Source organism: Barbus barbus (assembly GCF_936440315.1).
Source record: "Barbus barbus genome assembly, chromosome: 25".
Classification (NCBI taxonomy): Eukaryota; Metazoa; Chordata; class Actinopteri; order Cypriniformes; family Cyprinidae; genus Barbus; species Barbus barbus.
Window position 1 is genome coordinate 12,326,402 of NC_136753.1, and position 131,574 is coordinate 12,457,975.

The 131,574-nt window shown below is 37.5% G+C and overlaps 3 protein-coding genes and 1 pseudogene across 12 annotated transcripts; 1 reads left to right on the forward strand and 3 right to left on the reverse strand.

Moving 5' to 3' along the window:
• The first annotated feature begins 313 nt into the window (after window positions 1-313).
• Window positions 314-19,462, forward strand: LOC306844789 (mitochondrial Rho GTPase 1-A-like; annotated as a pseudogene). Its single transcript has 19 exons — window positions 314-346; window positions 1,045-1,126; window positions 1,257-1,297; window positions 1,397-1,450; window positions 7,447-7,499; window positions 10,198-10,306; window positions 10,773-10,873; window positions 10,982-11,080; window positions 12,741-12,849; window positions 13,728-13,848; window positions 14,563-14,647; window positions 14,848-14,993; window positions 15,124-15,215; window positions 15,672-15,802; window positions 16,442-16,525; window positions 16,747-16,869; window positions 17,080-17,282; window positions 17,960-18,082; window positions 19,345-19,462. The product of its transcript is annotated as a mitochondrial Rho GTPase 1-A-like (transcript).
• Window positions 19,463-19,688: 226 nt separating this feature from the next.
• LOC306844619 (uncharacterized protein) lies at window positions 19,689-24,694 on the reverse strand. Of its 3 annotated transcripts, none has more exons than XM_079376880.1 (4): window positions 23,158-24,694; window positions 22,477-22,830; window positions 21,561-21,667; window positions 19,689-20,650 (listed from the first exon to the last, which is right to left on the reverse strand). In XM_079376880.1, the coding sequence occupies exons 1-4, from the start codon at window positions 23,216-23,218 to the stop codon at window positions 20,474-20,476; spliced, it is 699 nt and encodes a 232-aa protein (XP_079233006.1). In that variant the 5' UTR covers window positions 23,219-24,694; the 3' UTR covers window positions 19,689-20,473. The 3 variants fall into 3 exon arrangements, with proteins under 3 accessions (XP_079233006.1, XP_079233007.1, XP_079233008.1); XM_079376881.1 differs by having other exon boundaries at window positions 22,477-22,802; window positions 23,158-23,306; XM_079376882.1 differs by having other exon boundaries at window positions 22,477-22,721; window positions 23,158-23,304.
• Window positions 24,695-26,553: 1,859 nt separating this feature from the next.
• Window positions 26,554-36,694, reverse strand: LOC306844618 (BUB3-interacting and GLEBS motif-containing protein ZNF207-like). Of its 3 annotated transcripts, none has more exons than XR_013781932.1 (11): window positions 36,501-36,694; window positions 35,959-36,085; window positions 35,735-35,873; window positions 35,458-35,637; window positions 34,853-34,919; window positions 34,719-34,771; window positions 33,878-34,020; window positions 32,649-32,861; window positions 32,288-32,453; window positions 27,734-28,216; window positions 26,554-27,433 (listed from the first exon to the last, which is right to left on the reverse strand). XR_013781932.1 is itself a non-coding variant. In XM_079376879.1 (11 exons), the coding sequence occupies exons 1-10, from the start codon at window positions 36,539-36,541 to the stop codon at window positions 28,056-28,058; spliced, it is 1,290 nt and encodes a 429-aa protein (XP_079233005.1). In that variant the 5' UTR covers window positions 36,542-36,694; the 3' UTR covers window positions 26,554-27,811; window positions 28,034-28,055. The 3 variants fall into 3 exon arrangements, 2 of the variants coding, with proteins under 2 accessions (XP_079233005.1, XP_079233004.1); XM_079376879.1 differs by having other exon boundaries at window positions 26,554-27,811; window positions 28,034-28,216; XM_079376878.1 differs by having other exon boundaries at window positions 26,554-28,216.
• A 14,244-nt stretch (window positions 36,695-50,938) lies between these two features.
• Window positions 50,939-120,864, reverse strand: LOC306844645 (rhomboid-related protein 3-like). 5 transcript variants are annotated; one of them, XM_079376925.1, is made up of 10 exons: window positions 120,757-120,864; window positions 120,034-120,490; window positions 119,877-119,900; window positions 75,595-75,753; window positions 72,543-72,767; window positions 68,383-68,531; window positions 63,944-64,056; window positions 58,895-58,995; window positions 54,524-54,584; window positions 50,939-54,076 (listed from the first exon to the last, which is right to left on the reverse strand). In XM_079376925.1, exons 2-10 carry the CDS (start codon window positions 120,127-120,129, stop codon window positions 53,805-53,807), a joined length of 1,200 nt encoding a protein of 399 aa, XP_079233051.1. In that variant the 5' UTR covers window positions 120,130-120,490; window positions 120,757-120,864; the 3' UTR covers window positions 50,939-53,804. The 5 variants fall into 5 exon arrangements, with proteins under 5 accessions (XP_079233051.1, XP_079233054.1, XP_079233053.1 ...); XM_079376924.1 differs by having other exon boundaries at window positions 51,049-54,076; window positions 75,571-75,753; XM_079376927.1 differs by lacking the exon at window positions 119,877-119,900 and having other exon boundaries at window positions 50,952-54,076.
• Between the last annotated feature and the right edge of the window lie 10,710 nt (window positions 120,865-131,574).

A 131,574-nucleotide genomic window follows, 5' to 3' on the forward strand; every position in this document is an offset into this window, starting at 1 on the left:
CAAAAAAGGAAGAAGAGGTTCATCTGTGACAAACGTTTTTGTTTTTTTAATGCAAAGGGGTTGGTAAATATTACAGTTTGCCAAATTCAAATGTATTTGCATATGTAAGCTCTGCGAAGACATAAAACATATTTCTAAGTTTTATGACCATAAGAGGGCTACATATGGCTTTACTCTAGACCTGGTAGCCTATAACATATTATAAAAGCTCTTCACCACTGAAATGGAAATTAAATGTTAAAGATTTCAAGGTTGATCAGATTCATGTGTGGAGGTAAGGAATCTGTTACTACTCTTATATTTCCTGTGTGTAATGACACTTGTCAGTGAGGAGTTCCCAGCTGTGGTATGTATTATTATATCCATATCACCTTGTAGCCCAAGACAGGTTGCCCACTGAAGCTAAGCAGGGTTCAGCCTGGTCAGTACCTGGATGGGAGACCTCCTGGGAAAACTAGGTTGCTGCTGGAAGATGTGTTAGTGAGGACAGCAGGAGGTGCTCACCCTGCGGTCTGTGTGGGTCCTAACGCCCCAGTATAGTGACGGGACACTATACTGTCAAAAAGCACCGTCTTTCGGATGAGACGTTAAACCGAGGTCCTGACTCTCTGTGGTCATTAAAAATCCCTGGATGTCTTTCGAAAAGAGTAGAGGTGTGACCTCGGCATCCTGGCCAAATTTCCCCATTGGTCTCTGACCATCATGGCCTCCTAATCATCCCCTTACACTGATTGGCTTCATCACTCTGTCTCCTCTCCACCAGTAAGCTGGTGTGTTGTGGGCGTTCTGGCGCACTATGGCTGCCGTCGCATCATCCAGGTGGATGCTGCACACTTGTGGTGGACGAGGAGACACCACCCCTCACAATGTAGAGCGCTTTGAGTGCTTAGAAAAGCAGAAAAGCGCTATATAAATGTAATGAATTATTATTATTATTAATATTAATAATATTACAGTGTCTTTAATAATTATTATTCTCCCTGACTTTATTATTTGCAACAGTGTCTCTGTCTGTTGTCAAAATGGATATTTTTGTCATAATAGGTTCCTTACAGAGCTGAGGAGATCACTATACCAGCAGATGTCACACCAGAGAGAGTCCCCACTCATATAGTTGACTATTCAGGTATTAAACAAGAAATAAAGTTATGGTGTTATCTATTATAGTTCTATGTATGACACTTAATGAAAATGTTCACAATGTATCATGATTTATTGGTGTGGACATAACAGTGTTTTTTAAATATACACCGAAGCTGAACAGACAGATGAACAGCTTTATCAAGAGATATCAAAGGTAAGATTTATACACAAAACTTAATACACACATGCACATATATATGTATGACATTCTGATTTCCTCAGAGAAATTATATTATATTACATTCCTTTTTAGGCCAATGTTATATGTATAGTCTACTCGGTGAACAACAAGAAGTCTATTGAGAAGGTGAGAGAACTTGATCATACATCCTAGTCTTCATGCAGTAAGTCATAATAATTGAATCATTCATGAGAATAATCAGCGATTTGATCCATGATTTTCAAGTCTGACTGATTATACAATATACATATATTTTGCTTGCTCTTGCATAACACGTGTAAAGGCCCATTCAAGTCAAGTCAAGTCACCTTTATTTATATAGCGCTTTTAACAATACAGATTGTGTCAAAGCTCTTAACAGTATCGAATTGGAGGATAGAGTGTCAGTAATGTATAAAAATAAGATTAAACACTCGATTTTCAGTTAAGGCATTTCATTATTGAATTCAAAGATGTCATTGTCTAGCTCAGTTTAGTTTAAATAGTATCTGCAAAATCAAATTGACGATAATCACTAGAAATTAAGTGTCCCCAACTGAGCAAGCCAGAGGCGACAGTGGCAAGGAACCAAAACTCCCTCTGTGACAGAATGGAGAAAAAAAAACCTTGGGAAAAACCAGGCTCAGTCGGGGGCCAGTTCTCCTCTAGCCAGGAGATTATTGTTTATTTATTGTTTAGTTATTGTTTTAATTAAAATTTTAAATGTATTATATTTCTATTTTATATTGTTGCAATTTCTAACAATAATAGTATTATGTAGTTAGGTATTTTCTTTTATTTTTAGTTTTATTGTATTTAAGTCGAGGTCTTCACTGGGGATATGTCCCTGGGATATGTCGGGGATATGTCCAAGTGTCAAGGCCTCCGCCGACGATCAGGGAGACATCATCTCCTGGCGCCGATCCACCATCTGATCCAGACACAGACTGAGAAACAGAATAAGAAAGAAACAGACAAATATTAGCGTAGATGCCATTCTTCTTACGATGTAACGAGTACATCGTGTGTTATGGGAAGTGTTCCCGGTTCCGGTTGATCTAATTAATGCAGCCTAACAATCCATTAATGGATTTGAATAATAGAAGCGTATTAGTGTGTTATGTGTAAACCAGGTTAAAGAAATGTGTCTTTAATCTAGATTTAAACTGACAGAGTGTGTGTGTGTCTGCCTCCCAAACAGCGTTAGGTAGATTGTTCCAGAGTTTGGGTACTAAATAGGAAAATGATCTGTTGCCCGCAGTCGATTTTGATATTCTAGATATTATCAAACGGCCAGAGTTTTGAGAACGCAGCGGACGTGGAGGACTATAATGTGATAAGAGCTCGCTCAGGTACTGAGGAGCTAAGCCATTCAGGGCTTTATAAGTAGTTAACAAGATTTTAAAATCTATACGATGTTTGATAGGGAGACAGTGCAGTGTTGACAGAACCGGGCTAATATTGTCATACTTCCTGGTTCTAGTAAGAACTCTAGCTGCTGCATTTTGGACCAGCTGTAGTTTGTTGATCAAGCGTGCAGAACAACCACCCAATAAAGCATTACAACAGTCGAACCTTGAGGTCATAATCGCATGCATTAGCATTTCTGACGTTGAGAGCATAGGTCGCAATTTAGATATGTTTTTGAGATGGAAAAACGCAGTTTTACAGATGCTAGACACATGGCTTTCAAATGAAAGATTGCTATCAAACAGCACACCTAGGTTCCTAACTGATGAAGAAGAAATGACAGAGCAGCCGTCAAGTGTTAGATTGTGTTCTAGGTTATTACACGTGGGGGTTTTATTGTCCGATAATTAAAACCTTTTTTTTTCCAGAATTTAGCAGTAAGAAGTTACTCGTCATCCAGTTTTTTATATCGACTATGCATTCCGTTAGTTTCTCAATTTGGTGTGTTTCACCAGGCCTTGAAGAAATATAGAGCTGAGTATCATCAGCATAACAGTGAAAGCTAACACCGTGTCTCCTGATAATATCTCCCAAGGGTAACATGTAAAGCGTGAAAAGTAACGGCCCTAGTACTGAGCCTTGAGGTACTCCATACTGCATTTGTGATCGATATGATACCTCTTCATTCACTGCTACAAATTGATGGCGGTCAGATAAGTACGATTTGAACCATGCTAAGGCACTTCCACTAATGCCAACAAAGTGTTCTAGTCTATTCAAAAGAATGTTGTGGTCGATAGTGTCGAACGCAGCCCTAAGATCCAGTAGAACTAATAAAGCGATACAACCACGATCAGATGATAGAAGCAGGTCATTTGTAACTCTAATGAGAGCAGTCTCAGTACTATGATACGGTCTAAATCCTGACTGGAATTCCTCACAGATACCATTTTTCTCTAAGAAGGAATATAATTGTGAGGATGCTACCTTTTCTAGTATCTTTGACAGAAAAGGGAGATTTGAGATCGGTCTGTAATTAACTAGATCTTTGGGGTCAAGTTGTGTTTTTTTAATGAGAGGCTTAATTACAGCCAATTTGAAGGATTTGGGGTCATATCCTAATGACAATGATGAATTAATAATAGCCAAAAGAGGACCTATGACTTCTTTTAGTAGTTTAGATGGAATAGGGTCTAACATACATGTTGTTGGTTTAGATGATTTAATCAGTTTATACAATTCTTCCTCTCCTATAGTAGAGAATGAGTGGAATTGTTCCTCAGTCACCTTTATTAATATTGCGCTTTTAACAATACAGATTGTGTCAAAGCACTTACAGTTTTTTACGATTGTTTACACACTAAAATACAAATTTCCACACAATTTGCAAAATTCTACTCCAATGAGCAAAACACCTCTTCAGATTTGCACAACATTACACACAATGTCTGCTTCACCCTTTTTGCAAAACATTACACACAGTGATTTGTAAAACTCTACACACATTTTCACACCTTAGACACAGATAAGGATTGTGAGGTTACTTCCTTGTCATTACAAAGCCCCGGATTGCCAATGACCACACTAATGAACAAATTGGATAATCACATCCACCAGGTGTGGAAGCACACATGTGCTAATTTGAAAACGCAGCACTCCGGTGTGCTATAAAAGGCAACAGGTGAGTTCACCTGTCTACACCTTCAACAAAAATGGAAGAAGCTAGAAGAAGAAGAAGAAGAAAAAGAAGAAGAAGAAGAAGAAGAAGAAGAAGAAGAAGAGTGAGAATGAGAGGCGGAGCTGAAAGAGGAGATGAAGGAGGTAGAGGAAGAGGAGAATGAGGTAGAGGAAGAGGAGAAGGAGATAGAGGAAGAGGCCTAGGTAGAGGAAGAGGAGAAGGAGGTAGAGGAAGAGGAGAAGAAGGTAGAGGAAGAGGAGAAGGAGATAGAGGATGAGGCCTAGGTAGAGGAATGGGTAGAGAAGGACTTGAAGAGTTGATAGAATCTGAACAAAGAAGACGAGGACCAAATTTGACTCAAGAAATCCGTGCAACACTTATTGACCATGTTATCAACCATGGACTGACACTGATGGAAGCTGGACAAAGAGTTCAACCAAATCTCAGCAGAAATATTGCTGCGTCAGTAATTCGGACATTTCATCGAGAAAACAGGTAAGCTAACCACACAGTACATTGAAACTGAAGCTTTCTGTACTTATCATCAATATTGTTTACTGTGACATTTGACAGTAGGCTGCATGTGTATTTTTTTTTTTTTATATATATATTTTTTTACATAGGATTGAGGGTCGAGGACACCAAGGTGGAAGGGGCCCTATGTTCACTCGTGCACAAGAGGCCGCCATTGTGAACATGGTTTTGACCAATAATTGTATCAAATCCAAGCCAATATCATCAATGATGACCATATTTTCAATAACATCCAATGAGTCTCTCTGTCAACATTAGGTCGAATCATCAAGAAAAATCAAATATACATGAAGCAACTCTATCGGTATCATTCGGGGGTGGTGATGGCGCAGTGGATAAGTCACATGCCTTTGGTGTTCGAGACCCGGGTTCGAATCCACTGTGAGACACCAATGTGTCCCTGAGCAAGACCCTTAACCCCTAGTTGCTCCAGAGGCGTGCGACCTCTGACATATATAGCAATTGTAAGTCGCTTTGGATAAAAGCGTCAGCTAAATGAATAAATGTAAATGTAAATTTGACAGAAATTCAGAGAGAGTGAAACATCTGCGCAATGAGTATGTGGAGGTATGTATTGTTCATCTTACTATGGTGTGGTATTGTGCACTGCTCATAGTGTTCTGGCACAAAAAAATACTGTGCAATAGATTGAATAGCATCTTATTGTCTTTTACTGTGTTTCAGAGAGTCTTGCAAATGGATGCTGCAGAAATTCAACATGAATTTATATATGTGGATGAGGCTGGATTTAACCTTGCGAAAACAAGAAGAAGAGGGAGAAATGTAATTGGACAATTGGCAATCACCAATGTGCCAGGGCAACGAGGGGGTAACATCACCCTTTGCGCTGCTATTACACAAAATGGGGTCCTCCACCACCATGCAAATCTGGGACCCTATAACGCAAATCTAATACTTGCATTTCTTGACAGATTGCACAAGATTGTCACAGCATTAAACCAAGTGGACCAGATGCGGTACATTGTCGTTTGGGACAATGTCTCGTTCCATCGGGCTGCTCTGGTCCAGAATTGGTTCCATGAGCACCCTGAATTTGAAGTCTTATACCTTCCCCCATACTCCCCTTCCTGAATCCAATAGAAGAGTTTTTTCAGCATGGCGGTGGAAGGTATACGACCTGCGGCCCTATGACCGTTTGCCCCTCATTCAGGCCATGGAGCAGGCCTGTGATCATATCGAAGCAGCTTCTGTGCAGGGGTGGATTTGTCACACGAGGCGATTCTTCCAACGGTGCCTTGCCAATGAAGACATAGCCTGTGATGTGGATGAAATCTTATGGCCTGATCCAGCCAGACGGAGAGATGATGAATAGTTACAGGATTCTTGTTGCTTTTACAGTAGTTTTTCTTCAGAGTCAAAGTGTATGTACTTCATGCAGTAATTTTTATTTGTCTACAGATTTTATTTGTTTCATTAATTTCATTGTTGGTTGATTACTGTAACTGATTATGGTAAGAAATACTGTAAGTATTGAAATAAATACTTGAAATATTCAGTCTGCAGCATCAGTGTTGTGTAGTGCTTGGTAAGTTTATAGTCGGCCTATTTGTGTACATTCTCCCTATATCTCAAACTAATCATGAAGAATGTTGTGGGTTTGTCACTATTGTTTCATCTAAATTATCCCTTACATAACAATGTCAGGCCAAAAATCTAGCACATGCTATTTCCTGAAATTAGTTTTTACAAATGTGTTTTTTATTTATCACCGCAGTGTGAAACTGGCTGCAATAGTGTCTGATCATTGAGGACTGTGTTGGTTAAATGAAAACTAATAGCATTTTCACAAATATGTGTATATGTTTTGACTGAAGTATGTCATTTTGCAAACAATCTAGGTATTATGCAAATTGAGTGTGGTGTTTGGATAATTGAATGATTCTATTTTGAAAAAATGAACCCGGTTTTCAAAATTGCAACACCTAAACAATTGAAAAAAACTGTAACAGTATCAAATTGGAGGATGGCGTGTCAGTAATGTATAAAAATAAGATTAAACACTCAATTTTGAGTTAAGGCATTTCATTATTGAATTCAGAGATGTCATTGTCTAGCTCAGTTTTGTTTAAATAGTATCTGCGAAATCAAATTGATGATAATCACTAGAAATTAAGTGTCTCCAACTGAGCAAGCCAGAGGCGACAGCTGCAAGGAACCAAAACTTCCTCTGTGACAGAAAGAGCCTTGGGAGAAGGCAACAAAAAACAACAACCTTGGGAGAAACCAGGCTCAGTTATGATGCAGTATATGCAAACTAAATTCTCAAGCGCTTTAAAATTGTGTGGATTCTCGCAATGTTTTTTATCATTCATGACTTATTCTTCACTGTTTTTATCATTAATCATCACAATTCCAACTATATTGCTCCTCTGTGTTAATTAGATAAATTTTATAGTTTATGGTTTAAACTTTATAGTTCTAATTATGGGTATAGTTACTGTCCTTGGTGTGAATGGGTCTTAAAACATATTTATATAGCTTTCAGATTGACAAGTCTCAGGTGACAAGTCATTGGATTCCTTTGATAAATGAGAGAACAGACAAAGACAGCAGGTGGGTAAACACAGGTGCATAATGCATTAGTTCTCTGTGTGTCTTACTCACAAATACACAATTAATACACAATTATACACTCACCTAAAGGATTATTAGGAACACCAGTTCAATTTCTCATTAATGCAATTATCTAATCAACCAATCACATGGCAGTTGCTTCAATGCATTTAGGGGTGTGGTCCTGGTCAAGACAATCTCCTGAACTCCAAACTGAATGTCAGAATGGGAAAGAAAGGTGATTTAAGCAATTTTGAGCGTGGCATGGTTGTTTGTGCCAGACGGGCCGGTCTGAGTATTTCACAATTTGCTCAGTTACTGGGATTTTCACGCACAACCATTTCTAGAGTTTACAAAGAATGGTGTGAAAAGGGAAAAACATCCAGTATGCGGCAGTCCTGTGGGCGAAAATGCCTTGTTGATGCTAGAGGTCAGAGGAGAATGGGCTGACTGATTCAAGCTGATAGAAGAGCAACTTTGACTGAAATAACCACTCGTTACAACCGAGGTATGCAGCAAAGCATTTGTGAAGCCACAGCACGCACAACCTTGAGGCGGATGGGCTACAACAGCAGAAGACCCCACCGGGTACCACTTATCTCCACTAGAAATAGGAAAAAGAGGCTACAATTTGCACGAGCTCACCAAAATTGGACGGTTGAAGACTGGAAAAATGTTGCCTGGTCTGATGAGTCTCGATTTCTGTTGAGACATTCAGATGGTAGAGTCAGAATTTGGCGTAAACAGAATGAGAACATGGATCCATCATGCCTTGTTACCACTGTGCAGGCTGCTGGTGGTGGTGTAATGGTGTGGGGGATGTTTTCTTGGCACACTTTAGGCCCCTTAGTGCCAACTGGGTATCGTTTAAATGCCACGGCCTACCTGAGCATTGTTTCTGACCATGTCCATCCCTTTATGACCACCATGTACCCATCCTCTGATGGCTACTTCCAGCAGCATAATGCACCATGTCACAAAGCTCGAATCATTTCAAATTGGTTTCTTGAACATGACAATGAGTTCACTGTACTAAAATGGCCCCCACAGTCACCAGATCTCAACCCAATAGAGCATCTTTGGGTTGTGGTGGAACGGGAGCTTCGTGCCCTGGATGTGCATCCCACAAATCTCCATCAACTGCAAGATGCTATCCTATCAATATGGGCCAACATTTCTAAAGAATGCTTTCAGCACCTTGTTGAATCAATGCCACGTAGAATTAAGGCAGTTCTGAAGGTGAAAGGGGGTCAAACACAGTATTAGTATGGTGTTCCTAATAATCCTTTAGGTGAGTGTATGTTCTTCTTTAAAGGTAGATTGCATTTTAAGGGGGGCATATCATATATCATGCTTACACAATTTTTTTTTTTTCCGCTATAGGCAAAATTGATTTACTATGAAAACATGCTGTAACTTTCAGAAGCTGAATCATTATTTGTGCAACTAGATTAAGTATTGAAATCAGGCACATTTATGTGTCAGTAATACCTCTTGGGTGATGATCAGAAACTTGGCCCACCCTTTCTCATTCATTAATTGTTTTTTTTTAAATATATGAGTAAATTCTGAATAATTGCCATGTATAATGAACCTTTCCAAACACTCATCTCTGGAATTACAAATAATTTGACATCTCTCAGATATGATATGCAGAATCTTCAGTCAGAAATTGCAACTATGTGAATTATATGCACAGGAATGCTGTGGGATCTTCTCCCTTTTCAAATTTGGCTCCAGTATATTGCATAAATGCAAAAGAATGTGGCCATAAGCAGATAACAGAAATTATTGCAGCTTGCAGACAAGTACTACTGGTGCTCAGAATATGCTAATCTATAATAAAAAGGAAAACAGGCTATGCGGCTGTTTTCAATCATTTTTGTTTATAAAGAAATTGATTTTCATATTGAACTAATTGATTAATTAATTAATAGATTTATATATTATTATGTTGAATAGTGTCATCAAGATGGAGTTACCAGATGGCATAAAGTTCACAAGTTTAACGCTTCATTTATGTGTGGTCAAATTTTTGTAGTACCGGCTAACATTATAAAAATATGAACAAGAATCTGAAAATTTACGTCAAAAATGTTTTCTGAATTCTAAATAATCAGTGAATGAATTTACTGTTATTCTGAATGAATTCTTTATAAAACAGTTCCTTTTGCTCGTTTTATATAAATGAGGCCCAAAGTTTGTCAAACTTTGTGTGACTGTCGCCTATTTCACATCCAAAACCCCCAAAACATATATTATTCTTTAGCACAGCCTCTTGTACTTCATTGCCTAAAGCCACAATGAAATGGAAGTAGGGACAGATCTTTTCTTCCATCTTGTGCCATCTATCCAAGTGTAACAGATTGTCAAAAAATAGAAATGTGGGGTGGGGAATTGGTTCTATGCATTGGTTGTTGAATGGATTTTGAAATGCACTCATAAATAGATCCAGATGAAGGTGAGCTTATTTTATTAATTGAAGCATATGCATGCAATAATCATTCACAATAAGATCTTTTACATATCTATCAAGATCTAAAATATAGGGTATTTTAATTTCATGCCAAACTTAAACACAATTGCCTTACAATTCCAAGATTAAGAGTTAACAGCAGTCAGTATGTTAATTCCCTGGTATACTAAAAATAGCCAGAAGCTATTTGTGTTCACCTCTTAATGTGTGTGTTTGTTTAAGGGTTCCTCTGATCCTTGTGGGGAATAAATCTGATCTGGTTGAGCACAGCAGTATGGAGACTGTCCTTCCCATCATGAACAAATACACCAAGATAGAGACCTGTGTGGAGGTATGCCAAACCATGCATATTTATATATTTGCGTACTGAGCAGCTGAATGTCTCTTAACCCCTAAACTTTAACTGTCATATAGGTCATGTGATGTCAGTCTGTGTGTTGTGTGGATTCTAATACAATTAATTAATTCAAAATCTTGGCAATCAAAGAAAGAGGCAGCCACTCCTAACAATCTCCATCAATTTATACGCCTCTTTGAAATGTGGGGTGCAGTGTCAATTGCAAGACAATGTCAATGATGTATAAGAACATTATTTATGATCGTTAAAAGTTTGTATTAAAAGAAACATGATGAGGATTTGAAGATCTTTATTAAAACATTTATTGCAGTGTAGTAGCGACAAAGTACATCTAGCAATTTGGGTTCAGAATGAACCTAGAACATCCTAAACTCAAACCTTGGTACAGTCACAGTTTACTACCTTTAATGTAAATGAAGTGTTTTACCTCTTTCTATAGTGTTCAGCAAAGAATCTGAAGAATATTTAGAGTTATTTTACTATGCACAGAAGGCTGTCCTTCACCCTACAGGGCCACTCTACTGTCCAGAGAAGAAAGAGGTCTGCACATATATGACTACATTTTAATGATTTATGTAAACATACAGTACTTGTATTGTACTGATGTATTGTGTTCTGAAGTTTAACTGTATTTTCTTTGTTTTACAGATGAGGTCTGCCTGTGTTCGGGTGTTGACACGTATCTTTAAGGTTTCAGATTTGGACAATGATGGCATTCTCAATGATCATGAGCTCACCTTTTTTCAGGTGAGATTTCTGAGTAGAGTATATTATTGTCTTTCTTAGGTGCACGACACAATTTGTGGACATCCACTTCTAATTAATAGGGTTATATCATAATTGTGTGCAATATTGGCAAAAAATATCTCAAAATTTACTGAGATTTTGTTTATTATGATAATTAGCAATATTTTGCTGAGTGTGTTTTTGTGCACAAGTGGCATAATGCAATGATTTTTCCACTTTTTTATTAAAAATGATAAAAATGAAATGATTGAAAAAATGCCAATGGCCAGTAGGTGGTGGCAAGTGACTGTCTTCATGAGTAGTGTCATTGAGTAATTCAATTGGATGATTTGTTAAAACATATTTATTCGGTCATTGAATCATTCATTAAACAGATTTTTTCAAAACAGCCTCACTGAGTTACAAAGCACTGTTGTGTGCTGCTCTCAGACGAAAAACAGTTCTGATGTGTGATGTGGCATTCTAATGGGATTTAAACAGCTTCCATCAAACAGTGAGACCGTGTACTCTTGCACATCATTAAAACATTAATTACAGTATTACCATAGATGATCAATATTACACACCCCTAATAATTAAATTCTAGAGAGTTGTTTGTTTCCAACTGCTGCAACAATTCAGTGAGTGCCCTTTCTGTTCCAGCATAACTTTTGTGTTGTGTGCAAAGTGAGGTCCATAATAAAATGGTTTACAGTGATGGGGAAGAACATACCTGGCCTGCACAAAGGCAAGAACCGAACCACTTTGACAACTTTAATAAAAAAACTGAAACCAAGCCAGGTCCCATTGCCAACATCAGTGCCTGACTTCATTGATGTTCTTATGTCTGAATGGGAGGGGGAGGGGGGGGGGGGGGATCCCTGCAGCCATATTGTAACATATAATAAAAATTCTTCCCAGGTGAGTGGAAACTGTTAGGCGATGAACCCCCTATAAATGTCAGTGATTTTCAAATAATTGCTCAATGATTATTCTTGAACCATGGAATTGTATTTGTGGTCTTCTTTGTCCCGTAAGGACATATTTTCTATTTATTTTATGGCAAAAAACATTTGTCCGTAGTTTACTCCCAAAATTAAAATTGTCATCATTTACTCACCCTCATGTTGTTCTCATTTAAATTCTCATAAAAATGTTGATCTTTAAAACTAGGTATTTTAATAAAACTTGAGAGATATCTGTCCCTCTATAATTGAAAGTCCAATCCACCACAAAAAGTTAAGCGATCATAAAATAAATCCATATGATTCTTCTGAAGAGACATGGTTGCTTTAATATGATATAAATATACCTGGTGGCTTTAACAATATGAACAGATTCAGTTTCGATTTTTATTCACATAAACAATGATTAGCACACATGCATAGAGCACATCAAATGTGGTAAACAGAAGGTCAAATGTGCTCACTTTACACACAAGAACAAAGCTTCATACTTTGTTTTGGTTTTGAAGATGAATGAAAGTCTTACGGGTTTTGAACGACATGAAGCTGTGGGTAACAGAATTTAGCCTTTTAGGTCAACTATTCCTGTAAATTCATTCATAAGGTTATGGTTTGACTTAGTTTAAACAAGACTTCAAGTTCAAATTGTCTTATTTAAGGTTTGGGTAAGGTTAGTATTTGTGTATTTAATATCATTGTCTGATTCTTATTTGTAGAGAACTTGTTTCAACACCCCACTAGCCCCACAGGCCCTGGAGGATGTAAAAAATGTTGTGAGAAAAAACCTGACAGATGGAGTGTGTGGTTATGGGCTCACTCTCAAAGGTGAGGCTGCATTTATGAAGTTTAACATTTGCAGATCTTGAGCACTGGTTCTCTGAAGAACTGCAACTTTTGAATGTCTTCCCTAATTAAGACCTTATTTCTATCATCAATTCATTAATAAAGGCTGACCTGAACTAGGTGAAAAAAAGAGCAGTGCTTGGGCACCGTAGGACCATGTTCTACAGATTTAACCTTTGAGGCAATGGTTCCACTGACTGTCAGTTATCATTGTTGCCTAGGGCAGGTAAATGACCCAGACTGCGAAAAAGTTTAGAATTTTAGTGAATTTCAGTGGCAGGCAGTGTTTGCTTAGCAATTTACATTTACATTTACATTTTACATTTAGTCATTTGGCAGACGCTTTTATCCAAAGCGACTTACAATTGGGGAATACAAAAAGCGATTAATCTTGAAGAGGCAATCAGACAGAGGAAGTGCTCGTAACACCAAGTCTCAGTCATTGTTCAAATAAGTACAAGCTAGTAAGCGGAGAGAAAGATAGAGGGAAAGAGTTTTTTTTGTTTTTTTTTAGTTTAGGATGAAGTCTAGTACTGCCGAAAGAGATGAGTTTTCAGTTGTTGCTTGAAGATTGCCAGGGATCCGGCGTTCCGGATAGGGGTGGGAAGATTATTCCACCAGCCAGGAATGGTGAACGAGAATGTTCTGGAGAATGATTTTGAGCCTCTCTGTGATGGTATCACAAGGCGTCACTCACTAGCAGATCTCAAACTTCTGGAGGGGATGTAGGTTCGTAATAGTGAGTGGAAGTAGGAGGATGCTGAGCCTGTGGTAGTTCTGTACGCAAGCAATTCTGTTCAGAAAGGAATATGCTGAGCTTCTTGATTTAATCAATCAACATGGTAATTTTTTTTTAACAGGTTTCCTCTTCCTACATACTCTCTTCATCCAAAGAGGAAGGCATGAGACAACGTGGGCTGTACTGCGGAGGTTTGGATATGATGACGATCTTGAGCTGCATCAGGACTACCTGTTTCCCCTGTGAGAACACCTGCTTCCATTCAGTCAATCTATTAACACTTCACATTTATTATGAAGATAAGTTCTATTAATTTGGGTTTTTTGAAGAGACCTCAGTAATTCTACTTTTGGTTAAAACATGATGTAGTTTTACATTTCTCACGAAATGTAATTGAATTTCTCTTGAAATACAGATTTTTCTTTATTTTTGTACTTACCCTGTGTCCCAATGTGCATACTATCCACCCTATCTGCCCTAAATAGTATTGCAAATTACTACTATCACATAGAATGTAAGATGGATAGTATGCACATTGGGACACGGGCTTAGTCAAGCCAAGTCACATTTATTTATATAGCGCTTTTAACTATACAGATTGTGCCAAAGCACTTAACAGTATCAAATTGGAGGATAGAGTGTCAGTAATGTATAATAATAAGATTAAACACTCTATTTTCAGTTAAAGTTGTAGTCTTAGTTGTAATCTTTTTTTGTCCACTGTCCAGTACAGCAAACTTGATATATATGTCTATGTAATGTATATACGGATCTCTGTGTGTGTGGTAGTTTCCTAAGAGTAATTAAGAACAGTGTTAAGAACTCTTTAAGCCCCTTTCTTAATCTGCTTTGATTACTCCCTATTCGAGACTTTGTAGAAATCCCAATTTAATCAAACTATGCTAATCTACTAATCTTGCAGTTAGCGACATCTGACTCTGTTTATGTTCCTACAGGTTAAAAATACCACCAGACTGCACCACAGAGCTCAATCACAATGCTTATCTGTTCCTACAGAGTGTCTTTGACAAACATGATAAGGTAAAAGTGTTTGACTGCCTCAGACATGACTGACAAATGTTTATCAGAATCCAGTTAGACAGACAAGAAAAAAACATTTTATTAAAAGGTTTAAATAAAAACGTCGGTCACAAAAGTAGTAATAGATTAAATTCTAAGAGGCTTTAATTGTTGTTTTCAGGATGTTCATTTTTATCAAAGCATGTTTGTATCTGCTTTAGGACAGAGACTTTGCATTGTCCCCTGAAGAGCTTATGGATCTATTTGATGTTTTCCCCTATGTCCCCTGGGGACTGGATGTGAACAGTACGGTTTGCACTAATGACCAGGGCTGGATCACATACCAAGGCTATCTCTCTCAGGACGTGTGTATCAAACATGCCATGTGTCTCAGTTCAAGAATTATAGTCAGCTTTAATGAACAATGATGCATTACTGTCTGGATGGTTTTGGAATGATTCATGAGTTTATCAGTTATCACTAATGTATTTTTGCAGGTTAACGACTTACCTGGATGTCCAGCGATGTCTGGAATATCTTGGTTACTCTATCATTGCTGAGCAGGAATCTCAGGCATCTGCCATAACAGGTAAGTTGAAAGACATATTTGCTATATAACATACCTAATTATATATTATTATATAGTTTTATTATATACATCTATAATTACTGAGTAGTTTTGGATATTAGAACATGCAAAAATTCTATCTTGGGCATTTTAAGACTTAATTTTTCATATTGGTTGTCTTTCCACTTAGCCTATACACTTCACACTACAAAACTGTTTGATTTTCTTTTCTTTTGTCTATTTCTTCTGCGATCCAAATTAGAAACAAAATGGGTGTTTGAAGTGACATGAAATTGAGTAAATAATGACAATTTTAATCTTTATATCATGGGTCATTGTTAGAGTAACTACAGATGCAGAATGAAAAAGTCACAACCACAAAACATTTATGTATTTTGTTCATGTGTATTTTATTTATAATTCTTAAAGTGCAGTATGACACCTGTGGTCCTCACTGAATGTATTTGCTCATGCTAGTGACCCGTGACAAGAAACTCAACCTTCAGAAGAAACAGACGCAACGGAATGTATTTCGCTGTCATGTGTTTGGAATAGATGGAAGTGGCAAAACTGGTTTCCTGCAGGGCTTCCTGGGCAGAAACCTTGTGGTCAGTTGCAACAAGAAAAACACCCTATTAAGTGATAAACCATAACCCACACAGACCTATTAACTTAAATGTGATTTTTGTTTTGTCTTTAGAATGAAATAAGCAGTTGAGTTAACACTTTTCAATAAAGTTCAGTTTGTTATAATTTGCTAATGCATTAGGGTTTGTGACAAACAGTTTCTACAGGATTTATTAATATAGGTTACTGTTATTTTGTAAATATACGATTGTTTATTATTAATTCATGATTTTTTCATATTTTATTAATGTAAAATTATACAAATTGAAATGTTGAAAATGCATTAGTATGAAAAATGTGAAGTAAAATAGCTTAAAGGTATAGTTCATTGTTAGTTTATGATACTTAAGGTATTAACAAATGTAAAGTATTGTAAATGAAGTATTTTATAAGCCCTTGAGCAGTGTTAGATTTCATCAGAGGTGCTGTGTTTAGAGAAACACCCAACAGAATAATTTTGAATCCAAGGCATTTTACAATCTCATCTGTGATATTTCTGATATCATTTGATTTCCATTCATGAAAAGATTTGTCCCCCCCAAAAAAAGAAAAATAGAAATGTTTATCTCAGATGTGACATTGTCATGATTCATTTTTTATTTACTGTCTGTTCCTCACAGCGTCAGAAGGTCATAAAAGAAGAACACAAATCATATTATGCAATCAGTACTGCACATGTGTACGGACAGGAGGAGTACTTGTTGGTAAATAATTATTTGGCTTACAGGAACTTACACTTTAGAGCTTTTTTCAGTCTGTGTAACTATAGTAATACTATACACTTTTATTTGTGGCAAAGCATTCCTCAGATCATTTGCTCTTACATCCTGCATTTAAACCTTATGAAGAGTTCAGAGATTTGACCACTATTTATCATGAGAATCTTTGAAATCTTTGTTCTATGTTTGTTTTGTTTTTCCTTCAGCTCCATGAAATCTTTCCAGATTTCGATTTCCTGTCTGAGACTGAACTTTCCTGTGACGTTGTGTGTCTGATCTATGATGTCAGCAACCCTTGCTCTTTTGAGTACTGTGCACGAATCTTCAAGGTTTGCTTTTACACTTTCACCAGTACAAGCCAATACTATGTCTAATTATTAAATACAGAGGAATTAAACTGCAATGCATGACTTAACATCTTTCGTCTTATTCCTTTATGCTTTCTCCTTCCTTTATCCTGCATGATATCTTAAGATATTTACTGTTTTCTTTTTATATTATACTGATGTCCTAAATGCATTTTTTACTTTATTTACCAGCAATACTTCATGGATAGTAAGACTCCATGTATGTTGATTGCTGCAAAGTCAGACCAGCCAGAAATAAAGCAGCAATACTGTATGACTCCACTGGAATTCTGTCGCAAGCACAAGATGCCGCCGCCTCAGTCCTATACCTGTAACACAGCTGCGGCTCCCAGCAAAGACATCTTCATCAAACTCACCATCGTGGCTGTGTATCCGTAAGTGATCTCTCATTATCCACAATTTTTGAGGATACTATAACACAGGACCGAAATTCTTTATAAATTACTGTCTATAAGGAATTCTTACATTTACCCTTCTTTAGCAATTATTTTTAGGGTGTAAATTATCACAATTCAAATGATGATTTATTTTTATTTTTTTGTCTTTTGTATTCTTAATTGACCACTCTTGTTTATCTCTCAGGGGTTATTTCCACATACAAATAACAATAAAAACAATACATGCTTAGGTGGTTTACTCAGAATAAAGGATTTCCCTAAAAACAGAAAGCTTCTCCAATCTGTTTGGCTGCAGAGCATCTTATGAGTCAGATGACGGTTTTCTGTTCTTCATTTGCAGTCTCATCATGAAATCACATTGTCTACAGTAACTATGCATTTATAATTAGGACAGTTTGCAAAATCTCCAAGCATGTGATATAATATTTTTCCCAGTTTTTCCCCTCGTTGTGTAAGACAACAAGAGAGACCATGTAAACAGGAAATACTAACGAGTTACGCTTGTTTGAAAGAACTTGAGGGAACATTCAAATTACCATAGTGTCTTTAAGTCTTTCACTTCTTTAATTCAAGACTTTCTTCTGTTTGTTAACTCCGAACCACTAAAAACTAATTTTTGCTGTTTGCCTGTATCTTTCTGTGTGTGTTGGCAGCCATGCACGTCTGCGCTGCATGTGTACCTGTAACAGGTGTACCTTCTGTCTGTGTCAGAACTTCCTGAACTCTGAGCTCGTGCAGACCGTTCGGACCAAACTCGACACTGTCATCTTTAGCAGGTCCTCAGGGTGGCTTTATCTTGGTTCATCACCTTTCTTCTGCACTTATCTCTTTTTCTTTTATCATAATTCATCCTCTTTTTTTTCTCCATTCTGATTCACATTAATCTGGCAGTTTGGCAAAATGCACTTGGCTTAACATGCTAATAAACATTTGATCATATAGACTACATGAAAATACATTAGTGGACAGGCCGAGGCAGCAGAGTTGCTGCAGTTAAGATGTTCTGTGGACTTTTTTTTCTTATCTCATTGTTGGGCTGTAGATTTTTGGATGCTTTTGGATACTTTTTCAATTCTGTCCAGATTAGTTGTATAACACTTTTCACAAACATGTAGATCTAAAGGAGCTTAACAAAGAGTAGTGCCACATAAATCCAGTCAAATGACAAGGAAGAAACTCCCCAAGATATTTTGGTAGATAAGAAAAATCCTTTGATGGAAGCGAGAATGTAGGGACTTTAAGTCTGGGGAAGCCCACTTTCTTGTGATTAAAAAAACATGTATTTTAAGTTTTAATGGTAATATTGACTATATGTTATACATAATGACTATGCTGACTTCTAATAAAATAACAATTTATACAATATGCAAATAGAATGATATACCCTTGCATATACCACATATGACAAAAACAGGTTATAGCTGGTCTTGAGACTGTCATGGCTGGGCGACAGGTATAGATTTGGAGTTTAGATTTAAGCACGATCCTGCACATTGTTCATGCTTTTAAAATCCATGTCTAAACTCATGGCAGTCTCATCTGACTTGCAACTTGTGACATGCAGCAGTTCAGTCTTTCATACTCATACTAGTTGCAACACTAAATCTAGTTATTACCATTTACTTCTTTATTTCCTCTTCTTAAAGTTTCTTTATGTTCTCCATCTGCCATCGCTATTTCCTGACACTGAAATTTGTCACATTTCTTCATCCTTCATCTTGGATTGAGTTTTGTAATGGTTTAGTGTTGCACATTAATATAATTTCCTTTGAATTCTTTGGTGTCTCTTTTCAGGCATAATTGTCTACTAAACTTGTGTTTTAGTTTTATTCAATGTTCACTACAGAAGTTAGTAAACTTTTGATTCATTCTATTTATCTTAAATAATCACCCTCATGTCATTCCAAACCTTTGAAGAATGCTGGTAATCAAACAGTTGATCTATTTCTTTAAGCTACAAAAGCTGTATAGTAAATGCAAGGTACTAAAACAAATGTAACTTTTGTGTGTAACTATTCATTCCTATTTCCTTTTTTAGGCACATTACCCATGCTGACCTGAAGAGCTCTACGTTTTGGCTCAGAGCGAGTGTTGGAGCCACAGTTTGTGCTATGCTTGGCTTTGCCATGTACAGAGCCCTCCTCAGATCTCAATGAGCAGACCCCAAAACTTACTTCCTTCATTTCCTGTCTACCCTAGTTATTTCCCATGTACAGGGAAAGCCAATAGAAATATTTAGTTTTTAAAAAGAAAGCATAAAGTAACATAGCTGTTATATTTCTGTTTCTATTTAATTATTACTGTAGTATGTACATCAAAGTCTATAGTCTTTGGTACATTCCCAGGGCTTGGGACTCTATGTGAGACAGAAAAAGAATTCTTCAAGATTCAAGATTTTTTATTTGTCATATACACAATTATACTGAGTATAACCAGCAGTGAAATGTAGGTAAATGTAGGTCTTTAAATATGATGCAAGCAAACTGTAAATATGTAAATGAGAGAAAATATTTATTTGTTACAAAGTGAATAAAAACATATAGCATTCATATTTAAAGGCAACAAATGCAACGCTTTCCTCTCACTTTTGTCTCAAAATGTCTGATGGACTGTTTGCGGTCCAAAATCAACTAAATGTGAGACAAGACAGGAAGTCACATCTATTGCGAAATGCGAAGCTGTGAAAAAAAAATCTTGTATGTCATTTGCATGCTTTAATATTTGACAAATGTCTGAACAGAACAATGACGAGAAAGTCTGTCAACTGGATTTTTTCCTTTTAAGTTTCCGCCTTTTGCAACATTTAAATAAACAGGTCCTTCAACAATGTATTTTTGTGAAATCACACTTTTTTTAATGCAGAGAATGTGCAGACAGTGGGAAAAACACTTGCCAATGTATCACAAAATACTTTTTTATCAGAACTATTTTGTGCTACAGACAAAAAAGCAGATCATTTCTCTATCAAAAATGCTGTTTTTGTAGCATTCTATGTCCATTCTAGTACCATTAACAAAGGTATAGATGAAAGATGAAAAGACAAATTTTATTCTAACAAACAACTTTTAAAGCTGATGATTCCGAAAGGTTTTGTGGGTGAGCTGGAGCATCATCATGAACATCAGCACTTCAGTAGAATCACTTCACAGTAAACACATTTTGTTAAATCAATTGACATAAAGGTTTTCTTTGCTGAACAAATGGGCCCCAGAGCTGTTGGCTTCCTTCAGTTTTGCAATCTCAGAGTGACAGCTTGTGGCTCTTCTTTTGGTGGGCCGCACCCCGGCCATCTCCTCATAAACAGGAACTACAGGCTGTGGCTTGCTACGGTTAAGCCATTTACACTGTATGTGAGAGGAAATCGGTTGAAGGGAGGGTTTAACTGAAACAGTGAATATGTAGTGGGGAGTAAACCATATATAGTCGGAAATACAGCTTCTTTAAACCACATATTAGACAGCAAATCTCTGTCACATAAGATTTAAATGCAAATATGGGCCAAATGATTGAGAAAAGTATTCCAATTCCTAATTTTTATTTTGGTACTGGAATATTGGATATGTAAAACAAAATACAATATTAAGTTAAAATGAACCTAAAACTGAAATGAGGTTAAATGGTTTTCCATTATCTTTTTTTTTAAATGTAATCTTTTACACGCTCTAAAAAATTCTGGGTTAAATACAATTGGGTTGCTTTGACCCAGTGGTTGGATTACTACCCAGAAGTTTGGGTTAAACATTTAACCCAACCGCTGAGTTAAAACAACCCAATAGCTGGGTTTGTACATATTTAACCCAGCATTTTTTTGAGTGCATATTCCCCAATAATGAAGACCATTTTTTTTGAGAAAACTACTGGCCCTATTTTTATGCATTTTCTTCTAATTTCAGTTAAAAGCAGACTTCGCTGACTATAATTTAGAAGTATGTTGTATTTCTATCTTATTTCTTCTCGCCTAAAGAACAAGTGCACTCTAAAAAATGCTGGGTTAAATATAACCCAGTGCTGGGTAAATATTGGACAGAACACACGCTGGGTTGTTTTCAACCAACAGTTGGGTTCAATGTTTACTCCAACCTTCTGGGCAGTAACCCAACCGCTGAGTCTAAACAACCCAATCGCTGGGTTTGTCCATATTTTACCCAGCGCTGGGTTGTATTTAACTCAGCATTTTTTAGAGTGTAAAATGTGGCACAGGTTACCTCACTCTCCCCTAAAAATCAAATATGAAACTATAATTAAAATACTTACACAGTAAGCTGTAGCGAGAGAGAAAACCAGAACACCCAGCAGACATGCAGCTCCAGAGATCACATACAGCAATGGCAGGTAACTTGAACAATTACAAGACTTATGAGCTGCAACATAGTCACAACAAAAACACACATACAGAAAAAATGCTCAGTGATATAATCCATTGTTACATATTAAAAAACATTAACGCGTATCAGCCCAAGCAGGCCTTCATCAGGCCTTGTTTTTTAATATGTAGCTCTGTCTAATAAAAGTTTTTGTACTTCACTTGCTATGTGAGTGCCTGGATGTAGACTTTTTGTTTTTGACATTTTGTTCCCACTCTGAAGCACCCATAGTCTCGCTTGTGATCACTTGACGTGCCCCTGGTCTAGATCATTTTCTTCTTTGAGCATACTATAAGTATATTGAGTTAGTTTCTAGGCTTTGTGCCTACTGCTGCACTAATATTCACTAAAACATTTTTGTGATATAACAATGATAATGATGTAATTTTAATGCTTTTGTGGCTGCTACTTTTGAGTAATTTAAGACTTCCATTGCTTGAGGGTATCAGATATTCTTTCACTAGTACTTTGTTACATAAACTGGGGTACTAGTAAATGGTATCTACTGTCTTGATTTAACGGATTACAACATTTCCATCCAGTCAACAGAAAAATTCAGATACCGCAAGATTATCTTCTTGTTGAGGTAAGGTATAATAAATGCACATTGCAGGGTTAGCCAATCAACAAACAATTTTCAGTTGAAAATTCAATATTTTCAGTTGAAAATAAAATGCATCTTTATGATTTTGCTTTAAAAAAAAAATGAGAATGGCAAGATTAATCTATTTTGGGCTATTCACTGTGTTTGGAGGTATATTACCATAGACCTCATATTTGAAGTGAAATCAGTAAAGGTCACCTACAGAAGTCTTCAACGTAGATGAAGAACTCCATCTTGCCAGGAACATTCTTATCAAATGGAGGATCACCATAGTGGAATTCACAGTGGTACACGTCTGTGTCCTGTCCTTGCAGGTTTGAGACTGTCAGATGAACTGTGTGGTTGTCCAGCTTATCACGTACAGTGATGCGATCCTTGTCCACAGATTTATTGATAAACGGTGGGAATCCTTTAGAAAGATACATCACTTGTCTGGACTGCAGCAACCTGCGTTTCAGCGTAAAGGCAAATGGTATTTCTTCTTTTATTGCCGATTCACAGGAAATGTCAATGGATGAATTTCTTACTCTGTGGATATAAACAATACCCTCATGTGCTGAGGTGAAATGACTTAAAGTTAGTCACATTTGATAGATGAATCACATGCATTGCAAAACACATGCAAGCTACACACAGTTTCCTAACACAACTGCTCTAGACCGCTAAAATAATTTTTATTTTATATCTTATCGTATCTTATCAGAATACTTTTGCTGCAAAAATGTAATATGTCTGACTACAAAGTGTTGTGTACAAACATTTCTGCATGTAAACTTTAGTTTCACTGCTGACCATTTTATGAAATTACCACAATGTAGTCAGTCTTTTATAATCTTCAAAAATTACAACAAAAAGGTTAAAACTGAATGAAGTATTAACTTACCAGTTACAGGAGGGGTGATAAGAAACAAGAGAACAACATGAGCATACTTAAAACCGAACATTATTAAAAAGTAAAAAAAAATAATAAAAAAATAGTGACTGGTTAGAAAGCCAGATAGTCTCTGAGCATAACAAAATCATGCCATGTGAACATTTCAAGCAGTGTTTTGACTCCACCTTGAAGTTTGAAGAGGAAATGGAAACCAGTGTTAAGTGGTTTGTCAATTTCAGTTTCATCAATGTGAAAACGAACAGATTTGTGTGTACAGTCATCTTTATATTGTTTAGTAAGTCAAAAGTGTAGTATGTATTTAGTAATAAGGTCACAATTTAGTTTGGGGACCAATTCTTATTAACTAACTATAACTACCACTTTTGCCTCAATAAACTTCTAATTACTGCTCATAAGCAGTTCCACATTGTTAAGTTTAGTTATGGGGTAGGATTAGGGTTGCAAAATTCCAGGAATTTTCAAGAATGGAAACTTTCCATGGGAATTAACGGAAATATATGGGAATAAACTGGAAATTTGCAAAATTGCAGGAACTGGGAACTTAAATGTAGTTGAGAACAAAAATCTTGCAGCATAATCTTGGTTAAAACAACCAGATTTAATGCATTTAATGTTTTAATTTTTCTGTTTAAATTGTACCCTACACATTGCTCAATCACATGCACACAGCACACTGCTTACTGCAGGGATATTGAGGCCACACCCCCTACATGCACTGTGCTTTCCTCCATAACATGCACAGATCATATCTTAAATCCTGCACACAAAATATCTGGGTAAGTATTCATATAATTTACATGAATATTACAAAAAATTGTTTAAAACTTCCTTGTGCAATATACTGTGCAACTAAATTAGGCTACCATAGTAAAAACAAATACACTAACTGAACAAACATTTAGGTGAGATAAAACAAAAGTCTAAAAATGACCCCCCCCCCCCCCCCCCCCCCCCACCCCACACACACACAATCCCACATAGTCACCTAAGAGGGGGATTCCCCTCCATTTTCTTTGAAGCACACTTGCTGCATTTGAGCCCAAAGACTACATCTAAGTTTTCATATTCTAAATATATTTGATCTATGGGATTTAAGTAAATACCAAAAAGTGTTTACACAGTAGCTAGATAGTTTATGAGGTATGTGCTATATAGCTCAAGCCGTGATGCTCCTTCTGCTAGCAAGTTTTCTGCTATCATACAGAAGTGTACTGGTCAAAAGTTTGGACACATTACCATTTTTAATGTTTTTAAACATTGCATATCTTTTGCTCGTCAAGCCTTCATTTATTTGATCAAAAATACAGAAAAACAAAAACAGTAATATTGTGCAGTATTGCCGGTATTACAATTTAAAATAATGGTTTTCTGTTGTAATATACTGAAAATATATATTTCTGTGATGCAAAGCTGAATTTTTAACATTATTCCAGTCTTCAGTGTCACATGATTCTTCAAACATCATTCTAATATGCTTATTTATTATCAATTTTGGAAACAGTTGTGCTGCTTAATATTTTATTACCTGCGATTCTTTTTTCAGGAATCTTTGATGAATATACTGTTTTTTTTTTTTTTAAAAAGAACATCTTATTTAAAATAGAAATCCTTTTTTAACAGTACACTAACATTCAAAAGTTTGGGGTCAGCATCTTTTCTCTTTTTTTTTAATAAATTAAGATTTTTATTCAACAAGGAGTAGTAAAAATTTGTAGTAAAGACTTGTATTGTTAGAAAAGATTTATATTTTGAATAAACATGGTTCATAAGTTTTTCATTCATCAATAAATTCTGAAAAAAAGCATCACAGACTCCCCCCCAAAAATGTCATTTTTAAAATGTGTATTAATTTGCATACATGTGAGCCTATGATCAAATAAAATGTTTATATTTATGTTTGTATATGATACAGTTTTATAAATTTCCAATTAATTCCCATAAATTCCTGGTAAGTTTCAAACTTGGAATATTTCCAAAATTGTGCAATATGTGCTTTAAGTACTAATAATCAGCCAATATGTTAGAGCATAACATATTAGTTGTTCATTATAAATGTATTAGTACTTAATGACGTGTTTACATCAGACATGCACGTGCTATTACACATCTGAGAGGGTAAAGGAAAGCAAGTTGTCCAAAAAAAGGACTGTTATCTTATGTAGAACATGCTACCATGTAATTAGAGCCATGGAATTATTGTATCCTTTTCAAGATCAGCAAAATATCGTAATTTAGCAAAGCAAATTGGGATTATCTTTGTTAGATCACGAAAGACCACAAAACAGAAGAGTATGGGAAGAAAAATACACTAAATTTGGCTAAGTTATTCAAATGGAAAAACGATTTGGGCAAGAAAGGCAAACTCTAGCATATCATGGAATAACAATGATAATATTACTAACAACAAAAAGCTCAGAAAATAAAGCATACATTGACTACAACGTAATCGGTTTGATTGAAGCAGTCATTCTCGTAGGCACTGGCTCACTTTTGGCCACCAACTGCAAATTGGAAAGAACAAAGTTCCAACCAGTCTGCTGTTGATCTTTTTAAACTCATGAGCGTGGGAGAAGATTGAAAATAAATACCATATTGATTCCCTGTTGAGCAGATTTTACACCTTTAAAGACACCTTTCAAACTCAACCAACAAAAAAAAACCTTGTCAAAAAATATTCCCAACTATTGGTGTTGAACGCAGACTATACAAAACATTTTTTAATGCTTACCAATACAATGCATTTAACAAAATGATGTTTTCAACTTCACCTTTATAAGAGGTGGTGTTTTGAGACTTTTGAAAGTGCAACAGGTAAAGGACACAGTGAAAATGTTTTTGTAGAGTGCATTCTCATGAATGTTTTGAACAGGTCAATTTTTTTTTATATGTAAGATTTAACTTACTTTTAGGGCTGCAGAAGCACTGTATTTCTGTAGACAAATTTTGAATGGTCTGGCAATCATCTGTGATGAGCTTTTTTTTTTTTAATCCTGTCGCCAAACAGTGCCTACTGCATATAGATTGCTTACTCAAGACTGTTGGGAAATGCATCTCAATCGGCATCAAGTTGCAATAAAAGTGTGCAAAGCTGTTTTCAAGTTGGCTATTCTACATGCCCCAAAAGAACTAATAGCTTTGTTTAAACACAGACAAGATTAACACAGATCATTTAATATTTTGCACTCTCCTTTTTTAATCCAAAAATAGAAATGGCATTAGCAAACTAAAAAGATATGGTTAATGAAGCCTTTAGATTAGAAGCGTAATTGTGGACTCATAAGACAAAGCTTGGCAGATATCTTGCCCTCTTTTTTAATGTGATTTAATTGCTTTTATATTGTACTGTATATTGCATATTAGAATCCAAGCAATGAAACGATCAAATTAGAATACAGACGTTTATTTCACATTTGTAACATCACAGTACAAACAAACAAACTTTTCTGCTATAAATCCTTACAGTACTTTTCGGCACTGAATTCTCATGTTATGACTTCGCAATAAATATAACTTTTTCCTTCCAAAAAACACCGAATTGGGAAGGAAAGATGAAAACCTACGGTGTGAAGTCAAGTAGCACATCTGTAATTTTGACAATCGTAAATACCATGGTTACATGGTTATGGCTTGTTGGAATAGGGTTAAAACTAAACTCTTCAAGTGCAGGGTTGGCAAACCCCTGCTTTAAGGGCATTAAATGTCAGATAGATGTAAACACAGACATTACTCTAAATGGTGTGACTGTCTGGCAAACACTTGACTGGTTAAATATCTTTAATTTTTTAATTCTTTAAGTTAATTTTTTATGATTTCCCCCAAAAACAAACAGTTTCTGGTCAATTCATTACATGAGAAAAAGTAAAACCATGGGTGAAATACAAAAACATGCAATAAAATCAGATACTTTACAATTCACACAGTGGCTCTTACCTGCAGACCAGGAAATGCTTCCAAGCCATTGTACCAATTTAATACTGGTAACTGAGAAATATCAATCAAGCATGTCACAGACAAATGTGTGGTGCATTTTAAATCCAACTTCTGGAAAGATCATTCATGCAACTAGGTTATCAAGCAAAAATGTGTAATTTCAAAATATTAAGGAGTGATTACGGCTTTACTTTTTCGCTATAAATGACTTTTAATGGTGTTAACACTGAATATCTTTATGAACATTCCAGAACAAACTTGTTATTGACAGAGCGAGTGTATCTGTAATGTCATTATGGCTTTATCAAGAAAACCAACCTGCCTGAAGACTCCACTGTTCAGGAAACACTCACACAAAAACAAAATCAAGAAGAAAAAAAAAAATCAAATTAAGTATGTTTTATTACAAATGCATATAGCAAAAAAAATACAGAGACATTTACCCTTGTGGTATTTAAACCCTGAATAAATGGATGAAAAGAGTTAAAAGAAAAAAAGAACAAAAAACACCATGACAACAGTGATCTGAAGCCCTCACCAAGCTGATGTTGGGGACGTAAAGTCCAACAGCACAGTATGGTGCTGTGAGGGCTTCACTACTAAGATAAAAGCAAAAATCTTATTGGGAACTTGCCTTGAGTATGGAGATACTGTTAGGCCAGCGGCTTCAATATATTATGAACCTTTGTCTAATATACTGTACTTGTACAACCTGAATGAAACACAATAGGAAGAAAAGCAATACATGTATCAACTGTAACATCGATACTGCTGTTATCTTCTTTGTCTTTATTTAAGGGCTGAATCCAAAACTCTTGTGTGATATTACGTATCTCAAATGTCCAGTATGCAGTTTTTCTTCAGCAGTGGGTTTAGAGCTCACTGGTTTGGCTACATTAAATGCACAAGATGAGAAAAGGTTTAACCTCCAAACCTAGTGGGACGACAGCACTGTTTCAGTATCGGCTGCCTGGAGACATTACAGGTGGCCTTATGCCCATGGGAGGCCCAGGTGGGCCAGCTTGGTATGGGGGCACCATTGGGGCACTCTGTCCATAAGGAGGCATGCCACCACCCATATAAGCAGGCATGCCCTGTGGAGGACCACCATACTGACCTGAAAGCAAAAATACATAGTGACTAAACGCCTAAGCTTGAAGCAGTTAGGTCTACCATACTTAATGATTTAAAATTCCCTTATTTTAATGTCAACGTGCTTATGGTATTAACGGCTCACAAAATTCACGATTCGGTTCAATACAACACAGTGGTGTCACCGTTCGGTACGTTTTCGATACAGGGGGTGGGGGTTATGGGCTGGGGATATTGCTTTCGTCACAATGTTGGAAATATTTCTGTTTTAAACCATGAAGGCGAGCCAATGGATATCACATAAGCAATGTGCAAACTTTGCACAAGAGTTGCACAAGAGTTTCCCTCTTTATTTTTAAGTTTACAGCAAGATATAAAAATGAAGGAACATCAGAAGGCATGAAATAAAAAAACAGTATAGCCAAATTTAATGAAACGAATGTCTCAATGTAATCAGAAAGATGATAGACTCACATGCCGCTTAAACTGAAGTGAATAAAGCGATCGGTCACGTTACACCACATTAAAGAGCGTGAAAAACACATTATTGTAAGACATAGGCTATTGTTTGTATTTCGCTATAAAACTGACAGATTTTGAAAGCTGAGACTTTGGAATATTTGGAATGGCTCCCAATTGGAAAAATATGGCCACGTAACCAGTCTAAGTTTCAGGAGTGAATACTGCATTTAAATGCAGGAGTGAATCCCCTAAATTATCATTACATGCATGTACGGAACAAGACTCACTCTCGAAACTGCAATGATTGACAGCTTGGAAACCATAGCAACGTTTTGGCATCTTGCACGTTTAGTATCCATTACTGTGACCTAGTGTTGTCAAAAATATCGATATTTCGATAAATATAAATACTGAAATATCTGAACGGTACCAATATTAATTTCCCGAAGTATCGATACACCTATACTAGCCGAGCTGTCACTTTCACTTCTCTCCAAAGGCGTGTGGACAAGCACCACACGTGACCGCACTCGTCTCCTTCGCTCTGGTTAAATAGCAAAAGTGGAGTGAATAGAAAGATGACTGCTCTGGTTGTTAAAGAACACAGCAGGAGCGCTATCTGTAGGGATCTATGATCTCCGCGATGCAGAGAACGCGCACGGAATCCAGTCATAAAAACGGAATTTACAGTTTAACGCGGAATGTCACGGAATTTGTCAAAGTTTGGATGAATTAATCAAAAGTAGGTCATTACACTTAAATCAAATCGCGATATGGACTAGTATCTGTAAATGTTAAGCTGCAAAAGTGGATTTAAATATGAATCCTGCATGTTCTGCGCGTCTCTGTGTGAATGTGCTGCACGTGCGGTTGTGTTTACTAATGTGGCGCTCGCGGTGATTTCAGCGTCTGCCGTCTCAATGAGGACATAAATACATCAACAATATCTCCAGAACTGATCTGAAAGGCACTTTACCAGCATTTTACCATTTAATTTGAGTAAAGCTAGCGTCATATCATACACACACACAGAACTTTAAAAGTATTCACGGCAACCCGTCAAAATAAAAGTTCGGTTTAATTTCCTACTACTTAGCCTACTACTACTGTAATTTTTTTTTAAAGAAATAATCACAAAATATTTTAATTTTAATAGTAAATCCCCTTCATTTGCCAAAAATGTAAATGTTTAATTTTCATTAATTCAAATATAAATTAATTAAAATTGTTTTATGCCTTCATCTGATATCCAGTAAAATTTAAATACACAACACAGAATTTCTGAGGAGGAAAACACATTTCATACGGCTACTGTAAGAATAAATAAAAATAGTTTGTATGCATTCAAATAATAGACATGCTAAAATACAGAATTTGGTAACAATAAAACATAAGATGAGAAAAAAATAAAACATTTCATACGGCCCTAAATGTGTCATTTTTATTACACTTTTAATAAATTAAATGTTAAATTGTATAATTTTCATGATTTTAATTAATTAGACATGCTTTTAGATTAATAGCATTTAATTTGACCATTAAAAAAAAGAGTCCAGAAAAATTAAAACGGAAAAAAACGGAATCCAGAAAAATTAAAATGGAAAAAATTGAATGTAGAAAAAAATAAAACTGAATTTGGGGAAAAATAAAACTGATTTCATAGGGCCCTATATCTGGAAATATTTTGGTTATGAAGCAAATGAGAATATCAACAAATAGAACTTTGGATTTTAATTAGTACATGTATTAGTAAACGTTAGTTTCAATTAACATTTAACTAAGATTAATAAAAGATTAATAAATAAATCAACAAACCTTTTTGTTTTTGTTCATGTAAAATATACCGCATGTTTTCGACTTGTTACATTTATCTTTAAATTAAAAAAATTACCCCCTTAATATTGTGACAGTTTTTTTCACCGTGGTATCGAAAGTGGTATCGAATATGGATATTTTTCAAGGTATTGTATCGAAGTTAGAAATTCCAGTATCGTGACAACACTACTGTGACCAAAGTAATATTACAGTGACAAAACACTCGTTATTTTCAGCAGTTCGACCAAAGTACAATGGACGGAGGCATTGTGTTTTGTTTATGCTTGTACAGGCTGCTTCACAGACTGGGTTGCCATGATCACTCATTACAAGCAATTTTTGGGCTTGTTGTTTAAGCTCGGATCATTAAGCGACTGGGTTTGGAGTTATCAAAGTGAGCAGACATGAGTCGCTATATTTTGGTCTTATTTTCAGCATAAAGCATTTGGATTTACTTAGGTTTATTATTAGGGGTGTGAATCACCAGAGGCCCCATGATACGACATCACGATACTTGTGTCATGATACAATATTATTGCTATATTGCAATTTATGACCTTTTTCCAACTTCAAATTATGTCCCCAAAAGAAAACTGGCAACATCTGTTTTAACTAAAAAGAAACATTTCTCAGTTTATCTCACTTCAATTTTATTGCTGCTGTGCAAAATGGGATTGTCAAGCAGACAAACTGACCCACACTTTCATGAAAACCTGTTATAAATGTTGCACCTGGCAAACTCATTTATTTGTATTACAGTCTAATCTAGTGGTTCTCAACTGGTTTGGCCTTTGACCCACGTTATCCCATGATCGTCAAGCAATCATTAACAATCATTTGTAAAAAAAAATAAAAAATAAAATATTAAGATTAAATTAAGAATATGACCAATACTAAACTGCCTCCGAGTAGAATTAATATCAAACCTTCATGCAAATCCTTCCCAGCTAATGCACAGTACCAGTTATGTGATTTATCGGCACTGTACTTTTATTTCACGCATTCCACTGCGTTCGGGCGTGCTATAGAAGAGTGCGCGCTACGAACGCAGTATAACATCTGGCAGCACAGGATAGTTCGCTTTTCATAAGTTACAAAAATAACAATAGAATAATGACACTGACATTAAATATGTGAACATCTCATCTGGCTGCAGATACCTAATCGCGTTTTTCTCAGGCACTCTTTACTTTAATCTGCATCTGACAGAAGTGTCAACAGCTTTGATGCAAGTCTTTTAAAATAAAAGTCTCGCATTAGAATAACATTTAGAATTACAACTGGCTTTCTCACTTCATTAAAATTGTGCAAAACAAAACAACAAATGTTTACTTTCAAGAGCCGTCACATATTTGCCCGCTTGCAGAGGGAATCTCTTAAGCGAGAATGAAGTTTAAAGCTTACAGGCTTCCATACGTCGTTTGCCCGCAGCATCTTCTGGGATTTCTAATGGTTTGATTCTCTCAAATCTGCATTCGATGCACTTTCATGTGTCCTCTGTACTTGCGTTCTTGAGTATTGGAATTAAACTTCGACGGTTAATGGAGTAGAGCGAGAACACAAGGCTTCATTCTCATAATTTCAACTTTATTCTCGCAATTTTTACTATATTCTCAAAATATTTCGACTTTATTCTTGTAATATTTCGACTTTATTCTCAGAATATTATGACTTTAATCTTAGATTTTTTTTTAAAAAATGTGGCACTAAAATGCCGTCGTAAATAATAAATGGGAGTAAAAAAATGTAAAAAATAAAATAAGTCGAATTTTAATTTAATCTTAAACAGAAATTATATGATCTACAGACACAATCTTACCATGTATGGGATGCCTCATTCCAGGCTGCTGAGGAGGTATAACCTGCTGGGCAGGTATCATTCCTCCCACTGCTCCACTAGGGGGAGCCGAGGCAGCAGCTGCTACAGTCTGCCCAGGCCGAGGGATTAGCCTCTGGTACCTAGGCAGCTGAGTCCGTCTCTCTTCCTGAGTTGGGGCCAAGACAATAACAATGAAATCAGACACTTGCAGTAACAAGAACACACTTTGGACTGCATGTATTCTCACAATATCAGCTAACTCTATCATTTGTGCTTCAGCAATATTTCATAATACCAGTTAATGCATTCATAATTACTTACTGTCAAAAAAAAGTAGTTAAAGCAAAACTCAAGCACTCACCAGCGAGATATCCTCATCAGGGTGCATCAACTTACTGGTAGCACTCAAGGTGGTGAGGGTGGCTGGCTTACTTGTGACTGTGGCAGGGGGCTTGGCCACAGTGCTGGATGAGGCAGCAACAGAGGGAGTGGAAGAAGGCTGGGTGTAGGCTGGGAATGTCACCTTAGGAGAATCAGAGGTGGTTGATGACGGTCCTGATACCATCTGCTGCGCCTGAAACGAAGACAACAATTTCAAAACATGTTCGCAATTAAGGCAAAGGTCCTCCCCAATCACAGTGCACACTGCCAAATCATCATCATCAATAAAAAAAAAAATCAATTTTGGATAATCACAGGAGTAATAACATTTTGGCAAATAAATAAAAATCCTACAAAAGCAAACTACATAACCTCTGAACAGGGTATTATAGATAGCACAAAAACTCTTTGCCACAAAAACATTTAACATGCCCAATGCAAAAAGCATATGCATGCATGAAGAAACAAATCAAAACACCAACCAACTAAATATCTGCCTAAATATCAACACAGCTTTATATGCATGTGCATATCTACTAATGACAGAGACAATCTGCATGTTGCACTGATGTAAAGAGAAGCACACAAACTAGTGCGTACTTGGGCATAGCTAGGGAACAGAGGCTTAGAGGAGGCAGACTGTGTCTCTGCACTCGCAGGGGCTGCGCTGGGGCTCAGAACACCAGTCCCCATCTGAAGCACAGAGAGAAAGGATAACAGTAACAGTTTCCTTTGGCTTCCTTTGACTCCCTGAGAAAACTGAACCTTGAATTTATCCAGTTAACTCTTTAGTGGCAAGATCTGTTTTTACAGAAAGAGAAGATACAGACCCTTTACCATTACCATACATTCTCACAAAAACTGCACCTTTAGGCGTACAACAGCTTGTCACTAGGGCAGCACCCTCAAACTGACCACCTTTTAGTGGGAGATAAAGTACGTTATCTCTAAAAGGGTACTCCTCCAATTGCATGTTGTTGTAACATTAAACATACAAATTCTTATTTCAGTGACACCGGCTATTGTCCTTTACTGGCACTGTATTTATCAAAAAGAAAAAACAATTGTCTAATACAATGACTACTAACTTTTGATTGTTTCGTTAGGCTAAATCCAATAGCTTTTTTGATGATCCCTTAAGTTTATTTATTCACAAACAGTGGCTACACATACTTAACCAGCAAATAGGTCTGGTTCTATATTCAGTACCTGCACAGCGCTGGGGAAGAGAGGTTTGGGTGCAGCAGACTGTGTTGGGGGTGCAGCTGGTCTGCCGGCCATTACAGGAGCAGTGACGGGGGCTGCAGGTGCCATAGGAGGCATGCCAGGCCTGGCAACATGAGGTGGCATTCCTAAAAACAAGAAAATGATCAACTACAACAACCGTTTGACTGGGACTTTTTTGTACTCAAACTGATGCAAAAAATGGCTATCATCAATAACCAAAAAATGTGATGTTCAACTAGTGCTGATCAAATGAAGCAGTTTAAGTAACCTGAGAATAACCTTCACTTTTAGGGTGTCACACTTGTAATTCGGTTCTCTTGGTATGACCAAAAAAGAAAATGATACATTTGGTCCTGGTCCGCTTAGCTTTCACACTGGCACACCAAATACTTCTAAACGAACTAAAATCAGGATGTAATGACAAGATGAGATGCTACATGACATGATTTGACGACGCGGAACAAGCGGTGTATCCAAAACAAAATGAGCATTTACATTTAGTAATTTAGCAGACGCTTTTATCCAAAGCAACTTACAAGGTAGAAGCAATCAGACCAACAAGAGAGCAACAATATACAAAGTGCTGTGATAGGTCCGCTTGCTGGTGCGCACCAGGGTTCGGATGGCAGCATTCACACTTACTCAAATGAACCGCACTAACAGAGAAATCACACCAGAATTTGTTTTAATCGAACCAAACATGACAAGTGTGAACACACTCTACAATGAAAATTTTAAGTAGCACTAAAAATAATGACTGTTAATTAATAATATGAACTGGGATATAAGTAATTTATCACCAATAATTGTTAACAACACTGACCTGGTGGCATGCCGGGCATCATCGGGGGCATCATCCCTCTCATTGGCATCATGCTATGCAAAACAGGACCAAAGATAAATCACTGGACCATAATATATGGCTTATAACCCCTATAACTGAAAAATAAGACATACCCAGGTAGCATGCCTGGCGGCATCCCAGGAATCATTGGTGGGACACCAGTCAACATCGGTGGCATGCCTTTAGGAAGATATATGAAGTATTAATGGAGCACACTTCTAGCCATTTTGGAGAGTACCCAAGAACGTATTTGATGTAATCAGTGTTGTTTACGTTCGGGTGGGGGGGAAAGCACGCACTTGAACGAAAGCTGTGTAATAAGCATCGTTTACGCCTCAGCGAAAGCGTGCGTATGCATTGTGATACTCTCTAAAATGGTGGAAGACGCAACTTGGGGGAGAAGAATGGTAAATTGTTATTTTTGTTTTCTTTGTGCAAAAAAGTATTCTTGTAGAGTCGCAAAACTGAAGTTGAGCCACTGATGTCACATGGACAGTTTTACAGATGTATTTACTACGTTTCTGGACCTGGGAACTTTTTAGTTGCGTTGCTGTCTATGGAGGATCAGATAGCTCTCCGATTTCATCAAAAATATCTTAATTTGTGTTCCAAAGATGAACGAAGGTCTTACGGGTTTGGAACGACATGAGTGAGAGTAATTAATGACAGAATTTTCATTTTGGGGTGAACTAACCCTTTAAACTATTGGCTTACATACCTGCATAACCAGCGGGTGGCATGCCTTGGGCCTGAGGACCAGGATGCATTCCCGCCTGGGTCATTGGGGGCATGTAGGAAGCCTGAGGCTGAGCAGCAGGCTGCTGAAATGAAGGTCCAGCTTCATCATCATCATCGTCCTCATCAGAATCATCCTGGTTCTGCTTCTTCTTCTGACTCTCTGCTCGGATAACAGAACAAGTTTATATTTCTGTCACAAATTATCCTATAGATATTTTATACATAAATTAGTTTACCTAAGCACTATAACACAATACCTTGTGACTTTAGTTCAAGTACTCTTCTCCGATCTTGTATGTCTTTTTCTGGAATACCCTCCATGCCATAGATTTCCAGTTCTATGTCTGTTCTTCCTGGTATAGCATTAGGAACTGCGTCTATTGTTTCTTTGTGCACCTTTAGAATACAGATATAATAACTCAACAAACTTTACCAAAGATCAAAGCAAATGTATCAGTAAACACATCACCACTGTCCAAACCTGCATGCAGTGTATGGCTAATCCAGGTCCTGTGTACAGCTTCTTGTGACATATATGACATTTGAAATGTTTGGCTTTTTGGTGCTGAATAAGAATCTTTTCATCGTCGAAATCTCTGTTGCAGTACCTGAAAGTCTGATTTAAGGATCACACTGAGGAAGAGGAGAGAACATTATGAATGAGAAGAAATATGTAAAGAGCTTGAGATCAAACCGCAGGGGGTAAAGAACAAGTAAATGCGCTGATAATGGTAAAATAAGCATCTAACGGCAGTTCTAGGAGATTATTACATTTACAACCCAAAAAGAGCCTATGATACCCAATACGCCACCGCGAGACACAGCTATTGTGTCAAAAATACGCTCTTAATCCTAATAAACAAGATACACCACATGGCATTAAATTAAGAAAATGCGCCAATATGAAACATACAGGCTTCTGTTTTTCTGACTGCAGTGTGAAACTGACAGCATGAGCTCAAATTCATGATCACGCTGCTGTAACAGCACTGAACAGGCCGCATCGGGCCATGAAAAAGATACCAGCACCAGGGCTTCAGTTGCTTCTTCTTCTTTCGTCCCATTTTAATAATAACTCGTTACTGTCTCCTAAACCAAGAGGGAGAAAGGATTTAAACAGCCACCAAACGCAGCTTTTTGATTCAGTTCGGAACACACACAAAAAATGGCGCGGCTCCGCTGATGTCTTTCACCCACAATGCAGCGGGATATGACGCAAACACGCAACACCGTTTTTTTTTATTATGCAAACATTAAGACAAATACAACACGTACATAACAAATAGAACCTTTACAGGAAGAACAAAACAAAATAAAACAACACGTCTTGTAAAGTTTCCCTTTCAAAGATAAGTATGCACCATACAGACGAATAGCTAATAATAACTTAAGGTAAAAAAACAAAAAAACAACAACAAAAAACAAACAAACTTATACATCATTGGTATTACCAAAACAATCATCATAATATTTAAAAAATCTATCACTTTTCTTGTTCTTAATCAACCTAAGAGATTTAAGGAAAGCATAAATTTCAAGTAAGAAATGTGGAAAAGAAGGCATAGATTTAGCGAATTTTTGTTTATGAATAAAAAAATTCCAAAACAAAATAAAAAAATTAACTATGTAATTCACTGACATACTAGTTTCCCTTAATAGTAACAAATTATATCCTTTAACTGAAAAAGACTGGAAGAATCAAGGTGTTTACCCATATAAAATAGTAAACTATTCCAAAAGAGTCTTTATTGAAAAAATAAATGAATCAGTGTTTCATCCTCAATTCCACAAAATGAGCATGAATTTCAACATCCATATATTTTGCCAAAGTATCGTTTACAGGATATATTTTATGAAGGATCTTGAAATGAACTTCTTTTATTTTATTTGAAATGTAGTACTACTTGTGACAACCAGGCGTCTTTCCAGTCTATTGACTCAATAAGAGAAGCCCAGTAAAAATTTACCTCTAGGAACATTATATATATTTTTTCTGTAGAATTTGTCGAATATGCTTATTATTACATTTTTTGTTAAAAATACTAATTCCATTTAATGATAAATCAGGTTCTTTGGTGTCACTCTTACTATAACCTAAATGGCATTTTATAAGTTGAATTAAACCAGAAGGAATCGCTTTTATTTATTTATTTATTTAATAAAATATTTTAGCTTCAGCTTTTAGGACAGCATTGTATTCTTTAAACGGTAAGGGGAAATTATGAGCTGACATAAATTGCTCATAAGTCAAAAAGTTACCCGATATATCAAAAATTTAAAAAATCCCACCTTCTTTCCGACTATTCGCCAGGACTGTTTTTTTGAGTTTATGAGGTTTATGTTTCCATATGAAGTCTAGAAACATTTTATTAATTCCTTTAGCGGTAGGGTCGTGAACGAATAAAGAAAGAGAAGGATACACAAAGCGAGATAATCCTTCTGCTTTGGACAAAAGAACCCTCCCATGAAGTGAAAGATCTCTTTGGAGATCTTTTTTTGTTAAGTAAATACCCAGATATTTTACAGTCTCTTTACTAGGATACCATTAATTGAAGAATCATCATATTCATGGAGCATCATTATCTCACACTTGGACATATTCAGTTTCAGTCCAGAAGCACCTGAAAACTGCTCAATTACATTTAAAGCCTTAGGTAGCTGACTCTTATCTTTTAAAAAAAGAGCAGTATCGTCAGCCAACTGTGAGATTTTAATTTCTCTATCAAAGATAGATATACCTTCCAAACTTTTTTCAAAAGTGATACTTAAAGATAACAATTCCGTAACTAAAATAAATAAGAAGGGCGAGATAGGACAACCCTGTCTAACACCACGGTTAATGTTAAATCTTTTAGAAGTGTAGAAGCTAATTAGGACAGAGCTGTTAATATCTCTATAAAACATTTCAATAACATTAACAAAAAAATCACCAAAACCAAATAGCTTGAGAGTCTGCAAAAGAAATTTGTTTTCAAGGGTGTCAAAAGCTTTGTAAAAGTCTAGGAAAAGAATCATAGCTTTAGAATGTACAGAATCTGCATAATCTAAAAGATCTAAAACAAGTCTTATATTGTTACTGATGTGCCTACCTTTTACAAAACCTGATTGTAAAATTTGATGGATTCTATTTACACTATGTTAAAATAGCAAGATATTCTGCTATTTATACTACTTATTGCAAATAGTAGCATTTATCTGCACCTCAGTATTGTAGTACATTATAAAACAGTACGCAATAATAACGTACTGTGTGTAAATTATAATTTTAATTCAAATTTATTAAATGGATGCCACCTTATAGGGACAATAAAGCCCTCCTTACACCTAACCCTACCCGATACTTTATTTTCAACTTTTTGATTATTTCCTTCAGTTTTATTGAAAATAAATGCCTTTCTGATGCGATATGAGATTTGAAAAGGGAGAAAAAAATGTTTGGCAAAAGGTGGACTCGAACTCGGGTCGATCGCGTCAAAAAGCATGCACCTTACCATCTACGCCACTGACTCTAATGTCAAACTAACTTATTTTTTTATTGTTGACTAACCCAATCACACATTAGTGGGCGGAGTTATTGTAAATAGACACTCCCTTCTTTTAAATGGACAGTACAGTAAAATTATGCTTCAGATTAAGGTTTTTGTCAGGGTCAAAACATCAAATGAGATATCTATAACTGAGTATTTGCATGAAATCCTTGAAACCATTGTTTTCTATAGTTATTCATTAGTTCTGCATAACAGAGGTCTTTCACTCTTTGACACTTGATTATTTTGCCAGCTTCTATCTTGTAATGTAGAAGTTGACGAGATTACCTTTGGGTTTATAGAAGTTTCAGAGTGCTTTTATCATTTCTCAGTTTATAATTGTGTTTGTTTCTTGAAAGGTTTCAGTCTATTTTCACAAATTTGGCACAAACCTAATCTTTTGCCTTCCCATCTGATGCAATTCACATCGCCGCCGCATGAGAGCAAGAAACATGAGAAACATGGCAGCACTATGTAAATTGTGAAGGCTGAGATTTGAGTGCAGATGTGGATGTTTAACTGTGAGGATGATCAGCTGTTCAATGTGATAAAGTGTGAGGTAAGACTCCTCATCCAGTTGATGCTTTTGAAATTTCTTTGCACTTCAATGGTATGTTAGTTTTATCATCTCCAGAAATATAAATTTTCTTCTAAATAATTTAAAAGTTATTTAGTTGATCTTTTTGTGGTTTAGAGGCTTATGGCTAGCAGTAGGATCAGAGTCAAGAGAGGCTACTGCTGCAACATGGCCCTGGTTCATCCTAATGAATGAAGTGAAGTGACATTCAGCCAAGTATGGTGACCCATACTCGGAATTCGTGCTCTGCATTTAACCCATCCAACGTGCACACACACAGCAGTGAACACACACACACAGCAGTGAACATACAGTGAGCAGTGGGCAGCCATTTTATGCTGCAGCACCCGGGGAGCAGTTGGGGGTTCGGTGCCTTGCTCAAGGGCACCTCAGTCGTGGTATTGAGGGTGGAGAGAGCGCTGGACATTCACTCCCCCACCTACAATTCCTGCCGGCCGGAGACTCGAACCCGCAACCTTCGGATTACAAGTCCGACTCTCTAACCATTAGGCCACGACTTCCCCTAATGAGGCTATTGAAAATCATTGCTCTATTACACCACCACCTGCTCAGCAAGAACTAATCAGATTCATCTGTTTGTAGATACCACTCCACCCTCCCCCCAGGCTGGATGCAAAAGGAAAAGATCCAGTGACCTCTTGGACTTCCTGTAGTTGGAAGAGGAAAAAGATGCAGGAGAGAGAGCAGAAGTGAAGAGGTTGGACGTTGAGTGTCTGTCAGCTCAGTTTGTGTGGTGGGTTTTGCACTGTCTGTGCTAGGTGGACTCATTTCCCTGCATTTAATAAGGTTGAGCTCAGACCCATACCTGCTTGTCACTGGGATAAAGACCTGGGTTTATTATGATGACAGACTGAAAATATCAGTGGGGGACCAATTATTTGCTGAGTCAAGCATTCATTTATTCCAGTGGGATTTAAGGAAGGTTAGAGCCTAGAATTATTTGCAACAGGTGCTGGAGGTCCAATAGAGTCAGGAAGCTGTAGGTGGTGTCTCTCTGATAGACCTCTACTTGTGGATGCTGAGATGATAGGCAGCACAGACTGAGATGAAAAAAGTAAAGTGCTTTGCCTTGTACTTGCTGTGCTTAATATTGTTGCAGACATTAACTTATCCATGAGAGAAGCTCTGTTATTCACATCCTCTTGCCAAATGAACTGGATTGGATTGGAAAAATGCATGGGATGCCAGGGGAAGCTTGGTTGGAACTACAGTCTGAGCAGGGAGAAAATGAGAAACTTATTTTTGCAAGTCCTTCATCATCTCCCACATGAAAAAAATACTATAGTAATTTATAGTAAATACTATAGTGTTGTTTTTGAACCATAAAGTACATGAAATAATTTGTTGTGGTAATTCTATAGTTTCTGTGTTAATATAACAATTATAGTAATATAAACAAATGACTTTATCCAATACTGTACTAAGTTTTCTACAACTATATTATACTACAATTATAAAAATAAAAATTAAAGTATACTACAGTATTTATTACAGTTTATCAGTTCACACTACAATATGCTGTAGCTGTTACGGGGCTGACGAGACGTGAGACATGCGGATCCATATGCAAAGCTTTATTGTAGAACATGGTCAGAAAACAGGCAGGGTCAGACAGTGGCAAACAGGTATGGCAAGGGCAAGACAGAGCAATCCGTGGAGCAAGCGTGGGGTCGACGATCGGCGAACAGTATCCAAAGGGGCAAGGCAGAGCGATAATCCAGAGACGAGAGCAATAATCCAAACGGGGAGCGAACAGAGTCCAAACGGCAGAGGCGAAGGGTAAATCCAGGAAACACGGGCAGGGTCAGACACGGCAGGAAAACAAGGCAAGACTAAGACTATAACAATGGCTCTGTAAAGTAGCTATCGCTGGGTGAGTGATAAACGCTAAACAATACTCGGCCCTGAGCAAGAGCAAGTCCCAGGCTTATATGGTGTGTGGTGGTGATTGCAATGATGATCAGGTGTGGGCGAGATAGTGAACAGCTGTGCGTGTCGTCAGTGCAATGTATTGTGGGAACTGTAGTCCAGTGTGCTGTACGAGTCCATGTGGTGAGTGAGTGACATCTGGTGGCGAGTTAACGGAAGAGCATGGCCAGGATTCGTGACATAGCCCCCCCCCAAGGAGCGGCTTCCAGACGCTCCTATATAGTCCAGGAGGGCGGTGGAGCGGAGGCGGAACAGGGGGAGTGACGGAGGGCCAGGTCCGTGAGGAAGTGGGAAGACCGGGGACTGAGGCAGAACCGGCAGAGCAGGACACCCCGGCGGAACCGGAGACCAGGACAGAGCAAGAGCCCACCAGGGCGGAGCAGACGGACCAGGAGCCCACCAGGGTGGAGTAGATAACCACCAGACCGGAGTAAAAGACCACCACGACGGAGCAGACGACCACCAGACCCGAGCAGAAGACCACCATGGCGGGGCAGACGACCACCAGACCCGAGCAGAAGACCAGCACGGCAGAGCAGACGACCACCAGACCCGAGCAGAAGACCACCACGGCGGGGCAGACGACCACCAGACCAGAGCAGAAAACCCTCGCCAGGAAGCAGACTGGGCAGGAAACCATGGCAAAGTCTGAGATCTGGGGAAAACAGAGACAGACAATACAGGGAGAGCCTTCATGATCTCAGGGGGTGTGGCAGGGCAGGACGAGGATTCATAGACAGCGTTTTTAGCCGTGACAGGACAGGGCGAGGGTTCACAGACGGCCTCTTTAGCCGTGACAGGACAGGGCGTGAGCTCACAGACGGCCTCTTGAGCCGTGACAGGACAGGGCGTGAGATCACAGGCGGCCTCTTGAGCCGTGACAGGACAGGGCGAGAGCTCACAGGCGGCCTCTTTAGCCGTGACAGGACAGGGCGTGAGCTCACAGACGGCCTCTTTGGCTGTGACAGGACAGACAGTGAGTTCAGGGACGGGCTCCATGGCCGTGACAGGGTAGACAGTGAGTTCAGGAACGGCCTCCGTGGCCGTGACAGGGTAGACAGTGAGTTCAGGAACGGCCTCCATGGCCGTGACGGGGCAGACAGTGAGTTCAGGAACGGCCTCCATGGCCGTGACAGGGCAGACCATGAGGTCAGGAACGGCCTCCGTGGCCGTGACAAGGCAGACAGTGAGTACAGGAACGGGCGCCACCACCTCGGGAGGTTCTGCAGCGGAAGCCGCCACCTCTGGAGGCACTGGAGCGGACTCGTGGGCAGGAGAGGAGTGAAGAGACTCTGGTTGAGGAGCTGCGGCGCGAAGCGACTCTGGCTGGGGCACTGAGACGTGCTGTGACTCTGGCTTGACAGCGGAGACGTGCTGTGACTCTGGCTTGACAGCGGAGACGTGAGCAGACTCTGGCTTGACAGCGGAGACGTGAGCAGACTCTGGCTTGACAGCGGAGACGTGAAGGGTTGTTGTGGTTAACGCCATTTTGCGAGTGAGGGCAGTGTTGCGTTCCTCCGAAACACCCACAGTGAATGAAGAGCCCACACACAGCAAAGCATAGTCCATAAATTGAGCGAGTGACGCACGGGGACCCTCACGGATTAACTGTTGTTTGAGCGGCTGATTAATGCCCTCACAAAAGAAATCTATTAGAGCATAGTCCGGCAGATCAGAAAAATAGGCGAGGTCTAAGTACTCCTGTATGTATTAACAACAGTCGTGCAGTGTCCATACCTGGCCAATGTCCTCTTGAAAAGCCGCTGGATCCTTGTGTGGCCGAGTATTCTGTTACGGGGCTGACGAGACGTGAGACATGCGGATCCATATGCAAAGCTTTATTGTAGAACATGGTCAGAGAACAGGCAGGGTCAGACAGTGGCAAACAGGTATGGCAAGGGCAAGACAGAGCAATCCGTGGAGCAAGCGTGGGGTCGACGATCGGCGAACAGTATCCAAAGGGGCAAGGCAGAGCGATAATCCAGAGACGAGAGCAATAATCCAAACGGGGAGCGAACAGAGTCCAAACAGCAGAGGCGAAGGGTAAATCCAGGAAACACGGGCAGGGTCAGACACGGCAGGAAAACAAGGCAAGACTAAGGCTAAGACTATAACAATGGCTCTGTAAAGTAGCTATCGCTGGGTGAGTGATAAACGCTAAACAATACTCGGCCCTGAGCAAGAGCAAGTCCCAGGCTTATATGGTGTGTGGTGGTGATTGCAATGATGATCAGGTGTGGGCGAGATAGTGAACAGCTGTGCGTGTCGTCAGTGCAATGTATTGTGGGAACTGTAGTCCAGTGTGCTGTACGAGTCCATGTGGTGAGTGAGTGACATCTGGTGGCGAGTTAACGGAAGAGCATGGCCAGGATTCGTGACAGTAGCTTTCATTAACAAAATGTTGTAAATTCTATAATATATACAATATAATACACTTTACTATAGTGGTTCAAAAACACTATAGTATTTACTATAAATTGCTATAGTATTTTTTCATGTGGGCTGGCCCACATCCAGCAACATTCTGTTTATTTGCTTGATTTCTTCAGACAAACACTTTACTTTCTCTTGGGTTGCAGTAAGAGAAATTCTTTGTGGCATCTCCAGGTAGCTTGAATGCTTTAGCTCATGTGAAGATTGTCCTTTTATGAGTTGAAGGATTAAACTGAATCACAATGGAATCTTGGTTACATCTGGAAGACCTTACAATCCTTGATGACTGTTTAGGTTCTAATATATTTCTCTTTAGACTCCATTCCAGCAGCTTCTCTAGCTTGAAAGAGCATGTGGAAAATTGGGGTGGTTAAGAGTTTAGGATAGGATAGATAGTGTTATCCATTAAAACATTTTCAGTCTGGATTCATCCGTCTTTGCATAGGTGACATTTGCTCAGATCCACAAACATCCATAGCCTGTTTGTTGATGTTGAAAATATTGAAAATACTGGAAAGAAGTGTGTAATAGTAAGATAACTTGCTTGTCTGATCCTACACCCAAAAGCAACTATAAGCCAGACAGACGGACATGGCAAAACTGGAATCAGTGGTCTTCCATCTCCACCCAAATCGCTGCTGTTTCTTTTCATAATTCTCTGCCAGATGATGTTTAAATAAGCAACACAGCCAGTGTGCCCACTGAGTTCTGTGTTTTTGTCAATTTTTTTGTAGGAAATTAGAAGACAGGCACCAGGTTGCCAAAATCAGTCATCTACAGAGCTGGGTAGTAACTGATTACATGTAATCTGGATTACGTAATCAGATTCCAAAAATTAAGTATTGTAATTAGAGTAAATTACATTTTAAAATACTCGTAATCAGAGTAGAGTTACTTTTTTATGGATTACATGATTACATATAATTCACACAACAGCAATAAATTATTCATCATTCATTGATTCTCCCTAATTTCTCTTTTTCATCTTTTAAATGTGCCTTTCTAAAATAGCCTACCGATTATATACATATTATATATGTATATATAGTCCAGCTTTGTGGACATTCACACAAAGATCAGTCATTAGTCAGGTGGCGACAGCATTAAAACCACTGGATTTACAAAAATCATTTCAGGTTTAAGAAGGGTTTCAACATTGCATCAACTACTGATGAATACATTCATTTTTATTTGAATTCATTTTTTTTTAACAACGTATTATTTATTATAACTAATTAAAATGCACATATTCATGTTATTTCTTAGATAATGCAGGCATTCCAAAACTTTTTGCCATCTAAACTTTATTTCATCAAATATATTTGCTTTAAGTACCTCTGAGATTTTAAAATAAATATTTCAATAATTAAGTATCACATTTGCATGTTCACGGTTTCTTTGATTAATGATCACCTGGCATGCAGGTAAAAAAAAAAAACATCTTTTTTAGTAAGTGTTTCATTTAAAACAGAGACTATAGAAATACAAAGACTGTTCACTCCTATACTTGTGAATGGGAGAAACTACAACGCACAATATGGAGGAATAGGCCCACCTTCTAAATGAAAGAGCCAAATTTCCCATAGAAACCTGACTAGACCAGCCAATGCACATGAGCAGTCTTAAGCAAGTTATTATGACTCCGCATGAGCATTGGCTGGTCTAGCCTGAAAAATACGCTTTTTAAATGCTATTTGAGCATAACAAACAACATTCATGGTGCAATTAATTTCAGATTTTTGTTGCTGATTTGACATATGTAATTTAATTGTGAATTCAGCGAGCAGTTTTTGAGATTACAGGATTCCCCCATGCATTAAGATACGTTTTGTACGAGCTGCTCGGAAGCGTTGCAAATATTGCCGCCGAGTGAAGAGACTTTCCTCGAAACGGAGTTTGTTTTAAAATGATTTATTTTCATTTAATTTTTTAATGATTTAATTAATTGTCAGCTTTTCATTAAACTCACAACCCCCTGCAGTTCCTTTACAAACCCTGTTTGAGAAACCTTGATCTAATATAATGTTTAATGCACGATCATGTTGTAAATTACAATGAATGGAACAAGTTTTCTTACTCTTTGCATTTTTTACATCATTATGGTACAAGATAATATTTAAAATCATTGTGATAAACAAGTTAAATCAAAAGTAATCTAAAAGTAATCCAAAAGTAATCTGATTATATTACCTAAAATGTGTAATGCAATGGATTACGTTACTGACTACAATTTTTGTCATGTAATCTGGAATCAGTAACGGATTACAATTTGTAAGTAATATACCCAGCTCTGGTCATCTATGATGAAATCTCTGTGATGACCTAATTTTGCAGTCCTCTCATGGCACAGTGCAATACTAAGGTCATATGATGGCACTGGCTATCCTTGTTGAAAAAAACAGCATATGCTGGTTAGGTATGTTTTGAAGTATGGTGCCTGGTTTGAGTTGATTTAAGATGGTCCTTAGTTGGCCATGAGCTGGTTTAAGCTTGTTATAAGATGGTCCTGAGCAGAGGCTAGTTGCTTATAACCAGCTCAGGACCAGCTCAAACCAGCCAGCATGCTTCAAAACATACCTAATGCTGTTTTGTTTTCAATAGGGATATCAGGGGAGAGAGTTCTCTTTCCAAACTGTTGCAGCTTGTAAAATATAAAGTGGAGGAATGTAAATGAACAGTATAAAGTACAGTGTAAATGCTTATCAATTTGCCCCATTTTGGTTTTACAGTATTTGTGTTAAACAAGCTTCTAGAAATATTTGTTCAGGATATTGACACCAGTGCTTCGTTGATCAGTTTGTCAGAATAATTGATTTGGTTTACTTTCACATAAATATTTTCTTCTTTCACAGATAATTCCTTAGGTTTGCATACCGGTAGCCTAAAGTATTAAAGAATCCTATTCAATCTGTCATTGTCCCACATGTTAGACCGAGTCTCCAGGCATGATAGCCCCAGATGACATATCCATATTGTCTGGTATCCAAACAACTAGTCAGCAGGACTGTCGATACTCAAAGCCAATTAATATCAAGTCTTGTCTGGTACCCAAAACTTTATTAACAGTCTTCTATCAGCCAAGGGTTGACTGATTAAAGCCAGAAAAGGAAGCAGCAGACGAAGCAATGATGATAAAAAAGAACAGAGTTTATTGAATAATCTTAGTTGTGGATATTTCAATGCTCAGACTTCGTCTGTCAGCACAAATCCAACAAGTAGTGTTATACAAACTGCTTCACAACAACATCCCATAAACCTAGAAATTCCCATAAACATTTCCTCTTATCTCTTAGTCATAGAGACAAAACATTTCATGAATCTCCACAATCATAAGATTCATCAATGAAAATGCATAAGCAAGGAAAATGATAAGAAATAATAAAATATAAAAAGCATCAATGATGAAATCAATGATTAAATAACACAAATTATATAATTATAAAAATGATAAATTATAAAAATAACCAAGTGATAAATTACATAAATGGCTAATGATTATAAATGATTATGTGAATATATGAATAAATAAGTAATAAATAATTATATTTATATCACATTATATTTATTCATATATTTTCATATCACTGCTATGCCGATGACACTCAACTCTACCTTTCATTCCATCCTGATGATCCAACGATAGCTGCGCTCATCTCAGTGTGTTTAACAGTCATTTCTTGCTGGAGGAAGAACCATCACCTTCAACTCAACCTTGCCAAGACAGAACTGCTTGTGGTTCCATCAAACCCAATTTCACCATCCAGTTAGACACATCAACCATAACTCCTTCAAAAACAGACAGAAACCTTGGAGTTATGATGATGATCAGCTGACTTTCTCAGACCACATTGCTAAAACTAGCCGGTCCTGCAGATTTGCTTTGATCAACATCAAGAAGATCAGGCCCTTTCTTTCGGAACATGCTTCACAACTCCTTGTTCAAGCTCTTGTTCTGTCCAGGCTGGACTATTGCAATGCTCTCTTGGCAGGTCTTCCAGTCAGTTCTATCAAACCTTTACAATTAATCCAGAATGCGGCAGCAAGATTATTTTTTTAATGAGCCGAAAAGAATGCACATCACACCTCTGTTTATCAATTTGCACTGGCTACCAATAGCTGCTCGCATAAAATTCAAAGCATTAATGTTTGCCTAAAAAACACCTTTGGCTCTGCACTCCTTTACCTAAATTTAATACTTCAGCCCTAGTGCCGTCTAGAAGCTTGCATTCTGCAAGTGAATGGCGCATTATTGTACCATCCCAAAGAGGCACAAAATCACTTTCACAGACTTTTACATTAAATGTTCCCTCCTGGTGGACTGACCTGCCCAACTCAATCCCAGCAGCTGAGTCCTTAACCATCTTCAAGAATCGGCTAAATCTATTTCATCTTTATTTGACCCTCTAACTCTAGCACTCTCTATTCTAATTCTATTCTTAAAAACAAACAACAACAACAAAAAAAAAAACACTTGCCCCTTTTAGACTTGCACTCTATTCATTTACTAACTGCTTGTTTTCTTAAAAAAAAACTAACACAGCTTCTCTATTCTTTTTGTATTATATTTGTTTTTCTTTTATTTATTATACAATGAAAAAAAGCAAAAAAGGCATCTAAGCTTGCTCTATTCTTTTTCTGTTAATTCTGTTTTCTTTTTATTTATTATATATATATATAAAACCTTGCTACGTGTACTGCGTTGGGCTAAATGAGACTTGTCATAGCTTTTGCATATTGCTCTTTTGTTGATTTTGATTCCTTCCATTGTCCTCATTTGTTAGTCACTTTGGATAAAAGCGTCTGCTGAATGACTAAATGTAAATGTAAAAACAAGGAAATAAAAACACAAATGGTCTTTTGAGGCAACACACAGTTTGCATTTGGATCCTTAGATCCTTCACACAGGTTTTTAGCAGATGTTTAAAACAGGCTTTTCCCTGTAGTGAAACAGACATATTGCTTTACAGTACACAATAATATACTCCTCTTCAAGAGAAAAAGTGAACAAAGGTTCCTACTTGATGTAAAATTTTCTCAGGAATTTAGAATATACAGTTATGAAAAAGTGCTCCCATAGCACACAGAATATTTAAGTTTCAACAGACTCCCTCGCTTATCGCGTCACAGAATTGCATCTTTTACAGAGCTTCTTAATTGCTTTCAGTTATGGAAAGTTCTCTCATACAAACTTTGACTCCATCTGCTAGGACTCAAAGTTACAAGAATTTATGTGGTGTACAAACATCTGAATACATTATTCCTCTGTGCGCTGTATGAATCACGCCTTTGGCTTTTGTCCAGATTACAAAGCTACCAGTTGTTCATAATATGCCTCTTTGAAAAGAGTTGATTAAATGAAACAGACTCGCACTCCACAATTTCTCATATAGTCAGAGATGGATCGGACATGCAGTAACATGAAAGTGTCACAAGAGAAATGGAGTCATTCGATTATATAGTCAGTGTGACAGTGCGTCATGGTTTACTGCAGTTCTTAACCCTTCTACGAAATGGCCTTTAAAGTACATCTTGTGAAAGCTAGTGAGGAGAAAATAAAATTGTTTTGCGCACACAATGATTTAACTTTTTATGCCTTTGAAATATGGAGCGAGATTGACCTCACTCCATATTTTTTTGAACAACCTCTAACTTGGCTAGGAAATTTGACAATGTAAGATGGTACTGACATCTGCACACCTCCTATGGGACACTGTGAATATTCAAATGGTCACACATATATTAGAAAAATCTGAAAAAAATAGAGTATAAACTTTTAACCTTCATATAACCTTATGTAAAATGCCCTATACACTCATCACTGCCTTATGATTATTTTTACAAGAACTTACTATTTTATCACAGTGTTGGCCTTAATGAGCACTGACAGAGACTCAAACAAACAGAATGAATGCTACAGAATTTGACACAGGAATCTGAGCATACAGAAACAGGCTTGGTTTCAATATTTAATCAGTGATGTTAGACTAACATTACCAACATTATTGTGATGACAGTACAATTCACTCAGACTGAGAACATTACAGCTGGTCTCTGAGCCAGGATGACTTTCTTTGTGGAGCTTACATATTCTCCCTTGAGTGTTGATGTGGGTTTGCTCCATATGCTTTGGCTTCTCCCAAAATCTAAAGACATACACAATAGGTGTGAATAGAACACAAAATTGACCATAGATGCGAGTTGTAATTGTTATGGTGAATACCTGTAAATGGATTAACATTGTATAATATGTAATTGTACTGTGAAATACTGTAAAAACGATGAATTGCCACATAATTTATGGTAAAACAAGGAAAAAAAGGGGGAGTCCAATTTGATTGGTAAAACTAGAAAAATGTTGAAACATTTCCGTGACAACATAATGTTGTTCTGAATATTAGTTTCGTTTTAATGCATAAATGTAATATTTAATGCACAATTGCATTGATGTTCAAGATTTACTACTGCTTTGAGGGCAAATTAATCAAGTTGATGAATTCACAAAATACAATGGAACCAAATTAGACCCTGATGCTGTCATATCCTGTTATACATCTACTAGTTTAGAATTACAACTTTAATTGATTACAAAAGCATAGATTCATGTATACATAGATTCATATGTGATGCGTGGGATTCAAACCAGAGAGTATTAATATCAGGCAAACAATCTGACATAGTCATTGGATTTTTATACTGGTGTATGTAAAGAGATTTTTTTTCTTTGAAATAATTGGTGTTGGTTGAACAAGATTGTGTTAGATTTTATGACATTTGTTGATGCATAACTACACTGAAGCAAATTTGATTTGATTTTATGCTTTTTTTTTATAAACCACTTGGTTAATTTCCTAAATATCAAAATACGGCCTCACTTAGTGTCCTCAGTGCTCAGTGTTATCAGTGTAAATGGTTCTGTATCAAGAGTCATTTATTAACTTTTGAGCAATGGTTTTAAGATTATCTGACCCAAATTTGGATAAAATAATAAAGCAATTTAAGCAAGTTTATTACAAGCTTCAGGGTTTATACACACTATAACAGAACCACTGTCTTGATTCACAATGAAAGTATGGAAAATGTTATTTCCAATCACAGATTTTTAATGCACTCTATATTTACATATCAAATCTACAAAAGGTGCATGTTAAAATATGCTTGGTGAACTCATTATTTCCAGTGCCATAGCCCTTTACACACAATCCCAGGTTATTTACATCCCAGTATTACATTTTGATACAGTAAAGTCAGCACAATGCAAAACAAAAAGTATACTGGCACTTCAAAAGTAGCTTAAACACACGGTTAAAGAAGATCCAGTACTAGTATAAACTGGGACTGAAGTACTGAATTCAATCATTTTCAGAAGTTGTGGACTTTATTTAGAGTTTCCTTTTTTCCTCTTAGTTTGAGAATCAGTGGCAACACACACACACACACACACACACACACACACATGTTGGTTTTTGTGGTTTATGGGGACTCTCCATAGGCTTAATGGTTTTATACTGAACAAACTGTGTGTGCTATTGCCCTACACCAACCCTACACCTAAACTTAGCCCTCACAGGAGACTTTGTGCATTTTTAGATTTTCAAAAAAACACCATTTAGTATGTTTTTTAAGCCTTTTGAATTACGGGGACATAGGGAGTGTCCTCATAAACCACCTTCATATTGTAATACCTCTGTCATACCCATGTCATTATACAAATTTGTGTTCTCATAAACCACATAAACATGCACACACACACACACACACGCACACACGCACGCACACACACAATCACTCACTCACTCTACAGGCAGAAGATACTCAAGAGTACAGACAAAGCTGTACCAGGATCAGTTTTGCTGTAAAGAATGTCTGTGCACAGAATTGAGAGGAGCTAACCAGTTACTACAGGCACAGACATTCAGCAACCTGTCCAAAACTACAGCACCAATAGGAATAAACTTCATAACATAGACCACTTACAGCATTTGAGGTACACACAATCACAATTCATTCAAAAACTACTGCAATACATATTATATATTAAACAGCAGAGCAGATCAGTTTAGTTTTTTGTAGCATGTATAATAGTAAATTACTTGTTTTTTGTTATTATTCAGTTGATCAATGATTTGAAATTGAGTTCTGATGACTCCTTGGTTGTGCTGTCCATTCCACCAACCCATGATTCAAATATACAAACAAATATGATTCAATAAATCTAATCAAGTGTGTAATATCTGGTACTTCAAATCACATTTCTTGATAGCAACAACAACAACAAAAATGAACAGTGTTGGTCTGTCAGAGGAGCTTCAATGACTAAATGAATACCAGTGTCTCAGTGTGAATGCTCTACTGATTAGTAAACTGATAGAAGGAATATTCAAATAATGCAATGTAGCTGAGAAAAAGGGAGAAAAAATAAATTAATTTGACTTCCTTTGGCATAAATGAGGTAACAATTAAAGTTAATTAGCTTTCAGTATTATTTTAGTACATCATGAAGGCTGTGCTTAAAGCCACAGGTTACAGGCTTTTAAACACATAACCTAAAAATGAAAGTCCAAACTCCGATCAAAAAGATTGCCATTAATGATCAAGTTAGCCCAATTACTAATATTTTTTATATATGTGACCTTGGACCACAAAAGGGTCAATTTTGTGAAATTGAGATTTATATATAATCTGAAAGCTGAATAAATAAGCTTTCTATTGATAAGGTTTGTTAGGATAGCACAATATTTGGCTGAGATACAACTAGTTGATACTCTGGAATCTGAGGGTGCAAAAAAATCTAAATGTTGAGGAAATCACCTTTAAAGTTGTCCAAATGAAGTCTTTAGCAATGCATATTACTAATCAAAAATTACGTTTTGGTATATTTACGGAAGGAAATTTACAAAATATCTTCACGGAACATGAGCTTTACTTAATATCTTAATGATTTTTGGCATAAAAGAAAAATGGATCATTTTGACCAACGTATTGTTGGCTATTGCTACAAATATACCTGTGCGACTTAAGACTGGTTTTGTAGTCCAGGGTCACATACAAGGGAGAAATCTCCTGTTTTATGGGAACATGATTATATAATCCTTTATTAACTAGATTAGTATTAATTTACATATTAAAAAGCACCATATTTTGCAGACCGCCACTGAGAATGGTAAGGGATTGCAGTTATTTTAAACTGACCTTTTAACATTGAAACATTTATCAGAAAATAACACATTGTTTGAAAGATCTAGCTGTTTCCTTGCTACTTCGGTTACTCTTAAACATCTTTTAAAGGTCCTTCACACACAATGAGCTGTAACAGTGCTCTCATACTACCTCATGTACTTATAATTAGATGCTTATAAAAAATATAGAACACTTACTAAAATGTCCTCATAAAATACTGATATTTCTCTTTGCTCATGCAACTTCGGATTCTGTGCTTTAAAGGAATATATTAATTCCTTCAACAACTGAAAACGATTTTACCTGGCACCTTGAAAAGCTGACAAGCCAGCAGCAGCTACTAAACCCAAGTTTTATTTTGAAAGAATACTTGTGCTATCGCTGATAGCCCTCGATGGCTGGCACAAAGTATGTAGCTGTAAAAAGCATCAACATTTGGGCTTCTCCTGCAAATTTACATTCAACATTCTTTAAAACTCGGAGTCTGCTGTTTTAGCTGCTTTGATGACTTGGCATGGTTTAGGCACTAACACAAACTGCAAATTTGCAGGAGGCCAGCAGTAAGGTACTTAGCATTTGTTTCTCATTTATGACCTTTACAACTGTTAAATTATGTTGCCTGTCATTTCACACACACACAAACACACACACACACTCTGGGCTTTATGGTGGTGGGGGTAACTTGACATCCAAGAGACTGTAAGCAAAAATGTTCCAGAAGATTCCACAGAGGATAAAGAGTGTGTAGACACTGAAGAAGATCCAGAACAAGGACTGTTCCTGCAAACGTTGTTCATAGTTCTGAAGAACCACAACGCCAAGGGTGAGGCCCACTGCCACACCCCCCAGATGGGCCACAAAGCTGGGATTAGGGCATGGTGGGAAGGCTGGGGGATAGAATCGAAGCCAGACGGCACGACCAAACTCCACACTCACTGTAGATACAGAAAGCAATGTGAGGGTTTACATATATCACACATTTCATTTAAAAAGACAACAAATCTTAAATGTAGAAAACTTAAGTGCACTAAGTCCATTTTTATGTTTTGCTTTTGTTTATATTTTTGTTTCTTGGACTTGTACTGACAATGGATGCAAAAGTTATTTGTGTCATTGCAGAGATGGTCTATTCACAGGTATTTAGTAACTATAATTATTTAAACTGTATGCCAAAAAAGTGAGTAGCATTCAGCTCGTCCTTTTATCTTGTGAACCACCTTATATGTACAATAAAATAAAAAAAAATACTTAATGCAGTTTTATTGATTAGAAAAATTCTGTACATATCCTCCTAGTTATCATGAGTACGGAGCACAGACTTATAGTCTCATAATTTAAAGACTACTTTAGCATGAATAACATAAAAAAAACAGTTTACATACTGCACACCAGAGCCATTGCCATGCGAAAGAGCTTGAACTGACACTTCATCCCTGACCAGTTCTGTAAAGCGAGGGAGAGAAGCATCAAATTAGAAGAAATGACAAGAAAATTGGTAGTTAAGAGAGAAAACACTTCAGTATCCGTTCTTATACTCTTCTGGTGTTGTTCCAGGGAATTGGTTTTGGTACCCCATTTTATCAATTGTGCTTCAGACTGAGATGCATATTTGTTCTGGCGTTTTCAGTGATGCTGTGACTATCACAGTTGGCAAAGGGAGCAGCATTAGCACCTGTGATTAATCAGCTAATTCAAGGTTAGTCTTGTAGTTTTTCATGTATTATAAATAATAAGTAAATCAGATTTGATTTGACTTAATGAGAGTTCAGTTTTTGTTGTAGACAGTCTGTGTGTAATCTGAGTCCATACCATGTACCAGTGCTGACACTAAAAGTTCTATCTGAAATGCTGAGCAAGTACAGGAGGGTTCATGATCTGACTCAAGAGAATGTGGACAGTCCCGGTGGTAATATTTAATGACTCTGACCAGGTCATTATGCAGTACAAAACACCTCCATTCACTTAGAGAGAAGGTCAAAGCTTTGGGAAATAGCATATACGTCTTTGATTGGTCAATGACAGAGGAGGAGGAGCTACAAAGTAGACAGTTATTGTATTGTGTTATTATATATCATCGGTTCTGACCGTGTTATTTAGATACTACTGAAGAAAACAGAAACAAGAAGTGAACAACTATAAAAAGTATAAAGTCTTTATGCAGAGGTCAAAACAAACACAACCTGTGCATTTACATGCATGTTCTTAAGCTGATTATGCTTAATAAGCCGAAAATGCACATCGTCATGTAAACGTAACCTGTTTTCATTTATCGGAGTAAGGTCATAAACGGCTTAAGCATAAACCGGTAGTTTTTTGCCTCTTACCCCAATGTCGCGTGACATATAAACACAATGAAATGTTTTCTATTGGCTTATTAAAGTGCGCATGTGTAATACGTGACAGGAATGCAACATTAGTGCAGATTTAAGTGCATCTAGACAGAGCAAATGTTTTGCAGTAAAGAAAGAAAGAAATATAGGCCTACAGTAGTCAACAATTGAAGTGGATCAAAAAAGTTAATAAAAGTTGTCCTAAGACAAGAAAGTATTTTGGTTTTAGGACAACTTTGATTAAATGTTTTGATCCACTTCAAATCTTGACTACTATAACAACAGCAGATTATTTCATGACTCTAAGAAAATGCTAAAAATGTGTTCTCATCTCGTGCAGCAGACGTATAAGTGTTTCAATCAAAACGTTGCATTTATAAGAGGATAATATGTGACCATGGACCACAAATACAGTACGGGTCATTTTTATGAAATTCAGATTTATACATAATCTGAAAGCTGAATAAATGAGCTTTCCATTGTATGTATGGTTTGTTAGGATCGGGCAATATTTGGCCGAAATACAACTATTTGAGAATCTGGAATCTGAGGGTGCAAAAAAATAAAAATATTGAGAAAATCACCTTTAAAGTTGTCCAAATGAAGTTATTAGCAATGCATATTACTAATTAAAAATTAAATTGATACACTCACCTAAAGGATTATTAGGAACACCATACTAATACTGTGTTTGACCCCCTTTCGCCTTCAGAACTGCCTTAATTCTACGTGGCATTGATTCAACAAGGTGCTGAAAGCATTCTTTAGAAATGTTGGCCCATATTGATAGAATAGCATCTTGCAGTTGATGGAGATTTGTGGGATGCACATCCAGGGCACGAAGCTCCCGTTCCACCACATCCCAAAGATGCTCTATTGGGTTGAGATCTGGTGACTGTGGGGGCCATTTTAGTACAGTGAACTCATTGTCATGTTCAAGAAACCAATTTGAAATGATTCGAGCTTTGTGACATGGTGCATTATCCTGCTGGAAGTAGCCATCAGAGGATGGGTACATGGTGGTCATAAAGGGATGGACATGGTCAGAAACAATGCTCAGGTAGGCCGTGGCATTTAAACGATGCCCAATTGGCACTAAGGGGGCTAAAGTGTGCCAAGAAAACATCCCCCACACTATTACACCACCACCAGCAGCCTGCACAGTGGTAACAAGGCATGATGGATCCATGTTCTCATTCTGTTTACGCCAAATTCTGACTCTACCATCTGAATGTCTCAACAGAAATCGAGACTCATCAGACCAGGCAACATTTTTCCAGTCTTCAACCGTCCAATTTTGGTGAGCTCGTGCAAATTGTAGCCTCTTTTTCCTATTTGTAGTGGAGATGAGTGGTACCCGGTGGGGTCTTCTGCTGTTGTAGCCCATCCGCCTCAAGATTGTGCGTGTTGTGGCTTCACAAATGCTTTGCTGCATACCTCGGTTGTAACGAGTGGTTATTTCAGCCAAAGTTGCTCTTCTATCAGCTTGAATCAGTCGGCCCATTCTCCTCTGACCTCTAGCATCAACAAGGCATTTTCGCCCACAGGACTGCCGCATACTGGATGTTTTTCCCTTTTCACACCATTCTTTGTAAACCCTAGAAATGGCTGTGCGTGAAAATCCCAGTAACTGAGCAGATTGTGAAATACTCAGACCGGCCCGTCTGGCACCAACAACCATGCCACGCTCAAAATTGCTTAAATCACCTTTCTTTCCCATCCTGACATTCAGTTTGGAGTTCAGGAGATTGTCTTGACCAGGACCACACCCCTAAATGCATTGAAGCAACTGCCATGTGATTGGTTGATTAGATAATTGCATTAATGAGAAATTGAACAGGTATTCCTAATAATCCTTTAGGTGAGTGTATATTTGCAGTAGGACATTTACAAATATCTTCATGGAACATGATCTTTACTTAATATCCTAATGATTTTTGGCATAAAAGAAAAATCGATAATTTTGACCCAATGTTGGTTATAGCTACAAATACACCTGTGCGACTTAAGACTAGTTTTGTGGTCCAGGGTCATATACAGTATATGAGCTCTAAGACATGTTGAAAGCTTTATTTAACATCACAACTGACAATGTATTGTGGCGGGAAGAGCAAACGACAGACACAGTGGGTGTGGCGTTAGGCCTCGAGAGGCTTTTATTAAACAAATAATAAAATAAAGTGTCCAAAATAAATAGGGGATCTGGTGTCCTCGTCGTGCTGCGGGGTTTGTGAAGGAGGGCTATGTTCTGAAAGGAAGGGTCCAGGTAAGGGGCGGAGTCCAGCGGCAGCACGTGCTCCCCTCTCGGGTCTGGGGCGCGAGGGGCGGCGGCTTCGTTTAGCGGCTTCGTCCTCCTTTGGCACGCGACGCTTCCGGGTGGTTATACGGCCCAGCATCTTGGCCCGTCAGCTGTCTCGCGGGTGCGGTACTCGTCCGGACCACGGGTCTGGCGGCTCACGTCTCTGGGGGCACTCGATCCCTCAGCGCTCCCTTCCTGGACCCACGAGAACACCAGCGTGCATGCACGGGGAAGAGACCGGTCTCTCGCACTCGGCATTTAAACAGCGGCGGTGATGAGGCTCTATTCGGTTCAGGTGCACCTCATCACACGCCGCCAGCCCTGGCTGTTTCAGCGCCCCTCCTCTCTCACACACCCACTCCCGTCGGGAGCCTGGTGAAGGGCGGCGAATAAGGGACAGGGTGGCGATGATAATAAGGGGGAGGCAGTCAACTCGTCACAGTATGGAATACTCGGAGTCAGACACACAAATGATTGTATTTTGAAGTCACTACAGGGAAGTAACCTGATTTGTTAATTAAGTCATGTAAACGCAGCTTACTTGCAATGTCAGGTTACTGATGTGCATGTAAACGGGGAAAACTGGCTATTTTAATAAGCGGATATTTGTGAGTTCTCAGTTTACTTGTGTGCATGTAAACGTACTTTGCATGACTGAAAGATGAACCTTACAATCTTTCAGCTATTTGATAATCTGTATCTGAAAATAAAGGTGGAAAAAGAGGCAGATGAATCACGCACATACACGACAGAGAGGGTTAATTGTTTGAGTTTTGTGTCATTTTTTGTGAAAAGAGACATCAGCCTGAACTTCACACTCATCATTTATCCTGACAGTCTGAGTCAAGGGCATCCTAATATTTTTCAAAAGAGATTTTAAACAGGAGCTGGATTAAGATTGAAGTCTATATACTACACATAAAGTACCAAGTGTCACCACTGTGATTAATAGATTATTTGATGTTTCTATGCATTATCAAAAATTGATGCTGAACAATATTCATTTTCAAGAACAAAACATTTTCACAACTGCTCAAACTGCCATAATAAAAATATTAGATATAATCATAATAAGAATATATTTAATATTGCCATAATAAAGAATATACTCATTTCTTTATTACCATGACAATGTTTGCGAGGTGGGCGGAGACCAGAGCGTAGACTCCGCCTGATGAACCGACCACAGGTGCTGTCATGTCCGTCACTGACACTGCCAATGAACCTGCAAATGGAAAGAGTATCAGTGAACAATAACTTAAAAGCTATCATAAGTTCAGGAGACATTCTGTCTAAGATCTCCTTTTGTGTTTCTCAGAAGAAAGAACATAACGGGGTTGGAATGGGTACGAAAATGTCAAAATTGTTATAAAATTGTAACTATTCCTTAATGTGGGTGTTTTAATGAAATCAGACCAAACTGAAACTTGATTTACTGTATAAAGGCCTCCCTGTAAAGATTTTATTCATAACACATGACTCTTGAGACTTTATGATAGCTTCGTGCTAATTCTCATGACATAACTGCAGGATTATGAAAAATCCAGTTGAAGAATTCATTGAAAATTATTTACAGTATTTTTATATTTATATATTTTTATATATTTTTATAAATATATTTAAAAATATGTATTTATTATCGTTTTTTTATGTACAATTATTAATTTAAAAATGCAGGTTGCACAATGTTTATTCTGTGGGATAACGCAAGGTAAAACATACACACACACACACACACACAAATGCAAAAACAGGGAAAGTTCTGTATCTGGTGAAAATTAAGCTCCCATTCTGATCATGTTATTTAGATAGTACTAAAGAAAACAGCAATATTAAGTGAACAAGTGCAAAAAGAGTAACGTCTGTATGTGGAGATGAAAACAAACACATATCCTCTAATTACTATATCAAGTTTCTCTAGGCAGAGAATGGCAGTGCCTTGTAAAGATGTAATTATGTACATCCACATTCACACAGTGAATACACACATTGTGATCAGACCTACACACCACTGTTGATGAATGTGAAATACTAGTAGAGGGATGTGACTTATTGACACCTCATGGGGTTATTTCATAGTTAACTGGGCTTTTCATGTTTCTGTAGCTGCAATGCATATGTTTCTACAACTTTTTAACGTTCGGATATCCATGTGCTAATAATGGAATTTAAATGTGCAGAAGAACCATCAGATGTTAAAAGTTTAGTTCACTAAAAACGAAAATGGTCATCATTTACACACCCTCAAGCAAGTAACTCAATTATGTAACCAAATATTTCTGATTGGGGAGAAACAAATGTATGAATATAGTGTAATAATGTAGGAATTGAAATAATGAATAAATCTGAATATTCATGGGACATGCTTCCCAAATGGTTTATGCAGGTTTTTACTTAATAAAAGCACTTTTGTGTAAAATATTTTATTTTAGGCTTAAAATCTGTTTATATTTTGTATGTTTATTTATTTTATTTTTTTAAGAAATGTGAGAATAAAGACATCAACATGAGATATCGCGTTCTTTACACTCAGTTAGCTTGGTTCAGTCTTTTCTCTTTGTAAAAGCTCCTGGTTTTAATACAAGAATATACATCCTTTCATTTATCAAGCTTTTTCTCTGAAATTCCACTCAGTTTAGGGCAAACGATCAGACCAAGTAAGTCCTCTGGCCATGTAATTCACAAAAGTTTTTGACAAAGTATTGCAGTGTATAAAATAGATAAACGTGCATAACCAAACCGGTGTATATATGCTGTAAGCTCTACAAACTGTCTTTAGCATTTCACATTGTAACGTGCGCCTTTTCCAAAATATTCCAAAAATGTATGACTATTTTCCCAGTTCTGGGTCTGGGCTGCAGTAAAGTGAGGGCTGGGGTTAAACTCCCCCCTCATGACATCTGCTGCTGGTTCTCCAGGAGTACACACACACACACACACACACACACACACACACACACACACAGACACACACACACACACACACACACACACAGATATTAGCTGCTAATTTCATCAGGGAGAATGAAATGACATTTCCACTTCGAATCAAACCCCGCAGCTGATGGAAAATGCAGGCAAACTTCCCCCCTCTTTTCTTCTCTCCTTTGCTCTGCATCATTCTCACTTTCACCCCTCATGCCTCTTCATCTCTGTTTTCTTGCATTCTCCAGTTTGTTTATTTTTCGTTGTTTTTACCTCTCTGTTCCTCTCAGCAGGGGTTACAGACTGTTGTGTGAGGTTTTCTAATATTGGAAAAGCTCAGAGTGTTTGTAGCGTTTAATCAGCTTTCCATTTGTTAATCTTCACAAGTCTGAAAGCACATGGCTGGACATGGAAATAATGATATAATCATTGTGTTATACCAACATGTTTGCTTCCATCCAGTTGACTCATTTGAATAACTTCCAGGATTTTGACTTGATTGAGTTTTTAGAATTTCAACTTAATTTGTTTCACAAGTAAATGACATAAAATTATAGTGCTTGGAGTACCACATCAAATCAAAATGGACATTTTACCAGTGACAATGTTTAAAATTTCTATAATTGATGACTATTGGATACATTTTGTAATGATTTGTATGGTTAAATATGTGTGGAAAACATTTGCACATGTGTCACTTAATCTAATGCCCAACGATTAAATTAATTAACAGCAATTTGTAGAAAGAAGGGCAAAGTAATAGAACAACAATAAAGATACATGTTACCTCAATAAACTAGTCTGGTTAAATCATAAGTGTCACCATGATCAAAACAGCTGTCTGAACCCTTGAATGAAGGCTGCTGAGTATTCAGAGTCTGGAAAGGGATGATGGGTACTTCTCAAAGGGAAGGATGCATCCTAGTGAGGATGTGTCTTTCCTAGACCAGTCCTTCTGATGCTTTAAGACTAGAGTCCTTTTAAGCATCAAACGCTAGAATGAGATGGTCTAGTAAGTGTGCATGGTCATATACGTTTCTGCCTGCCTGGTTACACAATGTAAATTCTATTCAAATTATAATTAGAAGAACACTTTACTTATATTAACTTGCTGTATTAAAGGGTTACTCCACCCCAAAATGAAAATTTTGTCATTAATCACTTACCCCATGTCGTTCCAAACCCCTAAAAACTTTGTTCGTCTTCGGAACACAATTTAAGATATTTTGGATGAAAACCGGGACACAGAACAGCATACACAGTTTGAGTCCAGCCAAAATGGTGCTACGCTGAAGCAGAGGAGACGAATTGTTGAATAAAGTTGTTGTTTTGTTTTCTTTGCTCTCGTCGCTTCATTAAATTCAGATTGAACCACTGATGGCAGATGGACTATTTTGACGATGCTTTTCATACTTTTCTGGGCCTTCACAGTGTCGTTTACTTGGCAGTCAATGGGACAGTCACAAACTTTTCATCAAACTGAGATGCCCTTTTGATAAAGCTTGATGACGTAGCAGCCTAGATATGCAGCCCAAAATGGATGTGCTCATCCATTTGAGAAGCACCCTTATAGCCATTTCTAACTTCTTTAAATCCTCTATTCCAATGTATCTGAAATAACCTACAAATGGAGAAGGTTCCAGACCACTGGTAATCTGTCCAGGCTGGACTACTTCACCAAACTCACCTAAGAGCAGAGCACAAGATGCTTCAGAAAGTCTCAAAGAACCCAAGGATGATATCAAGGGATCTACAGGCATTAATATTTAATGTGAATGTTGCCAGAACTGCCATTCATAATAATCCTGCCAACCAATTAAACTGTTTATTTTGCCAACTTGTTTCGGCACACAGGCCTTCATCATGGCCTTCATCATAGTTTAGGGAAACACTTTAGTATAGGGACCAATTCTCACTATTAACTAGTTGTTTATTAAGCATGTCTATTATTAACTTATTACAATTACATATTTACAAATGAATGACTTTCAAATAATTATCCGCAAACAAAAAGCTTTCAGCTTTCAGTCTTTGGTTAAAATTAAAAATGTATATTCACTGAACATGTTTTGGAGGTTTAAATGCATTCAAGGCCCAAAAACACTTAAAATTTCTATTAATATACAATGCAGCATTAGCTTTTTCTCTGAAATGGTTTGTTTAAGGATCCCATCTCTCTAAACCAGTCATTTCCAAGCACCTATTCTGCTCTGACTAGACCAGTCTGTTGTGATTGGTCTACTGCTAACAGTGGATGTCGGAAACTAAACTTCCATTACCATATCTGAATGCCAGCTCAGTAGTCTTCCTCGGCAGTTGTATACACATGATATAAACAGTATCAAAATCTTGCTCCAGACTGTATCACTACTCAAAGTATTAAGAATGAATGACAGTCTGCATTAATCAACACAATTGTAGGTAGGCTAATAGTGGGTCCACAGTATTTCAAGACAATAATTTGAGTTAGCAGAAGGCGACAGCTGTGCACTGGGTGTACACATAAAACAAACTACATGTTTTGAATACTCGGTAGAAAATATGTAGCCTACATAAATGATTAATCATATGGTTGTGACCCAGAGGCGCAAGATGGTACAAATAAAGTGAGTACTGCTTTATAGTGAATAAGCATTTTGCAAATCCCATGTTGAACAATATTTGAGATTTGAGAAGCAGTCGTCAGTAAAATGACAGGGACACAACAAAAGGTTGTTATAGTTATACTGCTGTGTTTTCACTGTAAACATTTATTGTAACCACTGACTATTCACATCCTTATCCTTTGGGAGCACATAATGCAAAGTGATTTTTTACTTTCGCAGTGCAGAGAACAACATATAGATATGACGACAACACGAACCAAACTCTTCCAGGCCACAGCTACAGTTTTTGAGGGCAGGTCAAAGTACACATTGTTCACAGGCAGCCAAAGAAGAATACAATGCAAATTTGTAACCTATGTAACCTATCCTGTTTATGCAGGAAGTAAGGTGTGGAATTACTGATGACATGTTTCAGACAGTTCGGTATTGGTGATTTCTTCTGGGAGACAATAACTCCAATTGTTGTGCACTTAGCTCTTTGAAATTTTGCAGACCTTTTACATTCACAAACAGCTATATTACACACTACATGAAAGGTAATATCTGAAAAAGCATAATAGTGGCACTTGAAGGAGATTGGACTAAAAAAACACTTTCTCCTCACAAACAGAAAACCTAAAATATATGCTGAGTTTGACTCACCTGCCAGTACGCCACACACATACACCAGGCCGATTCTCAAAGCTCCGTGGACCATCTCTAATGGCACACCCACCAAAAGTTGCATGGCCATATTTAGACCCAGGTGTTCAATTCTGAAACATATAAATCAGCATTAGCACAATTACAGATGTGCCTGAGAAAGGGATTAATATATTTTCCCAGATTAGATTAGATCAGAGTGTCTGTATATTTAGTTATTTTCAGAAGTAGCTAGAATTTACAATTTGGTGCACTCGCATAAAAACCTCCTTCTGTTTACCATATTTGATGTGCTGTATGTATCTATGTATGTGCACTCATTAATGTTTATACGTGAATAAAAGCCTCAATTAAATCTGTTTATCATATAAAGTAATCATATCTTTTGCCACGAGGGGGAAGTCGAACCCCCAATTGCTCCCCGGGCGCCGCAGCATGGCTGCCCACTGCTCCGGGTGTGTGTTCACGGTGTGTGTGTGTGTGTGTGTGCGTATTTGTTCACTACTCACTGCTGTGTGTGTGCACTTGGATGGGTTAAACGCAGAGCACCAATTTCGAGTATGGGTCACCATACTTGACAATACGTCACGACTTTACTTTACTTTTCAGAAGAGTTGGATTAAATCGCTCTATTCATTTGGATTAACTTTAGAATATCTTTAAGTACTTTTTGAAGGTTGCATGGACTTGAAGATTCTCTAATTGATCACAGATCAAAAGAACAAAAAATAATATGATTACTGTACCACCACCTGCCCTTATCAACCTCCAGATGTCAGTGGTGAACTCAAGAATATCTGGTATTTTATGCAGTCAATAGGTAACTTTGAATGACACTATTAGGTTTAATTAGCAGAGAACAGTTTTTCAATTTTGTTTCTTTACAAGCTCTTCTTTCAATAAACCTTAATTTATGGAAGAACGGAAAATGCTGTTGCTGTGATCTTACATAAAATCTTCAAATACTTGTCAGAAAAGAGTAATGTGTCAGAGATGAGGCCTGTAGTGGGTGTGCTCTGACACACGAGCGACCTGATTCTGGCATGAGTCATTTCCCAATTCCACCCCTATTCCAACTTTGTTTAGTCCAGCTTTTTTTTTTTCTAAAGCCCTGTTCACTTCACCAACTGCACTAATTCTTTGACTTTCAGTGTTGCACATGAAAAACTTTTACACTTGAAGTCCTTCGCATCTACAACAGCATAGTGACATTTCTGGGTTACAGAGAAACACTTAACTACAGGTTATGTTGCTCATGTCACATACTTGGCTCTCCTCAACATTGCCAAACAGATCCGATAGAAGCCCAGTGGGGCAAAATCTGGACCCAGATCTAAAATAATAAGAAGCAGGACAAGGTCAGAATAATTATCCTCGTAGAACAAGGACCTGAAATTCACTAAGCTTCAGATAACTGGGGCATAAAACTTAAGTCATGGTGTAGGATGATCATAAAGAGCTAAAAGAAAGAATCACTGACAAACAGCTTATTCAGTATGCTGCTAAAGACATCAGCCTGACAGACAAAAGAAACTAAGAAATGAAACAGAAGAGCCTTTAATAAAATATCTGAACTGAATGTGATCTCTGAATATATAAGCCAATCTTCAGTACAAGCACTGTCCAGCTTTCCCCAGAAACAGCATATAAAAGTAACTGAATCACTTATCAGGACAATCTGCATGAATAATTTAGAATTATGAATGGCTAGGGGTCTGATCTGAAACTGATCTCTGCTTCAACAAAACCCACAGTTTCCAGAATAAAAGATAATGAAATCCCTGCCATGAAAAGATTGAAATAAGAGGGACATTTTTCATCTGATAAAGCAAGAACACATTTCACACATTTTTTTCATGAAAAAAGTGTGTCTACAGTACATACAATCACACACAAAAGATCCTGTACGCACACACTGTACTGTACTTTAATAAAGACGTGTGACAAATAATTCTGCTGTGGCTTTGTTTAAAACTATTTTTGTTAGCTGATCAAAAAAGAAAAAGTAAATGGCAACATTGTGTCTTGGTATTAACTTCTTGTTTATTGAACTGATCGTAATCAGGCTGTTGGTTTGATTATCACCACATCAGAGCAACAACACACTTGCTTTGCTCCTCCAGTAAACACAAATTCACCTCTCATAAAAAAAAGATATAGATATAATTTTGTGAAGGAAAGAACATTTTAAAAAGTGTCAAGATGTGATCCAATGTATAGTTTAAATATTAAAATACTGTACATTTTAATAAGGAATAGCATTAGCATGTTAAAAACTGTCTTTTGCGTGGTGAGGTATATTAAAAGAATCTCAAAACTTTCAAGGACAGCATAATACCAAAAACAACGCACGTACAATAAGTACCAGTTTTCTTCTGGCATTGACCTTTACAATGGCCTTTACCCATCAGATTACAAGCAGAATCGTGTGAAGGGGATTTAGAAGGGCAAAATAAAAAGGTTAGTGGACAATGCGAATTTCTGTTTGTCAATGCAAAACACTTCTGTTTCTACTCCAAACAAAATGATGTTTGATACAACTGCTGATCATCTGAGATCATGTGGTGTTTAATGCTGCAATGCTGTGACACCATCTCAGAATGAGTCATGTCCTACCCACTGCTGCTGATGAAACCAAGTTAGAGAGTGACTTTTGAAAAGCCTGTGTCTGTGTGAAAGAGTCTGTGTGTTCTCCCATTGGGATTCTGTTGGTGCAGAAGACAGAGCGGATCACTAGCTTGGGTTAATGGGGAGATTACTCTGTAGATGAGTGTAATATAAAACATTAAACCCCACAGATCACAGCATATCAGACATATCAGGGCTCAAGCCCTCTATCAACCTCTGACACAGGCCTTCAGCCCTTCATGTCAGAGTAAAGCTTTTTGAAATGTGGTTTAATAGCATTTTGTGTGCCTGAAAATGCTGCATTGAGGGTGTAAGCATTTTAAAATGCCAGAAAAGAAACAGCTAATCAAAGCAGTATCTAAAAATGGCATGAATTAGCAGCAGTGAGACACATTTTGAGGCTGCAATACTCTTGGGTGATTTGAGATACAAATACATCTTTAAATTACAACAGAGAAAAAGGTAATGTTAGATAAACATTACTTTTTAACATACATAATGATGTTATCAACATGATAATGATGTTATCAACAAGATAATGATCTATCAACATGATAGATAATGTTGGAGTAAAGTTAAGCACCATGAAAGCCTGATCTGCACCTGAGAAAGGTTTTTTTTTTATTCCTGCTTATTTACAGCTCTCTGTATTCAGATTTCTCAATTGTAGCATAGAGCTGCCAGCTATTTCTGTGTAATGACAACTCAACTATAACACACCAGCGGTTTATCTCATATCACTTAGAGATCTCTGTCTCTTTTCATACCAATTTTACAGTATCTCAAAAGCATTAACTAGAAAATGTGCTTTTTTTCAGTTTCAAGAAGGTGGATGGTTTTAGGTGGTGTTGATGGTAACTTACAGTACACTACATGCAACAACTACCATGCTCTGTGGGTAAGAGATCATAAGAGATCTCATGATTACTGTATGTTAGCTAGCTAGTAAAAAATTACTTTTGGTAACACTTTCTATGAAGCCCATATTTATAATACATTATAAGGGTATTCTTAAGGCATTATAATGAATGCAAAATGCATTTAAAAAAAAAAAACAACCTTATAATATGTTATATCGTCTTATAAATAATCATGAAAACAATTATAATACATTATAATGCTTACGCATTTGTGGTTATAACTTTTAAGATTATGATTATTTATAACACAACGAACACCATATTAAATCTACTTTTACATTTATAATGGACTATATATCTTGACATTATGATCTGCATAGTATACAGTACATCTTGTGGTTAGGTGTGGAGTGCTATTTGAGTATTCCCTGTGAGGCTAATATTAATTTTAATGTGAACTAGTTAATAATTTCTAGTTAATAATTGCAAGATATGAGACTTATAATACATTATAACTATGAGAAATATAATCCATTGTAACTTAAGTGGATGCAACGTGTTCACTGTGCGAATCATCATACTCTTAAAAGCTATAACCACAAATAAGGAAATATTATAATACATTAAAACCTTTCTTGTGAATATTCATAAAATGATATAACATATAATAAGGTTTTTTATAATGCATTATGCATTCATTAAAATGCCTTGAAAATACCCTTATAATGTATTAGAAAGTGTTACCTAACTTTCAATTAAATTCTCCTATAGAAATTAATATTTTAATATTGCTTCCACGATGATTGTAATGGACTATTTTTCTCCAAAGGAATTTAAGATAATCTTAATTTAGTTTTAGAATAATTTGAAATCAAATAAATATTTTATGTTCATATATTCATATTAACATAATGTGTTGTCTTGTAGTAATATAACTAGTGTGTAACTCACCCTGCGTGCATGAAGATGTAGCTAAGGTAGCGCCAGGCCTGAGCTCTGAGCTGCGGGTGGTATGGCAATGGGCCCTTCAGGAAGTATGGTGATGAGACTTGCAGAACCCAGCGGTTAAGTTGGAATCCGTAATACATAAAGACAACAACCTGAGGACAATGTGGAAAGTAAGAGCCTGTTACTGATGTGATACTTGTGCTGTCCTTCAAAACATAGTGGGGCGCCTACAGAGGAAGCATTTTAAGGGCACTCTTCACACAATGGCTGTTCTAAAAGTGTTTTCAATATTGTTGAAAATAGTCCCTTTTGCTCACCAAGACTACATGTATTTGATCATAAATACAGCAACAATTGTAACACTGAGAAATATTACAATTTAAATCAATTTAAAAACAACTTAAAACCTTTTTCTACTTTAATATACTATTACAATGTAATTCTGTCACATGATTCCAATGTGCTGTTTTGTATATCATGTATTAAAGCAATTAGCACAGTGTGGATGGTAAGAAAAATGTTATTATTATTATTATTTAGTCATTTAGCAGACGCTTTTATCCAAAGCGACAACAGAAGCAATCAATTGTAGTATTAAAACAACTAAAAACAGATCCAAAACTAAAAGCTAAAACTTTATAAATACTACCTATACTCATTTTAAAAATAAATGAAATAAAAATGACAAATGCATACAACAAAATTTTAAAACTTAACATTTAAATGAAAAAAAAGCTAAAAACAATTCATAATATTAAAGAACAAAAGGTATAAGAGTATAAGTTGTACAAAACAACTATCTACGTATATGTATATGTACAACCACACACACATACATGTCACGGTTTTGTTTCTGTTTAGTTCCTGTTTGTCCTTATTTGGTCGGTTTCCTGTCATTAGTTAATCATCATTTATTCCATTCACCTGTCTTGTACTGTCACTGTCCCGTATACGGGACGCCTAACTTTACTTCAGTATATTACAATTAAATCCTAATGTAATCATGACAAACTATATATCATTGGAAAGGTCTAAGTCTCCTAAATATATATTTTTTTGTTGTTACAAATTATGTAGGAACAGCAATAGATTCATTTATGACAAGAGTGTACCAAGAGTCTGTGATAAATCTACATCATAAAAGGAGTTCTGACCTTTGTCACAAAAAGTCTTTATTTTCTTGCCTTTTTCCTATCACGTTTTAGCAATCATCATATGTTATATACCATTTGAAAGCTTAAAATCTCAAAATTCATCCTGTGAAAACTATTTTGAATCGGACATTGCGTTACCATAGAAATGGTACTTCAAAATGTTTTAGCGGTCTCCTCCCCCTTAGCGGGGGTGTCATATTACAAAATGTATTATCGTCTTTTAGAATCAAAACTTTTTATAATCTTGACAAAACACATATCGTTGGAAAGGTCTGAGTCTCAAGATTCCATATCCAAGAATCCATTTGATGTTTATTTTGTTATAGATGTAATATTGAGAGAGAAATTGTTAGATTTGTGCCAGAAATGCATCAACAAAAAATTCAATGGAGTTTGAATGACACCCGGTGGCTGTTTTTGGTATAACGCCTAAACAAAATTGCATATGAACCACAATTTTTTTTTATATCAACTTCAAATTTGGAACACAACTTATGTACATATATGGCTTTAATTCTATAGCAATTTTAGATTTTTAACTATTTTTTAAAATATTTATTTTATATAAAATAAAATAAAAATAGTATAATACATTTGTTTTACAGTAAATTTAAACTTCTATAACTTTTTAATACTTTCATTTTATTAAATTATTTCACTTTTGTAATAATCTGCTAATGGTCTTCTTTAAAAAGAGACCAACCTTAGGTATGTATTCAAAAGCGTTCATGAATTATAATAATTTAAGTTTACATGTTTACACTTTTTTACAAGTTTACAAGTTTACACTTTTTCATGAATTTTCAAAAATGGGGGTGACATTTAAGGGGTTAATCATCTTGTTTCCTCATTAGTTTGTGTTCTTTATAAGCCTTGAGTTCAGTAGTCGTCTTCGTCGTGTCTTAAAATAATTTTTATGCTGTTTATTCTGTTGTCGAAGACGTTTGCACGATTAAAGAACCCACGGCGATGATTGTGCCGCCGCCGCCCACGGAGAAAACAAGCCCGCCGCCAGAGAGTAAGGCAAGGTCGCACACGGACGCTCACGTGCCATTGGGGGTACTTATAATTTATGAGGGGATGACTTAGACTCCTGTGCCCGCTCCTCGACAGCGCCCTCCTGTGCCCGCTTCTCCAGGGCCAGTCCCTCCAGTGCCTGCTTCTCCAGGGCCAGTCCCTCCAGTGCCCGCTTCTCCAGGGCCAGTCCCTCCAGTGCCCGCTTCTCCAGGACCAGTCTCTCCAGTGCCCGCTTCTCCAGGGCCAGTCCCTCCAGTGCCCGCTTCTCCAGGGCCAGTTCCTCCAGTGCCCGCTTCTCCAGGACCAGTCTCTCCAGTGCCCGCTTCTCCAGGGCCAGTCCCTCCAGTGCCCGCTTCTCAAGGACCAGTCTCTCCGGTGCCCGCTTCTCCAGGGCCAGTCCCTCCTGTGAAAGTGCTGACAGAACGCCCCCAGGAATCCACACTGCCCGAGCAAGTGCCCTCCAGTGCCTGCTGCTCGCAAGTGCCCTCCTTCGTCTCTGCTGGTCCCGTTCAGCCCTCCTACGTCTCCGCTGGTCCCGTCCAGCCCTCCTGCATCTCCGCTGGTCCCATCCGCGCTGCACGAGCGCCCCCAAGTGTCCGGGCTTCCAGAGCGCCCTCCTATGTCTCCGCTGGTCCCGTCCAGCTCCGTGCTGCCCGAGCGCACCAAAGTGTCTGCGCTTCCAGAGCGCCCTCTTTTAACAATACAGATTGTGTCAAAGCACATAACAGTATCAAATTAGAGGATAGAGTGTCAGTAATGTATAAAATAAGATTACTAAATTTTCAGTTAAGGCATTTCATTATTGAGTTCAGAGATGTCATTGTATAGATCAGTTTAGTTTAAATAGTATCTGCTAAATCAAATTGACGATAATCACTAGAAATTAAGTGTCCCCAACTGAGCAAGCCACAGAAGAGAAACAAGTACTAGTAGGAAAGAGGAGAAATAAAAAGCGATACTTATATCCTCTGCCGGTGTCCCTGCCCGGTTGAGTTGCACGGTAGAGTCGATGGTCTTTAAACTCCTCGGTCTTCATATGAGGAGGCCTTCACACGACAACCACTGCCACGGTAAACTAAGCTTTTTTTATACCCATCTAACAAAATACTAATTGAATTTAGCTGGACACACTTTCCTTATTTTTCCACAACAAATGGCCAAGCAAGCGCCGACATTGACAAGATACGTGAGACAGAACGAGACCAAAGGCCATATCAGCACATCTCCACACAGTAAACAAAACAAGCGTTAAATGTTAATGTTCAATATTGATAAACATTTCATTCACTACTAATTTAATAAAAATAATTATTGTAATTAAACATTTATTATTTTACCCAAAGTATTTTATGCTTATTAGAGCATTAGCTTTGTAGCTTATCAACATGTTCATGTCAAATCTTAGGAAAATTAATTGCTAGCTAAGCCACCCATGCAGGGGGTACAGTGATTGGACTCAGTGGGTTCTCCTCACACCAAGAAGATCCCTGGTTCAGGTCTTCTGAGCAGGAAGGCCTTTTAATTTAGAGTTTGCATGTGTTTTTCTCTCTGGGTACTCCCACAATTTTCCCCACAATCTGCAGCTTCAGCAGTTGTACATGTAGGCATTGAAGCAGCTTACTAGAATCTGTTAAGCTTTGAATCATATTATCTCCTACTGAAAAGTGGGGCCTGGTATAAAGACTTGCATATCACTTGCATTTCTGCTGGAACTGGAGGAAGACTTTCAGTTCAATGACTCTCAAATTCATTATTTGTTCATTCATTTTAAAGGAGAGTTCAAGAACATTGATCTGACTAGTGTGATCTCTAGTGACTTTAATCTATTTAGAACAGCAGTAATGGGCCCAGTTTATACATTAATACATGTTTTAAACTATGTACTAACATTTAAATCAATCATTTGATACAGTCTTTCATCTGCTGTTATGTTTTGAGGTAAAAAAGCATTTTTTTCTTTTAATAATCTTCAATAGTAAAGTTTATTCTAACCTCTGCTATAGTGATGGCCAGCATAAGCCATGGTGGTGGACAGTAGGTGTAACTGTCAAAGTACCACTTGCGGTCCACCTCTCTTGGCAAAGTCTCATAGGCAACGTGACGCACAAGTCTCCGAGACAGACCCAAGCCCACTTCCTCTCTCAGTGCGGAATTCCTGAGCTGCCGACTCCCCTGCAGGATCGCTCGACGGAAACTGTTTGAGCGCTTGTTGCTCATCTGAAAAAACAAAACAAAACATGACACAAATTGAACAGTCATGTTTATCAGCACTTTTCTTGTAAATATGCAAATGATCATGTAACAGTAACAAAGTCAATTAAGTTTTTATATACAGACAGGCAGAAATTTTTATATTCCTCTGTGATCTCATTTACTGTAATCCTTAATAATATTTATTTTTTCTCATTCAGAATCTCTGACTACACTAATTCACCACCTGGGTTTTTTGGGAAATATCCCTGATGTTATTGGTCTATGAGCTGTCTTTCTGTCTTTGACAGTGCACCCTATCACACATCCTATGACCCCCCCCCCCCACCCACCCCCACCACACCCCTTCTCTGCCACAGACAGAATGCCACTGTTGTCACTTAGCAACCGATTAAAGATTCCACACTCATTTCAAGTCTCAGAGCAGCTGTGTAACAAACAGTGTGTAAGTTATTGCATGAGTGTGTTTGTGCGTATGAGACAATGCTGTTCAAACAAGCTTTTCACTGCTGAGGCAAAAAGCCCTCCTCAAAAACCTGGAATGTTCTTTTATCCAATGCCCTGATCAGGAATACAGGTCATGCATTATGTAAGTTGTAGAAGAGGCCCTGAGAAAGATGAAGAAATTTAGTTGGAAAGCCCCTAAAGATGTTGCCTTTGCCATCACATGGGGATCAAATGAAATAGTTGAAAACATGACTAAGCTGACCTACAAAGCTTACAGTTTCACGATTCACTCAGTAAAGCTATAAAACTCTGTTAAATACAGTAAAGAAGCCAACTTTGTGAAAAAATAAAGCCAGAGAATAATGACCGCAGCCCCCTGTCCTTGTCTGGATAGCAACTCACCTCAGATTTAGATTTTGTAGAGGAATATGTGCACACAACCATCAAGCTGTTTCTATTGATGTTACATCAGTGCCTGTTTGTTTGATATAGATACACACATGGACACACAAAATAAAATACGTACACACACTGGCCAGTTTTTTTTTTTTTTTTTTTTAAATAATACTTTAATCCAGCTAGGATTCATTAAACTGATCAAATGTGACAGTCAAGACTTCCAGCTTAAATTCTGTTCTTTTGACATTTTTAGTTCCTCAAAGAATCATCAGAAAAAAATGCATCATGGTTTCCTCAAAAAATGCAAGCAGCACAATTGTTTTCAAGTGTGATAATAAGAAATGTTACTTGAGCACCAAATCAGCATATTAGAATGAAAAAGGGTGTGTTGAGAATGCAAAAGGACAATAGTAAACAGTTTTTTTTTTCAATTAAAGTCAGTTCATCATTGATTCAGTGATGTCATTTTCTAGCTCAGTTCAGTTTCATATATACTATATAATAATGAATAATTAGCAGGTATTTGTTATTAAAAAGGTTTGTCTAAAAAAGCACAAAGGTACATTTGGTAATGCTTTACAATAATGAACATTAATAAACATTTATCAATTTAAGTTAATATTAATTTATGCTGTTGCTCATTAATAATTTATGTTGTAATACATTAACTATTGTATTAATATATATAAATAATGTTTAGTGTCTATCTGTATAAATAATGTTTAAATCTTTTAATGTTAAAAATGCATAGTGCAAACATTAACCAATAACATTAATAAACACTGGATGCTGTCAGACTATTGTGTTATTTTTTTATTCATGATGCCTAATCTATATTCTTAACAATAACCAAATGAAAAGTGTTACCAGACTTTATTTTGTAAGTGAATACTTGATTAACTCACTAAAGATGGAAACATAACCGTATATTTATCATGATGTGAAAGAAAATGTTTTTGACTTGCGCTGCTTACTTCAACCTCACAAACAACCACTATTAATTTCCTCCTACTGTTACACAGCTTTAATAAAACATCTCACATTAACAGTTACAGTCTGTGTGCCATAACTCTTTATACACTCACCTGATACTCCCTTTACACATTCCCCACAAAAACAAACAGACATTAAGTGCTCCCTGGGATGCACTTTTCAGTGGCATAATGATTTGTAGAGGATTTTTGTGTTGGTTGTTTTCATTGAAACCACACAAGGAAAAGTCAAACAATATGGTATTTAGAGATTACACACACAAATTATGTTCTCTACTTTTAGAGCACCATGGTGAAAGACTGAAAGACTGTAAGGCTGAATAAAAGAAAGAATTCTCAGAAAATACAAGACATAATGGAGTGGTGCTGCCACACTTTAATTGCTTTCCATCACAGTGAACACAATGGTGAAACACTGCTATTAATGCACGTATATAGGATTTTCCATCCCTCCCAGTCTCCCTCTAGCATCTCCTTTCTACTGTTTTTTCTCATCCCTTAAACTAAAAATTTCATCCACCACTAGTTTTTACAATCTGTCTTTCCCCTGTATCTCTGTTCTCACATTGTTATAGTAGACAATGAATGAGAGCTGTACAGGAACAAAAGAATTGTAGAGACCCCAATTGCATGTGCCTCATTCCTCTCTGTCCCACTTTCACATGACTTGCTGCAGCCAATCAAAACATAGAATCTGATTCAAAGTTTCACTGCATTGCTTTATAGCACTATAGCTCTATTCTCCAGCCACTGTGGTGAACAATGAGACTCTTTGAAGAGTGCTGCATGTGTGAAAGAAAGACTGAGAGAGAATGAGAAAGAGACAGGGAAAAGGGCAGAAGAGGGTGTGAGATTGAGCATGGGTGGCATTCAGATTTTCCCACAGATTTGAAGGCATTCCCATGCAAGTGGATATGGAACATTCCATGTTTTGGCTTTTAGTTCAGGGTCAGAAGTTCTACAAACCTCACCTCAAGTTCATCTGCAGAACTCACCAGGTTAACAAAATCCTGGTAACAGATCTTTCCATCAGCATTTCCGTCAGCCAGGGCAAGAAGAACCTCCAGCTTGTGAGGGTCCAGTTCTGATCCATGAGCCGCAAGCAGGTCTCGGAAACGCTCAGTACTGATGAAGCCTGAATTCTCTGGGTCATACTGAACATATCACACAGGAGAAACAGGAAATTAGAATTAATTTTCAAATTCTCATTCTAAAACGTTTCCACAACACTCACTGTTGAACATTCTAAGAACAGTTCTTTGAACTAACATGATGATATTCATTACAGAGGAATTTATTCATCATTCCATCTGAGGACTATAAGTAGAGGGACATTACTGGATTTCATCTATTAAATAAATTAGAAGATAAATATTAGGGATTGTGAAAATTAATGTTAACACACTGAATATTGTCGTCTTCACATTGCCAAGTCTGCACAGAAGCTGTATCTTAAGTGTCAAAAATACTGTACCATGAAATGCATGATATATAACGTTTTTCATAAAACTGTAGAAATAATTTTAAATATTAATGTTGTTTAATATGAATTTAAGAATACAGAAACATGGTGTTCAATGAAGGAAACTCTTAAAAATAAAGGTGCTTCACACTGCCATAGAAGAACCATAAAGAACCTTTAACATCTGAAAAACCTTTCTGTTTCAGAAAAAGGTTCTTTGTGGCGAAAGAAGGTTCTTCAGATTATACAAAGGTAAGAAAGAGATGGTTCTTTTAAGAACCTTTGACTGAATGGTTCTTTGCGGAACCAAAAATGGTTCTTCTATGGCATCGCTGTGAAGAACCTTTTAATTTTTATGAGTGAAGGTGGCCCTGATGCTTTCTTTTACACAGAACAAAAGCAGCATCTGAACCGCCTCTGATACTAAGACATTATAACGGTTTCATTCATTCTCTGTGATCTCTAACAACTGAACAGAACTTTCAGAGCTGATAGGAACTGAGCCGCAGCACAAATGTCACACTCAAAGTTTCTGGCAAAGACCTGTTTATACAGAAATGCTAGAGAAAGTCAGATGGGGAGTTAACAAAAGTAGAGTCAGTTGCATTCTTTCTGTATGAATTATTTATCATTGAAGCTCAACAAGTAAAATATCACCCACAATCAGTTCATAAGGCCAGTGACAAAACATATGAATACATGTCAGATTGTGTCCATAAAGTGTGTGAAAAGTTGTTTTATTACGTATGTATGTATGTGAGTTTACAGAGGCAAAAGTCCTAGTTGATAGTGACATTTGGTCCCCCAAACTAAATTATGACCATTGGGGCTTACAAACATATGTTTAGGTAATCAGAAAGATAAGGATGGTTTAATGGCATAATGTTAATAACATGATCTGTGTCTGACATTGTGTTTTGTGTCAAAGTTCAAAGAGCTCATCCTGTTTTAATTGGTGTCAATGCGTCAGCCCTTCAGGCTTTCAAACATTCATTCACTGTTTGCTTGGGCAGCTAAGGTCATAATACACACACACACACACACACACACGCACGCACACACAGACACGCATGAACCTCTTTCTTCTAAATTAGAGAATTTGCATATAAATATGGCTCAAGATTAATGCACAGTTTCCTAAACATTATTACAGCTAAAAATGATCAATCAACACATACACATACAGTATCAGATGGATCTGCATAAACCAGGAGAAAAATGTATCTCACTGAATGGGAACATTGATGCTTTAAATGTAAGCTGACCTATCATGTTAATGCAAAACATTCTGCAATGTCATTTAAGTATTGCTAAAAACAATTTAAGTTTTGAAGGCAAATGTACTTTAATGCACAACCCTAATCAACCACTCATACTTTACCAAGTATTACACTGGCTTGTGGATCCCTTACCTTTTGTAGAATCACTGTAATGCACAGAATCATTCTCTTTATTTTTTTTTCTTTTCTTACCTTTTTTCTTATTTTTTTATTAATTTAACTAAAGGTGCACCAAACAGCATGATAAAAGACTAATAAAGAATTATATTTATTATTATATTAAATTATTTTGGAATACACAAAATATAAAAAGATTAAATTAATAAATTAATTCCTAAATAATAATAATTTCAAATAATAAAGTTAATTTCTAATTATTACACTAATCATTAATAATGACTAATATAATATAATATAATAATTTTATAATCATTCAGCTCCAACACAGTTTTGTGCAAGTTTCTAGTAATCCTGAAGACCTTGAGTAGCTGTTTAATTAAGGCTCTAGAACATTCTCCAGGGCAGTGGCCCTCCAGGAACAATTTTGGACACCCCTGATATAGAATGTGGGGTCACAGGTGTGCATTTATTGTCAATGGCTTCAAACATGGCTCTTCCATTCAGAATTTATAGACTATATGTTTGGTTGCACTTTATTTTATAGTATGTGCACTTACGTGTATTTACAGTGTCCTTAAGAAAGTACTGGGTAATATACAGTAACTACATGGTAAGAGCTAGGTTCAGGGTTAGTACCTAGTCATTATCCAGTTATTTTAATTAATGTACTTGCGGAACAGGACTGTAAAACAATATGCTACCCTCTAGAGATAACTAGAGATGATATGAGAGAGAAAAAATATTTCCATTGTTATTCAGACATTCAAACACACAACAGCCTCTCAAAAGATTTACCCACCTCTTGAATGATCTCTGCTAACTTCTGTGTGCTGTTAATTTTGTCCCCACAAGCTTTCATGGTATGATCTGTTCCTTTCCCACACTGTCCCCATAGAGGGAGAGAGTGAGAAGCTGGAGACAGAGACTAATCTCTACGCATTGGGGATTTACAGTTCAGTGCAGACCCCCACCCCCAGAACACACGCAAACAAACACCCACCACAAACTCCACCCTCAACCCCTTAGCCTACATTCTTAGAACCTGATCACAAACACACACTCTCTGCTGTGAACGAGAAAACACATACATTCTCGGTGCCATACCTACATGAACTATTTTTAGTAAACTGGCTAACAGACAGATTTGACAGAATCCAGCTCCAACAATGGGGTTTTGATGGCCTAGTTTATTCTGCCACCTTACCTAATTATACATCACACACATACATACTCTCTCTGCTGAGCCTTCAAAAGCACAAACATAACCGATGAATCTAACAAAATGACTCAGCTAAATGTAAGCATGCCAAGTCCTTTCTTAAAATGTAATTTAATTCTATTATGTTGATGTGTTTGTGAAGTTGATAGTGCTTTTATGAAACCCTGTTGTACATAAAATGTATTATATTGTAGACACCAACCACTGCAGCCCCGATAATTAAATACCACATTAATCCTGCTTAAAGACAGTCCTGGAGCTGATCTTTCATTACAGAGCTAAGAAAAGGGGTGGTGTGTGTTTGTGAGACCCCTGGTATTCCAGGCCTCATTTTCACACAGCCGCATATTAAACAGTCTTCCTTACACAGGAGAGAATAGAGTTCACCAACTGCCACAATCTGTATGTGTGTGTGCGTGTGTGTTTGGAAGAGTAGGGATAAAAAGATTAATACATCTCCAAATAATTGTAACAATTGTTGAATTATTTGATTCATATGGAAACTACTTCCACCCCCTGAGTAAAATTATAATTAAAAGAATAATTGTGAGATAAACTAAAAAATAAATAAGAAAATAAGAAATACAATATATATATATATATATATATATATATATATATATATATATATACATATATATATATATATAGTATATATATATATTTTTTTTTCCCATATACAACAAATCTTGTAAAATGTCTTGGTAAAATTAATGTTCATCGACAAAAATCTAGCAAGTCAGAGTTATTATTATAGATAATCACAAGGTATTATTATAAAGAAGATAATCGATTAGCTAATGGAAGTTCAGGGCTAATGTCAGTCTGCGTCTCGTGTTCCCCCGCCTCTCGTGTCCATATTTGGCCTTTCTGTTCCTGTCCTCGTTCCCTGTTCATTAGTTAATTAGTCCCTAGCCCTGTGTGTAATTGCACCGCACCTGTTTCTGTTCTTCCTTGTTGATTTCTCCATGTTTATAAGCCCTGTGTTTCCCTGCCCGTGTCCGGTATTAAACGTCATATGTGTTTGCCGATACCCCAAGCTCCCTGTTCTATGTTTCTGGATTCTAATAAACCTCCATATTGGATATTTCCGTGTCTCCTCGCTCCTTGCCCCGAGAGCTACGTGACAGAATACTGGACCAGACAACATGACTATGGCTGAAGACAGGCTTTGGTGTCTGCGGCAGGATGGTCGGGAATTGGTAAGATATGTGGAGGAATTCCTTGAGCTTTCCAACGAGGTGAGCTGGATTGATGCCTCCCTCGGTGTCTGTTTTCGGCTTGGGTTGGACGATGATGTCATCAGCTGCGATCTCCCCTCATCCAGTTTTTCCCTGATCGAGCTGATTAATTATGTCCTCCGTGCTAATAGTATCGGTCTAGAAGTAGAGGTTTGCATAGACGATCGTCGTCCAACCCCAGCCGAAAATCACCTGGCCCCACCAGCTCACCCCTCGCCAGGACCCTCCACATACCCAACCAAATGTTCCGGCCACCCAACTCTTCCCAGCACCGCCGCTGTCCTCAGCCCAGAGCGCCTCCGAGAATCCGCGCTGTCCGAGCGCCTCGGAGAATCCGCGCTTCAAGAGCGCCCCCGCGAATCCGCGCTTCAAGAGCGCCCCCACAAATCCGCGCTTCAAGAGCGCCCTCCTGTGCCTGCTCCTCACAGGTGCTCTCCTACGTCTCCGCTGGTGCCGTCCAGCTCTCCTGCGTCTCCGCTGGGGCCGTCCAGCTCTCCTGCGTCTCCGCTGGGGCCGTCCAGCTCTCCTGCGTCTCCGCTGGGGCCGTCCAGCTCTCCTGCGTCTCCGCTGGGGCCGTCCAGCTCTCCTGCGTCTCCGCTGGTGCCGTCCAGCTCTCCTGCGTCTCCGCTGGTCCCGTCCAGCTCTCCTGCATCTCCGCTGGTCCCGTCCAGCTCAGGTCCTCAAGAGCGCCCCCAAGTGTCTGCGCTTCCAGATCGCCCCCAAGTGTCTGCGCTTCAAGAGCGCCCCCCAGTGCCGGCTCCTCGCACGTGCCGGATCCTCTCCCGTGCTGGCTCCTCGCACGTGCCCTCCCGTGCCGGCTCCTCGCACGTGCCCTCCTGCATCTCCGCTGATTCCGTCCAGTTCCGCGCTGCAAGAGCGCCCCACAGAGTCTGCGCTGCAAGAGCGCCCCACAGAGTCCGCTCCGCAGTGGCTCCCAGGGGGGGACTTCCCCAAGAAAATTGGGGGGGGGGGGGTAACAGGGTCACGGCCTGTGTGGCCGGGCCAAGGGCCAAGGCCACAGAACCCCTCGGGCAGCCCGAAAAAGTAAGGCCTCCCGAGTCCCCGTATCCGCCCTGCCCTCCCGAGTCCCCTGATCCGCCCTGGCCTCCCGAGTCCCCTGATCCGCCCTGGCCTCCCGAGTCCCCTGTCCGGCCATGGCTCCCGGAACGGGCCCCGCCCTGGAGGTCAGTAGCCCTGTCACCTGATCCCTGGAGGCCTCCAGAGCGCCCACCCCCCCCTCCCCATTCGATGGTGTTTGGCATGAGGACACGCCTTCCGGAGGGGGGCGTCATGTCAGTCTGTGTCTCGTGTTCCCCCGCCTCTCATGTCCATATTTGGCCTTTCTGTTCCTGTCCTCGTTCCCTGTTCATTAGTTAATTAGTCCCTAGCCCTGTGTGTAATTGCCCCCCACCTGTTTCTGTTCTTCCTTGTTGATTTCTCCATGTTTATAAGCCCTGTGTTTCCCTGCCCGTGTCCGGTATTAAACGTCATATGTGTTCGTCGATACCCCAAGCTCCCTGTTCTATGTTTCTGGATTCTAATAAACCTCCATATTGGATATTTCCGTGTCTCCTCGCTCCTTGCCCCGAGTACTACGTGACAGCTAAGTACGTAGAAGACCTGGTCCATAACTAATGCACAAACAAATAACAGGAGAAAAGGGGTGGTGTGTGTCTCACATGCTCTTTAAATGTAGCTGAATAGAATAACATTCATCATATTCAGTACCTTATCTTATGCTGTAACTAAACTCATACATGTCCATGTGGAAAATTATGCTAATTCAAAAAGGATTAACATAATTATCTCCTCATGAACAGGAAACACGAACAACAGGATTAAAACATATTACAGACCCTACACACAATCATGCAATAAGAAAGTAATCACCACCATCAATTATGTATTATTCTGCTATATTGCAATATACATACATTATATATATATATATATATATATATATATATATATACACCCTGTATTATATAAATATATTTACTGCATCTCCAAATTAGTGCTGAATGAACTTTAAGACAATATTTAAATTTCTTAAATTTTAAATATTTGTTTAATGGCATATTTTTATTTTTATGCCATGTTAAAGAGATTAAAGATGTCAAAAGGTCAAATCCTTAACATATTTCCTAGTTTTATGCAGTGTACATATGAATCAGTTGGCCCTTCTGTCACTTAGTAATTCTTCTTATAAACCCCCTGGTAGTGGGGTTTATAAGAAAGATTGTTGGCATCCATATGACCCATCCAAGGCAGTCAGAGACCAGAAGAAACACTCTCTATCATGAGAGTGAGGAAATTTGCTTTGAAAAAAAGGGAAAAACTCCATCGTCAAAATGCTTGAATATGTTTGCAAATTTTAAACACAAAATTTTGGAGCTCATTTATCCGGATATAACTCATTTTTATAAAAAAATAATAATGAATACAATAACTGCATTCATAAGTAAGTTTTAATTATTTGATTCCAAAGGGAGAACAATTTTAAAATCCAGTACCAAAACAAAATGCAAATTTGGAAGCTTAGATTCAGAAACACATTATACACACACTGGAACACTGGCTATCCCTCTTCAGCTCAATGTCCTTACAGACCGCTGTTACAAGACATTCTGTTCTCTCATTAATAGCTAGACCAGAGGCTGGTATCTCTACAAATAATGACATGAAACAATAGCAGCCAGGTCACAAATCAGGTGTGAGTTACGGCCTCCATACAGTATTTAGATAAAGAACCAACATGAATTAAAAGCTGCTAAATAAAAAAACACTGTGCCCAGATTACAGTATGATGTCATTCACAGCAGCTATTAAAAGAAATGTGAAAACAGAACACTATCCAGGGAGTGTGAACACAAGCTCATTTTCACTGCTTGGGAGCACAGTAATTTCATGGCTGGTGCCTTCAGTACTGAAGACACTATTCAAAATTACAAAGCAACAGTGTGTGGAAACAAGTCAAGAATGTACAGACAATCATAATTAGCACTTCAAACAAAGGGTGTCATCAAACATTATGCACAGACAAAATGAACCACTTTTGTCTGGGTGCTCAGTACCATTGAGTTTTTTCATGGCCTCCAGGGTTTTGCATATGTTAGCTATTGCTCAGCTGCTTTAGAAGACTGTAGCATAAATCGGCCCGACCCTCAGGCTGTGAACCAACAAAAGCTGCACTGCATGGGGTGTACAAAACCACCCAGGCTCATTGGAAAAATGTGCCTGTGGTGTCATTTCTGCAAAATTATATTATGTTGCTTCTTGACAACTTCAAATTTAAATGTTCAGTGATTGGCACTAGAAGTGTGCTCTGTTCGTCCTTAAACAGATGAGCATGAATGTGTGCAATGGTTTATTATAATGGTTGCAGCAGTTTGGAAATGAAATGTCAGGTGAGTGGTGCTAAGGTTAATGCTCATTTTAATAATAAATATTCTTTGAAAATAACGTACCACCTACACTAAACCCTACCCTAAACCTATCTGATATAACGTGACATAAAAACACTCTTTTATTATTTTTGTATTGTGACTGATGTTTCTCTCGCTCGCTCTCTCTCTCTATATATATATATGTATACAGTCGTGGTCAGAATTATTGGCACCCTTGGTAAATATGATCAAAGAAGGCTCTGAAAATAAACATGCATTATTAATCCCTTTGATCTTTTATTAAAAACAAAATCACAAAAATCTAACCTTTCATTGAACTAAAACAATTGAAAATGGGGGAATTATGAAATAAATGTTTTTCTCAAATACATGTTGGACACAATTATTGGTACCCCTAGAAATTCTTATGAGTAAAATATCTCTGAAGTATATTCCCATTCATATTCACAATTTTGAGCACTCTAGGGTGATTATGAACATGAAATTATCCAGCATTGGCTTCCTGTTTCACAGAAATATAAATAGGAGGGAAAACAAAGCCTAAATTCCCTTAATCATCCATCACAATGAGAAAAACCAAAGAATATATTTCTGATGTGCAGCAAAAGATAATTGAGCTTCACAAATTAGTGAAGTGGCTTTAAGAAAAGAGCTAGAGCAGTGAAAACTCCCATTTACACCATCAGGGCAATAATTAAGAATTTCTAATCAACAGAAAATGTTACGAAACTGCCTGGAAGAGGACGTGTCTATATCGTCCTAATGCATGGTGAGGAGGAAAGTTTGAGTGGCTAAAGACTCTACAAGGACCACAGCTGGAGATCTGCAGAAAATAGTTGAGTCTCGGGGGCAGAAAACCTTAAGAAAAATGGTCAAACAGCACCTACATCACCACTTGTTGTTTAGGAGGGTTTCAAGAAAAATTCTCCTAGCTCATCCAAAAACAAACTCCAGCATATTCATTTATCAGACACGACTGGAACTTCAAATGGGACCGGCTTCTATAGTCAGATGAAACTAAAAAATTAGCTTTTTAGCAGCAAACACTCAAGATAGGTTTGGTGAACACAGGGATAAAGTACCCCATGTGTACAATGAAATATACTGCAGTATTTTTGATGTCGTGGGCCTATATTTCTGCTGGATGTCCTGGACATCTTGTTTAGACATATGGTATCATGGATTGTATAAAAATATCAACAAGTGATTAAAAAAAATCAAGATAAAAAATCAACAAGTGACTGACTCTGTTAGAAATCTTATATTGGGCCATGTTTGGATCTTCCAACCGGACAATAATCCAAACACAAACCTTAAAAACAACACAAAAATAGATCACTGTCAAAACCAAGCTTCTGCTGGCCATTCCAGTCCTCGGACCTGAACCCTGTAGAAAATGAGTGAGGTGAACTGAAGAGAAGAAGCACCGTCATGGAGCTGGGAATCTGAAGGATCTGGAGTGATTCTGGATGAAGGAATGGTCTCTGATCTCTTATCAGGTTTTCTCTAACCTCATCAGGCATTATAGGAGAAAATTTAGAGCTGTTAAACTAGCAAATTTTAAACTCTTATTATCCAATGAAAGGTTAGATTTTTGTGAATTTTTTTAATAAAAGATCAAAAGGATTAACAATGCAGATTAATTTTCACAGCCTACTTTGATCATATTTACCAAGGGTGCCAATAATTCTGACCACGACTCTCTATGTGTGTGTGTAATCAAATTAAATTAATTTATAACAAAACCTTGCATTTTTATTGTCAAGATGCTGCACAACAGAACTGTATAAATGAATAAAAAATATTCCCAGTCATAGGTACCAATCTTGTGCGAAACAGATCTAAGACGATGAACTAAGACGAGGGACAGCTTTTTAGTTATTATAAGGGGGTTATAAGGGAAGTGCTCTTTGTGTGCTTTCTAGGCTATATAATCTATTCAGAATTTGTATAAAACTTTTGTTTTTCAGCCACATACATGCTGCAAAGTTTCGGGAATGACAAGAGCAATGGACAGGACAACAATATACATGAAAATATGTGCGCATTGAGGCTAGAATACACTAATTTCTGAAGCACTCTCAGTATTTGGATAAAGTTGGATAAAACTGTGCTTGAGCAGTTTTCATTATTAGTAACTCATATTTAGGCGATCACATGGAGTTTTGTAGTAAGCTATGCTTCAAAGTCAGAAAAAATTAGCAGGATATTTGTTAATTTCCTCTGTGAAAATCTCTATACAGTTAGAGTAAACACAGTTGATTTCATCTTATGTGTGGATTATTTGGTTTTATTTAGTGTGGATCTCCAGTTTCAACAGCTCTGATAAGTAATAAACAATGTGATATGCGGCCAGCCAATGTTTGAAAACACAAAACATTATTTACCCTATTTGTCATCTACGAGGCGTCCTTTACACGTTCCCTGTGTGTAAACGTCAGTATTCACGACTGTCAAATGTCTGTATTTTGCACTTGCATTATTTTGTTTCTGTTCATGAATTGAATTCTTCATCAAGCGCATCATCACATGGAGAAAAATAATTGAAAAAGGGGCTTGATTTAACGCTTAGTAATAAGCCCATATCATTTGCAACCAATTATATTTGGTTGATAATGTATTTGCACTTTAAAATAAGGCGGGATGTGGGGGGCGGTGTTTGGGTTACAGACGTTGGGCACCCTCTGGCAGAAACATAAATCAGAGCCCATGACCTTGGTTGTACGATATTCCTTAAAATAATTATAATATTATTATCATTACTTTGAGAATTATATTTTAGTATATAATAGCAATATGTTTCTATCATAATTTCTTCAAGTTAACCAGTTTTTTATTTTATTTTATTTCGACAGGTTGTTGTGAAGCTCTTTCAGATATACTTTCCATTTTAATGTGTATTTGACAGTATTTATTTATTTATTTTTTTAAATGAAAGTGTAAAACTGGTGAAAAGTGACTCTAAGAGTAGCTCAGGGGATGAAGTTCATGTGTTCATGTTTTATATATTGAGACACTGATGCTAAAAACAGTGGCCATCATGTGTGTTTGAGTTTTGACAAAACTGTGCCATTCACACAGAGACAAACAGAACATGCAGACTTATTAGTAACTTGCACTGACTGGCTGTTTTTGCCTTTATTTCTGCTGTGTGATAGACTGTTAGATTAATCCACATTGAGTAAAAATGTCCAGAGATTATTGTGATTATCTTGATATGATATTGTTTATTGCCCAGCCCTGCTGGGAATGATCATTAAAGAGGTCATGAATTGAGAAATCTAATTTTCCTTGATGTTTTGAAATGTAAGAGGTCACTGTGCTATAAAAATATCCTGTGAATTTCAGAGCTCAAAACTTCCTCATTAGTCCAAAAACGGCTTTTATTGAAACCAAGCTCAGAAAACGACTCCTTTCAGATTTCATCACATTATGACGTTGATCTGCAGAATCAGATCAACGCCTACTTCAATATCTTTGGCCCCGCTCACTGGAGCATTAGTGAGATGAAAAGGAGAGAAGAGCAATACAATACAGGATAACTGGACTAAAAATTACATTACCTTCCAAAGGATCCTAATCTTAGGAAAGTGATTATTTATTTTTAACTATCTGGATATCTAAGTATAGCATTATTTGTTTGTTCAGTGCATTTCACTGTGGATTCTTTGGCAAATCAGTCACAGTTTCAGTGCAGGCTTTGCGAACAGACTTTTGCAAGATATGGACCTGACAGAAATATCACAACATGTAAGTACCTGTATCTGTAGTAACTGTAAGTAACAGAATCAAATTTAAGGTCTTTACACTAGATTCTAGGACTGCCACTGAACGGCACATCCCTACCTGAATACACTACTAAAAGTGTATGCTCCTTTCTGCCAGATAAGGTCTCTGAATGATCGATGCCAAAAAATCACTTGCCAAAACCTTCACCCTCTCTGTTCCTCTCTGGTGGAATCAACTGCCAACCTACACCTAAATTGCTGAGACCACATCTTTCAAGAAACAGCTGAACAAACAATTTTCTGTAAGCACCTAACCATGTTTGCGAACATCCAGAAAATGGCTGGGTACAGTGATTTAGAGGAGAATTTAAATGTGATGGAATGCGCAGATAATTTTGAACAGCTCTCAGTGCTGAAGGACTGTTTTAAGAAGGTGGTGTAGTTACTCGAGTTACTTCCAACAGGGCCAATCTACATTCATCACCGCAAGAAATATGCAATGGACACACACCCCAGCTGGACCTGATTTCTCCCAAGGATTTTTTTTTCTCCATAAGGATCTTTTAGAGATTCTCCTTCCTTCCAGTGGCTTTTGGTTTGCTTACAACAGCTTACAGACACATATTAATTTTTAATGTCACTGTAAATTGAATATAAAACATTATTACTGCAGTAATTTTCTGTAAACAGTGTGCATTGTATAAAGTTCTATATTAATGACTTTATTTGACTTAACCAGCTAAAACCAATCCGAGCCAAATAGTTGTCGTGTATTGTATGTTTTAAAGAGATACAATCTGTTCCTGTACATTTTGGAACACACACACAAAAAAATATATTTCGAAGAATATTGGTAACCAGACCGTTTTGGTGACCTTTGGCTTCTATTGAATGGAATAAAAAACTACATATTTCTGAAAACATCTTTTATGGTAAAACAAAATGTAAGTGAACTAGTTTTACAAGAACATGGGGTTGATTAATGATGACATTTTTCATTTCTGGGTGGACTATTCCTTTAAGAATCAGCCAACTTTTTACCTTGCTCCATTTTATTCTGTTTTTGTGTCTAGTATCCCTATGGTTTAATTGCCATAAACCACTTGAAATAGCCAAAGTTCAAATTTGGACATGCCCAGTCTAGGCGGAAATGAGTCTACTTCAGCTGGAATTTCTTCACACCAAAACAAAACGGCAGACAGCTTATCAAGGCAGTTCCGTCTCAGCTCACTGCCTAAAATTAAAGACAACCTGTACAGCCTGTCATGTTCTGGATATTTTCCCACACACCAGCACTGACAGGAACTAGAGTACATGTTTGAAAGATTACATCAAAGCCTATTACAACAGAATAAACAGAAGTTTTTTTGTGCATGTTACTCACAATAATACTTGGAATAATGTATAGCCATCCATTATCATAAAATAGGATCTGCATGCAAAAAAAGAAAAGTCTTGTATATGTAATGTTGCTTTCAGTTGATGTGAAATGCATTAAACTAGCACAGCTGTTTATGAAATCCCTTGCCTGGGTCTACAGTCAAATATGCGTAGTCAATATGTACCACATTTCCAATGCTTTGTCTCTTTCTCCTAGGATTGTAAAACAAGACTTAATTCAATCCATTTCAGATGCTGCACTGAGTAAACAAGATCCATCAATGAAGCCACACTGAACTGATGGATTAACGGTCAGGGCCACTGGGCATTTGTCTGCAGGCCATACTTCACACCATTAATTGCCCAGACACCATTTCTCACATTTGCACTAAAGGTCACGTCTAGTTCAGATTGGCCCTAATCATGCATTTAATCTCTCTGAGGCTAAATTTTGCAGAAATGTAAAACTACAAACACTATTAGTATTTATAATTCTGTGTATATTTATCTGTATACACACATGCTCAAATTAGCCTTAATCTCTTTGAAAACATGTTTAAAGTTTGAAAACAGTCCTAATATATCCCATTTTTCATTCAGGCCACAAGGAGTTGCATGGTTTGTAAATGAGACCTAGTAACTTTGTTGTTAAGACTAAATGCTATATCTGACCAAAAACTATTATGTCTTTGCCATGTGTTTAATAACAACAATAAGAACAATGTGCATTTCCAATATAGAATTACAAATTAACTGCAAAACAAACATTGATCAGTGCTGTATACTGGCATTTGCAACATTCTTTGACATTCTCTGCATTGTCTGCAGAGACAGCTCAGATGTAAGACCCATATTTGGCCCAATTTCACGGGATTGTACCCGCTCTCCATCTTGCTCACCCCTCTCAGTGAAAATGAATTGTAACCTAATGGAACATTTTTTCCAAGCAGCTCTCTGTCCTTTACTTCACTGCTCTATCTATGCGTTGCGTTGATAATGGCAGAGGATTGTCCCGGAAGAGAAGAAATCTTTGAATAAAGTCGTTATTTTTGTTTTCTTTGTGCACAAAAAATATTCTCGTAGCTTCATAAAATTACAGTTGAACCACTGATGTCACATGGGCCATTTTAATGACGTCCTTACTACGTTTTTGCCTTGATCGTGGTAGGACCCTTAATGCCTGTGGAGGATCAGAGAGCTCTCGGATTTCATCAAAATATATTAATTTGTGTTCCGAAGATGAACGAAGGTCTTACAGGTTTGGATCGACATGAGAGTGAGTAATTATTGACAGAATTTTCATTTCTGGTTGAACTATCCCTTTAATCTCAATTGTATAGGATAACGATTACGACAGATATACACAAAGTTATGAAATTTTGATTAAAGGCTACAATGGCCTATAAAAAAATGCATGAATTAATTATTCACAATAAGACCAGTACCATGCATTAAGGTTATTTTTGGTTTCATCATCTTTATTGTAAGATTTGTAATTCCTCTACATTTTTATTTTTAACATATCATTTTATTATATTTCCTCACAAGGTGTAAGGGTATAGGCTACATATTTATTTTGAATACAAAGTATGTTTCAGGTTTAAGCATGTGCATAGATAACAATTTAGGCAGTAAATTGTTCTTTCCCTCACACAATGAAGTTAGAATACAATCATTTAGCAGAGTTACATGGATAAACTGGCAGATATACGCCCCTCCCCCCAAATTTTTTAAATGCGTAAAATATTTAAAGGTGCAGTAGGAGATCTTGGAAAATGCTAACTAGCCTGATAGCACTGAAAGCGAACGTCCCACCCTCACTGCAAATCGCCATCCAAAGCCACGCCTCATGAACGCATTTACGCACACAGACCAGACGACCAGAGACAATATTACTACAATACATCATATGTCATTAACTGGTGAGAAAACTTTATAGCACAGTTATTACTACTATAAATTACTACAATACCAGGAAGGAAGGCCAGGTTGTTGATGTTTGCCTGCCATTCTCGCTCTGTCTGCATAGTGTACATGAACACATTGATGACGTATCCTGTCTGCGCGAACAGGGTGCGCAGAGGTATGCAAATACATATGTTGATAGGCAGGTAGGAAAGTCAATGAAAATGCTCGTAACAAACATTTTGATTGGACAAACATTTCTTTGTCCTATGCCTTCCACAGAATATATAAATGCCCTCCATAAGTATTGGAACAGTAAAGACAAAATTGCTCAGTTGCTGTGGAGTCAAGACATTTGCAAATATGATTAAAAGATGAATATGAGACAAAACATTCAGAATGTCACATTTTATTATTAGCTGTTTCAACACATACGTGTTTTACCAAATAAAAAGAACAACACTTTTAGAGTCCATCCCACTCATTGATGTGATGTGAGCATAAGTATTGGGACAGTTGAACATAAGGCAGATATATAAGATTAAAAGCTATTATTTAGTTGCAGATTCCTTGCGCACAATCACAGCAGTGAGTCTGTGACCCATATACATCACCAGACTCTTGGTCTCATCCTTTGAAATACTTTTCCCAGCCTTTAATGCAGCCAATTCCAATTGTTCTTTGTTTTGGGGAGTTTCTGCCTTTACTCTCCTCTTCAGCTGGTGAAATTCACGTTTAATCGGATTTAAATCTGGAGATTGACTTGGGCAATCTAAGACTTTCCATTTCTTTGCCCTTATAAATTCCTTGACTGAACTGGCAGGGTGTTTTGGGTCATTGTCCTGATGCAAAATGAAGCACTTCTGGTGGCATTTTCTTGAATATTGGTAGGCAAGATGGTTTGTACCTTTCTAAATTCATTCTGCTACTGTCATCATACATTAAGTCATAAGTAGAGTTGAGAGGGCCTGTTCCAGAGACAGCCATGCATGCCCATGTCATGACACCACCTCCACCATGCTTTACAGATGAGGCTGTTTGCAGCTCCCTTTTTTTCTCCACATTTTTGCTTTCCCATCACTTAGATAAAGGTTCATCTTTGTCTCATCGGCCCATAAACACAGTTCCAAAACTCTTCTGGCTCACCTTTGAGCTTTTTTGCAAACTCTAATCTTGCCTTTCTATTCTTGGTGCTGGTCAGAGGTTTGCATCTTGCTGTGTAGCATCTGTAATTCTGTGTCAAAGTCTCCTGAGGACAGTAGATTGTCAGAGCATCACCCCAGCTTTCTGGAAGTTTTTGGTGATTTTACAGACACGTCTTTTAGGGTTCATTTTCACAGCTTTTATGATTTGTCTGTCATCAACTACTGTTGTTTTCTCAGCCGATCAGATAGTTGTTGGTTGCTGGTGTCGCTGGTGGTTTCCAAACTCTTGATTTCTCCATGCCCTTTGTTTTTGCTATAGCTCGAATTGACTTCCTCTTTACTTTTAGCTTCCAAATTGCAAAGTCAGCTCCCTCATCTTCATCCTGGTTTGTGTCATCATCAATTGCAAGAGTCAGAATGCAGAAGTAATGGATATAACTGATACAACACATTCCCTGCTTTTAATATCTGAAGAATTAATGCAACAGGACACAGCTGATCACTTAGAAAGACCTGTGAGGCAACTGTTCCAATACTTATGCTCACATCAGATAGGGGGATGAAACTCTAAAAGTGCTGAACTTCTTAGCTGGTAAAACATCTATGTGTTGAATCACCCAATAATTAAACGTGACATTCTGTAGTTTTGTCTCGTATTTATCTTTTAATCATATTTGTATATATCTTGACTCCACAGCCAACAGAGCAATTTTGTCTTTACTGTTCCAATACTTTTGGAGGGCACTGTATGTAACCCTGGACCACAAAACCAGTCATAAGTAACACAGATCTCCACTTTTTCGCAATGAAAGGGTAAATAAATAATTTATGTTTGAATACAGTTGATTACAGTGTTTTCTTTACTCAAACACTATGTCTGTAAAGGCTAATGTTTTTGTGTGCTTGAAGAGCGGAGAAGTAAGCGCCCATATAGCTACAATAAACGTAATGAACGCTATGATGAAAGCGCTATGATGAAAGCATATAATGCGATGCACTTGCTGCCTCAGATAACAGTTATAGCCGTTCTAATGACAGACAAAACACTCCATCTCCATCATTCGCTGGTCAAAAACCTTGTTAACTCCATTTGAGCTTGAATTCCATATAGTGCAGTAAGTGCACTGATCAGTAAAGTCTGATACAATACCAACGCTGACGACGCAATGTTGTTTAATTATTAAATTTTTTCCCTTTCTATTTTTAATATTTTTTGCACCCTCAGATTTCAGATTTTCAAATAATTGTATCCAGGGCTGGACTGGGACAAAAAATCGGCCCTGGCATTTTGGCCCAGACCGGCCCACTACATACGATCAAAATACTACCCATCTTTGCACGCCCTTGAATATGTATACCAGCTCCTATTCCATAAAAGCACTAAAGCCGTATAATAATAGGTAGGAAACAGTGAAAGTTGACATTAAAAACTTCTAAAAAGTGTAATTTATTAATATAATAAAACTATAATCCACACTGATGAATCCTAAAACCATAGGCCTATATAATTATGACATCCATCTTGTGTGTGCCTGTGTGTTTGAGGGAGAAAGGGAAGAGACATGATAAATTGTTGATCAGATGATCACTGTTTCCTATAGTATAGCATTAAATAAACTGTAAACTTACTTAGTCAAATCTGTAAACTCCTTGGATGAACCTTTAAAAGCATAAGAAAGTATCCTGTGTGTTTGTGTTTGTGTGTGTGTGTGTGTGTGTGTGTTTGTGTTTGTGTGTGTGTGTGTGTGTGTGTGTGTGTGTGTGTGTGTGTGCAGGGGTGTATAAAGTACCCGAAAGCCATACTCAAGTAAAAGTACAGGTATCTTACCAAAAAATTACTTTGGTAGAAGTTGAAGTCTTCGTTTAGAATATTACTTGAGTAAAAGTCTTAAAGTATATGATATTGATATTTAAACGTACTTAAGTATTGAAAGTAAAAGTACAAGTAAATGCAAAATGGAAAAGAAGCAAATAAATATATATATAAAAAAATATTCATACAGCTTTAGTAGCAAGATTGTGTTCAGTTTTAACTCTTTCTTCCATTTTGTCTTTCATTCCAATATAAGAAAATATTTCTGGAATCTGCATCTGAAATAGCATAAAGATGTATTTATTTACACAGTTTAATGTATCTCAGGGGGACATGGATGCATTTAAACTGCAGTTACAGATGCATAAATAGGCCTAATGTTGTGTTTTTAACATAAAACGTTGAATACTGGTATTTGAAATAATTTAAAACATGAAAAAAAAAGTTAAATTAAAACCGCTAGTAGGTGACAGCAAAGACTTTGGTGACAGAACGTGACCATTAATGAGTGAGTCATTGAGATTCAACCGATTCATTCAGGAACAGAGCATTTGACTGTGTTAATGAGTGAATCACTGAATCATTTATTCAACTGATTCGTTCAAAAAGCGGATTCATTCAATAAGTACACCGTCCATTGCTCAGAGACGCAAAACAGTGCTGTGATCTCTGTTTGGAACTATTTTCTTTGGCAAAATTTTGCAAAAACAAGCAATAAGTCTAAAATATAAGTCACTTATTGCTTACTGGACTTGTATGAAATGATTATTAAATGTGTTCATGATATCTGCAGAAAAACGGTACTCTTTGTGTGATATAGATATAGAAGTTAACTATATTATATAAATATAAAAAGCATACAGAAGCATTTTTGCCATCTAAAATTTAGAATGCCTGGAATTTTTTTATATATTAGTAAATCAAGTGCGTGCACTCTGTGTGTGATTTGATGATATAGCCTACTTTATAATGTCAGATCACACATCATTACAACAACACTTACCCTATTATTGCAGAACATATACTGTATATCACACACCCCAGACTCCACTTTGAGTGGAAAATGAATCATCCGCGATTGTGCGCGCACTTGTTTGCATGCATCAGAGTAAAAGTATACGTTTTAATTAGGAAATGTAGTGGAGTAAAAGTAAAAGTTGGCTGAAATATAAAAACTCAAGTAGGCTACAGATACTCCCAAAAAATACTTAAGTACTGTAACAAAGTACGGTATTATTACTTCGTTACAATACACCACTGTGTGTGAGAGAGAGAGAGAGCGAGAGAGAGCGAGAGTGCCAAAAGGGGAGTTGTTTAAAGATGTGATTGGGTCAGCCCAATGTCAATTAAGAAAATAACCAATGGGCTGCTGATTAAATGTCTCATGGGCCGGTTTGTCTGGGGGGAAAAAAATCCTAAACCGACTTTTTTTGACAAATACATTAAACAGCCGCAAAGACCACAGCGCCGTCAACTATTTAGGCAGAAAAACTACAGGCTGCTAAGAGTTTTATGGGCCGATCAGACAAATATGGTATGAGAAGCTGTATCGGCCCGGCCCAAAAAGTATGTCGGCCCAGCGGGAAAATGCCCGGTCTGCCAGATGGCCAGTCCGCCCCTGATTGTATCTCAGCCAAATATTGTCCTATTCTAACAAACTATACACCAATGGAAGGCTTAGTTATTTAGCTTTCACGTGATGTATAAATCTCAATTTCAAGAAATGGACCCTTATGACTGGTTTTGTGGTCCAAGGTCACATATAAATACATTTAGACCACTTAACTTAATGATTGCTATCGGGATGTGAAGAGACTTTCAACCAGCATAACAAAAAATGCTACTGAAGACAATCACCTACTACACCTTTATTCCTGGTGTCACCAGTGTAGCTGCTGCTTGTCCATCATGTTCTACACACAAACACACACATATTTTATGCTACGACACACTATAACTTCTCCCACTGCCAAAGCCACAACACACTTGTTTCTGCTTTTATTTATCTTACCCTTAGGTTTTGGCTTTAAATTAATTTACTGTTTTTCTCAACAACAAACTTCACTATATTTTCCTTCCTTACACATCAAAGATAAGCAATGTTGGAATTTTACCCATCTACAATAGACATATGATATGCTTTGAAAAAAACTTCTTGATAAGTTAAGACATATCAAATTGAGCCTTCAGGTGACAACAGCTGACACAGAATGCCCTGTTTGTAGAAGACGACTGAGCCTGGTGTCACTGTGAAGCACTTTAGAAAGAACTACTAGCTCATCAAGTAAAACCTGTTTATATGCTCTTCTTACTGTGGATGTACTGGCAGTAGCAAGTCTCGGTACTTGCTCTGCTGTAGCAGTGTACCAAATCTATTCCAAGAGTTGACATGACAGAAATGTATTTGTGAGATAAATATACAAATAACATGCAGTCATGTCAGTCGTGTCTGAAAATATTATATTTAGTTTGCACTACAGTATATTCTTTTAAAGTTTGTTATTTCAGTAGTAAAAGTATGCTAAAGTGTATGGAGACAATGCATATTGGGAAGCTTGTGGAATTGATTTGCAGATAAAGCAGTTACTGTTACAACTGACCAAAATGTATCAGCAATATTACTAATGGATCAGGTTTTTCTTCCGAGTTTGGAAAAGGGCAGTTTGTGCAGCAGATGAAGAATGTTGTCATCCAAGCCCTTGTCGTCAGCAGCAGTTTTGAGGTGTTATCAGCAGGCTCGCAATGACGCAGACAGAAATATATAGAGAGAGAGAAAACGCTGGCAGCTTGACAGGGTAATCAACGCTGCCTCAGAGACCAGCTATCCCACAATTCCCTGTTTGTTGTGAACAAATCACAACGTCTTCACACAACAAAACGATACTCCCTGAGAATGAAGCACACTTTTGATGTCAGAGACAACAGAAATAGAATAAAATCACAATGATATAATGGTTTAAACCCATGTAAAACAGTTGATTTGACCATTCCGTTTGTCTTGGAGGGGATTAGTCACATAACTGCCTAGATTGTGAAATCAAATGCACTACAAAATGGCACCAAAATTGTTACCAAAATGTTGTGTTGAATTACTACATTAGAGAGTGCAGAAGCGGGGGAAGTATTTGATTATAATAAAATATTATTCATTACATTTTATGTGCACAGTAAGATATTGTAAGCATGGTCTGTTTATTCGTTTTGACTTTTTCCATGTTAACTTTGAGGTATGTCCATGTGTGTTCTCAACACGTATATATATAAGCATACTGAATTTTCAATAATGAGCCAATGAGAGAGAACCCACAGCTACACTTTCAGTAAGGGCCAAAGCAAAACACAATAATTTCATTCAATATTAATGGAGAACCATAATTCTCTCACAGATGCTTCACTGGAAGTCTTCAGCTCATTATCATAATGTATAATGCTAAATCCAATGAACCATTGCAAAACACAGAATCACAGAGAGGGAGAGAGGGAGAAAGAGAGAGAGAGAGAGATTAGCTGTTCTGTATGGCTTACGAATTTCAATCGAGTGCTTTTGTATGAATTTGTGACATAACTGCATGGTGCCTTCCATGAATCCAATGTTTTTGTTGTGAGTAGTAGATATATTAAATACCCTATAATCTAACATGCAATTAACATAGAATATAGCTAGTAAATGACATGTATCTAGCCCTTTAAAATGGTGACTGCTCTTTATTTTTTCTCTATTTTTACAGATAGAAGATTAGAAATACACAATTGTACTATAATCATACTCATTACAAACCAATATTTGGTCCCAAATGTTTATTTATAAATATTGTTTAATTAATGTAAGTTTAACGCAAAAAAAGGGATTTTAAACTGTATTTAGAATAGATTTAGGAAATTTTGGTCACAGCGTTGGCTAAATTGAAAACCAATAATAAAATCTATGGAAAATGAAACAGCTGACATTATTTGACCTCCTTTAAGGACATTAAGAGTACCTTATTCATGAAAGGTGCTGCATACAGTGATAAATGTGCATACAGCATCTGTCTGCATCACCACATGTCCAAGAGAGAAGAAACTACATCAATATGGGACACACCAGTGTGATCTCATGAGTATTTATAGACACTGAAATGCACAATATTGACATACTGACAGCATCTAAATGTACAATATTAACATACTGACAGCATCTAAATGTACAATAGTAACATACTGACAGCATCTAAACGTACAACATTGACAAAATGACAGCATCTAAGACATTATTTATGTACGAACAACTTTGCAGACATGCAAATATGTACTAATCCTTATGAATATTGAAATCATGGCATTGACATTTTGAATTTATTGTCAGTGGCAATATATCAACGGCATTATGTTTTTAATTGCATTCATTAAATGCAGTTTACTCATTTACTTAAAGGGCACCTATTATGCTAAATTTACTTTTACATGTTGTTTGAACATAAATGTTTGTTGGCAGCGCGTGTACACAACCACCCTATAATGATAAAAGTCCACCTGCTCCTTTTTATAATCCCCATAAATCATAAGCAGTATCTCAGAATAAGCTGTTCACAGAATCTGTAAAATGCGACGTCACATTTTACAGACCCCACCCACGATTGTTGACGGACACTGCCATATTAACAGCGACCCCACCCTGAGCCGCACACAATCTGGCATGTTTATCCTCATGCTAGATCATTTAAAAATTTCTTCTTATTAAATCTATTGATGTTTTCAGTTCAGCGCATTATTCAGCAATATCCTGTTTTTATTTTATTGTTTGGGTCACATTAACAGCGTAGACAGTATAGGTACTCTATACTACGCGGCTGTCACTTAATATACAGACCTAATTTAACAAGCAATATCTTTCTCGGACATAACCGACTGTGTGTATTAGACAGTTTAAGCGCAATAAGACATGAAAGAGAATATAGTTTAGTACTCACATGCCATGTGACAGTCGCTTTCTGTGCGTGTTTCGGATGTGTGTATATAAGAAATTTAAACTGATATGGCTTTAAGACATGTGATTTCAGCATGATAGACATAATAATCAAAAACCAAACAGAGTTTTTTTTTTTTGCAGATTATCTGCAGTATGACCTGTAAAGGCACAACTGTAAAATACACCAACACAGAATCACAAAAGAAATATTTTATTTGCGCGCTGTAATCCAAAACTTCAAAATCTATATGATTGCAAGGAACAGACTTAAAAAAAAGTCTATTCAGCAATTGTCATCTCCATCCTCAGCAGTGACTGTAATCATCAAATTGTGCACTCATTACACATTAAAAAATTGCAGCATCAAGAAACTTCTTGACAGCATTTACAGCGATGTTATCTCTCCCCAATAGACACATAAAATACATTTTATATATAAATCTATCTATCTATGCTGTCACCTGTCAGCCGTTTTTAGGGTGATGTGCAAATGATTGAGAAATGCATGCTTTCATGGAGTGGACTGGTATATGATTTTTAGCTATTATCAACTTACATTCTACTCTCTACCTCACAAAATTGTGTTACAGAGAATTGCGACTGCATCACATCTTTTGCAATGCAACATCACTTCTGATAGTTTTGAAATTAATAAATTGTGTTTGCACTTGTCTGTCTGTCATGTTTTTCTTTATATTTTACATATTTTTAAGAAATGGTTTTTGTAGGATTAGAAGTAGGAGTGGAGTTATTAATGCTATATTGCTACTAAAATTATATATTTTTTCCTACACATTTCTGTTTTTTATATTTTATATCTAAAATAATAAACATTTAAATAACAAAATAAATATTTCTAGTTAAATTCCTTTCAAATTTGTAACACAGATGAACACACTCACTGGGAGGGTCGAGAAAGAGTTATGTTATAGCAGATCAGGCCGCCCCTGCCCTGTTTTTAAAGCTCTTCTACAAACTTAAGTGAAAATGTAATTGATTGCATCATTCATCCTCAATACTGCAATCACTCACCATAAACCCTGACCAAAGGCACTCATCACAGTAAGCAAATGAAAAGAGCAACAGTTTTTCACTGTCTTGATCTTCATTCACTCTTTTTTTCTTCTGCAGCCCACCCTGAGTTGACCTTCAGCCTGAAAAGAATCAGTGTCTTTCTCCATAGAGATTTATGGTCTCTAATAGAGGGGGACCAGCCCAGCAGTGACTCACAGGGGGCTCGGATTCATCTCTATATTCAGCAGTGGGAGTTATGTTGTAGAGGGTCATGGGACCAGGAGGTCACTGTCTGAGACATTTTCAAGGTTGCCATCTGGGCCCAAAAGAACCCATCATTGGCCTTCCATGTTATTGTCATTCCTATAAGGCTCCAGAGTGTTAAAAAAAAAACTGCAATAAAGAGAAAAAAAGCTCTCTTTTGAAGAAATTGTTCAGTTCTGTTAAGGCCAAAGGGCTTTTGTTTGGTATTGGCTCACTTGTGTTTCTGCTTTCGGCTTCAATCATCTAGCAGGCTGCCATGTGGAGGTCGTGGGAGCAGAGATCACTCTCCATTCTCTATCTGTGCCATAATCCGATTGCTGTAATCCCCAGAGGTCAGACCTTCTCTTTTTCTCTTTTCTTCTGCCTTTCTTTTTCTTACTTTTAGTTTCTTTTACTTTCTCTCTCCCTTGATAATTTTTTTTTTCATCAGTATTTTGGTACCACTTTACAATAAAGTGTAATTTGTTAACATTAGTTAATGTATTAACTAACATGAACAAACAATGAACAATGCATTTATTACACTATTTATTAAACTTTGTTAATGTTAGTTAAAGGAACACCACTTTTTTGGAAATAGGCTCATTTTACAACTCCTCTAGAGTTAAACAGTTGAGTTTCACCGTTTTTGAATCTATTGCAGCAGGCGCAATGATATGACGCAGCGCCTGAAAGTAGTCCCAGGCTATATCATAACTAGTTACCTAGCTGGGGACTACTTTCAGGCGCTGCGTCATATCATTGCGCCTGCTGCACCCATGGTACGGCAGCAAAGTTCCTTGATTATTACGCCAGAATGAGAGTATAGTTCCTAGCCATATCAGCCTAGAAAATCACAACTTTTCATTTTCTGTCGGTCTTACTGCATGATGTAACAGTCAAGTTTTAAATAGGAAAATTATCAAAACTCTTTAGTCATTTTTAATGACCAAATGCTAATGGTCTAATGCCAGGACAACTGTCTCTCTCTGAATGTGAGCAAAACTAAAGAGCTGATCATGGACTTTAGGAAGAGACAGCAGCAGCCCTACACTCCTCTTATGATCAGTGGGACCCCTGTGGAGAGGGTGAGTAGCTTCAAGTACCTCGGTGTAAACATCTCAGAGAACCTGACTTGGACTACACACATCCAAACACAGGTCAAGAAAGCCAGGCAAAGACTGTACCATCTGCGACAGCTGAGGAAATTCAGGGTCTCACCAGCAATCCTGAAAACTTTCCATTCTGGGACCACAGAAAGTGTATTGACTCAGTGCATCTCAGTGTGGTATGGAAACAGCTCCAATCAGGACTGCAAAGCTCTACAGAGAGTTGTGCGCTTAGCTGAGCGCATCTCAGGGTCTGCTCTCCCCTCTCTGCAGGACATCTACCTCAAACGCTGCAAAAATAGAGCTGTCAAAATCATCAAGGACTCAAATCACCCTGCTAACCGTCTATTCACTTTGCTTCCATCTGGTAAGCGCTTCCGTAGCCTGATGGCAAAAACTGAGAGACTTAGGAGGAGCTTCTTCCCCCAGGCCATCAGGCTCCTAAACTCTAACGCTGTGTCATAACATCACTTGACTCCATGTATATATCACCATATCAATAAGCTATTCATAATTTTTCTACCTCATATTGCTGCTATTTAAATACCCTGTACAACTTTTATATTACTATTTATGTCAACAACATACTGACCTGCACATTTATATTTTTTTTATCTTTTATTTTATTTTATTATTAATTTTTTTTCAACTTTTCTTGTTCTTAATATTTGTATTCTATACAATTGCACTGTCCTTGGAGCGGACCTGACTTACATTTCACTGCTGGTTATACTCTGTATAATTGTGTATGTGACGAATAAAAATCTTGAATCTTGAATCTTAATCCGATTCAATGATCTACGCTAAGCTAAGCTAAAAGTGCTACTGCCAGACCCGAAGATCGGCTGAATGGATTCAAAAATGGTAAAACTCAACTGTTTTAACCCTAGGAGAGTTGTAAAATGAGCCTATTTCCAAAAAAGTGGAGTGTTCCTTTAAAGAAAATACAGTTGTTCATTGTTTATTCATGTTAGTTCACAGTGCATTAACAAATGTTAACAAACACAACTAGTGATTTTAATAATGCATAAGTAAATGCTAAAATTAACATTAACTGAGATTAATAAATGCTGTAGAAGTATTGTTCATTCTTAGTTCATGTTTACTAATGTTGTTAACTAATGAACCTTATTGTAAAGTGTTACCGATATTTTTGAGATTCTCTATTTATTATTCAATCATTCATACCCTTTGTAACCTTGTCCCAGACCTCACTTTGCAAAACCATAAAAAAATATTATTAATTATTATATTAATTCAACTATGATAATATAAATACAGAGCTGAAATAAACAGACCATATCACTAGTGTGTCATTTTCCAATTCTGCTAAAGGGCACGTCAGATGCAAAATTCACTTTTACATGGTGTTTGAACTTAAATGTGTTTTGGCAGTGTGTGTACACAACCACCCTAAAATGATAAAAATCCACCCAGTGCTTTTTTTTTTTTTTTTTTTAAATCCCCACAAATCATAAGCACTTTCTCAGATCAAGACGTTCACAGATTCTTGGCAAAGTGCCCAGGCCCCTCCCATGACTGCCATTTTAGCATAGACCCGCCCTGAGTGAGCTGTAAACAGTCCGCCATTGTTTTGTTTTGAGGAGTTATAACTGCATGAACAAGAAAGGTGACTTTAACGGAAGAGAGGGGTGGGTGAGCAGTAGCTCATTATCATTTAAAGGGACATGCACCAAAATGGGTCACTGTTAACAGAACTGTTTTTGACAAGGTAAAAAGGGTGTTGTTTATTGAGAAATTTTAATCAAAGTACGTAATAGACTTTTCATGAAGACCCTAAAGAATGATACCAACTTGTGGAAAATGGGCATCCGATGTCCCCTTTAAATTATTTAAAGAGTACTAAAATATTATTTAATTATGTGTATGTTATATAAAATGCTAGTTATAAAATTAGCCTTGGCAGGACAAGCGGGGGCGTCATGCACTCATTATTTTTGAGGGGGCACGAGTTGGGGTGGGGTCGTCATGTGAGACAAAGCAGCCACAACAGCACTTATGTTTTATTTATTTTTTTCCTTTTTATTTGAAACATTCCCAAACACATTAACTATATCAAGGAATATCTTGATTCTCACCTTTATAGATTATGTTAGTTGATCTATAGTGGGCGATGGTCAAAGTAACCTAATGTAATCTATTAACTATGCATAAAAACCTGTCTGTTTACTTAATTAACAGATATGGGTGCCATGCATATTTTTAATACGACTGAATTTATATTTAATGTGAATTTAACATTGAAAGTTAATGTGAATAAAAACATTATAAATTAGGCTACTAATCATAACACTTTCATTGTACAGAAAGAGAGCAAAAAGATCATTTACATTATCAAAGAACATGTTCACTGACAGTCTAGAGTTCAAGCAGTCTCAGAAACTCCCATTAAAATCACTGAAGCTGTTTCCACTATGAACTGAATATCTTACTTACAGATTCGAACACACATTTGCACTTTGTTGTTTCTTACAAGATAATTCGCTAGAAAGAGGTATTCAGTCAGCGAGCTAGTGAAGAAAACACAGACATTTTAGACTCATCTGAACACCTCTGAATTTGCACAACTATATAGTTTTACTGCAATCCTACAGGATACAAAACAGGGACAAACAGGTCTGTTTTTGTAATGAAGCATAAACAAGGAAGTGATCTTCATATCAGATCAGGAGGGTATTCCTACTCAATGTTTCAGGTACACACAACTCGAGCTAACAAGAACTGCTAAACATCAGTGTATATGAATATATATACCCCAGAGCCAAAAAAGAGTCTTATATCCTCACAGTATACTGCGGCTCACCACAGTGTTTCAAATCTTCAAATCCTTAATTTGTATGACGACAGAAAGGCTCCACACTACACACACTAAAGACTGAATCTTCTAATTAAGTCATGAATCAGGATTATTGGCCTGTAATTGAGAATAAACACAGACGGGACACCCATGCTTAAAGATAGACACTCTTACAGATTTACAGAGAGAAGATACTAATAATGGTTCAAAAATAAAATCATAAAATCATACCTATTCAAATTACATGTACATGTACCTCAGGCACATGCATACACAACACGACACAGACACAAGGCATCTGCTGCCTCATGAAGTCAAATGAAAAGCTAATGTTTAAGCTAATGGATTTAGAGGCCTGAAACCAACATTTGACTGCAAACAGATGAAGGATGGATAACCACAGAATTCATGCATAGCAAAGCTCTGAATCAATAAAAGATTGACAGTTCCTCTAGCTATAAAAAAGACTAACACACTTCAGAAACACTGTAAGAATATTGACTTCAATGTCCAGCACCAACATAAAAACAGATATGTAGTAGATTTTACTTTGGCTGACATGATCAAAGGGACAAAATGGCGGCGTGCACAGACGCAGTGGCTTTTCTCTCTCCCAACAGAACGGTGTTTTCGTGTTTTTTGTCTTGTAATTCGCAATGTTTTTGTACATCTTCGTCTCGTCTACCTGTCTTTAAGCGCGCATACAGTCGTGAGTTTCTGCTCAATGTCGGCAGAATCACATTTTTAGAGTTAAACTCTAAAAGCACACGCCGAAGAGCTGCGGGACCTCGGACTGCTCCGAAAGCCTACTCCATCACCGACCCCCACTACTGCACCTCGCCCACAGCGGAGGCGCTACAAGCGGCGTGAGAGTAAGCAGAAGAGGGGTAAGCGCGGAGGTATCCGAGCTAGGCTAGCGGCCAACCCACACAAGCCAGCTATCCCCACCATCGTACTAGCGAACGTACGCTCTTTGGACAATAAACTGGACTACATCCGACTACTCCGCTCTACTCAGAGGACTGTAAGAGACTGTTGTGTTTTTGTGTTTACGGAAACATGGCTTAACAACAGCGTACCGGACTGCGCCATACAGCTCGACCAGCTAACATGCTATCGAGCTGACAGAGCTCTCGTTGAGGGAGGTAAGATCCGCGGCGGCAGGCTTTGTGTTTACATCAATGATGCATGGTGCCGCGACGCTGTTGTGGTCTGCAAACACTGCTCACCCTTGGTGGAGTTTATGATTATTAAGTGCCGGCCGTTCTATCTACCGAGAGAATATACAGCTATACTGCTCGTTGCTGTATACATCCCTCCCAGCTCCAACAACAACAACAGGAGTGAGGCACTAAATGATCTGTACCAGCACACCAGTGAGCAGCAGACAGCCCATCCAGATGCTTTTCTCATCTTGGCTGGGGATTTCAACCAGGCAGACTTAAAGAGTGTGTTCCCAAAAATACATCAACACATAGACTTTCCAACAAGGGGAAAAAATACTTTGGACTTTGTTTACACCACCCAGAGAGGAGCCTACAAGGCCCTCCCCTCCCCCAGCTCGGAGCCTCAGACCACATCACTGTCATGCTAATGCCTGCATACAGACCGCTCGTTAAAGTCATCAAACCAATACATAAACAGATACAAGTGTGGCCGGAAGGGTCGTCAGAGGCACTTCAAGACTGTTTTGACACCACTGACTGGAATATGTTTAAACAGGCTGCAACACACAACAACACTACAGACCTCCAAGAGTACTCAGAGACTGTCACTGCCTACATCACCAAGTGCATTGATGATGTAACGGTCACAAAGTCCATCATTGTCAGGGCCAACCAGAAGCCGTGGATGACAGGGGAGGTTTACAGACTTCTGAAGGCTCGGAACGCTGCCTTCAGAGCTGGAGATGAGGAGGGCCTGAAGACAGCTAGGGCCAACCTTTCCCGCGGCATCAGAGAGGCCAAGAGACAGTACTCCAGGAGGATAGCCCATCGTTTCAGCGACAGCAGAGACACTCGGAGCCTGTGGCAGGGGATACAGACCATCACGGAATACAAGCCCCCACCACAGACCTGTGACAGCACCATACCCCTGCTGAACGAGCTGAATACCTTCTTTGCTCGCTTTGAGGCACAAAACAGCACCACTGCACAGAAGACTCCACCTCCTCCCGGCGACCAGGTGATGACGCTGTCCCCGGACAGTGTGAGGAGATCCCTCAGCAGGATCAACGCACGCAAAGCTCCGGGTCCTGACAACATTCCTGGGCGTGTACTGAGAAACTGTGCAGTGGAACTCACTGATGTCTTCACAGACATCTTCAACATCTCGCTAAATGAGGCCGTTGTCCCCACATGCTTCAAAGCTACCACCGTCATTCCAGTCCCGAAGAAGTCATCTCCATCCTGTTTCAATGACTACCGCCCAATAGCACTCACTCCTATTCTCATGAAGTGCTTCGAACGGCTAGTCATGCACCACATCAAGTCTGTCCTCCCCCCCTCCCTGGACCCCTTCCAGTTTGCATATAGGTCCAACCGCTCGACCGATGATGCCATCGCCACTGCCCTCCACCCAGCCCTCACACATCTGGACAAAAAAGACTCATATGTCAGGATGCTGTTCATAGACTTCAGTTCAGCATTCAACACAATCATCCCTCAACAGCTCACTCACAAACTGGTCCAGCTGGGGCTCAACACCTCTCTGTGCAACTGGCTGTTGGACTTCCTGACCGGGAGACCTCAAGCAGTACGGGTTGGCAGTAACACATCCAGCACCATCACACTGAACACTGGGGCCCCCCAAGGATGTGTGCTGAGCCCCCTCCTCTTCACTCTGCTGACCCACGACTGCACACCGTCACACAACTCCAACCTGTTCATTAAGTTTGCGGATGACACAACTGTGGTGGGTCTCATTAGCAACAGAGGTGAGACGAACTACAGGAGCGAGGTGAGCCGCCTGGCCGGGTGGTGCAGTGACAACAATCTCTCTCTGAATGTGGAGAAGACGAAGGAGATTGTTGTTGACTTCAGGAGAGTACACACTCAGCATGCCCCTCTGACCATCAACGGTGCGACTGTGGAGAGAGTGAGCAGCACCAAGTTCCTGGGTGGGCACATCACATCACAGAGCAAACTGAGAAGAGCCAGAGCCCCTGCCCCCATCATGTGCACCTTCTACAGAGGCACCATCGAGAGCATCCTAACCAGCTGCATCACTGTGTGGTATGGCGCATGCAACGCATCCTGCCGCAAGTCACTTCAGCGCATAGTGAGAGCAGCTGAGAAGATCGTTGGTGTCTCTCTCCCCTCCCTCCAGGACATCTACAGCACCCATCTCACCCGCAAAGCCCTCCACATTGCAGGTGATCCCACCCACCTGACACACAGCTTCTTCAGTCTGCTGCCATCAGGGAGGAGACTGCGGAGTCTCCAGGCGAGGACCAGCAGACTGAAGGACAACTTCATACATCAGGCTGTCAGGAAGCTGAACTCCCTCCCGTCCTTGCCCCCCATCCCCTCTTTTACCCCATGCAACACTGAACTCTGACACTATGAGCCCCCCCCTCACCAACTTAAAAACTGTGACCAGCACCTGTCACTTGTGCAACATTGGACTGATCACTACCTCATCCAGCATTGACTGCAAACTACCTCTTCGGATAGTCTGATATAAGGACTGTTCTCCCTACTGACAAGCTCTTCTTGCACTACACATATATCTGCACAGTTTTGTTTTATTTAACTGATTTGCACTCTATCTATTCTGCCATGTGCCTTATGCCACTTTATCTCTTTTTTTTATTTTTCTACAATGTCCTCAGATTGATAAGTTCTTTTTGCACTACAAATATATCTGCACAGTTTTGTATTTATTTAACTGGTTTGCATTCTATCTATTCTGCCATGCGCCTTATGCCACTTTATCTATTTTATTTTTCTACAATGTCCTAATTTGTATAGCTGTATAGTTGTATGTACATATGTTTAAACTGTATTATCTGTATTTGAACATGTTTAATGTTAACTGTATGCACCAAGGGTCTGAGAGTAACGCAATTTCAATTCTCTGTATGTATGCGCCGTACATGTGGAAGAATTGACAATAAAGCAGACTTGACTTGACTTGATGATCATCCAAAGCCAATTAAGTGTGCACTTTTCAGGGACAGGGAATATTTCCCTGAAGTATTCTGGGATTTGCTGCTCACTTCATAGTGAGTAGGTAATGCAGATCATATCAGTTCACATTAGTTCTGCTAAAAAATCGAAGTCAGGTTTCATTAAATCTCCTGATACCATCATTTAAAGTTTGCTGCTAGCAGCCTTGAAGTAGGCTGGTGCTGCCACTTCTATATGTAACGCTCAGTCACAGGGAATAAAAACATTATTAAAATCACTATAAATCATGAAATCTTTCTCTGCACCTGAAACTTGGCTCTGGCAAGTAAATCAAGTTACAAAATGTAATTATATATAGAGTACATGAAAATAATTTCTGTCTCAGGAATGAACCAGTTTGCCAATGAAGTTAGATTAAATGACAATAAGCAGGCCTGGTAGGATTGTCTCAAGTGAAGTAAAAAAAAATATATATTAATAATAAGAATAAATATAGCTGCAAGCAGCAATTATGCAGCCAAGCACTCCAGCAGCAAAATGAGGAGCTAAGCATAGCATGGAGCATCAGACCAACTGTAGAAATTATTAATTGAAGCCATTTTAGGATTATTTTAGTCAAAACGGCTGAAAGATTATATATAAACCTCTAGTAATATGATTGAATGGCTTATCACATTTGACTGATAGGCGGCGCTATTATCAAATCGATGTGGTGTGTTCTGTGTGAGGTGACAATGGTACACACAAAGTTTGGTGTCAATATGCCAAAGCATTGCAGAGATACAGCCTCAAGTGTCATTTTGGCATCACGGCTCAAATTTGTTGCTGTAGCAAAACAGTTTTGTCTAAAGACACAAAATCCATAACTTTTTACCAGCATGGTCAAATTTGGTGAAAATCGGACCAATGGTTTAGGAGGAGTTCGAAAAAGTAGGTTTTTAAAGAAAATCTAAATTGCGGACTGGAAGTTTGGCTGACCATGGCAACGTTGGTATCACTGTTCTCAGCATGACCCAAGGAATTTATTAATACCAGTCTCATTATAATAGGCAAAATTCACAGAAAGCTATTAGCATTTATTTAAAATTTCATTATAATTTTGACCACAAGGTGGCACTCTCTCTAAACTTTTTGTGTACTTTCAGGTCAGGGGTCTCAATGGTATGTGCAATGTTCTGTAATGGTACACCAATACATTCGTAAAATATAGCATTTCATATCAAAATACTCCATTGTAATCATGTTTTGTTAAATTATAGCACCACCAAGTGGTACAATCCCACCAAATTTTTTATGTGTCCTTAGAGTGTGTCTATACATATGTGTGTCAATTTTGGTGAAAATATCTCATTTTGGTGGCGATGGCTCGAAACTTCTCAGGCTCCTTCAGGGCATTGTGCTGAAGACCCATACCGAGTTTCATGACAATACATCAATGCGTTCGTAAAATATAGCATTTTACTGCATAATTCTAAATGGCTGACATGGGAAAATTGGATATGGTTCGATTCGGCATGATGCACGGAATCTAAAGAGACCAGTTTTGTGATGTTTGGTTAAACCACTGAGAAGTTATAAGCAGTGTTGGGGGTAACGCATTACAAGTAGGGGTGTGCTCAAAATATTGATTCTTAGATACATACCGATATAATAAAAAAAGATACAGTATCGATATTCTAGCCCTTAGTATCGATACTCCGCCCAGCCATTAGGGGGCGCAGCGGCGCCCGCGAGTTTCAAAAAAACTCATGGAAAATGTTAAAGCAAGATGTAGCATTTAAGTGATTTCATAGTGAAATATGTTATGGCAGTACATGGTGTCACAAAAAAGAATTATAAGAAGATTTAATAAGAAGTTAATAATAATAAGAAGAAGATTTTGTGCTTGTGTGAGCTCAGACTGTACCCTTGGAAAGTTAAATGTTGACTTGTGGTAATTTCCAGATTAATACAATTTGTGTACAATTAATCAGAGCACTTAAAGTTGCAAATATTTAAGCAAAATGCACTTTGTTATAATGCACTTTTGTCTTCAATAAATTGAAGAATAATGCAGAGTTCTGTTTGTTGAGTAAATGTGTTCAGCATTAACTAATTGGCTCTGGCCCATGTATTTTTATTGAATCGTATCGAATTGTGTCACATTGTATCAAATCGTATCGAGACAGCTCTGTATCGAGGTACGTATCGAATCGTGACCTGTGTATCGAGGTATGTATCGTATCGCCAGGTTCTCCAAGGTATACAGCCCTAATTACAAGTAACGCGAGTTACGTAATAATATTACTTTTTTCAAGTAACTAGTAAAGTAACGCATTACTTTTTAATTTACAAGAAAATATCTGAGTTACTTTTTCAAAAAAGTAACGCCAATTACTTTTTGGCAGCGGCTATTTGCACTAAGTGTAAATAGCGATAGATGCTATTTACACCAAGTGCAAATAGCATATTTTTTTTGTGACAGATGCTATTTACACTAAGTGCAAATAGCTATAGATTCTATTTACACTGTTAAAATAGCAAGATTTTCTGCTATTTATACTACTTATTGCAAATAGTGGCAATTATCTGCACCTCAGTATTGTAGTACATTATAAAACAGTACACAATAATAACGTACTGAGTGTAAATTATAATTTTAATTAAAATTTATTAAATGGATGCTACCTTATTTCCTTCATTTTTATTGAAAATAAATGCCTTTCTAATGCGATATGAGATTTGAAAAGGGAGAAAAAAATGTTTGGCAAAAGGTGGGCTCGAACTCGGGTCGATCGCGTCAAAAAGCATGCGCCTTACCATCTACGCCACTGAAACTGATGTTGAACTAACTTCTTTTTTTTATTGTTGACTAACCCAATCACACGTTAGTGGGCGGAGTTAGTGTAAATAGCCTTTGCCAACAAGATGGGCTATTTGCACTTAGTGTAAATAGACACTCCGTTACTTTTGCCCCATTTATTGACTGACTGTGTGAGCATGCTGTTACTATAGATCTAAATGTGAATGTGCATGAATTCATCCCACTCGCAAAAAACTGATTTAGTATTTAGTTTTTTTTTTTTTACTAGGATGAGAGTTGCTGAAATCGCGTTTGGTCTCGTACTGTATCGTGTATCTTGTCAGTGTGTGCACTTGCTTGGCCATTTGTAGTTGATAAACAGGAAAGTGGGTCCAGCTGAATTGAAATGATCATTTGTTAGATTGGTATAATGAAGGTTATTATACTGCGGCAGCGGTCGCGGCAGTCGTCGTGTGAAGCCCTCTTAGTGTGAAGACCAAAGAGTGTAAAGACCATCGACTCTACCGTGCGACTCCACCGGGCAGGGACACCGGCAAGGGATAGTAGTAGCTTTTTATTTAATTTTTTCATTGATATGTTTATTATTGAAATGTTGTTGTTATATGCATGTGTTAATTTTATTTAATTTCTTTATTTTCTTAAATATGTGGGTAGATAGTATTTATAGAGTTGTAACTTTTTAGTTTTAGTTACTTTTTCTTATTTGTAAGTCGCTTTGGACAAAAGCGTCTGCTAAATGACAAAAGTAAGTAAGTAAAGTAAGTATTCATCAAAATGAATTAAAACAGTGAAATGCAAACTCAGAATATGACGCAAACCTGCAATAATTAAATATGCTAAACAACACAAATGTATCTAATCCCATTTTATTAACCAATGTCTTTGCTGCTGACCTTTGATCCAGTTCAACCATACTAATAAACAAAAATGACTTTAGATAAACTAACAATTGTGCTTCATTGTTTTTTTATTGCCGAAGAGTGTTAAACCTTCTTATCCTGAGTTTTACTTTACAGACGTGAATTGACTTTTCCTTCACAAGATACAGGGCTTTTACATTTGTATTAATGTAATTTCTTGTATTAAAAACAATCAAGCCCTGCTCATATTTAAAAAGTAACGCAAAAGTAACGTAACGCATTACTTTCCATAAAAAGTAGCTAAGTAACGTAATTAGTTACTTTTTTAGGGAGTAACGCAATATTGTAATGCATTACGTTTAAAAGTAACATTCCCCAACACTGGTTATAAGCAAAGATAGCCATTTTTCGTATCTCCTGACCACTAGGTGGCACTGCGCCGAAACACTGCAGGTAGCCTCAGGTCATGCTACAAGCACCATTCAACCTGTTAGACAAGACATTTCTTGAAAAAGGCAATGTGTTCTGACATGCTGGAATGTGTCTGCAGTGTATACAAGTTTCACTATCACATGTATGCTCACAGACAATAAATTCAAACATACTGCAAGATGCAAAGAAAATCTTGCACCAGTGGTGGAAACGTTTCAGTGGCTGAAACTTTAGCTGTGGGAACGTTTTAATCTTAAAAATGTAAAAAGCTTCAGTGTCTGATCACATCAACTACAGGTAAGCACTGAAATCTGAGTATCACCTGTCAAACACCCTGAAATTGCTATAGTGATACCTACAGTCACGACTCGAATGCCACACAACACCACGGACTGCTTCACAGAATTAGAATAGAAGTGTAAATTTAAAACTTATGAACAGTGGTGTACATTTAATTAACCCCCCCCCCCCCATTTTCCTTCTAATATTGTTACATTCCTTACCAATTTCAATGCTTTACAATAAGGATTATGGTAAGATATATAAAGTAAGAATATATTATTGGGTTCCTCATAGCACAGCAAGTAAGATCAGCTCAATGGTTACATTATAGTAATTATGCAGTGACATGGACCTTGTAGTTCAGTGAGTCACACAGTATGTTGATTCAAAAGCCAGTGAATGATATGTCAGGATTCGTGAGATGGATTCAAACCAGTGACTGCTGAGACTGTGAGTCTTTCATTGTGAGAACTGACCCTTAAGTCATTTGTTAATGAATCAGACTACCCACGTCGTGCTGTATGTTTTGTTTTTGTGTGCAGTGTGTGAGAAGGAAACAATATTATCTGCGACACTTGTGGTTCATCACGTCAGAAATGTGTCACGTCAGAACTCACTTATGAGAAATCTCAGTGACTCATGGGTTTCCCCTACCTGAGATTTAACCAGCAACCTCCATCTCTGACCACTAGACTGTCACCACCCCCACTGATGAGCAGATGCTGATCACATACTGTGTATATGTGAGTGTGAGAGAGATAGCTGTGTGTTGGCCAGACAGCAGGTGGGCTGTGAGCTCAATTTTCAGCCAAAGTGATGAGAACAGTAGAGCATGAAAGCAAGCAAGGTTCTTTATTTTGGACAGCTGTCACACATGTAGCCCATGATACCCTCACATGTACACACGGTCTCTATGTTTCTTCAGCATTCTCTTTATTTTATTCTGGATTCAAGACCGAAGGACCAGAGATAGCACAGTTCCCTCCTTGCCCCTTAATTACCACATCAAAGGCGCATTTTTAAATGTTTGCGGCTTTCTTGGTCTAGTGATCCCACTAATGATACTGATACATCAACACTCAATAAACTACACATCTATCAATCTAATTAAGAAAATCATTTCGGGCCATGCAGTTTATATTGTCTGTAACTTGAACAAAGGGGAAGGATTCATATGTTCAGGTGTTATTGTTGACAAAATAAAATTAAACCTATGTATTTTCACATTTAAACTTGTTAAAGTTGAATGAAGTTACAGCTTCAAAGTTTTTAGCTCCAACTTGCCTCAACAGATCTGCCTGGAAGTTTCAAATATACCAATACAAAGTCAATAAAAGGCAAGCATGCAACGTTTAGCCAAAAAAGCATAACAGGCTAATGCTAATGCTTCCGCTTTGGCAGTACATTGGAAAGGAGACCAGAGGAGACCGTTTTTTTAATGGCTGTCAATGGAGGAGAGGCATCACTACGCTGAATAAACAGCTTTTTAGAGGAAACAGCTTATCATTTAATGAATCAACAGCCTATTGGCTAATCTTCAACATGTTTTACACTAAACAATACTTTTAACGATTTTTAGAGTTTACACTGAAAAAATGCCATTTTATAAGATAAATCACTGACTTTTTGCGACTGGTGGGTTCAGCTTACGGCACTTCTCGTTCATTCCTATGGTATGGTATGGTAAACGGCAATTGAGTGTCACACAACTCTGACTGAAATTCAATGATGTCAAGGCAGTAATGCGATTGGTTATTAAGGGACAGGTGATCCAAGTTGACCGTTACACTTTCCCCAATAGTAAGTAATACAGACCCTCTCATCTCCCAATAATAAGACAACGGCTGTGTCCAAATTCAGGGTCTGCATCCTCCTTAGGATCCTTCCTACCCGGTTGAAGGAGGAGGGATCCTCCGACGTCCGCAAAACCCGGAAGTCGGTGTTTGTGAATTTGGACAGCCTACCCTTCTTTCAGTTCCCTCCCTTACCCGTTGCTCATATCCTGTCGCCTAGCAACCGTGACAGCGCCAAGCAAGAAGCGGGAAAATGGACAAACAAAGAGTTATTCTCCTCATTTTAATTCTTTTGGAAGAAATAAAGCAATTAAATAAATTAAATACTTTCTTTGCTCGTTGTCGGAGAGTTTTTTATATCAGACTACAAGACAGTCACATCCAGGTAAGCCATTATAGCCTATTTTTATTTGTTTTTAAGTATTCTACTAATTTCTCCTACAAATTCATTGAGCCGAAGCATAAACTTTAGCTTGTTTTGTCAGAGAAACTCCTCTCCCACTCCGCTACCGCTCGCTTCGTCCGCCATTACGCTCTGCCGAAAAGAATTATGGGATAGGTAGGACGGGAAAGGATCCAACACACCCATCCTTCCAATTCGGGGAAAAGGAGGACGTATTTGTATCTTACTCTGCCTAGTAAGACCTTGATTAGCTGTTTCAGGTGTGTTTAATTAGGCTTGGAGCTAAACTCTGCAGGACACTGCCCTCCAGGACCGAGTCTAGTGACCCCTACCCTAGACGAAAAAAAATATATATATTTTTTTTCTTTTTTTACAGTCTCTTTCGCAGCACAAATATGCTAGTGTAGAAAAAAGAGGTCATTAAAGTAATGGTTTATGGGGTAAACTTGACTGGCCTGCACAAAGCCCAGACCTGAACCTTTCTGAACACCATTTAGATGACCTGGAATGCTGATGTTGAGCCAGGACCCACTGCCAACATGCCTAATATTACTGACGTGTCTGAAAGAGAGCAGTTCTGTGCATCCAGTAGAACACATTCCCTTGTTTTTTGACAATCCCTTTACACAGTTTAAAGAAGTCCTCTGCACTGGATGTTACCACACTCCACACTTCCACGCTCCAGAGAGTACTACTGAACTGATATTTTTAGCAACTGTCTATTTTTTTTTGTTCAAACACTCCAGGATTTTTTTTACGCTTTGCAAGTTGGAGATTCCTCTTATTATCACAGTCTCTTATAAGTAAAGTGACAGAGAAAGAGTGGGCTGTGAAGAAAGACTATAGAGCGAGGGAGAGACGAGGAAAGTACACTGAAAATAGAACGAGAAAGAGACATTGGACATTGACTCACTGCATGTGCCTGAAAACAGAAACAAGGCCACATATTGAGATATTTGGCAAACTTTCATCACTGAATGTCAAGAAACACAAAGAACTTAATAGGGACGCACACAATGTATGTGATTGTTATGTGTTAATTGGCTACTGGGACACATGGGGTTGCATATATGCACATGGCCCCCTTCTCTGTCGCTTTCTTTTTTTAATTCCTTTCGTCCTTTCACAGACAGAACCACTCTTAGCTTGTAGAATAAGCGAAAAGGAGCAGGTGGTGAGCAACGTCACCCTAATGGGCCATCTCTTCAAAACAATACCAGAGAAACAAGACAGACTACACATTTGATGTTAGATTCTGGATGTCCTTTGTGAAAGGGAAGTACACTTTAAATATACTTCTTATAATATAATTTAGAAGAATATACTTAAGTGCAATGTCATGTTTTTGGAAACTTAATGGCATGTTAACTGCAATCAGTATTCATTCTAGACCATGGTAACTATGCTACAAATATAAATAAACCAAAAATGGTAGAGTACTTTTTTTTTTTGGTTTTGTGATAGTTGTTCTTGAGTCCCAAAATGACTTGAAAAAAGATCAAATTCAAAGATCAAATCGGTAAAATGATCAGATCTATCATTGCTGATTTAGTATAATAATCAAGACTTCAATTGAAGTGTCCTACTTTAAAGCATTACAAAATATTATTAAAACATAATGATTTAAACTTTTAATTTTACATTATTGCAGTGCACTTTTTTAAAAGTTTGTTAAGTGACTTAAATATGAAAGTGTACTCTCTTTAAATACATTTAAGTGACAATATGACAATAATACTGTATTATCTGCATGTACAATTTGTAAAAATAAATTAAATTTGTTTTATTACTGCTTTTTCACAAGGGATTATAAGGAGTCTGTACCCCAAATTTAACATAATCAATGGGAATTAAAGGTGTCATGAACTGCTTTTTTTATTTTGTACCATTCTCTGCAGTCCACCTATAATGTTATCAAGATGACTGACATCAAAAAGCATCATAATTTAGAAGTAATTACGACCCTCCTCATCTGAACGCTCTGTTTGAATAGGTGTGGCAGATAAAAGTAAACCCACTGGTATCCTTCCTTCACAGATGGACACTGCTGTGCTTTGGTTTAAGAACACATAAATACTAAGTACATATCAAACGATCTATAATAACAGACAAAGCAATAGTGATCACGAAATGAAAACAGTTACTCACACTTGTGAGGTGTGACATCGGATCCAATATAGCCGGCACAGCATCATCTTTTAGTTTTAATCTTTCTGAAAATCCTGTGTTGAATTGTGCCTTGTTTGTAAATAAATCCATGGTCAAAAAGAAGTGAACAAAGGACCAAGATCTGACGCGGTCTGACTCTTCATTAAAAATAAAGTTTATCGTTTGGCTTCTACATAGACCTGCGTTTGCCAGGCAGTGATGTAGAAGCAGGTGTTGATCTTCTTCTTCGGAGGCAGTTCTTAGCCACACTATTACATCATAAAGAGGCACATTCAAAACCTGTCGTTTTGGCAGATTGGCTTCGATATAAGCTGTTTTTAGATTAACAAGAAAATTTAGAGTTCTGAATGTATAGCACAATGACCTCTTATATATGACCCAGCACCACAAAACCAGTCTTAAGTGTAAATTTTTCGAAATTGAGATTTATATATCATCTGAAAGCTGAATAGATAAGCTTTCCATTGATGTATGGTTTGTTAGGATAGGACAATATTTGGCCGAGATACAAGGGTGCAAAAAAAATCGAAATATTGAGAAAATCACCTTTAAAGTTGTCAAAATAAAGTCATTAGCAATGAATATTACTAATCAAAACTGAAGTTTTGATATATTTGCAGTAGGAAATTTACAAAATATCTTCATGGAACATGATCTTTACTTAATATCCTAATGATTTTTGGCATAAAAGACTTAAGACCAGGGTCCAGGGACACATATCTCAAAAGATCTAAGGAATTTTTAAATTTCTCAGTTCATTCCGTTTAAGTGAAGTTGCTTGAGTTAATGGGGCTCCGGAATTTTCAGCAGTTGTTTTGGATGACTTTGGACAATGTAAAGTTAAATATCTGTGGAATGTGTTGGGTTTATGTTTGGGGTACTGCAGGCAAGTACACACTGAAACCACAAATGTTAATTGTATCCCCGTATTAATTCTAAAACCTTCGTGAGCTGCAACAAATCCAAACAATGAAATAAATTCTACCACAAAGGTCATATCTAAAACCCAGTTTATGGTGAATAGCAGCAGAATTTTTACAGATCATCAGCATCTCCTGTAAGTTACACAACAAACAATAACTGCTAGTTATCACTTAAGGGTTCTGCTGTTAATTACTATTGTTTGGTTTGTTTCTGTTTACGATTTTAACAGATTTAGAGGTAAACCAAGAGTGCTGGTATAACAGTCCAACAGCACTAGGACTTTTTAATGTTTATATGATGCTATGTGTCTGTGTTTTCAGGGATCTGGACAGGCTGTCAGTCTTGTTATTGGTGGAGATTTTTCTGTGATTTTTTCATCATGTAACATTGTTACACCTGTAGATTACAAATATTTGTGTTTTGTGCATTAAATAATTCTCTCAACTGATTTGTGCAAAAACACTGCTTTATTCAGGAACAAAACACCATCTACTGCATGTTGCTCAGAGACACACAACGGTTAATTCTGCTTTGGCAAGCATTTGGAGCTATTTTCATGGCGGAACAAAAATAGATAAAACTGGCAACAGCATTACCACCTCGGGTATGCATTATTTTTTTAATAATTCAATAGACTTGTCAATTTTTCCTCCCATTTAAAAATTAATTTTATGTGCGAAAAAGATAAACCAAGTCAGACCCTAATTTATGGAAAACACAGCTAAAATAATTAGTATTGTGAGTGAGTTGAGAAACTAAATATGTCAGTTAACTGAATTACTGTATTTACTGCTTTGCAGTCATGAAACTTAATTTAACTAGGGAGAGAAGTTAACTTTCTGTTATTGTAAGATAATCGTTTTCTATCTGCAATGAGTGGTTTAACAGCTTTTCATGTTTATGGATTTGTTTTTTTGAATGCAGTCAGTTAATAAGTTGTCAAAAACAAACAAGCCATTTGTTGTCACTTGCACCACAGGGTAAGAATGCAATCATCTGATGCTAACAGCTTTTCATCAGCAGTCAGGTTTGAGCATATGAATATGTATGTGTGAATTATAGATTGTTTGTACTCTAACATTGTGTCACATAACAACCCAGCTCCACCTCCTCTTTTTCATTAGACTGTTACATCTGCAGTCAGTGAAGTGTGTTCCTGGCCTTTAGATCCCACAATGCACAATTTACAGCCTTGCAGGGCAGTGACCCCAACACTGGACGAAACCCCAAACAGCAGGCCACTTGAGGGACTCAAAGTGTCAGCTGTATAAAGGGAGCAGTGTGAGAGGCCCACTTGTGTGGCAACCCCCTCCCTCCCCTATCAAATCTAGCAGGGACGGAGGGGGTGTGCCACGAGCCTTCTGCACCCTTACAGCCCCCGTTCTCTGTTCATGTCTGGCTCCCTCTTAACCCTAAAATCTCTCTTTCCCTTCATATTGATATCCATCTCTCTCTTCTGCATTTGGGCCCCCTTCATCTTTCATGTCTTTATCCCTGGGGAGTACGTGTGGGGGGTCAGTGTTAGGCAGGTGCAGAGCCAGCGAGAAAGCCTGAGAGCAAGGGAAAGAAGGGGCGGAGGGGGGAACGCTCTCCGTCTGTCACTCGGCTCTCTTGTCTCCCTGCAAACCACTAACCAACCCCTCCCAATGCTGGATTCTGAGTGGACCAGACTAAGAACTGTAACCATGATACTGTATGTGTATTTACACATTCACACATTCACACCTTCCCCTGAGACTAGTCACAGACCAATATATTGAGATTATTAGCATCAGCTAATAACCATGTCCACTTAGCGATTTAACAGAAGTGTCTATTTCCTCACTTTGTCAGCTCCAAAGTCTACTGGCCATTTTGGCAACCCAATTTCTGTTCAAATTTGTGAATTTTGAGTAAATGTTGTATAAAATATATTTTAATTTCATCAAGTTTGTGTACAAAGGTTGTGAACTTTTCGGATATTAACAGAATGCTTTTTAAATTTCAGTTCTTGTTGATGATTCATAGTACATTATTGACCTTACTTACATGGCTGTGTCCCAAACAACGCACTAAACACAATTTAATAAGTAGTATGTCTCATGTAAGAATTTTATAAGGCTATTTTATCATCCAGCATTGGGGTCTGATAGCCAAGCACCCACCCCCTCTGTCAAGTAAGAACAGCTGAGACAGAGTTAAATTCATTAAGTGTCCAACATTACACAATTAATTGCATCATCAGCCTATTTAAAGTGCACTGTATTTATTTTCTTTAAACTGAGATCCAGCAAGTTCCACTTCCAGTCATTCCAAATCAGATTGAAATGCAAAACCTGTAGAATGTTGCTGATTCAATTCAAACATAAACAGCTTAACAGATACGATTCTTAAATTCTCAATTTTCCCAATCCACTTGTGCTTTCGATCAATTGTATTATGTACATAACATAATGATGCTATTATATTTAGGCTAATATTGGATGACCACTAACTGAAATACTGTATCAATTTTTCATGATTTAACTCGTGTCCTTTTTTATTTTATTTTATAGAACCATTTTATCAGGTATTATAGTCATATTAGTAAACAAGCATGGCCTGCACATGTACAGAGTTACACAACACCAAACCCAAACATACAGTCAGGAACAAGATCAGTAATCCTACCTTGTCAAAAAGAGACTTCCATTGCTGAGAGAAGCATTTGTGTAGGACAGAGAAAGGTAGAAGAAAGGAATGAACATTGATTCATCTTTTTCTCAATTATATCTATCTAAAATTCATCTCTGTTCTTTTCTGCTTTTCAACAACATAAATCACTTACGTCCTCTGGAGCTACAGGAAGGACATCAGTGCTCTCTAGCACCTCGATCTCTTCACCCTCTGCGTGAGCAGCGACCGCTGGGGATGAGTTCACCATAGCCCCTGTGCCCCTCTCAATCCATCCAAATAATGCTTATCTCTTCTCATAAAGTTCTGCCATGATGTCTTGTTCAGGAAGGCTAAATTCCGCCACATATATCCACATATGGTTTTGACAACTCCAAACTTCATGCAGAGCTAAACTGCCATTTTTCCAGCTCTGTCATGATATCCATTGGCACCTGAGTTTATCCCAAACTAAGGGGGTATGTGGAGTTCCTCCTCGCTTCCATATTTCATTAGGTTACAGGATGTTTTAGACACTGTAAATCCACGGTACGTCACACATAAGTTCCCTTTAGATTTTTAAACACGACTGTCTTTCCCAGTAGAGCCTGGCTTCATCCTCAAATAGTCACCTGCAAGAGAAACATCGTTTCTTTCTCAAATCGCTTTATGCTATTTTGTGTTTCGTATTAAATTCAGTGTCGTGCCTGGCGTGATTTTGCTCAAACTGAATACCCAGTATGCCACCAAACAGAATGCGATAACATGATAAAGCGAAACGATCAGGTTATTTACAACAGCGGCTTATCGTGTTTATCGTACCAACGTAAAACCACGCAAGACTAAAAATAAAACAGTGTGAAATGCGTAAGTGTTAATTTGTGGTGCGTCATTGTACCTTGCTGTTGTTTCCCATCCACAGCGCGTGCCAGCAGCGCCCGAGAGGAGCGACTCCTGCCAGCATCCACAGAGCGCCTTGCCAAAGTTCACTGTGACCGAGCGAAGCGCTGACAGCACGGGGAAGTAAATGAGAGGCACCCGCCTCCTTTCACTGATACTCGTCATGTGGGCGCTTTTACAAGCGCTTGTCTCAAGTGATGGGAGGCTCCCATCACTTGAGACAAGCGCTTATAAAAGCGCCCACATGAGGTGAACATGGATGCGCGTGAATGATATATATTTCATGTTCGTTTGTGTAGTTTGTCTTTTATGTTGATGCGCCAGTGGATTTGTTTTCTGGCTCAATAAAGTACATCTATTTACAGCGACTAGGGTCATTTAAAAGAAACTGAGCAAGAGTTCTGTGGGTCCGATTATAAAAGAACTCGCACAGAAGTCACCCTCATGGGAAATGTCATTAAAACGACCGGTTTTTTCAAAATTTGTCCAACAACAATAAATGTGACACCAGTGTTAATTTTAACAGCATTTTTTTGTCAAATTTTGTTAATTAAGTTTTGAACATGCAACAGAGACACATATTTAGGCTGTTGTGAACTGTTGTGAAATACATCATGTCTTTATCTATCTTAAAGTCGAATAAAAAAACACTTCTCATTAAGAAATAAGAAAATTAGAAAATGGTCTTCTTTTCAATAAAAGACCATATAGATAAATCCTTATTAAAACCACCGTATTACTACTAGTAAGCAATTCAATCAAACATAGAGAATTATTTTTTTTTATTAACATTGATGACAGAGGCAGCAGCAGGTTTATTAGCTGATATCACTTTAAGACCTACATGTATCCAATATACTGATAAGCATCTGATATTCTCCTAGCTGTTATATGTTCATCTAATACATAAACAACTGTGTTTGTATGAACACTAGTAAAAAAAATAAAAAAACAATTGACAATTTTGTGTGTATTTGACTAGAGGCTTCGGGTCTGTGTGCACGGAAAACTGTATTAAATTGAGTTTTCCTTAGCATCATCAGTTTTTTAAAAATGTATGCATGTCTGCTCTTCAAAAAATTTACATTTTGAACAGTTTTTGAGACATGGAGCAAATGTATGCCAGCTTATGCCCTGTCAGGTAGATCAGTATGTTACAATTAAAACTTGTGCATCTAACTTGGTAACACTTTATTTCGATAGTTCACTTTAGACATTCTACTAACAGTAACATTGCAACTACATGTCAGTTATTAGAGTATTAGTAGACTCTGCTTAATATCTGCTAACACTTTATTTTGATTGGTCCACACAACATAGCCTACAACATACTGACTATGAGAAACTTTGCAAGTAAATGTCCGCTTATTCGACTAACCCTAAACCTACCATAACAATACTCTGAGAGTTAGTAGATATGTAGTTGCAAATTATTGAGAATTAGTTGACATGTAGTTATAAAGTTACTTATAGTAAGTAGAATGTTTAAAGTGGACTATCAAAATACAGTGTAACCTCTTAACTTCTCTACCACGCAAGAAATCAGTTCTTTTTGGATCTCTTTCCAAAATACCCCTTCCTACCATTTTCATTTCATTTTTATTTGTTGATGAAAATGTCAATAGATTTTCATCAGTTTTTGTATTTCAAGTTTTTTATTTAGTTAATGGTGAAAAAAAACGTTGTTAACAAAAACTATTATTCATCAGTCACAAAAATAAATAACTGGTACTGTTAAAATTGAATTTACATTTACTGTTGTTTGGTGCATTTTCACTGTCAAACTGAGTCATTTTAATAGGAATCTGCACACAAACAAAAAAAACATAATTATATCCAAAGCCAGAATGGAATCAACAGTTGTGTGTCAAGAAACACACATTAGCAGTGTTTTATTTCTGAATTAATGTGATTTTGAAGAAACTGACTGAGCAAATTATTCAATGATTCACTCATGGGGCATTTGCATGGGGCGTCAACGTTTTTTTTTTTTTTTTTTTTTTTGGCGTCAACGTTAATGCTTCTCATTTATTTTGAATAGGTGATGTCATTGCCGGACTGAATTGTGGGTCCGTTGCCTCGCATCACTGGCATCGCTTGTGGCAGCCAATAAGATCATCTTTATGCAAGTACCCAAGCGCAGATGCTATCCAATCATGTTCATGCAGCAATGGAAAGGTAATGTGATTACCTTCACATTACCTTTCCTAAACTTCAGACACACCCTTCCATCAAGCGTTGACATCGACATCCTGTGTGAATGCCCAGTCATAATACACAAAATATCACTTGTTGCCATCTACTGGTATGACAATATAACCAGCAAAATATCCCCACCACTAATACTCACACTGACAGTGTGACTGGGGGCAATCAGGCAGCGACTTCAACGAAGGGGTGCATAATCTGGCAGGGGTGCAGAATTCGGCACAACACCGGCCCAAGGCATAAGCGAACTAAGCGGCTGCTTAGGGCCCCGTGGCCACCAGAGGGCCTCCAAGAGTAGTTTACATTAAAAATTACCGTTTATTTTATCTTATATTCGTGATGTATGTCAATGGACAGTGGTAATTATACAAAAGGGAAATATTAAATAATTAAATATTCTATGCATATCATTTGATTATTTCCATAGCGACGCGTCATGCAGGCACAATAATGAGCATTTGATAATATGCGCCGGACTCTGCCTTGTGGATCTGTCCGATTAACATCACGTAAATTCACCTATTTTTCCCGAAATACATGAAAGTAAGTGGTCAGTCAGCTGGGAGAAAAACAGAGTAAACTTTGTGGTAAATGTGTAGCCTATTTGATAGGAATAAACCATGTCGTCCATTAATTGAAAGGATTATTATTGCCGCTTTCCATAGAAATCATCGTGTTGCCTATAGCCTATAACAAACTAAATGTCTTTTTTTTTTTTACTTAACTGAAGTGTAATTAAATGTCTGAAACCTAAAATAAACTGTATTTAGTTGAAAACATTGAACAGTTATGAAATATGAAAAGCACAGAGCGCGTCTTTCTTTTTATTTTTTTCGGAGCTCGTCATTCTCTGGCTCAAAGGGTTCAAATAAATGCTGTTTTGCGGATGGAGGGGGACAAATTCAACATGGGGGTTTTATGGCACAAATCAGAGGTGCGTTTCTCAAAACCATTGTTAGCTAACTATGGTCGTTATTTCCACTGAACTCTATTTGTAACGACAGAACTTGCGACCATAGTTGCTTTTTGGAAATGCAGATCAGTAAAAATTGCCATAACTTTCCTGGGTATATATTTTTGTAATAAAAATAAGCTTCTCCTCAGCCTACATTTTGCGTCTTTGCTATTATATTCCAATATCATTATGCCTCAATTAGCTAGATATAAATTAAGAGTTGTTGTTTTATATAGATGCTCTCTGTTGTGTTTAATATTTATTATATAAAAAAAGTATGACTTGTAATAAAAGTACAACTTCGATTAATATGTATGTTGTTAAAATAACATCCTGTTCTGTAAATGCATTGTCTGCTGGTTTATTTAGCTACTTTTCAGCACATTAAGTTTGCCACTTAATACTTTAACCCCCGGTTTCTTGTTTCACAGACAAGGCTTAAGACTAGTCCTAGACTAGACTAAAATGTAAATCTGAGCTATTTCAGCTGAAAGAAACTTGCACTGACTGATCTTAAAACATGTCAGTGCTTTTGTTTTGTCTTATGATGAACACCTGTAATGCTTTTTTTCTAAGGCATGCTTATAAAAATCACTTAAATGTCCTAATTGAACTATGGCTTAATCCTGGCTTAGTCTAAGCCCTGTCTGTGAAACCGAGCCTAAGACTTTGAATGTTAAAGTGAAAATTAACACCTGACCACTGTTGTAAGTTTGCAACTGTTGTTCAAAACCACAGAAAGGTAAAAACATGCAGGCAGACAATGGTATGATGTAAGCAACACAGCTACAACAAACAAAACTGATAATGGGTGTGTTAGATTTATAGTGTGTGAATAATCAAGCTTTGACAATAAACAGTCATATTGGAGTCACCGAGGGGCCCCCAAATAAAATTCTGCTTAGGGCCCCATAAAGGCTTGGGCCGGCCCTGCTGGGACTCCACAAAGAAACACTGGCAGTGTGGTACAAACAGTGAAAAGTCCTAGTGCTGCTCAGTGCTCTTAGTCATCTGCTGAGCCAGTCAAATTTAAAAGGGTCCTATATATTATTTCCTTTAGTGCATAATGTTGCTGCTTGTGCATGGACAAGATTTGCAATCAGTTCGATCTCAAAATCTCTATATCAGTTAGTACTGCTTCAAAACTCCACAAATGCCTTGATTGTAGTCCACTTTAAAAATGGGTATTCAAGTAACTTTAAAAAATAATAATACCACTATCACCATCATAGTGTTGTTCTCAATATCTGCAGGGCTGTGATTATCTGTGGCTTTGTGTCTGTCAGCTAAAAGCCTATCAAGGATTATACAATTTTTATAATGAGCCACTTTTAATATGCATATGGAAAAAACACTTACACATCCAACACAATTTTTTTTTTTTATGAGTGGTGTTGACAAATTTAGAATGCTTATTTTCCCTCACAGTAACTCTTGGCATTGATCCTGAGGATGTATTTCCATGGTAACGTATAGACCTTAGTTATTTATAGCATAAAACACCTACACAAGCATTTATAGTCTTGGGAGTTTCTCTGTACAAAAATATTTTTAAAAAAGTGATACCTGAGAGAAATTTGAGATTTTCCAATTTATTTTTTGAAAAGATGCACCATTATATTATTAGACCTCTGTAATGTACCATATTGTTAAAGTTTGCATATTACCCACCCAAATTTATGTAAATATAATTTATGGTCATAACTGAAATTAAGTACATAGAATACAAACAAAGGCCTAAATGTTTACTGTATGCTATAAAGATTAGGCAAATAAGTCTCAGAAGCCTGATGAATATAAGTAAATATGATGTTCTTAAGGACTGTGGTGAAGATACAAAAATGAATATAGCTCCATACTGCCTTCTTGTGTATGATTTGTATAAGTGCAACACAAGAGCCAGAAGACAACTTCCATTTAGGATTTTTTTAAGATAGCAATTAATACAGATATATTTTAAATTGTTATTAAAGACAAAAAAAAAAAAAAAAAAAAAAAAAACATGCAGAAAGGTTACAGTATTTTAAAAATATGTTTAGCCTATATCTCTGTTTCTTGGCAGTAGGTTCAGGTAGAGTTAAGGTTACTACTTTTGTAAATGTTCTAAGCCTAAGGCAATGCAAAACTGAACCAGAATGATCAAAGGAAGCATGCTAACTTTCTGCATGTGCCATTCAGTTACATAATTAGCTCAGTAATGTTTTCCTCATTTAAATCCTGAGACATGACAAGAACTTTTGTAAAAACTTAAAAACTGCGTGTAGCACTGCATTTCTCTTTTCTCACACAAATTATTCATGTCTGACTGCTAAAAAGTCAAGCCAGAAAGCTAGATATTTTTAGGTCATGCAAGTACAGCTACCATCTAATTGAAATATCCAAATTAGGGCTAATCTAGCCTAATTCATTACATGATGTGTCGAATAATTAATCTAAGTAGTCGCAAAATAAATTTGACTGTGAAAATAACCACAAAAGATTATTTAAAGCTGTTTGTGTTAAATGAGAAAGTATCAAGTACACATTACAAATTGTAGATTTAGAAAGAAAAACCTTATTTGATTCAACATACAATTGTTACAACAGCCTAACACAAACTATGGAACATAAAAGAAGATAATTTGAGAAATACATACAATGCATACAATGAAAGTCATTGGTAACCAAAACAGCTTTGTTACCTTCTTTTAGCCTATATGTTCCACAAAAGAAAGGTTTGAAACCACATGAGTGAATAAATGATGACTGAATTTTTATTTTTTGGGTGAACTAGGCCTATACCTTTAATGTTTTTATTATTTTTTTTTTTTTTAATAAAATGATAACCCTAATGAGAAACTAAATCTGCCAGCAGGTGGCGGTAAATGATATTCATTCGTTCAAACGGATGATTCATTCAGGAATTAAGTAAACGGCTCTCTTTATGAATGGGTCTTTGAATCATTGATTCACTTGATTCATTCAAAAGCAGATTAATTCAGAAATTAAACTGTTGCTAGGAGACGTGCAATAATTCTGCTATGGCTTTAAAAGGTAATATATTCTTTGCAAAATTGAGCAAAAACACATTGTGTTTAAAATGTAACAATCAACTTATTATTTACTTAACTGTTCTATAAAATCACATTTAAACTTGTGATATTCGGGACAAACGCATGATATTGCTCTCCCTGCTCCTGTGATATCAAAATTTATATTGCCATATACAATATATAGCCAAACTCACATTTCAGTATAAATTCAAGATGACTGCCAGTTCAGTCAGCATATAAACTACTTAAAGTGTAGAAAAATCTACTCAAATGTTGACTAAACTTGATGTAAATAAAATATTAGCTCACAACAAATTAAAAAACAAACACAAACAGTTCAAGAGGAAAAATGCGGTTTATTAATATAGGCTGAAATAATCTCCATACCACATGGAAAGACTTTTTCGGTACATTCTATTAAAAGGATATTTCTCACAAAAATGAAAATTTCATCATCATTTACTCATCTTCATGTTGTTCCAAACCTGTATAAATGTATCTCTTCTGTTGAACACAGAAGAAGATATTTGGAAGAATGTAGGTAACCAGTTGTTGGTATCCACTTATCTCTATAGTATAGTGAGAGAAAAAAAGAAAGAAATGGAACCATGGAAAGTCAATGGCTACCAGCAACTGTCTGGTTCCCAACATTTTTCACAATATCTTCTTTTGTGTTCACCAGAAGAAAGAAACAGATTTGGAACAACCTGAGAGTGAGTAAATGATGACAGGATTTTCATTTTTGTGTCAGCTATCCGTTTAAGGGTAAGGAAAAAAAAACCAAAACATTTAAAAGCCAGCAACATTGTTAAATCTCAGTACAGTCATGTTCTTAATATCTGCACAATAAAGAGAAACAGTTAAATTCCCTTTCACAACCCATCATTCCATTTAAACACCAGAATGTCAGAGACTTGCATAAACCCACAGTGCTTGGTTGATGATGCTCCTTGGTTGGGGGACACAAAGCATGGTGATGACATTTTCTGCTGATTACAATGAAAACTCATACAAAGAAACTGGGGTGGGGGAAATCCCCTCCCCCTCCCCCACCAAAAAGATCCTTGTATCCTTGTAAAAGTAGCTTGTCCGGACATACGGCCCCCTCAAACTTGTGCATAGATTCTTAATCCTTTCACAACATCTTTATTTCTGCATCTAGATTTAAACCTAGATGGAGAATTAACTTGGAGTATTTTCATCCCGCACTCAAAAACTTGTAAGAAATTCAGGTAAGAGTTCAAGTTCTGTGTTAATCTACAATTCTCAGGCCTTTGCATACAGGCCTCTACTGAATTTTTAAAACAAGACAAGAGGATGGAATATCAAGCATCTTTTACTGGACCTCGTTGAAAAACATCAGGCAAGGTAAAATCAAACAGTGGTAGGTCCTTCCACAACCTACCCAATAAACAAAACTGTATTTGTACATAAAGCGACAGATACAAACAAACATATTTCAAATGGAAAGTACTCCACTTCAAGAAATATAACGCATAGGTTCACTACAAATCTAATATTTGGTAAATGTATATCTGCTACGGATTAAAACTCAAAAAGACATTTTGAAATCCATAACCTTCAGTGCTTACAGCTGGATTTCTATCAACATATTTTTCTTCTTTCATTAACCGATTTGTTAAATTCTCATGATAATCAACATCATAACAGTGGAACTGGAACTCTGGACCCCTAATCTTCCTGAGAAAATATCCAAGTCCATTGTCAGTGTGCAAGACAGTGACAGAATCATGTTACTTTTACAGAAATGAAAACTTAAAAGACATTTCGGCATCAGTTCAACCAGAACAACAATAATGTAATTCATAAGCAAAATACAATGCAACACTGAAACAATCCCAGAGTTCAGCAAGTAGCATACGTCTTCATTTGAAAAGGTTTTTTTTTTTTTTTAACATTTATTTGATGGAAGATGAAAAAGTTTTTTTTTCTAGCATTCTTGTAAATCTATTTATTTTTGCAAGTTCAGACAATTCAACCATTTGTAAACGGTAGGTATATTTGAAAAGAAAAAGAATGTCACAGAATGGAAGAGAGGCACCTTTTGAAATGAGTCAGAATGTCAATAACTAGCATCTGGTTATCTTTACTGTTCATCCATGAATGTAACCGCTTCTCTACCAACTTTCTCACTATGGCCAAAGTTGAGTTTTTATCTTCTATTTTTGTTGTATTTTTTACTTTTTATTTTGTTTTATTATTTTTCTTAATAATGCAATTGAAATGATGCAACACTTCAAAATGATAACTCTTGTGGGAATTAATCCACAATAAAAGCCACTATGAGGATACAATTTTACAGGTTTGAAACATTTTAAGAAGAAAATAAATCCATAAAGTCCTTGAGTAAACATTAACACGTGAATTGTCATCATCTCCCCTGCAGTTTTCAGTTTTTTAGTATAGCTGAGCAAGGGAAAAAAGACACTCAGTGCAACGCTGGATAGTAACCATGTTGGAACAATTTTTAAAACACAAATAACAGAGCCAGTACAACATACGAAATGGATCATAATTGCAGACAGTCGCCCCGAGACGAGAAGCAGTGATTAGAGAGCGTACATACAAAACAATTCAAACACATTCAATCTTTTTCTTTTAAGATCGCAATTTTTTTCTTTCTCTTGAAGAATGTTTAACCTTGTGAGCATGTTATCAAATACCTTGAAAGTGTCAGACCCAAACAAAAAATGTAAGAAAAAATAAATTCACATTTTACAATTGGCGCACTTTAATTCAAGTATCGTTGAAGATATTTCTTTTGATATGTTTATGATTTTTCATTCTTTGCCTAGAGACAAAAACATGGTTCATAATTGAGGGTTTCAACATAATGATTGAAGGTATACACAAATACTGCATGTATGTCCGGTGTCATTTAATTTTAAACATGCTACTCCAGTAAGACCGTTTGGTTCATATCTATCATTGATCACTTTTTTTTTTTGCCTTTAGGAAAATTCTCTCAGATGACACACTGTAAGGATCAAGGTCTATTGCTTAATTCAAATTATATTTTACCCAGTAGTTTCAAAAGGGAAGGATTCAGAAACATAATGAGCATGATAATATACAGGATAATGTTTAGCTGTAGTCTACCTATGCTGGTGTCACCAGAGACTTCCTGTGATGTTTGACTGTTTGGAATTACAGCCACATTGTGGTTTACTGTCAGACTGAGTTTGGAACAAGGCAGTTACATACACAGGCAACAGTGACCCCCCCCCCCCCAAAACAGAAAAAAAAAATAAGTCAATGAACAACTTTAGTATCTTAAGACACATCTGCTGAAATGTATTTTCCCCCCAAAAAAAGGTTTATACAGCATAAAGGCCCAAAACGAACTGAAACAGAGATGGAAATGTAAAGTTCAGGGCCCCATTTTTACAAACAAACAGTTAATACAGCATACACAAAAGGCACTCCAGCTTGCTGCCAACCTTCAGAACGTGACCAGCAAACAGGAGATAATATCAGCAAGAAGTGCATTTTTAAAACGTTATAGATCTTTTTCCTTCATTGTGTTTTTGTCAAACTTTTATAAAAAAGATATTAAAATGCTATTACATTTTTGGTATTCAAAAAAAGTACCAGGGATTACTCATCTGTATTCCATTAGCACACCATAATCCCCAATGCTGTTAAAGTTCTTGCTTTTTATAAAGGATTCTTCCAATGACAGCAACAAGATTATCACAAATAATCAGCATGAGGTGACAAATATATCTTGACGAATATCCTCAACCCTTTCGAACCCAATCCCACCTCAAACACACAAGAATCATCAAAGTGCCTCCGAACAGAAGTGCTCTACAACAAAACGACACACATTGGAATTTAAGATGTGAAGTCAGAGATGCCACAGTGTACTGTACATATATCTATGTATATATTGGCACATGAGACCATAAGGGGAATTCAACACAACCAGCAGCAGAGAGGTAAAATAAGCCGGTCCCATTTACTGTAGAAATGAACTGATGGCTCTGCGGCAGACCCAAACTAGCCACCCTCCTAAATTTATTGCCCCATTGATAAATATCCTCTTGCGTTTCTTTAATGTACACTTTGTAAGCTGCATACACGTCACTGAACGTGTAAAACCACTTACAAATTATAAATCTTCAAAAACGATCAAAACTTTCAATAAACATCAATTTAGTTCATCGTATCGTGCCCTGAGATTGTATTGAAATGAGATTTATCAAATTCAGCAGAATTAACAACACAGACCTCCAAAAAGTGAAATTGGCTTATTGTCAATTACAAGGATGGCAATGGCCTTGAGTATTATGGGAGGACTGTGAGATATTTCCAACTTTCTTTCAAAGCCACAGATTGGCAAAGGGCGGACATTACGTGCCCATCTTCTCTAACTTTGCATAGTGACAGCATACCATGTGCTGTAGTTAAAGAGCCAGTGGCAGAAAGAGTCTGTCCATACAAACACTGCTCAGACAGGGCTTTTCAAGTACGGGCGGCTTGTCTCGATAACAGGGTTGGCTTCAACGAGGCCACACAAGAGAAAGAGGATGTTAGCAGCTGAGTTAGAGGTGGGACACCAAGGGTGAGGTCACATGCATACGCATCAACAGAGGAG

Bases quoted from the DNA above. Each gene is read 5' to 3' on its own strand.
- LOC306844619 (XM_079376880.1), bottom strand. From the start codon at position 23,218: ATGTTCGGTTTTAAGTATGCTCATGTTGTTCTCTTGTTTCTTATCACC. The intron at 22,831-23,157 runs GTAAGTTAATAC...ATTTCACCTCAG, and splicing joins TATCACCCCTCCTGTAACTG to CACATGAGGGTATTGTTTAT. The intron at 21,668-22,476 runs GTAGGTGACCTT...ACTATGTTGCAG, and splicing joins CATCTACGTTGAAGACTTCT to CTCATAAGTCTTGTAATTGT.
- LOC306844618 (XM_079376879.1), bottom strand. From the start codon at position 36,541: ATGGGACGAAAGAAGAAGAAGCAACTGAAGCCCTGGTGCTG. The intron at 34,021-34,718 runs GTCAGTGTTGTT...TCTTGTTTTTAG, and splicing joins GATGCCCGGCATGCCACCAG to GAATGCCACCTCATGTTGCC. The intron at 32,862-33,877 runs GTACTGAATATA...TCTTCGTTTCAG, and splicing joins TCTTCCCCAGCGCTGTGCAG to GCGCAGCAGATGGTATCAGG.
- LOC306844645 (XM_079376924.1), bottom strand. From the start codon at position 120,129: ATGGTGAACTCATCCCCAGCGGTCGCTGCTCACGCAGAGGGTGAAGAG. The intron at 72,768-75,570 runs GTGAGGTTTGTA...TTGTTTTTTCAG, and splicing joins GTTCTGCAGATGAACTTGAG to ATGAGCAACAAGCGCTCAAA. The intron at 64,057-68,382 runs GTGAGTTACACA...TATATGTTTCAG, and splicing joins TACATCTTCATGCACGCAGG to AATTGAACACCTGGGTCTAA.